The sequence below is a fragment of the Spinacia oleracea genome, chromosome 5 (genome assembly GCF_020520425.1).
Source record: "Spinacia oleracea cultivar Varoflay chromosome 5, BTI_SOV_V1, whole genome shotgun sequence".
NCBI classification, from domain to species: Eukaryota; Viridiplantae; Streptophyta; class Magnoliopsida; order Caryophyllales; family Amaranthaceae; genus Spinacia; species Spinacia oleracea.
Window position 1 is genome coordinate 51,066,976 of NC_079491.1, and position 144,179 is coordinate 51,211,154.

At 37.9% G+C, this 144,179-nt stretch overlaps 2 protein-coding genes and 2 long non-coding RNA genes across 7 annotated transcripts; 2 read left to right on the forward strand and 2 right to left on the reverse strand.

The window, feature by feature from the left end:
- Window positions 1-48,075: 48,075 nt before the first annotated feature.
- LOC110795858 (ABC transporter C family member 2) lies at window positions 48,076-103,222 on the reverse strand. 4 transcript variants are annotated; one of them, XM_022000883.2, is made up of 29 exons: window positions 103,205-103,222; window positions 103,004-103,115; window positions 101,839-102,264; window positions 87,220-87,398; window positions 86,130-86,169; window positions 80,595-80,751; window positions 80,052-80,166; window positions 79,889-79,969; window positions 79,278-79,302; window positions 77,378-77,434; window positions 75,698-75,763; window positions 71,806-71,880; window positions 68,799-68,906; window positions 67,751-67,885; window positions 65,777-65,883; window positions 65,600-65,693; window positions 64,053-64,220; window positions 63,269-63,409; window positions 62,414-62,617; window positions 62,109-62,207; window positions 61,834-61,986; window positions 59,529-59,914; window positions 58,800-58,980; window positions 58,280-58,603; window positions 56,840-57,596; window positions 54,114-54,235; window positions 50,448-50,693; window positions 48,444-48,867; window positions 48,076-48,319 (listed from the first exon to the last, which is right to left on the reverse strand). In XM_022000883.2, the coding sequence occupies exons 3-29, from the start codon at window positions 102,169-102,171 to the stop codon at window positions 48,222-48,224; spliced, it is 4,875 nt and encodes a 1,624-aa protein (XP_021856575.2). In that variant the 5' UTR covers window positions 102,172-102,264; window positions 103,004-103,115; window positions 103,205-103,222; the 3' UTR covers window positions 48,076-48,221. The 4 variants fall into 4 exon arrangements, with proteins under 4 accessions (XP_021856575.2, XP_056686298.1, XP_021856576.2 ...); XM_056830320.1 differs by lacking the exon at window positions 103,205-103,222 and having other exon boundaries at window positions 103,004-103,145; XM_022000884.2 differs by lacking the exon at window positions 103,205-103,222 and having other exon boundaries at window positions 102,817-103,022.
- A 4,526-nt stretch (window positions 103,223-107,748) lies between these two features.
- LOC110795862 (uncharacterized) lies at window positions 107,749-108,860 on the forward strand. Its single transcript, XR_002535450.2, has 2 exons — window positions 107,749-108,179; window positions 108,627-108,860. It is a non-coding gene; the product is annotated as an uncharacterized lncRNA (long non-coding RNA).
- Window positions 108,861-113,721: 4,861 nt separating this feature from the next.
- LOC110795860 (uncharacterized) lies at window positions 113,722-114,414 on the forward strand. Its single transcript, XM_022000887.2, has one exon. The coding sequence runs from the start codon at window positions 113,722-113,724 to the stop codon at window positions 114,412-114,414; it is 693 nt and encodes a 230-aa protein (XP_021856579.2).
- Window positions 114,415-137,403: 22,989 nt separating this feature from the next.
- LOC130461967 (uncharacterized) lies at window positions 137,404-140,018 on the reverse strand. The gene is made up of 2 exons (XR_008922042.1): window positions 139,826-140,018; window positions 137,404-139,572 (listed from the first exon to the last, which is right to left on the reverse strand). It is a non-coding gene; the product is annotated as an uncharacterized lncRNA (long non-coding RNA).
- Window positions 140,019-144,179: the final 4,161 nt, after the last annotated feature.

A 144,179-nucleotide genomic window follows, 5' to 3' on the forward strand; every position in this document is an offset into this window, starting at 1 on the left:
TCTACAGTTAGCCCCCACTTTGACTGAGTCTTGGAGTAAGACGATGGTCAAAGTATTAGACGGAGTGCGTCACACAAGCCATGGTGTATGTGACCTGTTTTACGAGGGTCCCACGAGCCCCCGAGTGATAACATTTGACTTAAGGGTCATCACTTGAAGTGTCGACATATCCCTCACGCGTCATTGGGATTTGTCAACTGATAGTATAGAAACTTCCTCACTTTGTCATTGGAAGGATCTAAAGGTGCGTAGAAAACTCCCTCACTTTGTCATTGGGAGTAACTACAGATGTTTTCGAAATTAAAGCTGTAAAGTGTAATTGGGCCTGGCCAAGCCCAATCACGAGGTAAAACATTTTTAAAGATTCTCATTTTCAGGGCTGGCTAAACGAGAAAACCCCCTTGTTTTTATAGGATGTAAAACGAAGGAAAATCCAGTACCCTTGTTTTTATAGGAAGTAAAACGAAGGAAAATCCAGTAAAAGTTATCGCTGCAGCGACTAAGGACCTGCGATGTTAGTGACGCAGACCCCGCCCGCTGAAGGTGGGCGAGCCTGTCCTCTGAGGGGGACCCCCCGTCCGATAGAAGTGGACGAATCTGTTTGATGTTTTTGAAAATAAGGACCTACGCGGTTTGTGACGTAGACCCCGCCCACTGAAGGTGGCGAACCTTGTCCGCTGAGGGTGGACACCCCGTCCGATAGAAGTGGACGAATCTGTTTTGAAATTTATGAAAATAAGGACCTACGCGGTTTGTGACGTAGACCCCGCCCACTAGAGGTGGCGAACCTTGTCCGCTGAGGGTGGACACCCCGTCCGCTGAAGTGGACGAATCTGTTTGAAATTTTATTTTGTTGTTTTTTTTTTGAAAATAAGGACCTACGTGGTTTGCGCCGTAGACCCCGCCGGCTGAAGATGGCGAGCCTATTTTAAATTTGAAGACTTTATTCTTTGAAAAACTGAGGACCTGCGCGGCTAGTGACGCAGACCCCGCCCGCTGAGGGTGGGCGAGCCCATTTTGAATTTCTTATTTTGCCTATGTAGAAGAGCTTTTGGTGATTACAACCTGTTGGTGGGTCGTAATATTTCCTGATTAGATGTGTCCTATAAGTGGGGCCACACTGTGTATATTTAACAATATATTTTTTGAGATATCCAAACATGATATGGTGCGTGGCGTAGTCTGGGAATGTGATTTTGATTGCGCGCTCTTTTTTGGAGTCCACTTTTCGCGAGCCCCCAAGTGTTGGGGCTCGTCGGTTGTTTTTCGTGTCTTGTAATCATGTTTGGGGTCACGCTCGTATGTGCGAGCGACCTCCTATAGTAGTGTGCTATTTTAGAGAAGCCGTGGAGTGCGACTTTCAGTGAAGAAATCGGCAATTTTCAAGCCGAATGAATATGGCAGGGCCCCATAGAAGTTAGGGCCTTTTTGAGCCTGGGTTCATTTTCGGCGCCCAGGCCTGGGCGTTGAAATAATTCACGCCCAGGTGGGGCGCTGAAAGTGTTGTTTGGGCTGGTCTTTTGATGACACAGTTGGCCTCTTGTTCATTCGTTTATTTCACTTGGAAGTTCTATGTATTCTTTTTTTCTTTTGTTTTTTTCTTTGTTTTTAGAACGTGATGATTTTCTTGAGAAGCCGTAGCCGATTGGTGGACTACGGTGCTTTGTCGCTTTGGGGCGATTATTTTAAGGAAATGTTGCTCTTAAGGTGTACAGTTATTGCAATAGTCGGGCGAGTCTATATGGCCCGAGGAACATACCTTGAGGTGTAAGACTTTAATCGCTCTTATATTTTTTGAACGTGTTCGTGAATGATGATATGTATGTGCGAACGAGCGTTCATAGAATGGCCGTTGTGTGCGGTCCATTAATCAGTTTTCTTGAATCATTTTTTTGAGCAATGACTGATTTTGAATAGTTTGCTTAGAAGCTTGATAGGGGTCAGGTCCATTCATGAAGTGGGCTCAAACATCGTGCCCTTTCGATTGTTCAAACATTTGCTTCGAGATTTTTTTTATTTTGCAATGGTTGTTTCGTAGCTTGGAGCTCCCAAGTATGCATGTTGTGATGCTTCCTTTTGGCGTACGATTTTTGTAGGTTCTTTCGAGAAAGATGCCCTGGGGTTCCGCTCGTGTAGGTGCGAGCTATCCCTTTCGTGGTAGGTAATATTTTGCTACCTTTAATCCTTAATGTAGAAGTCGTGTGGCTTGTATTTGGGCGATAAGTAGTCTTTGCCTCTTACTCTTGGTCGTGCTTGCATTAGTGCAATGTGCCTTACCCTTTTTTAGACTTGTACTGTGGGATTATGGTGCAACGCAGGCTTGTGTGGCCTAACGGCGTGTCTTAGAACATTCCTCCAAGTGTTAGGATATCATTATTTGGAGTACTTCATCGTGCTAAATCGTTCAGGTGCTCGAACAAGTGTAGCACCTTCTGCGTGGGTTTGCACGACTTATTACTTCGTTCGATGCGATGATTCATAGGTGTTTGTTTCTTATTTTTGTATCTGGGCAAAACTTGGCTAGCAGAAAGATTCAGCGCCCAGGCTGGGGCGTTAAAGATATCGGCGCCCTGCTCTGGGCGTTGAAAATGATTCCTGGGCAGAATTTTGACAGTTTTTTTTATTCTTTTTTTTTCTTTCGCTTTTGCTTTGGAACGATGTAGACTGTGTAACGGGCCTTTTATAGGGCGAGCGTTATGTGCAGTGGTTTGATCGGAGTTTTGATGACTCGCGATTTTCAGTTACCCTTGTTAGTGGGGCGACTTTATATATTCTAAGTAGTGCTTAGAATTTGAGAGGGGTTGTAGTCATTCTAAGGTTCGTTTTACATGATTAGACCTTAGGATCGTGCCCCTATGATGTATGTATAGCATTAGCGTCGAGAATGTTCGATAAAATCGTCATTTTATGCATTTTTAGAGTGTTTTTCTCAAGCCCCCAATTGTAGCTACGGGATTGGCTTGGTGCTATAATGCTTTGCATACGTTTTTATGCATTCATGGTGACATGGATCATGAATAGTTTGAACCAGACTCGTTTAGTGCGAGGTACGTTCGAGTAATGATTTTGCTGCTTCTCGTGTAAATGTCGTATTGTGCGACATTGCCATGGTCAAGGTAGTCACATGTTGAAGTGTGCCTTGTCCAAAAGCTAGGTGCCTTTCTTTACCCATAATCATATTTGGAAATCTCTTGCAACATTGAGATAAACGCATACTTAGCTTAAACCAACGACACTTTATTATGTTCGAAAGAGTCTTTGAAAATTATTTGAAAATTATTTAAAATCCGAGTCCTACTGTGTACAATCCGAGGTGTCCTAAGTAGGTTGACTTATGGAGGGGTTCGTACAGGATTACATGAGTGAATCAAAAGACTGTTACGATTTTTGGAATGCTGTCTAAGGATTTGCTGGAAGCCAGGGTGCAGGCGTCAAGATATTACTTGTGCCCGTTTGGCATATGCTTTAGGCTTTTAGGGCAATCTTTTCCAGAATTGCGGGAATATAAACCGTTTTCAAATTGGCTTAGATTTACTTGGTGTATGTCTGTACAAAAGGTCAAGGTATATTTAGTTCTTTCCCTAACTCTTTCATTTCAAGATTCTTTTTAGCCCCCAGTTGCTATTATGTCTTCCCATTAATGATGCTTTTAGATTTCGATTTTAGATGCCCGTGTCATATGTCTGAGTAGGGTGAGCCTTGGTTAAGTGCCAAGTCCTATTGACAACGTCTAATTTTTTTCAAAGGGGATTCGCAAGCATTTGAATAACCATGAACGGGTGCCCTGAGTTCGAAGGAACGATGGGGAAATGCCGTAGAACAATCCTCTTTATTGCAAGCTTACTGCCCTTACTACTTGTTGGCGATCATGACTGTGTCTAGTGGTGAAAGAAGGTTTTTAAGTGAGCGACTATGTCTAGTGGTGAAAGAAAGTCTTTAAGTGAGTTAGTTCGCTTTAGGGAGGGTCAAGTCGAGTATTTTAGAGGTCATGGACGCTTGCGCTAGCCCCCATTCAATTGAGGCAAGGTGACCTTTTGAGTCTTGGCTAAGTGCCTAGGAGTGTGAGTGCTCCTTCTGGCAAGGGTACGTGCCCTTATTATTTTTCGATGTGTGCTCATTAGTTTTGGCATCTTGGTGACTTGGATTCTTCCTTTGACTTAAATTTTTCTTTCAACTTGGATTGCAAGTAATTAAATTTCAATAAGGGACTTCTATTCTTTATTCTTGTTATTCTATAGGCTTTTAATATTTTTGCAAATTGGTTGGACCAAGTCATGGATTGCCTACGTATCCGCCTTAAATAATTTTAATTTGGAATCAGGTCTTCCGTAGTTCTTAGCCTAGAAAATGGTTTCTTAGAATGTCGATTTTAAACAAGTACATTGCGAGGTGGAAACATATTATTTGAAATGGTAGAATAAGTGAAGTTTATTATTATTTAAATCTGCTGCCAAAAATTTGTTTTATATTTTTTTTGAGTACATGTATTTTTGGTGGTACGTATACGTGTTGTACCCCTCCAAGTGTTCGTTATTTTTCCGTGAATGTGCGGATAAAATGACGAGCACTTCTGGACAAAATTTTAGCAAGCAGAGAGATTCAGCGCCCAGGCAGGGGCGCTAATGATTTCGGCGCCCAGCTGTGGGCGTTGAAAATTATTTCTGGGCGGATCTTTTTTTGGTGCGCTAAATGCTTATTTTTCTTTTTTAGACTAATTTTAGGGGCGCTTTGCAAAGTTCCCTTTTTTATTATTCACATTTTTTATATTTCTTTTTTTTATGTTAAGCGTAGAATGTACTTTTCATTTGTTTTTTTATATTCGTGACTCAAGACGACTTGAAAGATGGGTTGAATGAGTTGGGATAAGTTGTATAGGTATTGGTCAAGCATGAGGATTATATCTCCTAGGGCTCACAATTTACAGCCTCAAGCTAGTGTTACGAGTTTACATCAATCAAGGCCAATGAATAGCATGAGGACGGCTCAAGGGTATATCAACAGGATGTATCCACACAAGTTGTATGGTCATTATGCTAATGGTGGTGTAAGAGCAGGTTTGGTCTTTGGAAATGATGGGTATGACGCACGTGTCATGGCTTGCTCTTTTCGCTCTCCCTTTTCTCTTTCTATTTTTTCTTTTTGCTCGGGATTTCCCTCCCCTTTTTATTTAGGCTAAAAGGTAGGTGGTTGTGGTCTTTGAGTCACGAGGCGAGACTGAGTGAGCCTCGTTTGGTAGGCCTATAGTGGACCTTTAATTTTAGTAGGCCTAGGGCGGACCTTTTAAATTGTCTTACTTTGCAAGCGTATTTAGTCGTTTTTTTAAAAAAAAAATGTGCAAATAGCATAGATTTAAAATGTTGTTTTTACCTTATTGAAGTTTAACGAATGAATTACATCGAAAATAATTTTTACAGTTTTCGGGATTTAATTGGAAGTTGTGATTTAGACTCAAACTTTTATTAATCTTTCTGATTATAACCCGTGTATGAATATAAGGAGGTGGCCTAGACTCAAAATAATGATATGGCGTAGGCCTATAATACTTGACCAAGCGACTCTCAGACTTAGGCTAATTGGACCATAACTTTCGTTGGTTAACACTTTAGATTTTAACCCTTGGGTGTTCATTTGTCATGCGCCATTTTGCTTAATATTGGCAAGGTAGTTAATTGGGGAGATCGAATTTTTATTTTTGCAAGACTAGAATCATTAGTGCGGCTTCTCTCTTAGTGTGTATTGCTTTACCCCGATGGTAGCCTTATGGTATGCCGATTTGGGTATTTTCATGGTTGGTCATGTTGCATTCATGGAAAATCTTTTAGTCCGTACTTAGTAGTATTTCAAGGAGTGAGTGACTCGAGAGGACTATGTTAGTCGTGACCCAATGTGATCATAAGCCTTGGGGCCATTACTTTTTTTTTCTTTGCCAATGGTATTGACACCTTAGGTTCGCTTTATGGGTTGTGCGACTATGGGGGAATGATTTCCAGAATGTGACCATTTCCATTTTACAAATACTATAATATATTCTTTTTATTGGTGAGAGAGAGTATTGAGGCTGTGGATTCCTAGCAAGGGATGACAATTACATATGGGTGCTCATTGATTTAAATGTTAGGAAGGGAGACTCAATATGGTTTAACCTTTTAGCTTGCAGAACGACACCAAGTATTAGGACCGATTCTATGGATAAGACAACTAAGACTTAGGATTTGGATTGTACTTTGGCATAGCCTAGTCTAGACTCGGATTTATTTGAACATTTATTTTTCTTCTTGAAAACTTTATTTGAACATTATTTTTTGAATACTTTGCCCGTTCAAGGTCGTTTAATTAGCATGCTCGGTTTTGGTGCCGAGCATTGTCGTCGTAGGAGGCCTAACAACGACACAAAGAGTTATTTATTTTTATTTTTTTTAGTCGCTTTTAGAATCGAGTGCCTTTTCATACGCCCTTGCAGCAATTTTTACGAATTTTTTTTTTTTGTTACGTATTTTCTTCATGCGTGGGCACCGAGGCTGCTGTGCCTGACCAAACGGCCAGGCAGCAACTTCAGCGCCCAGCGAAGGGCGTGAGAAATTTCAGCGCCCAGCCAGGGACGTTGAAAATGCGTCCCTGGCTGGTTCTCGTTTTCAGTTTTCGTCTACTTTTGTTTTTGCGACTTTAATTTTGCGTGCTTGCCTTGTAACGTCCTTTACGCATTGTGCAGCGTTTGTGGGATTCGTTACGGCCATCCCGAGCGTCGCTTATTTTTGTGGCGATCGTTCGGGCTTGCGGAACACGTGTTTCGGTATAACTCTTTGGAAAATTAGTCTATGAATGTTTGGGCAATTTTTAAGGTCTTTGGTTTTCTAGAATAGTTTGTCACACACAATCACATATTTCGCTACACATAACTACATTACAAACATGGATTTGAAAATTAAATATGCCACGTAGTTTATGATAGGCTTCTATGGGTAGTTTATTTGCGCCTGGCTTGGTACCGCTTCTATCGTAGATCCAACACATGCCCCGGTCGAGGTAGTGTCTTCAACAGACGAATTTCACTCAAGAGGCCAACCCGCAAGTGCAAGCCAAGGGGGCATGCAGGCGAGAGGGACCTAATGGGTGAGCGATTGGGTTCGGGATAGGTGTACTACCTGCACAAGTACCGAGTGGGAAACATGCGCGGCGTATGCACCCCCCTATTGGCGAAAAAAGGTATCCTTAGTCCCAACTCCCGAGGGAGCCGAGATTCGTTATGAGGTTCTGCCTGTTCACATTAATATGCTTATTTTTAGGTCGTCCCAACTTGATGGGGAAATAAAACCGGGGTAGGATCGTTTCACCGTTCGGCTATTTTGATTACCTACAAGCACAAGTGTTTCCTTCACTTCCCCAGTGGAGTCGCCAATGTGAGGGGGGTCGAAAAAGCGCGAGGCTAATGCGTGACCTGTCCCTCGTGGGTGTGACGATTCTTTTTATTCAATCAAGTGTAATTGGTTTTCCTGTGAGTATACACTCAATTGACTAGTAATATAGGAGTCGCCATTCAGTTTTTAACGACAATGAGAAAAACTGACAAAACCCGGTTATCGTGACATAAAGGGAGTGCAATTATGTTTGACCACGACGACCATAGGTTCCCTTGTGATCCCTGGTGTGGGGATCTCTCAATATACACCCGCAAGGTAGAGATTGAGGGTTCGGGGGACTTTAACTACCGAGAGGAGTAATTCGCTCGTCGATAACTCCAGAGGCAGGATATCCTTACTAGCTCAGCATAAATAATTGAAGGGACATGCGTTAACTATTAAACTAATCTGAGTTGATTTTAGCAATATGCAACATATAATACTAATTCGATCGTGATTATCTGATTTAAATAACATTAAGGGACCTAGCATGATAATCCGATTTCCCCAAAAATATTATATTTATTAGGCATGATAGAACAATCATATTAGGTTAGTTTATCAGTTCATAAAAAGGGCGAGGAAAGCAGTTAAATCATCGAAAAGGGACACATTACGACGCACCCTTGAGAGGTGCGTCAGGGTTCTCAGAAAACTAACCACTTTGACTTTGCTATTTCTCCTTTTTATTTAACGAATCTCGATTATGGGACAGGATACGTTCTGTTCGATTTATAGATCGATCGCGACAGAACGCGTGAACAATTTCGCAGCGAGAGGCTTAGGCTAAGGGGTTTTGAGTCAATACTCAGAGTATATTATGTGTTGTTGTGTGTTGTTTCACGTCGAAACTAGGGGCCTATTTATAGGGAAGAGTTCGTGGAAAGATAGAATTGCAGAGTTCTAATCCGCAAAGAATTAGGAAAAGAGACGTACCCAGGTACTTTCAGCGCCCAGGCCTGGGCGCCGAAGATTTCGCCGCCCAGAGCCAGGCGTTGAAAATAGGGTCTGGGCGGTTTTTGTTTAGTCAGATTCGGATTCTAAAATCCGTAGAGTTTGAGATTAATTTGAGTCTTTTAGCGCGTATCAATTTGTGACGGAATGCGTCTGGGCCCGTTACGAACTCTAGGCTCGTTAGGATTTAAATTAATACGTAACTCTTATTTCCGAATCCTATTAGGAATAGGATTCTCGCGGTTTTCTATCTCATTTAGGATTTATGTTGGAATGCAACACCTAATTCTGACAGGTTTCTATCTTTTATGATTTGCCACTTTTAGAAGCTACCTTTTACGGCAGTTACTATTTTTTAGCAGGTTTCCATAAATAGCAGGTTTCGGGTAAAATGAAATGGGGAATCGAGATTCGTTTATTTTATAGGAGATGCGTTGTCAAGTGGAGTTTTTATGCTTTCATCATCGAACCTTTCCCTTGCGGGAATGGGGACAAAAGTAGATGTCTATAGTCAAGTTGATGATAATAATCCTTCTCCCACCATTGTCTGTGCCCTTGAGGCTGAGCGGGCTATAACTGAGAATGTTTCTGAAGCCTTGGCATCTTTGGAAGTTAGTGTCCATGAGCCGGTTCTTATGGAGATTTATATTGGGGCAGCGCAGAAGACTGTGGGGGTGGATCCTGCGAACATTGCCCTCTACAAGACTTTATTTGATAATCCGGAAGAACTAGAGTAGTGTAGTTCTTGCTAGGGTGTAGGTGCCCTTTATTTATTTCAGTTGTGTTTGTTTTTTATTCTTAGCACTTTGTTTTCCTTCTTATTATTTTTTCAATAAAGGCGTATTTTTATTTTTCATTTTCATTTATTTTTGTTTCTCCTCTTTTTTATGTTTTTATATGTCTAACACTTTTTGCACAAAGAATATGTGTTTTTTTTATTGGACCGAATCCTTGGTAAGGATTGCCTACGTATCTTGTCAGAATCAGGTCGCGCGTAGTTCTAGCCTAGAAAATGGTTTCTTAGAATGCGTAATTCGATAAGTATGTTCTGAGGTGGAAACATATTATTTGAAACGGTAGAATAAGTGAAGTTAATTATTATTTTAATCTGTTGCTTTGCCGTAAGCCAAAAAATTTGTTTTATATATTTTTTTTGAGGTTATGTATTTTTTGTGGTACGTATGTCTGAATACGTGCTGTACCCCTCCAAGTGTTCGTTATTTTTCCGTGCATGTGCGGATAAAATGACGAGCACTTCTGGACAAAATTTGGCAGGCAGAGAGATTCAGCGCCCAGGCTGGGGCGCTAAAGATTTCGGCGCCCGGCTGTGGGCGCTGAAAATTATTTCTGGGCGGATCTTTTTTGGTGCGCTAAAATGCTTCTTTTCTTTTTAGACTAACTTTTAAAGGCGCTTTGCAAAGTTTCTTTTGTATTATTAACTTTTTTTTTTATTTTTACGTTGAGCGTAGAATGTACTCTTCATTTGTCTCTTTTTTATTTGTCACTCAAGACGGCTTGAAAGATGGGTTGAATGAGATAGGATAAGTTGTATAGGTATTAGTCGAGCATGAGGATTACATCAACCAAGGCCAATGAGTAGCATGGGAACGGCTAAAGGATGTATCCACACAAGTTATATGGTCATTATGCTAATGGTAGCGTAAGAACAGGTTTGGGCTTTGGAAATAATGGGTATGACGCACGTGTCAATGGCCGTGCGTGGTTTGCGGTTGACAACAAGTTCATGAACAAGAGTCGAGGTAATGTTTTCTTGGTTTATGGCAATGAGAACATGGATGGGTTAAATGAGCTAAACAGGGACCCCAGAGCGAAGGCGTATAAGGATTGGAAAGGGTAGACATCGTAGAACTTTATGATTTGGATTGGTTGACTCAATTCTCTTCCTTCGTTTTACTTGTGTAAATTTCGCACTTTGGGAGGTACGGGCTAAGTATTTCATGGCTTGCTCTTTTCGCTCTCCCTTTTCTCTTTCTATTTTTGCTTGGGATTTCTGCCCAACATAAATCCTTTAATCAATTTTTTGTTTGGGCTAAAAGGTAGATGGTTGTGGTCTTTGAGTCACGAGGCGAGACTGAGTGAGCCTCGTTTGGTAGGCCTATAGTGGACCTTTAATTTTAGTAGGCCTAGGGTTGACCTTTAATTTTAGTTGGCCTAGGGTGGACCTTTAAATTGTCTTACTTTGCAAGCGTATTTAGTCGTTTCTTAAAATGTGCAAATAGCGTAGATTCAAAATGTTATTTTTACCTTATTGAAATTTAACGAAAGAATTACATCGAAGATAATTTTTTGCTTCTTTTCAGATTCCGGTTTCCGGGATTTAACTGGAAGTTGTGATTTAGACTCAAACTTTCATTAATCTTTCTGATTATAACCCGGGTATGAATACAAGGAGGTGGCCTAGACTCAAAATAATGACATGGTGTAAGCCTATAATACTTGACCAAGCGACTCTCAGACTTAGGCTAATTGGACCATAACTTTGGTTGGTTGACACTTTAGATTTTAACCCTTGGGTGTTCATTTGTCATGCGCCATTTTGCTTAATGTTGGCAAGGTAGTTAATTGGGGAGATCGAATTTTTATTTTTGCAAGACTAGAATCATTAGTGCGGCTTCTCTCTTAGTGTGTATTGCTTTACCCCAATGGTAGCCTTATGGTATGCCGATTTGGGTATTTTCATGGTTGGTCATGTTGCATTCATGGAAAATCTTTTAGTCCGTACTTAGGAGTATTTAAAGGAGCGAGTGGCTCGAGAGGACTATGATAGTCGTGACCCAATGTGATCATAAGCCTTGAGGCCATTAATTTTTTGCCAATGGTATTGATACCTTAGGTTCACTTTGGGGGTTGTGCGACTATGGGGGAATAATTTCCAGAATGTGACTGTTTCCATTTTGCAAGTACTATAATATATTCTTTTTATTGGTGAGAGAGAGTGTTGAGGCCGTGGATCCTTAGCAAGGGATGACAATTAGTATGGGTGCTTACTGATTTAAATGTTAGAAAGGGAAACTCAATATGGTTTAACCTTTTTATTTGCAGAACGACACCAAGCATTAGGACCGATTCTATGGATAAGACAACTAAGACTTAGGATTTGGATTGTACTTTGGCATAGCCTAGTCTAGACTCGGATTTATTTATTTTTTAATTTGAACATTTATTTTTTCCTTGAAGACTTTATTCGAACATTTATTTTTTTTTGAATACTTCGCCCATGTGACATTCAAGGTCGTTTAATTAGCATGCTCGGTTTTGGTGCCGAGCATTGTCGTCGTAGGAGGCCTAACAACGACACAAAGAGTTATTTATTTTTATTTTTTAGTCGCTCTTAGAATCGAGTGCCTTTTCATACGCCCTCGTAGCAATTTTTTTTCACGAAAAGTTTTTAGCTACGCATTTTCTTCATGCGTGGGCACCAAGGCTGCTGTGCCTGACCAGAAGGCCAAGCAGCAACTTCAGCGCCCAGCAGTGGGCGTGAGAAATTTTGGCGCCCAGCCAGGGGCGTTGAAAATGCGTCCCTGGCTGGTTCTCGTTTTCTGTTTGCGTCTACTTTTGTTTATGCGACTTCGATTTGCGTGCTTGCCTAATAACGTCCTTTACGCGTTGTGCAGCGTTTGTGGGATTCGTTACAGGCCATCCCGAGCGTCGCTTATTTTTGTGGCGATCATTCGGGTTTACGGAACACGTATTTCGGTATAACTCTTTGGCAAATTAGTCTATGAATGTTTGGGAAATTTTTAAGGTCGTTGGTTTTCTAGGATAGTTTGTCACACACAATCACATATTTCGTTACACATAACTAACATTACATCATGAGGCAACAATAACACGTCATGCAGTTTATGATAGGCTTCTATGGGTAGTTATTTGCGCCTGGCTTGGTACCGCTTCTATCGTAGATCCAACACATGCCCCGGTCGAGGTAGTGTCTTCAACAGACGATTTTCGCTCAAGAGGCCAAACCGCAAGTGCAAGCCAAGGGGGCATGCAGGCGAGAGGGACCTACTGAGCGAGCGATTGGGTTCGGGATAGGTGTACTACCTGCACAAGTACCGAGTGGGCAACAAGCGCGGCGTATGCACCCCCCTATTGGCGAAAAAAGGTATCCTTAGTCCCAACTCCCGAGATGAAACATCGAGGGAGCCAAGATTCGTTATGCGGTTCTGCCCGTTCACATTAATATACTGATTTTCAGGTCGTCCCAACTTGATGGGGAAATAAACGCGGGGTAGGATCGTTTCACCCTTCGGCTATTTTGATTACCTACAAGCACGAGTATTTCCTTCACTATCCCCAGCGGAGTCGCCACTGTGAGGGGGTCGAAAAACCACGAGGCTAATGCGTGACCTCGTCCCTCGTGGGTGTGACGATTCTTTTTATTCAATCAAGTGTAATTGGATTTCCTGTGAGTTTACACCCAATTGACTAGTAATATAGGGGTCGCCATTCAGTTTTTAACGACAATGAGAAAAAATGACAAAACCCGGTTATCGTGACATAAAGGCAGTGCAATTATGTTTCACCACGACGGCCGTAGGTTCCCTTGTGATCCCTGGTGTGGGGATCTCTCAACATACACCCGCAAGGTAGAGATTGAGGGTTCGGGGGACTGTAACTACCGAGAGGAGTACTCGCTCTTCGATAACTCCAGAGGCAGGATATCCTGACTAGCTCAGCATAAATAATTGAAGGGACATGCGTTAACTATTAAACTAATCTGAGTTGATTTTAGCAATAAGCAACATATAATACTAGATCTATCGCGATTATCTGATTTAGATTGCATTAAGGGACCTAGCATGATAATCCAATTTCCCAAAAATATTATATTTGTTAGGCGTGGTAGAACAATCAGATTTAGTTAGTTTAACAGTTCATAAAAAGGGCGAGGAAAGCAATTAAACCATGAAAAAGGGACACATTACGACGCACCCTTGAGAGGTGCGTCACGGTTCTCAGAAAACTAACCACTTTGACATTGCTATTTCTCCTTTTTATTTAACGAATCTCAAATTATGGGACAGGATACGTTCTGTTCGATTTATGGATCGATTGCGACAGAACGCGTGAACAATTTCGCAACGAGAGGCTTAGGCTAAGGGTTGGAGTCAATACTCAGAATATGAATTGTGTGTTCTTATGTCACGTCGAATTTGGGCTATATTTATGGAAAGATAGAATTGCAGAGCTCTAATCCACAAAGAATTAGGAAAAAACACGTACCCAGGTATTTTCAGCGCCCAGGCCTGGGCGCCGAAGATTTCGCCGCCCAGAGCCAGGCGTTGAAAATAGGGTCTGGGCTGTTTTCTTAGTCAGATTCGGATTCTTGAAATCCGTAGTGTTTGAGACTTAATCGAGTTTTTTAGTGCGTATCAATTTCATGACGGAATGCGTCTGGGCCCGTTACGAACTCTAGGCTCGTTAGGATTTTAATTAATACGTAACTCTTATTTCCGAATCATATTAGGAATAGGATTCTCGCAGTTTTCTATCTCATTTAGGATTTATGTTGGAGTGCAACACCTAATTCTGACAGGTTTCTATATTTTATGACTTGCCACTTTTAGAAGCTACCCTTTACGGCAGTTACTATTTTTAGTAGGTTTCCATAAATAGCAGGTTTCTATAAATAGCAGGTTTCGGGTGAAACGAGAAGGGTGATTGAGATTCGTTATTTTATAGGAGATGCATTGTCAAGTGGAGATTTATGTTTTCATCATCGAACCTTCCCTTTCGGGAATGGGGACAAATGTAGGTGTCTACAAACATGTCCATCCAACAATATTAAACATGTAAATTCAACATAACCAAGTTCATCAACAATTTCAACATGGTTTCAACAAATAACACACATTTCAAGCACACAGGTATGTACGTACCTTGTGTAAACAAAATGATAGACCACTTTAACACTTTCAAAAGTCGCCTAAAGAGAATTCTTTGCTTAAAACAACCAAAAAATATTCCCAATCAATTTCTAATCATTCGCAACCATAATAAAGCATTCTAAATACATCTTAAACATATTTAGAACCTTCCCCAATATCGAAACTTGAATATTTGATTTCCTAGCATCATAATTATGGAATTAGTGATTGAAATTCGTTGAAAACTCTTTGCAAACATCGTACTTTAAATTTTCAGCAATATAACTAATTTCAAACTACTCCCAAAACATAATTAACATGTTTGAAATCATAAAAACAATAACTTTAATAATTTATACTCATCCTGCCATGATTTCAAAACTATTAAAACCTTAAAAATTCTTGTTTTAATAATTAAAATCCTGATTTTAATTCAATTATATAAACCTGGAAATTAAATTATTAATTATGCAAAGTATATAATCTGAAATTCCTAACTTAATAATAAAACTATAATTTAATTTAAGAAACATGAATTAAATTAATAAAACGTATTTAATAAAACATAACTATAACATAATTTAGTTTAGGGTTGAGAATTAACCAAAAACTAGAAGAGAGATTCTGGTCGGCGGAGTACAGGCGGCGCGGCAGCGGCGGTGGCGGCTGGGCGCAGAGTAAGGTGGTCGCGTTCGGTGGTGCTGTGCGGCTGATCGAATGCAAGGCCACGATTAGGGATGAGAAATAAACGAAAGAAGGGACGAAGCAAGAGAGGGAGGAGGGAGAACTATTACCAACGGCGATAGGGTGGTGGCTCAGCGACGCGGCTGGGCGGAGGAGTATGGAAGACGGTGCAGGTGGTGGTTGGCCTGGTGGTCACGGCTGCGCACGAGGCGGCTGGCTGGTGGTTCAAGAAAACAGATACAAAGTTAGGGGAGACCAAGAAAACCCCAAAGAGAAGAAGGAAGGACGAAAGAGAAAAGAGGAAGAAGAGGTTATCGACGAGGGTCGACAGGGGTCGCCGGTGGTCGGTGCGGTGGTGGTCCGGCAGCATGGGCGCGGTGGCTGAAGGAGGAGGCTTGAGGGTTTGTAAATTCACGTGAATGATGAAAGAGAAAGGGGTTTTGCTGTTGTTGTTTTTTTTAGCTTTTTACGTGAATTGAAAGAGGAGGGAAGGAGTAAAGTGTTTTGGGTCTTATTATTTGGGCTTTGCCAATTGGTCTAGAATTAGGATATAGTTTTAGGATTTCAATTAAAAATCGGTTAGGATCGTTTTCTAATTTCAATCGGTTTCGTAATTCGATTTCTTTTCAACATAAAATTCTAAAATTATTTTTGATTTCATAAATCGCTAAAATATCTAGAATGTAATAAAATAAAATAAATATACGTTAATTATATATTGATTATTAAAATTCGTAAATTCTATTAAAAAATAAATAACAATACGTTAAAATATATTAATAAAATTTATAAATTTACGGGGGATTACATAGCTGGTACTTTTTCTATTAACTCCATTTTAGTTAAAGTACTATTTGATTCTGGTGCGACTTATTCATTTATATCAAAGGGTATCTTAGAGAAGTTAGATCTGGAAGAACCCGAAGGGATTGAAGTGCCCATAGTGATACCAACCGGTGAGATTGTGAAATGCACTAAGATCCATAGAAATGTACCTTTAACCATAGCCAAGACCATATTCTTGTCTAGCCTAATTGAGTTTGAATTAGGAGATTTAGATGTGATTTTGGGAATGGATTGGTTGGCAATGTTCAAAGCCAAGATTGACTGTGAGAAAAAGAAGATCCACTTGAAGTCTAGTCTAGGAAAGGTTGTATCATATCGCCGATTTGGGAAACCTAGAAGTATAGGAATCATCACGGCAATGGAGCTCGTGAAGTTAGTACATAAAGGGAACCCTGTTTTCTTATGCAATGTAAGAGACTTAGAACATGTGATGAAGGAGAAACCAGAGGACATTGCAGTGGTAAATGAGTTCCTGGACGTGTTTCCGGAGGAGATCCTGGGAACGCCGCCCAATCGATCAATTGACTTTACCGTAGACCTAATACCCGGAACTGCACCTATCTCGAAAGCCCCATAACGGATGGGTCCGGCGGAAATGAGTGAGTTAAAAGGTCAACTTGAGGAATTACCAGGGAAAGGTTATATTAGACCAAGTGCATCGCCTTGGGGAGCGCCAGTATTTTTTGTGAAGAAGAAGGATGGAAGTATGAGACTCTGTATAGACTATAGGGAGCTCCATAAGGTGACAATCAAGAATAAGTATCCTTTGCCTAGGATAGATGATGTGTGTGTTTTATGTAGAGTTTTTACCCCCGTCCCTTAGTACTTTTTGATCTCAAATGAGCTCTTCGGAGCGATTTTTAGTACTAATGTGCTCCTTGTAGTGTGTTTGTAGTTTCAGGTTCATCATTGTAGGAATTGGTATATTTTTGTGCATTTCCTACTCATTTGAATCAATAAAAGATATTATGTACTTTCGAGAGCACAAACATTAAGTTTGAAGAGTTTTGAAGCAAAGCGAATAACGAAGGAAGTACAAAAATGACTATAGTCCACTATTTTAAGCATAACTCAAGTTCCACAACTCCAAATGATGTAATTCCAATTGGGTTGGATTATAGACTTCAATATCTTTCCAACAAGTGGTCACTCGCCAAATTCCGACGAATAACGAAGGAGATATGACGTTTTGAAGATAGAGGATCGTGCAGTTTCAACACGCGCCCGATCGGGCGGGCTTCGCCCGATCCGGATCGGGCGGTCATTCTGGGCGTTGTTCTGGGCATTTTGCAACCGCCCGATCGGGCGGAATTACGCCCGATCGGGCCGAATATCGAGCACATCGCCCGATCGGGCGAAGCGTCGCCGGATCGGGCCACGCCAACCTCCAGCGTATTTCGCGAGATTTTATTTCCGATTTTGGGCTCTATTTTGGGCAAACTATAAATACTAGCCCCTTATATTTTTAGTGACATCTTTTATTCTAGTTTTCTAATTACTTAGTCTATTTTAGTTCTCTCTATTTTCTCCAAACACTTAGTTTTAATTTTAATCAAAGATTTAAGCTTTATTATTCCATTGTTCTTCAAGTCGGTATTGTTTCTTGCTTTAATTTATCTTATTGCTTGATCATGTTTTCTATTATGTTAATTGCTTTGTTATTTATTATCATGAGTGAGTAGTTTAATTTCTAGGGTTTAGGGGATCCATGAATGCATGATTGGGATTATATGTGGACTTGATTAATTGATTGATTGATTATAATTTCTATAGCTTATTATTATTGCTCGTCAATTCTGTTCGGCCAGACTATTTTGATTTGAGTTTGATTAACCTTAGATTATGCGCCGAGAGGTATAAATATGATGTTTTTTGGTCTGTGGCTATTAGATAGGAATTATTTCTAGTACGTAGCGAGAGCCCGCTAGTTGTTCTATCCTAAGGAATTCATAAGATTCGAGAGATGCATGTTTTCCTAATTATGATTGTTCATTGATTGTTATTGTCCGTTGTCCAATCCTGCTCTGCATTTATGGTGAACCGTTGCCCTAGATTCCTTTAATATTGTTATTTTCCGATTTGATTATTTGCTTTAGTTTAATATACAAACCAATCTAACTCTTTGTTACCAGTAGTCTAGATTAGTTAATTAATAGTAGAAAGAACATTGTTTCCCTGTGGATACGATCCCTGCTTCCCTTACTATATTTTTAGTTGGTGAACGTTAGGTTTATCTTTGATAGGAGTGCGATTTAGCCTGTCAATAGATGATCTGTTTGATCAGTTGAAATGAGCGGGAATGTTTTCAAAGATTGACTTGAGGTCAGGTTATCATCAGTTGAGAATCGCAGAGCATGATATTCCAAAGAATGCATTTAGGACTAGATATGGTCATTATGAGTTCACAATTATGCCTTTTGGATTAACCAATGCGCCTGCAATTTTTATGGACTTAACGAACCGAGTATTCCATGCATTCTTGGACAAGTTTGTAGTGGTTTTCATAGATGATATTATGGTATACTCCAACAGTGAGGAGGATCATGCGGAACACTTAAGGTCAGTGTTGAGCACCCTGAGAGACAACCAGTTGTATGCCAAATTCTCGAAGTGTGAATTCTGGCTAGAGAAAGTTGCATTCTTAGGACATTTTGTATCCAAGGAAGGAGTTGCAGTGGACCCTGCAAAGATAAAAGTTGTTAGTGAGTGGCCTACACCTAAGAGTGTCACCGATATTCGGAGTTTTCTTGGTTTAGCGGCTTATTATAGACTCTTTGTGCAAGATTTTTCTAGAATCCCCAAACCAATGACAACCTTGATGAAGAAAGAAGCGAAGTTTGAGTGGAATGACCAGTGTGAGGAAGCGTGCCGGTGTTAACTTTTCCAGATGAGAGTGGTACCTATGATGTATACATTGATGCCTCTAAGAATGGCTTAGGGTGTGTATTGATGCAGAACGGGAAGGTGATTGTGTATGCATCAAGGCAGTTGAAACCATATGAATCCAATTACCTTACCCATGATTTAGAGCTTGCCGCCATAGTGTTTGCATTGAAGATACGGAGACACTATCTGTATGGTGTGAAATGTAGGATATTCACGGATCCTAAGAGTTTGAAGTACATTTTCACATACACATAAGGATTTGAATATGCGCCAACGAAGGTGGTTGGAGTTGATAAAGGATTATGATCTGGACATTCAATACCATGAGGGAAAAGCCAATGTAGTTGCAGATGCCTTGAGTAGGAAATCAAGTCATAGTGTGAATGCGTTAATAGTTGCTAACGAGCTGTGTAAGGATATGCAGCGGTTGAATCTAGAAATAGTGACTAGAGAATGTCTTGAGGGAATGATGAATACCTTAACCATCCAGCCGTCGGCATTTGATGAAATCAGGGAGAATCGGGCTGGTGATGTTAAGTTAGAGCGGATCAAGGAAAAGATTTCGCAAGGAAAGGAGATGGATTTTAAGATCCACGATGATGGAATCTTGAGGTATAAAGGACGCTGGTGCGTGCCTCAAAAGTGTAGTGAACTGAAGGAAAAGTTGATGAGAGAAAGGTCTATTGGTGGCCAAGAATGAAGAATGAAGTGGCTAAATTCGTGGCGAGATGTTTGACTTGTCAGAAGGTTAAAATTGAGCATAGGAGACCTCGGGGAAAGGTCCAACCTTTAGAGATTCCAAGTTGGAAGTGGGACTGTATCTCAATGGACTTTGTCACTTGTTTACCCAAGTCGAAAAGTGGAAATGACACCATTTGGGTAGTAGTGGATAGGTTGACTAAATCGGCAGTGTTCATACCAATGAAAGAAACCTGGGAAATGGAACAACTTGCCAAAGCTTACATCAAACATGTAGTGAAATTACATGGAGTTCCTAAGGATCGATATCGTATCAGATGTATAGGGAATCTAGGTTCCTTTCGAATTTCTGGAAGAGTGTGCAGAAGAACTTTGGTATGACATTGAAAATGAGTACAGCATTCCACCCAGCCACAGATGGACAAACCGAAAAGGACTATCCAAACCTTAGAGGATACGCTAAGAGCTTGTGTGATTGATTTTCAAGGTGGATGGGAAGATAGCCTAGATCTAATTGAGTTTTCATACAACAATAGCTATCATGCCATTATTGGAATGGCACCATTCGAAGCCTTGTATGGGCTAAAATGCAGAAGTCTATTATGTTGGAATGACATTAGTGAAACCGTTATACTAGGTCCCCAAATGATAGAGGACAATATGAATCAGGTTAGGACTATTCAATCCAAAATCTAAGCCGCGCAAGATCTCCAAAAGAGCTACGCAAACTTAAAGCGTAGGGATGAAGAGTTGCAAATAGGCGACAAAGTGTTGCTAAAGGTTTCACCAATGAACGGTGTAATGAGATTAGGCCCATATGAGATCCTAGAACGGATAGGGAAGGTAGCATATAGACTAGCCTTGCACATGGACTTGCATAGAGTGCATAATGTTTTTCATGTATCTCAGTTGAGAAAGTATGTCCCGGACAAGTCTCATGTACTGCAACCGGAGACCATAGAGTTAGACCAAAGTTTGACATTTGAGGAAAGACCTGTCAAAATCCTTGATAGTAAAGTGCGTAGTACACGGACTAAGGATGTTAAGATTATTAAAGTGTTGTGGTCTAACTGTGAGGGGGTCGAAAAAGCACGAGGCTAATGCGTGACCTCGTCCCTCGTGGGTGTGACGCTTCTTTTTGTCAAATCAAGTGTAATTGGATTTCCTTTGGGTTTACACCCAATTGACTAGTAATATAGGAGTCGCCATTCAGTTTTTAACGACAATGAGAAAAACTACCAAAACCCGATTATCGTGACATAAAGGGAGTGCAATTATGTTTGACCACGACGGCCGTAGGTTCCCTTGTGATCCCCGGTGGTGGGGATCGCTCAACGTACACCCGCAGGGTAGAGATTGAGGGTTCGGGGGACTGTAACTACCGAGAGGAGTACTCGCTCTTCGATAACTCCAGAGGCAGGATATCCTTACTAGCTCAACATAAATAATTGAAGGGACATGCGTTAACTATTAAACTAATCTAAAGTTGATTTTATCAATATGCAACATATAGTACTAGATCGAACGCGATTATCTGATTTAGATTGTTTTAAGGGGCCTAGCATGATAATCCAATTTCCCAAAAATATCATATTTATTAAGCGTGATCGAACAATCAGATTTTAGTTAGTTTAACAGTTCATAAAAGGGCGAGAAAAGCATTTAAACCATGGAAAAGGGACACATTACGACGCACCCTTGAGAGGTGCGTCACGGTTCTCAGAAAACTAACCACTTTGACTTTGCTATTTCTCCTTTTATTTAACGAATCTCAAATTATGGGACGGGATACGCTCTATTCGATTTATGGATCGATTGCGACAGAACGCGTGATCAGTTTTGTAGCGTGAGGCTTAGGCTTAGGGGCTTAGAGTCAATACTCAGAATATAATTGTGTGTTGTGTGTTCTTTTCACGTCGAACTTAAGGGTCTATTTATAGGAAAGAGTTCATGGAAAGATAGAATTGCAGAACTCTAATCCACGAGGAATTAGGAAAAAAACACGTACCAGGTATTTTCAGCGCCCAGGCCTGGGCGCCGAAGATTTCGGCGCCCAGAGCCAGGCGTTGAAAATAGGGTCTGGGCTGTTTTTTTTAGTCAGATTCAGATTCCTAGAATCCGGAGTGTTTGAGATTTAATTGAGTCCTTTAGTGCGTATTAACCTTGTGACGGGATGTGTCTGGGCCCGTTACAAACTCTAGGCTCGTTAGGATTTTAATTAATACGTGGCTCTTACTTTCGAATCATATTAGGAATATGATTTTCTCGCAATTTCTATCTCATTTAGGATTTATGTTGGAGTGCAACACCTAATTCTGACAGGTTTCTATCTTTTATGACTTGCCACTTTTAACAACTACCCATTACGGCAGTTACTATTTCTAGCAGGTTTCCATAAATAGCAGGTTTCGGGTGAAATGAAAAGGGGAATTGAGATTCATTATTTTATAGGAGATGCGTTGTCAAGTGGAGATTTACGTTCTCATCATCGAACCTTCCCTTTCGGGAATGGGGACAAAAGTAGGTGTCTACAGTTAGCCCCCACTTTGACTGAGTCTTGGAATAAGACGTGGTTAAAGTATTAGACGGAGTGCGTCACACAAGTCATGGTGACCTGTTTTTGCGAGGGTCTCACGAGCCCCCGAGTGATAACATTTGACTTAAGGGTCATCACTTGGAGTGTCGACATATCCCTCACGTGTCATTGGGATTTGTCAACGGATAGTATAGAAACTTCCTCACTTTGTCATTGGAAGGATCTAAAGAAGTGTAGAAACTCACTCACTTTGTCATTGGGAATAGCTACAGATGTTTTCGAAATCAAAGCTATAAAGTGTAATTGGGCCTGGCCAAGCCCAACCACGAGGTAAAAATGTTTTTAAAGATTCTCATTTTCAAGGCTAGTTAAACGAGAAAACCCCCTTGTTTTTATGGGACGTAAAACGAAGGAAAATCCAGCACATCGTTCTTTTTTGGAAAAACGGAAAACCAATCACATCGTTCTTTTTTGGAAAAACGGAAAACCAATCCTTTAATTTTTGGAAAAAGGGAAAACCGATCCTTTAATTTTTGGAAAAAGAGAAAACCGATCCTTTAATTTTTGGAAAAAGGGAAAACCGATCCTTTAATTTTGGAAAAAGGGAAAACCGATAAAGGTTATCGCTGCAGCGACTAAGGATCTGCGCGGTTAGTGACGCAGACCCCGCCGGCTAAAGATGGCGAGCCTGTCCGCTAAGGATGGACACCCCGTCCGATAGAAGTGGACGAATCTGTTTTTGAAATTTGAAGATAAGGACCTACGCGGTTTGTGACGTAGACCCCGCCGGCTAAAGATGGCGAGCCTATTTTGAATTTGAAGACTTTATTTTTCGAAAACTGAGGACCTGCGCGGCTAGTGACGCAGACCCCGCCCGTTTGAAGGTGGGCGAGCCCATTTTGAATTTCTTTCTTTCTTTTCATTTTGCCCATGTAGAAGGGCTTTTGTGATTACAACCGGTTGGTGGGTCGCAACATTTTCTGATTAGGTGTGTCCTATAAGTGGGCCCACACTGAGTATATTTCTGTTAGCGATATTTTTTAAAATACCGTTTTTTTTTCTTTTCTTTTTTTGAGATTATCCAAACACGGGACTTGTGTATAGCGCAGCCCAGGAATGTGATTTTGATCGCGTGCTCTCTGTTGGAGTATACTTTTCGCGAGCCCCCAAGCACTCGGCCTTTGGTGGTCATTTTTCGCATACTTCACAACATTTTTTAATCATGTTTGGGGTCGAGCTCGTATGTGCGAGCGACCTTTCATAGTGGTGTGCTACTTTGGCGAAGTCATGGGGTGCGACTTCAGTCTTCGGGCGACAAGGTTTAATATCATTCGGTTCAGCTTGGCCCGATTTAATCCTTTGACAGACAGACATTTTTTATTTGAGAAACCAACGACTTAACAACATTTTTTGGTGTTTCGAAGAATGACCTTGATATTTTTTGTTTTGAAAAGTGTACATATATGTTTCTTGAGACAAGTCTAAGTTTCGACCAAGTTTTACCATTCATTTTTGCTATTTGGGAACTTAAAGGTGCTTTTGGGCTTGATCTTAATTGTACATAGGGCCTCGTGTCTAGCAACACGGTTTTAAGTCTGTTCCTGTTCCGCGTTTTGTGAAATCTGGGCCTTAGGCTGCATTTTCGGCGCCCAAGGCTGGGCGTTAAATATTTCGGCGCCCAGCTTTGGGCGCTGAAAGTCTTTTCCTGGTGAATTTTGACTTTCGGATTTCTTAACGCATTTCCGAATGGGATCAGGATGTCACTTGATGCGTTCAGCTATATATAGGGGCTAGATACGTCCCTTATTTTCCATCACTCTCAATTTCCTTCTTTCTTTGCTGTGTTTTAATTACTCCTCGCTTTTGTCATGTCAATTCCCACTTTCTCACTCCAACGGGCTGTTAGGCGTTGGCTACGGGCCCTTAATCCTACAGAAAAGGCTTTATTGAAAGAATACCACTTACAGGAACTTTTAGGCTTACAACAAATTAACATTGACTATAATTTTCTGCACGCAGCCCTAAGCTTTTGGGACTCCGATCATCATGTTTTTGTCTTTCGGGGCAACGAAATATGTCCTTTGCCGGATGAATTTGCTGCGATCCTTGGTTATCCTACTAATGCTACCCCTGCCACTCCTGGCACTATCGAAGAGTTGTAAAACAACCATAAGGGCTTTCCTAGGACTAGATGCTAACATGCTTGCTGAAGTTGTTGTGGGTGATGAGGTTAATTTGGCAAAACTTGTAAAACACCACTTTAGGCCTAGTAAGAATATGACCGAACAGAAATTGAATATTCAAGCCCTTATATTTTGCTTGTAGAATCATTATTTGCTGTCGAATAACAATGGCGAGTTCGGTGACATAAGGTTGATCCCCTTGATTAGCCAGATGGAAAGTTGCTATTCTATTATGCCGTTGGTTGTTGCCGAGACTTTGCTGAGTGCGGATGAGCTGAAGAAGGATGCCAAATCTGAACATTTTAAGGGAAGCCCCCTATTACTGCAGGTAATCGATTTTTTCTTGCGCACGTATACACGTTTTTTTTTGCGTACACATTTTTTATTCGTCCTGCCTTGGGGCTGAGTTTCAGCGCCCAGGGTTGGGCGCTGGAATTTTCGGCGCCTGGTCCTGGGCGTTGAAACTGCGCCCCAGCAACCGTTTTCTTTTATTATTATTTTTTGATCGTACCTGTTTTTTGTAGATTTGGCTTGTGGAACGGCTTAGACTCTTGGAAGCTCCTGCCGATCCTAAACATTATCGCCCTATAGCCTTGGGTAACCGAAAATACTTGCACCAAGGCCAGGACGAGGCCGAATGGGCCTCCTTTTTTACTTATGGCATTTGTTCTATTAAGTGGGTGGTACCATGGTGGGGTTTGACTACTATGACGGGGGGTTCTGATGTATCGGTTTATGTTTCCTTGTTGGGGCTATCTCGACCCATTTATATTTTCCCTTACCGAGTCATGCGTCAATATGGTTTAAGGCAGACTATCCCCTTTTCTGATACGGTACCACCTAAGGTAGCGGCCTTTTCACAAGAACGGGTTCTAGCGTGGGCTAAGTATTATGATGGTCTCCCGCGTTGGGCCGTAGCTACAAATGGCTTTGTGGGTCTTTTTGAAAACTACAAGTTGTGGATGAGCTCCGATGATAAAGCTGCGAGGACCGAGGCTCGAAATGAGGAGCCGGCTGAGCTTTTGATACCTCGTATTCGTGTTAAGTATGAGGGTCCTGATTCTGCCAAACCTCGTACCTATGGTATTAAGACTGTGAAAGCTCGTCCTGATCGAAAGCGAAAGGAAGTTCCTCCCCGTTCCAGTTTCAGGCCTAAAAAGATGCCTAACATGAAGGGGCCTGCTGTTGTTAAAAGAAATGCAAGCTCTCGCGGAGATCGTCGCCGGAACAATGTATGGGTTAGGAAGGCTCAGCCGCCTGTAGAAACAGTGGCTAGTCTAGTTGATGATAATAATCCTTCTCCCACCATTGTCTGTGCCCTTGAGGCTGAGCGGGCTATAACTGAGAATGTTTCAGAAGCCTTGGCATCTTTGGAAGTTAGTGTCCAGGAGCCGGTTCTTATGGAGATTGATATTGGGGCAGCGCAGAAGACTGTGGGGGAGGATCCTACGAACATTACCCTCTACAAGACTTTATTTGATGATCCGGAAGAACTAGAGTAGTGTAGTTCTTGCTAGGGTGTAGGTGCCCTTTATTTATTTCAGTTGTGTTTGTTTTTTCATTTCTTAGCACTTTGTTTTCCTTCTTATTATTTTTTATTAAAGGCGTATTTTATTTTTTCATTTTCATTTCCTGTTTCTCCTTCTTTTTATATTTTTACATGTGTAACACTTTTTGCACAATTTATGTATGTTTGTTTTTTGATTGGACCGAATCCTTGGTAAGGATTTCCTAAGTATCTTGTCAGAATCAGGTCGCGCGTAGTTCTGGCTAGAATAAGTTCTAGGATGCCAGATTTTAATAGATATGCCCTGAGGTGGTAGCATATAACTTAATCGGTCAAATGAGTGAAGTATTATCATTATTTTCGTCTGCCGTTTTTGTTTGCCGTAAGTCGTGTAAAAAAATGAAATTCGACTACTTTTTGTATGGCTATATTTTTTGGTGAGCCTATTTGGATACGTGTTGTACCCCCCCAAGTGTTTGTTATTTTACCGTTATGTGCGGATAAAATGACGAGCACTTAAAAAAATTTAGGCAGGCAGAGAGTTTCAACGCCCAGGCTGGGGCGTCAAAGATTTCGACGCCCAGCCCTGGGCGCTGAAAATGACTTGGGCGGTCGTTTTTGACGCTTTGCTTCACGTGTTCTTGCATTTATTTCTTTTTTTTTCCCTTTTTTAGTGCTTTGATTTTGCTCGTATTTAAAATCAATTTTGAGGCTAATTCGGAGGCCTTTTTTACTGTTAGCGTGAGATGCATTTTTGTCCGGATTAATTTTTTCTATCCTGTGACTCCAAACGGATTTGAAAATGGGGTTAAGGTGTGGAAGATATGAAGATCTTTGTGTAGGCTTCTTGGGTGGATTGAGGTGCGCGTTGTTAGTGAAGGGTATGATGGAATTATGTTTTATGAATCTGTTTTTTGGTAACATTTGCATTGTTTTGGATTTTGATTTCCTTTGATTTTTTTGGGTTGCATGGATTGACTCTTTGTGATAACACTGGTTGACTTTTTAGGTTTTTGGGGATATGAATGGGATGGTGCGGTTTATTTTGTGGGTTTTGGGAACGGGTTCCCATGGCACTATTTCAAGACCGAGTGGGCCTCGTTTGTTGGACCTAGAGTGGGCCGCCTCTTTATTTTTGTATTTTGCAAGTACATTTGTTGTTCACTTAGTGTTAGAATAAAATTTTAGGAGAAATATTACGCCTTTATTAATTTGGAAAGTAAGGAAAACACACTGAAACAAACTTGACCTATATTCTAAGGGGTCTTAGGACCATCTAAAGTCTTTATTACTTTTCTACCAATCTAAAGAACTACTAGGCGCTTTTTACTATGGTGCTCTATGTGGCTCAAGCCTTGGGTTTAGTCTCGTAAAACTTTGGTCCTTCACCGGTACTCATCTTGAATTCTATTCCTTTTGCATTGACCCACTGATATGTCTTCACCCATCCGTTCTCGATCTCTTCTAGTGTTGATGCAGGAGCGATTAACCGGGTTGGATCGAAACCTTCATCTTGTAAAGCTAGGGTAGTCGTCACAGTCTCGTCCTCCATGGGCCTCGATTCGTTAAATAATGTCCATAGAGCCTGGTCGTCCAATATTTCAGTTGTTTTAGCCTTGGTGAGGTGGGGTGCCTCATCCAAGGTGTAGCAGTCATGGAAGATTTCAAATCCTGGTTTTATCAAGCCATCCTGAACGAAGGGTTCAGGGAAATCACAGCATGGGTGTCCTTCTCCTTCCCTAACGAACATCCCGTTAAGGGTTCTTTGATATGGGGGAAGGAGGGTGGTTTGTTTGGCCTTGTTAAGGCGTAGCTTAGACAGGCGGTCAGCAATATCTTCCTCCGTTGGTTCATAGCCTAAGCCAAAGGGAGTAGATTTGTTGGGTAAAGGATGGAATGTGCATTCCTTCTTCCTTATGCCCAATGGGGTTCCAGGGAAATAACCTTGAGCTAACAGCATTCTAGGGATGACTCGGGATGCATGCGGGTCTAGGAATGCTGGATCATAATCTTCGATGAACTGGATTGTTTCTTCCACTTGAAACCCGTAAAGGTCGTCTGCAGTTTCGGCCGTTCCAACCATAGTACAACTGACGTCGAGAGGAGGGGCGCGGATTTCTAGTATTACCCCGTTTTGGTTAAGTTTAACCATTTGGTGCAAGGTAGAAGCCACACCTCCTAAGTCATGGAGCCAAGGTCGCCCCAAGAGGAGGTTGAAGGTGGGCTTAATATCAATTATTTGAAACTCCGTGGTGCGTGCCACAGGCCCGGTCTGTATGGTGAGGTTGATTTTTCCCAACACAGGCCTTCGGGAGTTATCATAAGCTCGTACCCCTTGCGTGGAGGTTTGGAAGTCATCATTTCCTGGTCCCAAGCAATGGGCGGTTCGCAATGGGCAATCATTGACCGCCGAACCGTTATCTACGAGCGCTAGGGGGATGTTTTGTCCTTTGCATCCAACCACTAGATAAAGGGCTTTGTTGTGAGCACCCCCCTCCTTGGGCAAGTCTTTGTCAGTGAAAACTATGGCCTTTTCTCCGGCATCTCTCGTGACATGGCTAACCAGTGAGTCAGGTGTGATATCTGTAGGTACTGAGATGAGGTCGAGTGAGCGAATAAGCTTTTCGCGATGTTCCTTTGAAGTACACATGAGATCCCAGATGGTAATTTCGGCTTTGGTTCTTTTTAGTTGTTTCAAGAGAGGATTTTCAATAACTTCCGCGACGGTGGTGTGCCATCCATTCTCGGGAGTTTGCCTAACTGGGATATCGCCCATAAGAGGTGGGTGAATATCCGGTTGGTATATCCTTCCGGATCGGGTGAGGTTGTCAACCTCGGGCTCCTGAGGGGTGGTATCAATGAGAGCATACCCGGGCCAAGTTTCAGTAAAGAGGTCCTGGCCCGACGCTTGAGATAGGTAAATATCTTCAGCATCATCATCCCACACACCGCACACTTCTCTCTCGATTCGATCCATAGGGACCACAGCGGGTGGTGCACCTTGGGGCGTAATGTACACCGTAGGGTCGAAGTTCTCATTTTCTGGTTGGTCGAGAGAGATGTGACAAGAGCCGAGTGGGCTCTTGTTGTTGTTGGGTTTTCCAACGTTAGGGAGAGGTATCACTTCATCCTCTATCATGTCCTGGATCGTATGTTTTAGATTCCAGCAGTTTTCGGTGTCATGCCCATTTCCTTGATGGAATTTGCAGTACGTACCTTTGACCCAATATTTGTTCTTGACAGGAGGGTCACGGGTGGGGCCTATAGGTCTCAACTTTCCTTGATTGGTTAGTCTTTCAAAGGCTTGTACCAAAGTCGACCCGAGTGGGGCAAACTTTCGGTCTCGGACCCATCTTCCAGGGCTCCTTCGGGCGGGAGTCTCCTCTACGGCATGGACTTCTTGGGTTTGGGATTTGTTGCCCCTATTGTAGGTATTGCTTTTGTATGCGGGTTTACTTTGTATTGTTTTTGCGAGATCATCCTCGATCTTTATTCCCACATCATAAACTCTTTTGAAAGTGTCAAGTCCCAGGTACCTAAGGTGCTGTCTGTAGGCCGGGTCCAGATTGTCAATGAATTTATGGACCAATTCTGTTTCGGGAGGCCTATTGATTAGCTGGGCCGCCTGATCCCTCCATCTAGCAAAGTAGGTTGTGAAACCCTCATTTTTCTTTTGGAAGAGAACTTCCAGCTCGCGCATGGTGACTTGAAAATCCATGTTCGACGAGTATTGCTTGATGAAGACATTGACAAAGTCTTCCCAAGTGGGGAAGAGGTTAGGGTCCTGGTGATAGTACCATTTGAGCGGCATAGGTTCCAAGGACAAGGGAAAGGCAGGTAAATACATGGACTTGTCCACGCCTTTCAAGTTCATGGCATTCACAAAGCTCAATATATGATCACGGGGATTATCCGTGTCTTTAAACTTTGGTAAGTCCGATGAACTAAACTTTTCTGGTAGTTTGCCAGGAAAAGGTTCAGGATCGAGGGAGAAGTACTTGCTCCCCATGGTTTGCTGTAAGACCATTTTTTCAATCCTCTTCTCGTTATCGAGGTCGTTTTTGGCTTACGCAGCCGCTAAGGCTTTGTTTTCCATTTTCAGTTGGCCCATGAGTTGGGTCATTTGAGCCATCTGCTCTTGCAATTCTTCGATGGACATGTTTGAGGGTGCGAATCGAGGTTGGGGAAGCGGAGATCCTTGAAATGAGGGATGACGGATGGAGCTTGGAGTCACTAAACCTGATGTTGGTGATGTATCTTCGAGGCGCACTAACCGTTGATTTCCTGATCGGCACCAAGTGGCAGGACCAGTCCTATGCATAAGATAAGCTAAAGTTTAGGTCCCAAAGTTTCAAGTATTACTTAGTCTAGACTTCGACTCTCTCTATTGGTTTTTCACTCTTTCTTTTGTTGGTACACTTTTCAGTTTTTTCTTTTGGTCATTCTTTGGATTTTCGAAACACTTGCTCGTGTGACATTCATAATTATTAGCATGTTCGGTTTTTAGTGCCGAGCATTGTCGTCGTAGGAGGCCTAACAACGACGCAAAGAGTTATTAATTTTTTTACGAGTCTCTTTTGAAATCGAGTGCTCTTCTTACGCCCCCGTAGCAATTCTTTTTACGAACGTTTTTATTAGGCTACGTATTTTCCTTTTGCGCGGGCACCGAGGCTGCTGCGCCTGACCAGAAGGCCAAGCAGCAACTTCAGCGCCCAGCGTAGGGCATTAGAAATTCTGGCGCCCAGCCAGGGGCGTTGAAAATGCGTCCCTGGCTGGTCCTCGTTTTCTGTTTGCGTCTACTCTGTTTACGCGACTTCGATTTTGCGTGCTTGCCTAATAACGTCCTTTACGCGTTGTGCAGCGTTTGTGGGATTCGTTACAGGCCATCCCGAGCGTCGCTTATTTTTGTGGCGATCGTTCGGGTTTGCGGAACACGTGTTTCGGTGTAACTCTTTGGCAAATTGGTTTATGAATGTTTGGGAAATTTTTAAGGTCGTTGGTTTTTCTAGGACAGTTTGTCACACACAATCATCTATTTCGCTACACATAACTAACATTCCATCATGAGGCAATAATGATATGTCATGTAGTTTATGATAGGTTTCTTTGGGTAGTTATTTGCGCCTGGCTTGGTACTGCTTCTATCGTAGATCAAACACATACCCCGGTCGAGGTAGTGTCTTCAGTAGACGAATTTCGCTCAAGAGGCCAACCCGCAAGTGCAAGCCAAGGGGGCATGCAGGCGAGAAGGACCTAATGGGCGAGCGATTGGGTTTGGGACGAGTGTACTACTAGAGAAAGTGCCGAGTAGACAACATTCGAAGCGTATGCACCCCCCGGTTGGCGATGGGTATCCTTAGTCCCAACTCCCAAGATGAAACACCAAGGGAGCCAAGATTCGTTATGCGGTTCTGTCCGTTCACATTAATATGCTGATTTTCAGGTCGTCCCAACTTGATTGGGAAATAAACGCGGGGTAGGATCGTTTCACCCTTCGGCTATTTTAATTACCTACAAGCACGAGGATTTCCTTCACTATCCCCAGCGGAGTCGCCACTGTGAGGGGGTCGAAAAAGCACGAGGCTAATGCGTGACCTCGTCCCTCGTGGGTGTGACGCTTCTTTTTGTCAAATCAAGTGTAATTGGATTTCCTGTGGGTTTACACCCAATTGACTAGTAATATAGGAGTCGCCATTCAGTTTTTAACGACAATGAGAAAAACTGACAAAACCCGGTTATCGTGACATAAAGGGAGTGCAATTATGTTTGACCACGACGGCCGTAGGTTCCCTTGTGATCCCCGGTGGTGGGGATCGCTCAACGTACACCCGCAGGGTAGAGATTGAGGGTTCGGGGGACTGTAACTACCGAGAGGAGTACTCGCTCTTCGATAACTCCAGAGGCAGGATATCCTTACTAGCTCAGCATAAATAATTGAAGGGACATGCGTTAACTATTAAACTAATCTGAGTTGATTTTATCAATATGCAACATATAGTACTAGATCGAACGCGATTATCTGATTTAGATTGTTTTAAGGGGCTTAGCATGATAATCCAATTTCCCAAAAATATCATATTTATTAAGCGTGATCGAACAATCAGATTTTAGTTAGTTTAACAGTTCATAAAAGGGCGAGGAAAGCATTTAAACCATGGAAAAGGGACACATTACGACACACCCTTGAGAGGTGCGTCACGGTTCTCAGAAAACTAACCACTTTGACTTTGCTATTTCTCCTTTTATTTAACGAATCTCAAATTATGGGACGGGATACGCTCTGTTCGATTTATGGATCGATTGCGACAGAACGCGTGATCAGTTTTGCATCGTGAGGCTTAGGCTTAGGGGTTTAGAGTCAATACTCGGAATATAATTGTGTGTTGTATGTTCTTTTCACGTCGAACTTAAGGGTCTATTTATAGGAAAGAGTTCGTGGAAAGATAGAATTGCAGAACTCTAATCCACGAGGAATTAGGAAAAAACACGAACCAGGTATTTTCAGCGCCCAGGCCTGGGCGCCGAAGATTTCGGCGCCCAGAGCCAGGCGTTGAAAATAGGGTCTGGGCTGTTTTTTTTAGTCAGATTCGGATTCCTAGAATCCGGAGTGTTTGAGATTTAATTGAGTCCTTTAGTGCGTATTAACCTTGTGACGGGATGCGTCTGGGCCCGTTACGAACTCTAGGCTCGTTAGGATTTTAATTAATACGTGACTCTTACTTTCGAATCATATTAGAAATAGGATTCTCTCGCAATTTCTATCTCATTTAGGATTTATGTTGGAGTGCAACACCTAATTCTGACAGGTTTCTATCTTTTATGACTTGCCACTTTTAACAACTACCCATTACGGCAGTTACTATTTCTAGCAGGTTTCCATAAATAGCAGGTTTCGGGTGAAATGAAAAGGGGAATTGAGATTCGTTATTTTATAGGAGATGCGTTGACAAGTGGAGATTTACGTTCTCATCATCGAACCTTCCCTTTCGGGAATGGGGACAAAACTAGGTGTCTACACTAACCAAGAATCTGAGGAAGCTACATGGGAAGCCGAGGAAGAAATGAGAAAGAAATATCCCGAACTTTTTCCAAGGTTAGTTGAGTTACGAGGCCGTAACTCGTTTTCTTTAAGGGGGGTAGAGTGCGGTAGAATTTCGCGCTTTTTACCTTATTTACCTTATTTGCCCCTTACGGTATGCCTAATTTGTTGTTTCCAGTGAAGTTTCACTGTTTATTGTCATGTTGAATTACTTAAAGAGTACAGCAACTAAAACTTTTTACGAAGAAAACGCACTAAAGTCTCATAAAGTCTCAAGTCTAGATTTTGAAATTGTGATTTCCGTGCCCAAGTTTCGGGACGAAAACTCTTTTAAGGAGGGTAGATTGTAATACTTCGTATTTTTCTGTATTTATAAATATATTTTATTATATTTATAAAGTACTTTGTTATATTTAAAAAGTGTTTTTAAGAATTTAATTCCATTTAATGAGAATTAAATGTATTTTATTTTTAATTAATTTAAGTATTAATTAATTACGAAAACCGTATTTTTCTTTAAATGAGACTCGGATTTTTTATTTTTTATTCGAACATTATTTTTCTTTGAAAACCCTATTTGAACATTATTTTTTGAATACTTTGCCCATGTGACATTCAAGGTTATTTTAATTAGCATGCTCGGTTTTGGTGTCGAACATTGTCGTCATAGGAGGCCTAATGATGACCAAAGGGGTTGTTTATTTTATAAGTCGTTCTTAGAATCGAGTGCCTTTTCCACACGTCCTCGTAGCAGATTTGTTACGAATTTTTTATTGCTACGTATAATTTATGCGCGGGCACCGAGGCTGCTGTGCCTGGCCAAAAGGCCAGGCAGCAACTTCAGCGCCCAGCGTAAGGCGTCGGAAATTATTGGCGCCCAGCCAGGGGCGCTGAAAATGCGTCCCTGACTGGTACTCGTTTTCTGTTCGCGTATCCTTTTTTGTACATGCGACTTAATTTTGCGTGTTTGCCTAATAACGTCCTTTACGCGTTGTGCACCGTTGTGGGATTCGTTACGGGCCATCCTGAGCGTCGCTTGTTTTTGTGGCGATCGTTCTGGGTTGCGGAACACGTATTTGGGTATAACTCTTTGGCCAATTGGTGGTTATGAATGTTTGGGCAATTTTTTAAGGTCGTTGGTTTTCTAGCATTATTTGCACACACAATCACATAATTCGCTACACATAACTAACATTACAACATGAGGCAAAATAATAATATGTCATGTAGTTTATGATAGGCTTCTATGGGTAATATTTGCGCCGGCTTGGTACCACTTCTATCGCAGATCCAACACACACCCCGGTCGAGGTAGTGCCTTCAACAGACGAATTTCGCCCAAGAGGCCAATCACGATGTAAGCCAAGGGGGCATGCACCAATGAGAGGGACCTAGTGGGCGAGCCATTGGGTTTGGGACGGGTGTACTGCTAGCGACAAGTGCCGAGTGGACAACATTCAAAGCGTATGCACCCCCCGGTTGGCGATGGGTATCCTTAGTCCCAACTCCCGAGATGAAACATGCCAAGGGAGCCAAGATTCGTTATGCGGTTCTTCCCGTTCACATTATTATGCGGTTCTGCCCGTTCACATTAATATGCTGATTTTCAGGTCGTCCCAACTTGATGGGGAAATAAACGCGGGGTAGGATCGTTTCACCCTTCGGCTATTTTGATTACCTACGAGCACGAGTATTTCCTTCACTTTCCCCAGTGGAGTCGCCACTGTGAGGGGGTCGAAAAAACACGAGGCTAATGCGTTACCTCGTTCCTCGTGGGCGTGACGTTTCTTTTTGTCAAATCAAGTGTAATTGGATTTCCTGTGAGTTTACACCCAATTGACTAGTAATATAGGAGTCGCCATTCAATTTTTAACGACAATGAGAAAAACTGACAAAACCCGGTTATCGTGACATAAAGGGAGTTCAATTATGTTTGACCACGACGGCCATAGGTTCCCTTGTGATCCCTGGTGTGGGGATCGCTCAACGTACACCCGCAGGGCAGAGATTGAGGGTTCGGGGGACTGTAACTACCGAGAGGAGTACTCGCTCTTCGATAACTCCAGAGGCAGGATATCCTTACTAGCTCAGCATAAATAATTGAAGGGACATGCGTTAACTATTAAACTAATCTGAATTGATTTTAGAAATATGCAACACATAATACTAGATCGATCGTGATTATCTTGTTTAGATTTATTTAAGGGACCTAGCATGATAGTTCAATTGTCCAGGATATTATCTTTATTAGGCGTGATAGAACAATCAGATTTAATAGTTTAACAGTTTTATAAAAGGGTGATGAAAGCGATTAAATCATGCGAAGGGACACATTACGACGCACCCTTTAGAGGTGCGTCACGGTTCTCAGAAAACTAACCACTTTGGCTTTGCTATTTCTCCTTTTATTTAACGAATATCAAGTTTTCGGGCAAGGTTCCAGTATCCGGGCTTAATTCTTCATCTACAAGGGTCAGGATACGTTCTGTTCGATTTTTGGATCGATTGCGACAGAACGCGGGATCAATTTCGCAGCGTGAGGCTTAGGCTTTGGGGTTGGAGTCAATACTCAGAATATGAATTGTGTGTTGGTTTCACGTCGAATATGGGGCTGTATTTATAGAAAAGAGTTCGTGGAAATTAAGATAGAATTTTTGAGCACTAATCCAAGAAGAATTAGGAGAGAACACGTACCTAGGTAACTTCAGCGCCCAGAGCCAGGCGTTGAAAATAGGGTCTGGGCTGTATTTCCTTGTCAGATTTGGACTCGTGGAATACGGAGTCTTTGAGACTTATCCGAGTCTTTTAGTGCGTATTAACTTTATGACGGAATGCGTCTGGGCCCGTTACGAACTCTAGGTTTGTTAGGATTTTAATTAATACGTAACTCTTATTTTCGAATTATACTAGGAATAGGATTCCTCTTGCAAATTCTATCTCTTTTAGGATTTATGTTGGAGTGCAACACCTAATTCTGACAGGTTTCCATCTTTTATGTCTTGCCACTTTTAGCAACTACCCGTTACGGCAGTTACTATTTTTAGCAGGTTTCTATAAATAGGAGGTTCGGCTGAAATGAAAAGGGTGATCGAGATTCGTTATTTTATAGGAGATGCGTTGCCAAGTGGAGATTTATGTTCTCATCATCGAACCTTCCCTTTCGGGAATGGGGACAAAAGTAGGTGCCTACAGTTAGCCCCCACTTTGACTGAGTCTCGAGATGAGACGATGGTCAAAGTACTAGACGGAGTGCGTCACACAAGCCATGGTGTATGTGACTTGTTTTGCGAGGGTCTCACGAGCCCCCGAGTGATAACATTTGACTTAAGGGTCATCACTTGAAGTGTCAACATATCCCTCACGTGTCATTGGGATTTGTCAACTGATAGTATAGAAACTCCCTCACTTTGTCATTGGAAGTATCTAAAGATGTGTAGAAACTCCCTCACTTTGTCATTGGAAGTAGCTGCAGATGTTTTCGAAATCAAAGCTTTAAAGTGTAATTGGGCCTGGCCAAGCCCAATCACGTGGTAAAAATGTTTTTAAAGATTCTCATTTTCAGGGTTAGCTAAACGAGAAAACCCCCTTGTTTTTATGGGACGTAAAACGAAGGAAAATCCGACACGTCGTTCTTTTTTGGAAAAACGGAAAACCAATCCTTTAATATTTGGAAAAAGGAAAAACCGATCCTTTAATTTTTGGAAAAAGGGAAAACCGAAAAAAGTTAGTGGTGCAGACCCCGCCGGCTAAAGATGGCGAGCCTGTCCGCTGAGGGTGGACACCCCGTCCGATAGAAGTGGACGAATCTATTTTGAAATTTGTTTGTGCTTTTTTTGAAAATAAGGACCTACGCGGCTAGTGACGTAGACCCCGCCGGCTAAAGATGGCGAGCCTGTCCGCTGAGGGTGGACACCCCGTCCGATAGAAGTGGACGAATCTATTTTGAAATTTGTTTTGAAGATTTTTTTTTTCGAAAACTAAGGACCTGCGCGGCTAGTGACGCAGACCCCGCCCGCTGAAGGTGGGCGAGCCCTGTCCGCTGAGGGTGGACGTCCCTGAATTCATTTTTTCGATTTGGAACTCGCGTGGTTCGTGACGCGATCTTGCCCGCTGAAGATGGGCAAGTTCCTATTTCTTTTGTTCATCGTGATTTCTTTTGAGAATTTCTTTTCTTATTCATTCTCGCAGGAGCGAATTCTTTCGAGGGATTCTCGGACTTAGTTGCAACCTGAATGTGGGTTGACAACGGGCTTAGACGGACCATTGTCTTGTGGTCATCATCTTTCATGGTTTTGAGCTAGTCTTTACGGCTCAATTTTGCCACTACCTGGGTCCTTGATTAGGGGACTATGTATAAGTATCAACGGCGACCTTTGTCTTGAGATCGTAATCCAGTTTTATTTTTTTAAGATTATCCAAACATGGGACTTCGTACAACGTAGTCTGGGAATATTGTTTTAACCTTGCATACTCTCCTTTGAGATATATATTTTCTTTCGAGCCCCCAAGCACTCGTGCTTGACGGTCAGTTCTTGTCAAAGAGGTTCTTTGGGGATACGCATTTTGTAATGTCCTTGATTGTGTTTGGGATCGTGCTCGTAAGTGCAAGCGATCTTTGAAGTGGTGTGCTACTCTTAACAAAGCCGTGAGGTGCGACTTTCAGTAAAGAAATCAGCAATTTTTGAGTCAAATGGATACGGCAGGGGCCTATAGAAGTTAGGGCCTTTTTTGAGCCTGGGTTCATTTTCGGCGCCCAGGCCTGGGCGTTGAAATAATTCACGCCCTAGGTTGGGCGTTGAAAATGTTGTTTGGGCTGGTCTTTTGATGACACAGTTGGCCTCTTTTTTACTTGGAAATTCTACGTATTCTCTTCTCTTTTGTTTTTTTCCCTTTTTTTGGAACGTAGAATTTTGGAGATCGCAATGAGATGAGCTGATTTTCAGCGCCCAGGGCTGGGCGTCGGAATATCTGGCGCCTGGTCCTGGGTGTTGAAAGTGCGTCCCAAGCAGGACTCTCTCGTGATGATTTCTCGAGAAGCCGTAGCCGATTGGTGGACTACGGTGTTTGTCGCTCTTAAGGCGTACAGTTATTGCAATAGTCGGGCGAGTCTATATGGCCCGAGGAACATACCTTGGGGCGTAAGACTTTGATCGCTCTTGTGTTATTTTGAACGTATATATTTTTTTTTCTTTTGAACATGTTCGTGAATGTTCGATACTTAGAATGTATGTGCGAACGAGCGTTCATAGAATGGCCGTTGCGTGCGGTCCATTAATCAGTTCGCTTGAATCATTTTTTTTTTTTTGAGCAATGACTGATGTTGAATAGTTTGCTTAGAAGCTTGATAGGGTTCAGGCCCATTCATGAAGTGGGCTCAAGCATCGTGCCCTTTTTGATCGTTCAAACATTTGCTTTAAGACCTTTTTTTTTTATTTTTCTATGGTCGTTTCGTAGCTTGGAGCCCCCAAGTATGCATGTTGGGATGCTTCCTTCTGGCGTACGATTTTTGTAGGTTCTTTCGAGAAAGATGTCGCTCGTGTAGGTGCGAGCTATCCCTTCCGTGGTAGGTAATGTTTTGCTACCTTTAATCCTTAATGTAGAAGTCGTGTGGCTTTCATTTTGAATTTGGGAGATAAGTAGTCTTTGCCTCTTTTACACATGCTCTTGGTCATGCCCGCATTAGTGCGATATGCCTTACTCCTTTTTTTTTAGACTTGTACCGTGGGACGGTTGAACTTATGGTGCGACGTAGGCTTGTGTGGCCTAACGGCGTGTCTTAGAACATTCCTCCAGGTGTTGGGATATCATTATTATTTTTTCCATTGGAGTACTTCATCACGCCTCGTTCAGGTCCTCGAACAAGTGTAGCACCTTCTGCGTGGGTGTGCACGGCTTATTACTTCGTTCGATGCGAGGATTCATAGATGTTCCTTTTTTTGTTTATCCTTGATTTTTCTTTCGCTTTTGCTTTGGAACGCCGTAGACTGTGTAACGGGCGCTTGTAGGGCGGGCGTTATGTGCAGTAGTTTGATCGGAGTTTTGGTGACTCGCGATTTTCAGTTACCCTTGTTAGTGGGGTGACTTTATATATTCTAAGTAGCGCTTAGAATTTGGGAGGGGTTGTAGCCATTCTAAGGTTCGTATTACACGATCAAACCTTAGGATTGTGCCCCTATGACGTGTGTATAGCATTAGCGTCGAGAATTTGCGATAAAATCGTCATTTCGAGCATTTTTAGAGTGTTTTTCTCAAGCCCCCAATTGTAGCTACGGGATTGGCTTGGTGCTATAATGCTTGGCATACGTTTTTATGCGTTCATGGTGACATGGATCATGAATAGTTTGAACCAGACTCGTTTAGTGCGAGGTACGTTCGAGTAGTGATTTGCTACTTCTCTTGTAAATTTCGTATTGTGCGACATTGCCATGGTCAAGGTAGTCACATGTTGAAGTGTGCCTTGACCAAAATCTAGGTGCCTTTCTTTACCCATAATCATATTTAGAAATCTCTTTGACTCACTTGCAAGATCAAGATAAACGCATACTTAGCTTAAACCAACGACACTTTATTATGTTCGAAGAAATTATTTGAAAATTATTTAAAATCCGAGTCCTACTGTGTACAATCCGAGGTGTCCTAAGTAAGTTGACTTATAGAAGGGTTCGTACAAGATTACATGAGTGAATCAAAATACTGTTACGATTTTTGGAATGCTGTCTAAGGATTTGCTGGAAGCCAGGGTGCAGGCGTCAAAATATTACTTGTGCCCGTGTGGCACATGCTTTGGGCTTTTAGGGCCATCTTTTCCAGAATGGCGGGAATATAAACCGTTTTCAAATTGACTTAGATTTACTTGGTGTATGTCTACACAAAAGGTCAAGGTATACTTAGTTCTTTCCCTAGCTCTTTCATTTCAATTTTTTAGCCCCCAGTTGCTATTATGTCTTCCCATTAACGATGCTTTTAGATTTCGATTTTAGATGCCCATGTCATATATATGAGTAGGGTGAGCCTTGGTTAAGTGCCAAGTCCTATTGACAATGTCTGATTTTTTTCAAAGGGGATTCGCATGCATTTGAATTACCATGAACGGGTGCCCTGAGTTCGAAGGAACGATGGGGCGATGCCGTAGAATAATCCTCTTTATTGCAAGCTTTACTGCATTTACTACTTGTTGGCGATTATGACTGTGTCTAGTGGTGAAAGAAGGTCTTTAAGTGAGTTACTTTGCTTTAGGGAGGGTCAAGTCGAGTACTTTAGAGGTCATGGACGCTCGCGCTAGCCCCCATTCAATTGGGGCAAAGCAATCTTATGAGTATTGGCTAAGTGCCTAGGAGTGTGAGTGCTCCTTCTAGCAAGGGTACGTGCCCTTATTATTTTTCGATGTGTGCTCGTTTTGGCATCTTGATGACTTGGATTCTTCCTTTGACTTAAATTTTTCTTTCGACTTGGGTTGCAAGTAATTAAATTTCAATAAGGGACTCTATTTCTTATTCTTGTTATTCTATAGGCTTTAACATTTTTGCAAATTGGTTGGACCGAATCATGGATTGCCTACGTATCCGCCTTAAATAAATTTAATTTGGAATCAGGTCTTGCGTAGTTCTTAGCCAGAAAATGGTTTCTTAGAATGCCGATTTTAAACAAGTACGTTCTGAGGTGGAATCGTAATGTTTGAAATAGGATGAGATAAGTGAAGTTCATTATTATTGTAATCTGCTGCTTTGCCGTAAGCCAAAATTTTGTTTTATTTTTTAAGTACATGTATTTGCACAAAAATCTTTTCATGTGTTTTTTGGTACGTATATCTGAATACGTGTTGTACCCCTCCAAGTGTTCGTTATTTTTCCGTGCATGTGCGGATAAAATGACGAGCACTTCTGGACAAAATTTGGCAAGCAGAGAGATTCAGCGCCCAGGCTGGGGCATTAAAGATTTCGGCGCCCAGCTCTGGGCGCTGAAAATGATTTATGAGCGGATCTTTTTTGGTGCGCTAAATGCTTCTTTTTTTTAGACGAACTTTAAAGGTGTTTTGCAAAGTTTCTTTTGTGTTATTTATATTTTATTTTTTATATATATTTTTTTTTTACGTTAAGCGTAGAATGTACTTTTCATTTGTCTCTTTTTTTATTTGTGACTAAAGACGGCTCGAAAGATGGGTTGAATGAGATAGGATAATTTGTATAGGTATTGGTCAAGCATGAGGATTACATCTGCTAGGACTCACAATTTGCAGCCTCAAGCTAGGGTCATGAGTTTACATCAACCAAGGCCAATGAGTAGCATGGGGACGGCTCAAGGGTATATCAACATGATGTATCCAAACAAGTTATATGGTCATTATGCTAATGGTGGTGTAAGAGCAGGTTTGGGCTTTGGAAATAATGGGTATGACGCACGTGTCAATGGCCGTACGTGGTTTGCAGTTGATAACAAGTTCAAGAACAAGAGTCGAGGTAATGGTTTCTTGGGTTATGGCAATGAGAACATGGATGGGTTAAATGAGCTGAACAGGGGCCCCAGAGCGAAGGCGTCTAAGAACATAAGGATTGGAAAGGGTAGACATCGTAGAACTTTATGTAGTTTTTGTGGCATGATTTGGATTGGTTGACTCAATTCTTTTCCTTCGTTTGCTTGGGTTAATTTCGCACTTTGGGAGGTACAGGCTAAGTATTTCATGGCTCATTCTTTTCGCTCTCCCTTTTCTCTTTCTATTTTTTCTTTTTGCTTGGGATTTCTCCCCAACATAAATCCTTCAAAAAAATTTATTTGGGCTAAAAGGTAGATGGTTGTGGTCTTTGAGTCACGAGGCGAGACTGAGTGAGCCTCGTTTGGTAGGCCTATAGTGGACCTTTAACTTTAGTAGGCCTAGGGTGGACCTTTAGCTTTAGTAGGCCTAGGGTGGACCTTTAAATTGTCTTACTTTGCAAGCGTATTTAGTCGTTTCTTAAAATGTGCAAATAGCGTAGATTCAAAATGTTGTTTTTACTTTATTGAAATTTAACGAAAGAATTACACCGAAAATAATTTTTTGTTTCTTTTCAGACTCCAGTTTCTGGGATTTAATTGGAAGTTGTGATTTAGACTCAAACTTTCATTAATCTTTCTAATTGTAACCCGTGTTTGAATATAAGGAGGTGGCCTAGACTCAAAATAATGACGTGGCGTAAGCCTATAATACTTGACCAAGCAACTTTCAGACTTAGGCTAATTGGACCATAACTTTCGTTGGTTGACACTTTAGATTTTAACCCTTGGGCGTTCATTTGTCACGCGCCATTTTGCTTAATGTTGGCAAAGTAGTTAGTTGGGGAGATCGAATTTTCTTTTTTGCGAGACTAGAATCATTAGTGCGGTTTGCCTCTTAGTGTGTATTGCTTTACCCCGATGGTAGCCTTATGGCATGCCAATTTGGGTATTTTCATGGTTCGTCATGTTGCATTCATGGAAAATCTTTTAGTCCGTACTTAGGAGTATTTCAAGGAGCGAATGGCTCGAGAGGACTATGATAGTCGTGAACCAATGTGATCATAAACCTTGAGGCCATAAAATATTTTTGTTTGCCAATGGTATTGACACCTTAGGCTCACTTTGGGGGTTGTGCGACTATGGAGGAATGATTTTCAGAATGTGACTATTTCCATTTTGCAAATACTTGAATTACATAATATATTCTTTTTATTGGTGAGAGAGAGTATTGAGGCCGTAGATTCTTAGCAAGGGATGACAATTACATATGGGTGCTTATTGATTTCTTTTAAATGTTAGAAAGGGAGACTCAATATGGTTTAACCTTTTAACTTGCAGAACGACACCAAGCATTAGGACCGATTCTATGGATAAGACAACTAAGACTTAGGATTTAGATTGTACTTTGGCATAGCCTAGTCTAGACTCGGATTTTTTACTTTTTATTCGAACATTATTTTTCTTTGAAAACTCTATTTGAACATTATTTTTTGAATACTTTGCCCATGTGACATTCAAGGTTATTTTAATTAGCATGCTCGGTTTTGGTGTCGAACATTGTCGTCATAGGAGGCCTAATGACGACACAAGGAGTTGTTTATTTTATAAGTCGTTCTTAGAATCGAGTGCCTTTTTCCACACGTCCTCGTAGCAGATTTGTTACGAATTTTTTATTGCTACGTATACTTTATGCGCGGGCACCGAGGCTGTTGTGCCTGACCAAAAGGCCAGGCAGCAACTTCAGCGCCCAGCGTAGGGCGTCGAAAATTATTGGCGCCCAGCCAAGGGCGCTGAAAATGCGTCCCTGACTGGTACTCGTTTTCTGTTCGCGTATCCTTTTTTATACATGCGACTTAATTTTGCGTGTTTGCCAAATGACGTCCTTTACGCGTTGTGCAGCGTTGTGGGATTCGTTACGGGCCATCCTGAGCGTCGCTTGTTTTTGTGGCGATCGTTCGGGGTTGCGGAACACGTATTTTGGTATAACTCTTTGGCCATTTGGTGGTTATGAATGTTTGGGCAATTTTTTAAGGTCGTTGGTTTTCTAGCATTATTTGCACACACAATCACATAATTCGCTACACATAACTAACATTACAACATGAGGCAAAATAATAATATGTCATGTAGTTTATGATAGGCTTCTATGGGTAATATTTGCGCCGGCTTGGTACCGCTTCTATCGCAGATCCAACACATGCCTCGGTCGAGGTAGTGCCTTCAACAGACGAATTTCGCCCAAGAGGCCAATCACGATGTAAGCCAAGGGGGCATGCACCAATGAGAGGGACCTAGTGGGCGAGCGATTGGGTTTGGGACGGGTGTACTACTAGCGACAAGTGCCGAGTGGACAACATTCGAAGCGTATGCACCCCCCGGTTGGCGATGGGTATCCTTAGTCCCAACTCCCGAGATGAAACATGCCAAGGGAGCCAAGATTCGTTATGCGGTTCTGCCCGTTCACATTAATATGCTGATTTTCAGGTCGTCCCAACTTGATGGGGAAATAAACGCGGGGTAGGATCGTTTCACCCTTCGGCTATTTTGATTACCTACGAGCACGAGTATTTCCTTCACTTTCCCCAGTGGAGTCGCCACTGTGAGGGGGTCGAAAAAGCACGAGGCTAATGCGTTACCTCGTCCCTCGTGGGCGTGACGTTTCTTTTTGTCAAATCAAGTGTAATTGAATTTCCTGTGAGTTTACACCCAATTGACTAGTAATATAGGAGTCGCCATTCAGTTTTTAACGACAATGAGAAAAACTGACAAAACCCGGTTATCGTGACATAAAGGGAGTGCAATTATGTTTGACCACGACGGCCATAGGTTCCCTTGTGATCCCTGGTGTGGGGATCGCTCAACGTACACCCGCAGGGCAGAGATTGAGGGTTCGGGGGACTGTAACTACCGAGAGGAGTACTCTCTCTTCGATAACTCCAGAGGCAGGATATCCTTACTAGCTCAGCATAAATAATTGAACGGACATGCGTTAACTATTAAACTAATCTGAATTGATTTTAGCAATATGCAACACATAATACTAGATCGATCGTGATTATCTTGTTTAGATTGATTTAAGGGACCTAGCATGATAGTTCAATTGTCCAGGATATTATCTTTATTAGGCGTGATAGAACAATCAGATTTAATAGTTTAACAGTTTTATAAAAGGGTGATGAAAGCGATTAAATCATGCGAAGGGACACATTACGACGCACCCTTGAGAGGTGCGTCACGGTTCTCAGAAAACTAACCACTTTGGCTTTGCTATTTCTCCTTTTATTTAACGAATCTCAAGTTTCCGGGCAAGGTTCCAGTATCCGGGCTTAATTATTCATCTACAAGGGTCAGGATACGTTCTGTTCGATTTTTGGATCGATTGCGAAAGAACGCGGGATCAATTTCGCAGCTTGAGGCTTAGGCTTAGGGGTTGGAGTCAATACTCAGAATATGAATTGTGTGTTGGTTTCACGTCGAATTTGGGGCTATATTTATAGAAAAGAGTTCGTGGAAAGATAGAATTTTAGAGAACTAATCCAAGAAGAATTAGGAGAGAACACGTACCCAGGTAACTTCAGCGCCCAGGGCTGGGCGCCGAAGATTTCGGCGCCCAGAGCCAGGCGTTGAAAATACGGTCTGGGCCGTATTTCCTTGCCAGATTTGGACTCGTGGAATACGGAGTCTTTGAGACTTATCCGAGTCTTTTAGTGCGTATTAACTTTATGACGGAATGCGTCTGGGCCCGTTACGAACTCTAGGTTCGTTATGATTTTAATTAATACGTAACTCTTATTTTCGAATTATACTAGGAATAGGATTCCTCTTGCAAATTCTATCTCTTTTAGGATTTATGTTGGAGTGCAACACCTAATTCTGACAGGTTTCCATTTTTTATGTCTTTCCACTTTTAGCAACTACCCGTTACGGAAGTTACTATTTTTAGCAGGTTTCTATAAATAGCAGGTTCGGCTGAAATGAAAAGGGTGATCGAGATTCGTTATTTTATAGGAGATGAGTTTCCAAGTGGAGATTTATGTTCTCATCATCGAACCTTCCCTTTCGGGAATGGGGACAAAAGTAGGTGTCTACTGGTACGTACAAGACTAGGGTGACCACCCATCCCTTGAGGACTTTGTGAAGTATATTGAATGCGAATCATGTGAAATTATGTGTTGGGAATTTATGTTTGATGATTAGGAACGAACATGTTATTGTCATTATAGAATCATGTTTGATGTGTGAACAAGCATGTGATTATTATTATTGAATCTATGTGAATGAGCATGTAGTGGATTGAATTATGCTTTATAGATTCTACTATCATGTTATGGACTTTTATAATCGTTGAATTATGTCAAGCATGTTGTTGAAGTTGGGTTGCATGTATGAATATTGCGCATGCAAGTTATTATTATTATTATGGTATAGTACGGGATGTCTAGAATATGTTGAGCCTATTGAATATTGCCGGAGTGCATTATTTATTCTACCAAGGGGTAGAATATGTTAGAGAGTCTATGTGAAGTGAATTAAGGACAATTCGTGCTAAGGGCACACCCCGCTTGTTAATGGGCAATGCCGGGTTATCTCAAACAGTGTTTTTGAGAAGGAACAATGGGAGTAATTTCACTTGAGTCTATGTTTGATCACAAGTTCTAGAGGATTAAAATGAAGTGTCATTGATTGAGTTGTTTCATTGTTTAATGGTTTGCATTTATGTCTTGTGTAGAGTCTTGAGTCGCATTGAATATAACATACTAATTAACGTAAAGTGTAACCCCAATGAGCTTCAAAACTCTTGGAACGTATATACCTTGAGTATGAACAATGGGGGGAGTCTGGTCGGAGAACTTGTACTCCTTGGATGATACAAGACGTTGTTTCATTCTTTCGTTTTGGCCGTTGTGCATTGGAATTCTGTCCGTATGATCCGACTGTCGGTAGGAGTCCGACTTGTTATTATTTGGTGTATGGTGGGCTCCCATCACCCTTTCTTTCCTTTTGAGGATACTTTATTTTACCCGTTCGAAGCTACTTTCTTATTAAACTTTGAGTCAAGAGTCGTGTCAGTTGTCGAGTCTTGTCTCCATGTTTATTTGTTTATTAAATGGCTTTTGCATGTGGATTATTTATTCGTCGAGTGAAGCATGTTAGTATAGAATGTTATTCTAGCTTGTTCGTACTCAGCTTTTTGCTGACTTCGTGCTTCATGTCTTCTGGTCATGACCTTTGCCTTAATGACCCTATGATGATCCATCAATTGCATTTGCATTTGCGTTGTTGGGGAGTAGAATTTCAATAAGCAGGTTTGTAGAGATAACTTGCGGGAGAAGTTATCATGGGATTCGTGTTGAGAGACTTTTTAACCTTCCGTATTTTATAAACTCTATTTATAGTCATGACTATCGTTACTATTATTACTACTACTTATAGTTAATGGATTTTGAAATATTTATTACTTTGGATTGGGCCTTGATGGTTCCAAGTTGTTTTAATAACCATTAACTATTTAATATGTTTTGAAAGTTAGTTAGTTCCGTTGCGTAATTCTGGTAATAGCCTTAGCCGTTATCACGGTGGCGGTAATATCTTGGTAATTCCTGTGTTTTAAGTTGGAAAATGTTTTAGAAAAAGCAAGGAATTATTAGGGTGTTACATTACCAGCGCTAGTGTGTCCTTCCAAGCATTCAATCATTGAGGTAACATTTCTCGTGATTTAATGTTTGCCCAGGTTTTATTACAATATCAATCAATGATATTTATTAATTTTGTTTGCTGTTAATAAACCTTTCATTTCGCATTTATTACTCACTAATTGAGTTCAAATTGGTAGTTTTATACGAAATTACTCATTCTTGAGCAAGACATCTACATAAAAAGGTCAATCGTCCGTAAGAGCGACACCCCTAGACACATTAATCACTCTACAAGATAAGGTGCTATTGCTTGTTCGCTTATAGTGTCAACTAATATCAAAATTACTAATGGAGACATCAAAATCGTATTCAATAATTGAAGGAGCTTGCAAATGAAACAACTTTTTTTTTACCAACTATTCTACAAGGTAAGTTATAATTAAAGTGGAGATGTCTCAAGTTCACAATCTCATTTGCGCGCTAAGTTTGCAATTGTCAATGGAATTTTATCTAGATTTCTTACTATTTTTTCTTTAGATTTATGTCTTTCATTGTGTACGTTTTTTCTATGTCAACGAAAAAACAAAATAAAAATAAAACATTCAACAAGGCAGACATATAAAGTATTTTCAACTAAATTTTCTTTTATTAAAACGAAAAATCTTATGAATAAAAAATAGTTAACTTTTACATTATATTAAGGTAACTTTTACATTATATTAAGGTAACTTTTACTTTTTTGTATACACAAATTCTTATTTACAAGGGTTGTACAATAATTATTGTACAACGGAGTAAAAGTTACCTCAAAATGCTTAAAAGTTATGCTTATATATGTAAAAGTTATCTATTTTTTAGTGATAAATTTTTTCATTTTAATAAAACCTCAAAATCACTAATAATGTATAAAATTAATCATTTAATCCTTTAAAATGTTTATCTATTAATTTTTTTAGTAATATAAAAGTTAATCAAAATTAAGTTAAAGTTATAAAAAAATGGGTTAAAGTTATCTTGGTGTACAATAAATTTATTGTACACCTTGTGCGCGCAAGACCTTTTGTTTTGTATAATATTTTCTTACACCACCTTTAAATAAAAAATTTGCTTAGTTTATCATGTTTATTAGCATTAATATATTTATTATCAATGGGTAAAAATTATAAAAAGTTGATATTATAAATCTGTACAATGAGTCGATTATAACGAAACCCACGTGACTTGGGTTGGAGTAATAAAGTGAAAAATGTGAATTGGGACAACCTTTTATGGACGTAGGGAGTAATATACACATCAGCCATTCACGACGTCTACAATCTAAGTTTCCAACGTAAAGAAGTTTCTCAAATTGCAATAGAAAATGATCTCTTATGTTTTATATAAGCACTTGAAAGCTACAAAAATGCAGTACGAACTACAGTTATCCTTTTGGTAGTTGCTTAATAAAGTGTAAAAAGGTGACCAATTACACAAGCAACCAACTCACAAATTCTCTCAACTTTCGACGTTATCCCAGTCAATAGACTTTTCTTCAAAATTGTAATGAGGATGATGAAGCCTACTTCGGTCCAATCTACTCATCACAGCAAGACCTGCGAAAGAGAAAGGAAGAGCAAAAACTAGTTCATAAATGAATTGAATTTTAAAAAAAAATGCATGTACTCATTTTATAATTTAGTTTAATGGAAAATTATTGTGAATTAAAGAGAAATATACCTTCAACCACTTTGTATAGAGACGACCACCATCTATCCCTAGGAACTTGGTATTGTTCGAGAGTCTCCTCAATAGCTTTGTCATGCTTTCCTTCTAACACACCCTGAAGCGTTATGACTGCATCCTTTGTCTTGTTGAGAATATTATCTTGGTCTTCAATCTCCAACTGTTGAAGGTCATTTTGTGATGAAGTTAAGCTCACACCAAGGGCAAACTGAGCCGCAGCTGCCCATCGGGAAGATGCCAACCACCTCCTTTGCCCATCTAGCCTATTATCATCTCCAGTTGACCTATTTTCTGCTTCATCTTTAACTACAAGGCTGCGCAAATACTGAGCATTTGCAGCTCCAGTACTTTGAACCATCTTAGAGAAAGCACTTTCTTCATTTAAGAGAAGCTTCTCCGGGGTATCATATTCAAGGACCTGAAGGAGAAATATAACTTCAAACCAACTGGCAAGACATAATAAAAACTAATTTAAAAGAAACATTTAACATTGGACTCTGAATAAGATTGTTGACAAGAAATTATTAACAAGGAAATAAAAGAAAAAGAAAGGAGCAATATGCTTTCTTTACACACAAAAGGTCTAATCACAGAATCCCCCACAACCATATCTCAAGAAATAGGCATACAAGGAACATGGTTAAAGGTTTGACATTGGTAGATCCTGCCTAGTTGCTTACTGCCAAAAGTTTGGTACACAAACTCACGTCACAAAATTTTGTGCCTAGCTGCATTAAGAATCTGTACATTTCTTCACGCAAATCTTCACAAAAAATGCTTTCGTACTCGGCAAGTAATTGATGTTAATGGAACCGAGTAGGTTTACCCTACAACCTTTTTAATGTTTTAGCAAATTTTGTGGTTAATTCTCCTATGCTAATTCAGCCACCATAAATCTAGCCATGCATTTTTCGTTTCGATATTCAGAATTTCATATCTCTGATCTGCTCTCTTTAGTTGGTGGTGAATTACAGTTATCCTTTGGTAGTTGCTTAATAAAAAAATACAGTATGAACTACAGTTTATCCTTTTCGTTTCAATAAATCTACTTGATGGTTGTATATTGAAGGGAGAGGGTGATTGCTCTAGGTTTTTTTATGGTAAAACAAACAATTTGGGATAACAAAGCGATTTTCTTTCCATTCTCTCTCTTTCCCTTTCTCATTGTGATTCCCTTTACCCTTTGCAAACCAAACATCACCTTAAACCTCCGAAAACCAGAAGCATCACTTCATTCCTTCCATGTTCTATAAACACACGCTTGGATCATCAAGATCCATATCAATTGACCCACATCGACGTAAAATAGATACCATTATACCCACACTATGATACTCGGACTCGGCTACTCATGACGTCTCAAATGAAAAAAAAAAAAAACCATGCAAACTTCGTATTTCTGATGCCTTGAGTTTGTGGGTCCATCATGTATTTACAACCTGATCAAGTTCCAAACATTATCACCGCCACCCCCACCCCCCCCACCCCAACATTACGTCAGGGAACTTAATATATTGTACTCCTAAGTCCTAACAAAGAAAAACTCGTCTAGCCTTTTCTAGATGCAAAATTAGGAACAAGGAATAAAACAAAATATTGCAGCTCTCTCCAATCATCTTAACAAGACAATCCACTTCCAATAAATTAAACAGATAACTTTTTATATCGCTATTTGTACATACATATTCAGATTGATTGCTTCGTAACTGATACATAGATAAAACAATTTTAGCTGCACTTCTTTATTTTATTTCTTTTTGCAAGTCATTTCCAAACTTTTACTTAGATTTTCAGCAAAAATGAAGTTACATTCCTTTCAGCAAAAATGAAGTTACATACCTGCACCCGTATCTTCAACTTGTAATATTCAACTAATTAACGTTCCATTTATAAACTGCACCCGTATCTTTGGTGGCTATGTTCAATATATACAATAGACCAAAGAGGGTTGCTAACATGTAAAAAGGGTAAATGAATGAAAATTGTTAGAGAAAATACCTTTCCCGCTTCAAGGAGGAGGATGCGGTCACAGTCAATAATAGTGTTGAGTCGATGCGCAATTATGAGCATTGTACAAGATTTAAATTCTTCGCGTATTGTTTTCTGGATTAGAGCATCAGTTCTCACATCAACAGCAGCGGTTGCTTCATCAAGAACTAGAATCTTGGATCGCCGAAGCAGAGCCCGTGAAAGACTTAGCAGTTGACGCTGACCAACGCTGAAGTTTTCCCCAGCTTCAGAGACCTTGTAAAAAAAACAAGAAAATAAAGGTAAATACATCAACTTTTCTCCAAATGCATTGCACCATAAAACGTTAATGATATATCGATTAAGTTACAACAATACAAGAGTTAAAACAACCAAAAAAAATGTTAGTTTTAAATCTAGTATAGGACTTGTCAAACTTCTATAGCGTCTTTTACGTCGTCACATACTCTTGACTCCACTCAAGTTCAAAAGCTATGTCATCAATCGATAAAAGATGAACAGCTCCCCGAAACAGCCAACTATCATATTCCACTAGCATACCTATTGAAATTTGCACGATGTAACAGCTTCTTTCCAACATGCAAAACCTTTCCTATGTAGCTTACCGATTCTGGCAGAAGAACTATTCTAGTGCTTTGTAGTTCTGCTGGCTTGACCAAGTTCAACCTCATCCCTCTGCCTCTAAATAGTCAGGAATCTTTAGCAGATCTAATACATCTCGTTCTCTCTTTCCTCACGTCTTCAATTCAGAAATATGGGCTTCAGTACTGAATCTCCTGATTAGTAGGAACTAGCAAAATCCCTGCTTACTAAAGGGGTGTACTGAGCTTTTAATCAGACAACCTTGGCCTCGGTCATAAACTCATAACAGTGCAACAATGTAGATAGTTCCTACAATATGGCCAGGCAAGAATTGCAGATATTACTTTCATCAGGATTGCTGGATTTTAAGAAACAGTTAAAGATAACTGCTAATACAAACCACTTGACTATTCATGGATAACCTGAAAGCCACTTGAATTCTTGCACAGCCATTGTGATATTAGATCATAAGTACGTGCACCCAAAGTCACCAGGGTCACCACAATAGACAATTTAATCTGAAGGCCGAGCACAGGTATTATTGAGTCTTGTCAACAACCTTCTTTTTCTGTTCTACCGTCAGTCCGTTACCCCCCATGATAGTGGGAGGACTGAAGGAGAGAGAGAAGTGCGTGAGACGTGGATAAGGGAGTGAATAATTTAGTGAATCCAAATTCTAGAAATCAAATGTTAGACCCCCGTTCTTTATGACTTAATTGCAGTTTCAGGACTTATCTGGTAGTTCAGTTCAGTTCTGTTCAAAAGCATTCAGTTTAGTTAAGTATAATTCAATTCAATTATATATAACTTATTATTTACTATTAATTTATTATTAATTACTATGAAGTATAATTTATCATTTATCATTTATCATTTATTATTATTTTATTTTTTTTGGCAAATAAAATTCTTTATTACCAAAGAGGGGAAGCTAGCAAGCTAGCAGCAAAACATTTATTATTATTATTTGGTAATTAATTACGACTTATTAGTTATTAATTAATATTTAGTAAATAATAATTAAAAAATTTATTATTAATTATTAGTTATTAATTATTAATTTATTTATTATTTTTATTGCTTATATTTATTGTTTATTATTTATTTATTTATTATTATTATTTATTATTTATTGCTCCCTCCGTCCCAGATTACCTGTTACACTTCTAAACTAGGTAGCACGGATACGGATACGGGGACGGATACAGGGACGGGGACGAAAAACGGCAAAATTAAAATTTCCCAAAACGGGTACGGCTTGTATTCGGCAAAAAACAAAGTAAATAAATATAATGCATTTAATAAATAATACTGCCTTAAAAAAATTTCAACATATAATCTCCATACAATTTTTTCATAAAAAACATTAAAATTAGATAATAAGTTTTGCACCTTCTTAGAATATAAAATATATAGGGGGTCGAAAAGAAAAAAGAAAAAGAAAAAAGAAATATATTAGCTGGACACCCATTAGTTATAACCTCTTCCCTAGATAAGTCAAACTAGACTATGAGAGAGAATAGAAGGTTGCAGCACTACAAGTACAACTTTACTAAAAAAATAAATAAACAAATATGTTGTACAGTTGTTAATGACTCATGCTCTACAACCCTTACTTTTCACCTTCTCCTTCAACTCAAAAAAGTAAATCGGACAAGAAACTGAGCAAAGAAAAATTCGAGCATGACTGGACTGACTGCCGAGCACTTGGACTGACTGTCGGCGACGATCGGCGAGAAGATCGGCGAGAAGGAGCAACGAAGAACTTTGAAGAATTTTTCAGTTCAGGTGAGAGAATTTGAAATTCTCCAAAACCCTTGGATCTGATTTTGCCCCATTAAAATTTCATAAATTGACTGGGTACGTTTCTCAAGCTCCAAAAACGTATCCATCCCGTACCCGTTTGCATACCACCTGTACCCAATTCTTGCCGCCGTACCCACCTTCCCAGATTCGTTTTGGGTACGAATCCCAGACGAATCTGTCTCGTACTCGTACCGTACCCGGTACGGAAAACGGTGCCTGGGAGGGGTACCCGTGCTTCATACCTTCTAAATTAGGAAATACCCCACAATTATTATATTGTCTCTCTCTTCCAACTAGAAAAAGTTTTGTCTTCACACTCTCTCTCAATCAATTAAAAACATACCATAATAACTCCTATCACATCAACTTTTTCAGTAAAATAACAATTGATAACCAACCAACCACTCATCACCTAAAACTTTGTGCAAAGATAAGTGTAACGAGTAATGTGGGACGGAGGGAGTATTTATTATTTATTACTCCCTACATCCCTTAATACCTACACCGGTTTGACCGGTGCGCAGTTTAAGACACTTCATTGACTTATTAATTTAATGGGTGGTAGTTGATAGTGGGGTATTTTTCTAATATTGTTAGTACTTAGTAGGAAATGTGTAAGGGAGTAGTGGGGGTGTGAATTTTTAAATGACTTTTTGTAGGGGAGTGGGGTAGTAGGTAATTGTGAGAAATAATATAACATTGGTAAAAAAAATCATTTATAGAAGCGGTACAAGTATTAAGGGCCGCCTCGAAAAGGAAAGCGGTGCGAGTATTAAGGGACGGAGGGAGTATTTATTATTTATTATTTACTCCGTATTATTTATTATTTGTTAAGTTAAGTTCATTTCAATTCAGTTCAGTTCAACTCTAAAGAACAAGGCCTTAGTGTTCTCCAAATAGAGTAACTGGAACCTGAAATTTGTCATTTGTTACTCCGAAATTGAAATTCAATTTTAATGAAATGTGAGTTCCCACTGTTAGCAAAAATTTGGAAGCATCCTTTTACGTCAATTAGACATGGGCCTCTCTAAATTATTTTGGGAAACGAGATGTACCCAAAACGAGTTTGCATCATAAAATGACCTTAGGCCAACAACCAGTGACAGAAGAACTATTTCGAACTGAGGAAGAGATCAAATTGATTTATCGTTGAGTCACTTATATGTACGCTATAAGTAGAGTAACATTAAATAGTGATTATCTAAACAACAGTATAGGAAATACTTATAACATGCAAGTTACTCTAGGTGAAAAACCAGCCAAATACCAGCATTTCGAAAAACATACCTCAGAATCCAGACCTAAAGGATTCCTCCTGATGACATCCTTCAAATGGGCTCTCTCCAAAGCCTCCCAAAGGTCCGCATCGTTGTGTTCATTGAAAGGATCAAGATTAAACCTTACAGAACCTAGTGATCAAAGAAAAGTAATGCTCGTCAACAAAAAGAGAGAAAACTCCTTTAAAGGTACACAAATTGGCAACTGCAGCAATAGTTTCAGTTACAGTTCATTGAACCATAAGAAATTCCTAAGGGCTCTACTTGTAATTGCTCTGTGAGAACCACAGAGTGGAAAGGTTCAGGGTCAACTAGATGAACACCAGGAGCACAGAGTAGCTGTCTCTGAGCTGTGAAGTGATTCACCGTGCCATAAAGGATCAAAAAATGAATAGTATACATAACTACATACAAATCCAGGAGAACTAATAAATAATATACTCCCTCCAATTTATTGTACTTTATGTTTGGGCATGTATATTAAAGCAAATAATTAAAATCTGATTGACCAAGAAATAATCAATGGAGGGCCCCGCGCACATAAAATTCTCCAAGCTCCTACTACATGTTTTAAACAACTAACTCCATGAGAAGTACTTTTTACTCCACCACCAGCCCAACTTATCAACCCTGTATTTTATTTCACAATATTTGTCAATGATTCTTTGATCCTTGGAAAGCCTACGTAGCTATTTCATCTTCAATGCTAAATTTCAAACAAGAAGAGGTCGTATACCAAGTTCCAATACCTCTTTCAAAAGAAACCTCATCTCAGTTCAACCCCATAGATCTTGTTCTGTAAGAGGGCAACGGAAAAATTCTTAATTATCTCTATTCAAGTAGCAACAATAGTTACCATGATTACTAGGAGAAGTGAGTTCACTAAATAGATAGACATAATGATATACCATTTCCAAAATTTCAGTAATTTAAACGTACTTTCCCCTTTTAGAATATTTTCTCATTAAGAAACGAAATATTTCTGCAAATTCTTGGCCCTGGGGAAGGTAGCAACCCTCAGCATCTGTTTGCACTGGAACCAGGAATCATAAATATCTTGGTTCCATAAATATAACTAGGAAAACAATAACAAAAAAGAAAAAGGTCCTATTCCAAGGATTCCTATGGATTGAATGATCAGGTCAATCTCAGAATTTTCAGTAAGGATGTGCACAAGTTAGGAGATAAAAGTCTACAACAACAACAACAACAAAGCCTTAGTCCCAAAATGATTTGGGGTCGGCTAACATGAATCGTCGTAGGAGATCGTCATTGTCACCAATCAAACAAAAAAGGAGCAAGAAGTAATAAGAAAAACAAGGAAGAGAAAGTGGAATTAATGAAAGTAAGATAAGAGAAAAATGTATATATATTATAGAAGATATATTGTAAGAGATAATAAAAAATAAGTAAAGTTTAAAATAAATGAATAAGTAAATAAGTATATTTCAAAATAGCATGTAAATTAAAAAATTAAAAGAATTTTAAAAATAAAATAAAATAAAAATAAAAATAAGAATAAAAAATAAAATAAAAATAGAAAGAAACAAAAACATGAAAACTGTATAAATCAACTGAAGTCATCAATGCATATTCTCTCCCTCCACTCTGTCCTATCCAACGCCATATTTTCCTCAATCCCAAGAAAGCTCATATCGTGCTCAATCACCTTCCTCCAAGTTTTCTTAGGTCTTCCCCTACCCCTTGCAATTCTATCACTTTGCCACCCTTCTATCCTCCTAACTGGGGCATCACTTGGTCTTCTGCTCACATGTCCAAACCATCTTAAACGGTTTTCCGTCATCTTAAACTCAATCGGTGCAACCCCTACTTTCTTCCTAATAATCTCATTCCTCAAACGATCCTTTCTTGTGTGCCCACACATCCAACGTAACATGCGCATCTCCGCCACATTCATCTTGTGCACGTGACAATGTTTCACTGCCAGCATTCTGTGCCGTATAACAAAGCCGGTCGAATTGCCGTGCGGTAAAATTTTCCCTTCAATCTTTGGGGCATGCCTGAATCGCATAGGAACCCCGTGGCACCTTTCCACTTCAACCAACCTGCTTTGATTCTATGGATAATAGATCCTAAATAACGGAACGTTTCAGAGCCTTGGACAATTTTCCCATCTAAGGTAATCTCCCCTGTCTCTCTATCTTGGACTCCACTAAACTTACACTCCATATATTCCGTCTTGTTTCTACTTAGCCTAAAACCCCGAGATTCCAACGTTTGTCTCCATAACCCCGAGATTCCAACGTTTAGGAGATAAAAGTCTAAACCGAGAAAAAAGAAGGCTGCTCAGAAAACAGATATATAAGACAATTAATAAGAAAGAAATCCGTCATTCAGAAACCACGTTTAATACTTATGTGAAAGAGAAATTTCAACCCAATTAGCTAAAGATGGTCAACAGGTTAAAGTCTACGTATTTGAATTATATTCTGGTGTTTGAAGCATCAGATGACAACCTAGTGAACAGCACGGAAGTGTCAAGCCTCCCTCCAATCCTCCATAAGAATAGAAGTTGACAAGCAAGAATTTCACATTTAAAAAGAAGTTCGCAATTACACTACACCATAACCCCTCCAAATCTCAAAACTCAAAATTAAAGAGTGGGTGGGGTGTGTGTGTGTGGGGGGGGGGGGGGGGGGGGGTCGAGAAAGCTAACTATTGCGAGAAATTCCAATAATAATAAGCTAACTCAAACCAGGACTAAATGAAACATACCTGAGAATAAAACGGGTGCTTGAGGTATGATTCCCAGAACTTTACGTAAATCAGTGAGTCCAAATTTGGCAACATCACAGTCATCAAGTAAAATCATTCCCCTTTCGAGTTCTACGATACGAAATAACGCATTCAGCATGCTCGATTTCCCAGCCCCAGTTCGTCCAACTATTCCAACCTTGTCACTGGGGTGTACTGTGAAGGAGACACCATGCAGGACAGGAGGAAGTTCGGGTCGGTAACGTAACACCACATCCTTAAACTTGATAGAGCCTGATGAAGGCCAACCAGGAGGTGGACGGTTGCTTTCAATTACAGGAGGTGCTTCAGAAGGCAAATCAATATAAGTTCCAACCCGTTCAACTGCATTGAAATTATTTTCTGCAAGACTTGCAAGTCTTAGCACACCAGTCAACAGCCCAGTTATATTCAGGGCATAACTAAGCAGCAATCCCATCGTAGAGGCGAATGCCTCCTGGTTCTCCGCCCTCCCATTCTGCATGACAGCAAAAGTTGCTGTAAGCCATATCATGAGGCCACCTAATGTTTCCAATCGGATAGCAAGCCAGCGGTTTGCACTCATGTTCACAAGAGAGAATCTGATACTGTTGTCCATGGACTTCCCATTGATATTGGCCATTCGATCATAAGCTTGGTAGGCCCGGATAGTTGCTAGCCCATTTAAGGCTTCTCCAAACTGTGCATAAACAGGTGATCTGGAGATTGAATCCAACCGTTTTACTTCCCGTGCAGTGCTCTGCAAAACATGAATGTAATGAGGTTGAGGGCGTAACCATTCAGATGAAAAACCTCTTTCTTTAAGCTTGGATTAACTCTCAAGTGACGCACAATATAGAAAAAACTAACTCTGATATCAAATAAAATATTAAGAATCATATACATATTTATAGGAAAAAGAAAGAAACGTGAATAAAAATAACGAATTAAATTTATCACTAACTTTTTTTATTTCCATCAACAGAAAGAATAACTACTAAGATAAAGGACTACAGAGAAAGTCAGACAACAACGAGTCCTCCAACAGAAGCCAGATCTTACAAAATAGCTACTCCATTTCTCTTTAAGGTGATGATTTTAATCATTTCCTCAAATAAGATGTTCACGTGAAAATCACGTGATGTTCACAAAGAAATATAACACAATCAGGATCAGGTTTGTGTCATACTGGAAGGTGCTTATGCACATCATCTAGGGTTCACAGATTAAAGCCCAACTTAAACAGACATAACACAAGTGAATTGTTCATTATGTTCGGAGCTATAGTTGAGAAAAAGTCCTTAATATAAATTTTAAAAAGAATGACAGAACATATGCATGAAGTTCATAAAAGCACGCTTCCCAACAAATTCACTTGTTGAAGTTATGTGATCAATTCAAAGCTTTTGCAAGATTATAGACCAACCAGAATACTGAATATACCTGAAAGTATAGATAGGCACCATAAAACACGACCAAAAGAGGCATTATGGCCCACAGGGACATAGTGCTCACAATTCCAATCAATACAAATGTTGAAATGAGCTGTGCCATAAAGCTCAAAAACATGTTTCCAAATACGGCAACATTTCGATCTATATCACCAAGGTCCTTTGCAAATCTGTTGATGACCCGTCCAAGGGGATTGGTTTGGAAAAAGATCATTGGAGCTCTTAGAATAGAGCTAAGCATAGCATCATGAAGTCTCTTAGCCGCATAAAGACTTGAAGTAATCATCCAGTATGAATTTGTCAATGTGATCAGGACCTGGACCATGAAAATGAGTTACAAATTATTACACTTGTACCCAGAGATATCAAGTTAAAGACGACCAACTTTCACCTTTCGGTTTTTCACTTGGTGCATAGATCCTTGGGAATGTATTTTGAAAGACAGTTGAGATGCAACTGAGAAAGGGGAAAAAGATATACTGAATCTAAAAACCAATTCTAACAATAATCACCTGACCAGCTGATAAAAGAGCATAGATTAGGTTGTAAAATCCTGGTCCATATCTGTGAGGGCTGCTTTGATCTGTCCAAACACTCAGCCATGTGCTACTTGAAACACGCAGAACTTCTGTAAAGACATAGCACATAAGGAGGACCATAACAACCCATGTCCCTCCAAGCGCATTCTTGTACCTGAATTCACAAGAAGTAAAAAATATTTATATTTGATGAATCCATGTCCTTCCAGTAAAGGATTAGCTTTTGTTCTCCATCTTTTTTAAGCAACAATATCCAGAAGTAGCTCTTCCTCAAAATAAACAAGCAATGAGATGCAAAGTCCTAACATCAGTTCCCTTACATTTCATAGTACAACATAAGCAATGGTGCACCAGTTTGCCAATTGAGCTTATGTGTAAGGCAACAGACTGAAAATTAACCCCCCAAATAAAAAATATATAAAATTAATTAATTAGCTACTGGAGCACTGGTCGGTTCGGGGGCACTCAAAATACAACAATCACAATTTAAATTTAGTAAAGAAGATAGCTGATAAGCTGGGTGACATAATACCAGTGTTTTTGGCAATTGCTGGCAAGCCAATTTTTGGGCACTCAATATGAAAAGCATGACTTAGAGTTTAGACCAAAGCAGATAAGTAGGTAACTGATTTTTTGAAATTGTAGTAAACCAGATAAGGACAATAGCAAAAGTGTTATAGTAAATCCAAAGTACTCCAGTACCTTATTAAGACATTTGCACTCACAACACCAGTTTCTCGCTCTTCCTGCTTAATCAGAACAGATTTTCCCTCTTTAGGTTTTTGTGGGTCAGTTTTACCACTTGGTTTGTCGTTTAGGTTTCCATTTGCTAAAACTGTTGGAGCCTTTTCATCACTGCTCTCAACATCATACTTATCTTCAGTGTATTCTTCCATTTTCCCAGCATTCTCCATCAATGTTTGGAACATTATTCCACTTTCTGACAATTCTTCAAAAGTTCCCTCTTCTTTAATTAGACCATCATGAACCAGGATGATTCTGTCGACCTGTGACAGAAAATGCAACTGGTTTGTGACGAGTACCCTAGTTCTTCCTCTTAGGTCCTCCTTGATACACTTCTCGAATACCTACAGATGATTCAAATTAAAACAATCAAACCCAATCACATGAGGTGCCAATAAGCTATATTTGAAGAAAAGTGGTCATATTGAAACTAAAGGCTCCAAATTTGAAAACATACTTCTCTCTCCATTTCGATATAATGGTTACACTTACCTTTTCACACTTGCCAATGTAAATATTTGAACATTAATATCTCTAATTTTGGTGTACGTATAAATTATAAATGTTGATATTCTGAAAGTAAATATTGAGACGAATCAAATAAGGTCCCACACGACTATATTTTTCCTTAAGTATAAATCACAAATGGTAGTCAAATTGAAATTTGTAAAAAGTGTCAAAAGTCAAAGTGTAACAAATATATCGAAACGAAGGAAGTAACCATTAAATATCATTACAGGAAACCACAACTTTACTACAAGTCTACAAGAAAACACCTATTGCCTAATGCCTCCTCCTTCAAAAACACCTTCAACGTCCACTTCCCTTTCCACAGAGGAGCTTTATTTTCTAGTCACGATTAATATGTGAAAGAGCAGTCCAACAGAAATCTAAATCAACTGTCAGACCTGCTCTCATCACTATCCCTCTATGAAGTGATCTTACAGAACCATGATATCCTTTCACCCACAACTCCACAAGTTGGTCCTGATTGAGAGAATGGACTCAAAGTGCCTATCAGCCTTCTCAAAAACCACAACTAAGAACCGGAGCAGTAGAAGAATGGAGAAAAAAATAAACAGAAAATTCAGGCAAATATTCATATCTAACAAGGCAAAGGATATATCAGATTATCAGCCATGCAGAGACTGGAGATCAGCCGGATTTATATTAAAACAGTTGTCTGATGTGCTGGTGGTCAGGTGGTGTAGCATTGGTATTATTCGAGACGGGGACGTCGATCACAGTAGTTATGGCTTAGTTCATAGTGGTGTGTTGGAGAGAGTGGGAGTCTAGTTGCTATGGGTTGCAATGGTAGAGTCAATGGGTTGGCTCTGATACAGTCTTTAACCTTCTTTACCTTTTTTCTCAACATTTTCATCCATCACATATAAATCTAGTTGATACTCTTTGGAGTGACTGTAAATCCCAATAAAAACAAACAATAAAGTATATCAGCTTGACAGGCATCTACAAAAATATCAAAAAACACAATGTTCCTCTGACCTAAAAAGTGGAGAAAGAAAGAACGGAAACATATACCCAAAAGAAAATTCTTGTGTTATACTCATAAGAACCAGAAATAGAAAAACGTAAAGAAATCACACAAACTTCTACATCCTAGTTCCTCTTTCTTAAATTGACTACTGTACGCAGTGTTACCGAATACACCAAGTCCCCACGCAAATTGCGTGTTGGGAACATGCATATTTGAACGCGCGAGTTCGTACCATGGAATGTTTTTGGTCAGTTTAACGTAATTAGGTAGCGCACTGCGTTCGTGTACCCGTTCTGTGTATTAAACTGCACCGCGTAAAAGGTAACACCAAGTCCGTATGAATAGGAATTCTTGTTTTGTACCTGGGACAAATGTTGATTTACTGCCCCTATTGATGATAGTGGCAGTATACAATGGCAATCTACATAATACAATAAAGTGGAAGCCACTAAAGCAGGTTTTCTCTCTTAAGTTCCCTCTTAAACAACAACTGCAGTTATAAATTACTGCATTGGAGACGCAAGCAGGAGTTTTCAAATTGAGTATTAATTATTATGAATGCATTTGGATATTTTAACTTGGTTAAATACCTTGCAAATGACAATTGAAATAATAGTTTTGTTATCTAACGTCCAATTATTTCATATATAAACTAAAAACGTGGATCATTTAACAAGTAAATTAATAAATGCACTACCGACCGACAACATTTAAGAAGAATGGAACCCGAAAGAAACTAAACAGAAATAGGCAGCCAAGAATCACCTGCCGACCGACATGAGCATCGAGAGCACTCAAAGGGTCATCAAAGATATAAACATCTGATTTGGAATAAACAGCCCGAGCCATTGATACCCTTTGCTTCTGCCCACCACTTATATTGACTCCCCTTTCGCCAATTTCAGTAAGATCACCACCCTGATTGAAAACCAATAAAAGAGGCAAAAAACACAAACTAAGAATCCATATATATACAAAAAGACAAAGATCAAATGTAGCGCAGCCAGAAGCATCTCTCAAGTGATGAACACCAAACTTACGGGAAGCAGTTCCAGGTCATGCTTCAAGGCTGTCACTTCGAGTGCCTTCTCATATCTTGCAGAGTCAAATACTGATCCAAACAGAATGTTATCGCGCACCTGAAAGAACTTATATTAACGAGACAGAAATTCTTCTATAACATGACATATAAAAGTTGCAACCCTAGTCATATTTTAATTGAAGAAGTTGAGATGATTAATCTTCTTTAGCAAAGGAAAACAAGTCCCACTTCTGAACAGTATTCCTGCAGTCATGAAGATGGGTATTGAAAATAGACAATAGAAAACATAGTGAAACAACTCACAGTTGCATTGAATATCCAAGAAACTTGTGGCACATAAGCAACTGTCCCTCTAATGATAGCACTTGTATCAGAAGACACAGGAGGAACCTCCCCAAGCATTGCAGATATTAGTGATGTCTTTCCTTCTCCAGTACCACCTACTATAGCAACCAAGCTTCCTATATCTATATCCAAATTTATGTTGGCTAGTGTGGGCTTCTCTGCCTGAAGAAAAAAAAAAGCCAAACATATGACACCATTAGGAATGGGAACCACCAAAGCATAAGAACGTTCAAAGGCTATAAATCATTTTATCCAGGAAGGTAGTAACATATATTAATAACAGACAATAATTGTCAAACATAAAAAAACCTTAAGAAACCAAACAGAAAGCGTACAAGAATGGATGATACAGTTTTTGAGAATTAGTTTAAAGCTAATATTATAACACATCACCAAAAAAAGGGCATATTTTTAGCACCATTAAGGTATTATCTATTAGTGCATATGATCTCAAAATATGACGTGAGACCAACAACATTTCTTGTTTCCTGAATTAAAAAATCCGCTTGTCCCGTAACTACAGCTGCCATCAAACCCCTCTACCACAAAAGAGTCTCCGACTTCCCCGTATGACCTCTAACAAAACTTTTGCTGTTTTGGGGGGGGGGGGGGGGGGGGGGGTACGAGAAATCAAAAGTGCACTTCGACAGAATGTTAATATTGGCCTCCCACCAGCACTGTTTGACACCTCTAACCATTCACAAGCACTGATCTAAGTTTCAAAAAAGGTGCTGTAGTGATGCAAAATAAATCAACACTAATGTATAAGTGGACTATATTCAGTAGGTTTTTAGCAAGCAAATGTGGTCAAACCTTTGAATCCCATGAGAAGTTTCCGTTTTTAATAGAGACAGCTGGCAATTCTGGATCAAGTGGCGGATTCGGCAGAAGGACTCTCTCCTCGGCAAGCAGTAGGTCTTGCAAGCGCTTCAGGGAAACATTTGCATTCACAACCTGACATCAAAAAAAAAGTGGAACAGGTATAAGCAATCAAGAACTAAGCAGAGAAAACGAAATCGAAGTAAGAGTGCAAATTGAGCATTTAAAGAGGAAGCTATTACTATCAAAATAAACTATCAGAATAAAATAAATTCAAGTTTAAAGAGTTTCAAGACTGCATATTACTTTTGGCTCAATACGACTTATATATATAAAAGAGAGAGTTAAGATCCGGTGAGAGCCATAACCGATAATGAGAACTAGTCCCCTCAATCCCATATTACTTGCACCACTTTCCTTTTATTCTTTTAAGACCGTCCCATTGCACCCCTCAAAAAGTAAATGGCCCACTAACTACGGTAAAAATACCCCAGTACCCACTAGCACATATTAAAATATGAAGTCAATTAATTCGCCTGAAAACCCGCATTGGTTAAAGTGGTGCGAGTAATTTGGAACGAATGGATTAAGAAGCAATTTGAGCAATGGATGCTCAATATCTCACAAGAGTCACTAAAAGCATTTACGTAATAACTGAAAATGGTAATACAAATAGACTGCAGTGTAAAATCATCCAGATAAGGTACATATAAATAGACTGCATGACAGAATCAGTCTACCAAGCCAAAAACGAAAGAGCTAGAAGATATGTAAATACCTGTGTTATGATATTTGGAAGCATAAATAGAGGAAAGCGCAGCACTGCAAATAATGAAAGTGAGGTAAATGCCCTCGCTGGTGTCAAGTCACCTCCAAGCAGTGTAAACATCCCAAAAGAGACTACAGTCACCAATACGGGTATACTATTTAGCATAAAAGTGTTCAACTGCGATTGCAAGGGGAAAAAAGTCAGCAGGTCATAGATTAGACAAGCCCATGCATTGGAACACCATTCAACAATAAGAATAGAGACTATTAATGCAAGAGGTCGTGAATAGAGTAGATAAAAGATTAAATATTCAAGCAAATTACATAGAACTTCAACAGCTAGCAATTATCCACTGAAGGATCTATTAAGACCTCATAATGAGATGTTCCGTTTTCATAAACAGATGAATAAGACAATACATTCTAGCAAAGAAGATAATTTCAGTAATATAACCAGGCAAGGAGAAACTCATTTACACAATTAACCATCAGAACACAGGACGTACTGGTATAATACATGAATGAATATGATTAAAAATGCATATTAGTTTTAATTACACAAAAAGATGTTATTGATGTGGCAGCAAGCATTTAATCTACGTGGCCAAATTCAGTGAATGATTGGACTGATCCTCTTGTCCCACGTGGCAGCAAAGCTAATTCGCAGATTCCAAAAAAAAAATATTCCCCTTTCCCTAAAGTTAGGCTTAAGGAAGCATCCCATATAAACAGTGATGGTGTTCACTTCACTACTATTCACTGATTGGTTAGCTGGTCTAGTCATCCTTTCCATTCCCTACAGGATAAGTGTCCAACTCCAATTCCCATTGCACACCAAATCACTGGCAAGAAGAAAAGAAAAGTAATCACGGAGCCACCTTTCCAAGGAATCCTATAAAGAACCCCTCAATTGATATTATCACACAAAGAGCCATGCTCTCATTACGCCATGTTGTTAGCAGACTTTCTCAAAATGTTCTCTTCCTCTCTCTTCCTGAAATTAAATCTATCTTCTCTAACTCGAGCACTGTATGGGGGATTATCCACAAAACTAACCCCAGGAAAAGTCTCTATCTTTTGTAACACTATTATACTATGCAGAGTCTTTCTCGAGTTCATCTAGCTTCAGCAATACAGCTCACTACATCACTTACGTGAGTAATATAATAGAATGGATTCAGGTTGATGGGAAACTTAGGAGAAATGATAAATCCAAGGAAGAATTTACTTTTTCCAAGAAAAACAACTTTGAAAAAGTGTGGATTTCCTTGGACGAAGTAAAAATTTCCTTGGATTTATCACCTCTCGAAACTTAGTATAATGCTTTCTATATCATTCAGTCCATCCAAGTATCCAACTATTGACATACCATCGTCCTTAGCCACAAAGAAGATGCCAATAGAATTATTTTAACACAATCTAAAGGGCAAACTAAAACTTCTTGGGGAAAAAAATTAAACCAGGAGCAGTATGTGAGTTTGTGAAAGATTATTCAGTGACACAGTTAAATCAGAAGCTACACAGATCCTCATTTTTCCCTACACAATGTTCTCATACCGCTGACAATAGCTGTGCTTTGCGGAACCACGACAGCTCTTCCCCTCGTAGGTTTTGGACCTTTCCCAGGAAACTAGTCTCCCATGCATAGCACCTGGTCAAAAATCAGGACTTTTGTTAACTCCCATTTGTGTAACAATAGTCAGCGCAGAAGCCACCATTACTAGATTTACATACTTCACTGTATCCATGGCAGCCAATATTTCATTCATGAGGCCAATTCTCTTGTCAGTGCACTGTAAGCCTTCCTTGGTCAACTTCTGCATCTTGCTGATGATATATGTCTAGCAAAGACATTTAATAAGAGTCAGTATTATGTTGGAAAATAATAGACATCTAAACTTACAAAAGAGTGAAACAAGCTTCAACAAAAAGAACACCTATTTCCAAACCTCACAAACCTGAAACCCCTAATATGGTTGCGAACCCCTCCCACCCCCCCCCCCCCCCTTTCAAAGACATGGAAAGAAAAAGAAAACTATTACACTTTCCATAGTAGCTGTTACGTCATGGTCCAGAGTCAAGAAACACCTAACGCAGTATAAATGGTTTTGGCGTATTCTGGACATTTTCAAGACTTCCAACAAATACCTATACCTTCCATACATTCTATACTGCTCCCTGTATTCCTTGTTATCTGATAGTTAATTAAGAGGTAACTTTTTGTAGTCTACATTATTTGCCACTTAAATTATCACAGATTTACTTGTCAATTTACAGTACCATTGCAATATCATTTGTCAGAGTTCAAAACCATTACAAATTTACAATAGCTAACAACTCCATAAGACATGTGTGTAACCTAAAACAACACTTATTTTGTAATGGAGGAAGTAGCAATGAAGATGACACTATGATAGTTTAGCTATTACTAATATAATGAGTACAAGAAAAACTCAAATGTACTTGGAAGCATAATATTATATTGTATTGCAAAGAATGAGAAAATTTGGGGCATAGGTGTTAACTTTCTTATTGTGATGTAAAGAATGATATTGATCCACACAGTAGAATTACGGTATTGGCAGATAAGTTGCGATAAATCCTCAACATGAGGATGTAATAAATTTCTACCTTGTCTTTAGTTACTTTTTCGAATGGGTTACCATAGTCTATACTAATATTTTTGTAACACGACAAATAATTTGATGCCGCATGTGAGATTGTTTATGATTCTTACCTATAAATTATTTTTAAATATTATTAAGTTGAACAAATATTTGAAATAATTCTACTTTAAACCTTTCCTTAAACTTCCTTTCATTTTCTTTTCTTTTTTTTTTCTTTTGGGGGGCTTCACAAAATACCACTTTATATATTTACCTTGTAAAGAATAAATATAGAAAAAAACAACATCAATTTTAGAACTATCACCAACTGTCGAATATTACATAAGTTACATATTTGATATAAGTAAACTCCCTCCGTTCCGCAGAGTTCTTCCCACTTTCCGTTTCGGACGTTCCATTAAGTTCTTCCCACCTTCACTTTATTCCATTTTTGTCAAAGAAATATTATTATTTTTCCCTAACTTGGTCTACTTTGTGTGGCTAGTTTTTTTTTTCCTACTCTATCTCTTTCCTCAAAAAGAAATCACAAGTACCCATTCACATAACTTTATTCATTTTCCTTAGTATGCAGAGCTACAATAAATAGGAAGAACTTCATGGAACGGAAAGAGTATTCAACAAAAAGTTAATGAAGATACCATATTGTAAAATAATTTGACAGATTTCAGTCTTTCACTTAATTAAATAGTCAAAAAACTGTGCATTGCCAGGGATTTAAAACTAATTGCTTACAGAAAATAAAATATCAGATGTGTCCTTTCCAAACCTGACCAACTCTTGACAGAAAATAGTTGCACGGCATTAAAAAGCAAAACAGCTAAGATATATTTGCAATGCGGTCTATATTAATTGACATGAAATACATACAAGTCGACAAACCAAGCAAAAACAACTAGTTGATCCCAGTATCTCAATTAAACTTATTCTTCTTACTGTTGATTTAAAAAATTTGCAACACAAGTATGGATATCCTGGCATTCCAGTAACTTTCACCACTGAGTTTTACACTGGTTTTACCAGCCAACTGAAGGATTACACCTGTATTGTAAAAAAAAAACAGTAAAATGGTTCTCCTTCTTACTTGTATAGGAATCAAAAGAACTAGCATAAAAGCACCAACAATCGAGGCCACTCCTAGCTCCTTGTAAAGAAGAACCATAGAAATAATGATACGAAATGGAGCCGACCACACTGTATGAAGTGACTGGCAAACTTGCTGCAATAAACAATAAACTCATCAGAGCCTTCAAACAAACAAAGTTAGATCTTCTTTGCAGAATTCCAACAATAGTCAACTATTGCTTACACCAGTTCCCAAATTACTTGATAAAAAGAGATACTAGAACCCGAGATCTAGATAAAAGAAGCAGGCAAGATACTGATTTGCAATACGCTTATTTAGGTCCTAGATGATTTTCTCAAGAAATTAACAATCAAATCTATCATCCCTTTTCAAGAAATGTAAACGGCATAGTATTAAAGAATATTTTTCTTGGTTTGCTTTATTTTCAAGGTTAAGGTTTGGTTCAATAGGTCTGGTATTGTCACACTTTATGAATGCATTAGCAACAGGAATTCAATTCAAAATGCAAATCCTAGGATAAAATGGGTGTTATGTTACTCGGACTATTCACTTCAATTCCCCTTATGTACCATGATTTCTCCTCGACTCTCCAATATGGGTAAAAAAACATGACACTTAATTTTAGACCAAAAATTGAAAGTTTTCGTTAAAAAACCAAGTCAGGGACTTGGACACGAAATTGTATCTGAGTAACTCGTGTCCAAGTCAACTGATCTCTCATTAAAATTTATCTCATATTCCTTTGCGTTACGGTCAATCATATCTTTCATACCCTAATTATTTACACATACGTTTACCCCCTTAAACCTAAACTTACAAGTGTCAGTTCAACAACGGATTTCCACATCAAAACTTGTAAAGTACTTGCATCTAATTTTAGGTAATTCATTCTGTACCAGGCTAAGAGAAACTGAAATTTGTTAGGAAATAACGGACACGGAGTAGTCTAATGAAGCAAGAGTAAAACTTCTGCTTCAGTCAGTCAACAGCAAGTTGGTTAATTCGACTTCGAGAAATTAAAAATACTAAATCAAAAGTTACATGCCTGGAGAGATTCAGCATCAGTAGTCATCATATTGGTTATTTTCCCAGTTGGAATATTTTTGCGACTCTCGTGGGTGAGCCTTAAAGATTTGCGAAAAACTGCAGCTACCTTCAGGACAAACACAAAGATAGATAAGAATAGTGTGCAGACATCATATACCATATCAATAATGAAATTTAAATATGAAAACATTGAGAACATAAGTACACAAATAGTGTAGAAAATAAATCTTTTACCACCAAATCCTAAGTGAAGAAATCACTATGTAATTGCATCAACAACTACACCAGATACAAAAACCACTTTCCCTCAAGTATGATAATCGTTCAACGTAACTGAAGAATGAACTGTAAAATGCATGTAAATCACACAGTTTAACAGCCCGAGAAAATACGGAAAAGATACGTACTAAGTACTCAAATGAAGGCTACAAAACTAACAACACACGTCAGTTACGCGGCTTACGCCATCTGTAGCTCTTTTCTGGGTTTTTTATTTCCTTTAAGAATAAAAATTTATCAGAACTTGGGAAAGGAAAACAGCAAGAGGACAAGTCATTTGCGGGAAACATAAAAAATAAAAAAAAATCTACAAATTAGCCCAATTCCTTAGTATCTCCCCAATTCGATGAAATCTAAAAGCCTCAGCTGCGTTCTCCCATGATGATGCTAATAAAGTTACTTTATCCCATAAACTACTACGGGAAGAAACAGCTCCTTTTTAAATTCTACCATTCTCCTTTCAGATACAACACCCACAAAGTTCCAATTAAGAAATGATGTTAAAGGACCATCTGCTCCTGGTTCCTCTCAAACCAAAAATGTTGCACCAGCAAAATGCTTCAAACCAGTGGCTGGAATGCTGGATAAGTTTCCATTATTATCTGTAACAGCTAGCTATTATGACACTTGATACTTGCTTACATTTCGTACTAATATTGCCTCTTTCTCAAATTGGTCTTTACACTTTCATTTTTCATTTGTCCCAGCTAAGTTTTTACACTTGCATTTTCAGAAAGACTCCATTATTATTTTGATGCATCTCTCCTCCTGCTATTCTAAAGTTAGGACTTAGGATCCCACACTCTCAAATTCAATAAAAATTGTTCTACTATCTCCAATCACATCTTCTTTTTAGATAAAATATTAACCTACTATTTCCTACCACATCTACTCAATCAGTAAAAAATTGATAACCAAACAGCACAATTACCTAACGCTATGTGTCATAACAAATGTGAAAACTAATCTGGGACGGAGGAAGTATTCTGAGTAATTAATTTATGGAAATAAGAAAAAATATATACAAGCTCAAGCCACTCCAGCACACCAGTCATAAGATTGAAAAAACCAAATATATTTCAAATCAGCAACTACTGCACCACCTTCAAAACTTAGGCCTTTCAGTGGATTGCAGTCCATTGGAAGAGTTATCGCCAACAATCTTTTGCAAAGAAGGCAACCCTACAAGTCTTCATCTCAGGCACTAGGTACCCTGTTATACCATGGGGAGAGAATCAGCATCTGCATATGCCTCTTGCATGTAGAGATATTTGGTATTTTTCAAGAAAGGGTTTACCCTTCTCAGTAGGAGAAGCTTTGTTCAAATTTAAGAGATTGTAAGGGTTCAGACACAATTGGGCCTATCTCTGATATTGTGCTTACTTGGTTGCTGATTGTTGATAATGCAGAATTGCAAATGTATAATTTTAAGGGATGAAAGCATAGATCGAACATGCGGTATCAGCCGCTGTCGCGGATCGGTCACGGTGATGCGGAAGCGGAACAATCTCGGTGGTCGCAGAACGTGTCGCGGTGGTCGCACATGATCGATTAGTAATGGGAATAAGGAGTAATAAAAAAAACTACTTGTATTATGGGACTACTCTGCATATTATTGGGGGCATTTTTAAAAATAAAAAATAAAAAGAAAGAGAGACAGACAGACAAACCACGTGGGTTTTTTTAAGTGCTTCCCTTTCCAACTTTATTAATTACAAATAAATAAGAAAAAACACTCCCCACTTCCCACCTACCACAGCCCCCACCTCCCCAGCACCAGGAAAAAAAATAACTGAGTCCTTCCTTCTCCCAACATCAATGGCGACCTTCTACTTCTTCTCCACTATGACTTCTCTGTTTCTTCTCCTCCTTTTCTATGAAATAATCGTTCAATTCACGAGTTGTATCGGTTTATCTCGGGCAATATTGACCGTACCGGTCGAATCAGGCCAAATATCGCCTTTTTAGAATACGCCATGGTAATTGCTAAATATCGTATCGCCAGGCTGAAAATCCGAGTTAGATCAGCCGAGATGAGTTAATTCGGCCGAGTTTTTACTCCCTAGATGAAAGGCAACACGCTCTCAATAGGATCTTCCAAAAGATAAATTTGCACTATCTTTGCCAAAATGGGTTCCCTGACCGTAGTATAATAAAGATGATTCCATATTCATGTTTCTTTGCGGATGTGGCATTCCAACTTTTTATTTTTCCTTTGACACAAAAGACACATGGTGCCACTGCTTTGAAATATCCCGGTTTCAAAGATGAACCCCAAATATTAAAAAAAAGAAGTTTCTGATGACCAATTTTAGTGTTGACCTTTGATCACCATAGCCAGAAGCGATAATTCGATCACCAAAGTCAAAAGTAGAAAAGCATCATTACATCGACATTTCCACACTTAAGTCTTAAGGATATTCCCTGACTGTATCATGTTCAAGGAAGAACGATATGGAAGAAAATCAGATACTCAGGTTAGCCGACAAAAGATTATTAGCATCGCATTGGGTCTAAAAACATAACTGAAAACTCATAGAGAACTGACAGTGCCCTGCTGTACATAAGTGATGCAGGTACCAACTCTTCAAAAATGTATAATGATGATATGGGAGCTTCCACAAAAATGAATCCAAAAGACAAAGAAAGTTGAGCAATTGCGATGGTTTAAGTGAAAACATAAATACTTAACAGAGAAGATACAAGGAAAACCAAAATAAATTTACCAAAGTTGAACGGAGTCGGTATCCAACACGCATAACATTCTGAAAATATTGTGCTTCACATAACACCCCCAATACCTGGATAACACAACAATTTAAGAATGCAAGAATGTTAGGACCATCTACAGTAAGAGTAAGATCATAATTCCATTAATAAGTGCAATTTAGAATTGAGGAAAAAGTAAAGTGAAATTCATACAACTTTTTGAAGGGATACCAAAAATCTTCTAAACAGACAAAGTGGCAAACCTTGGGTCAATGGATATTGAATAATCAAGTTGCTTTATGGGACTTCAAAACTGAAAGTGACTCCCTCCATCCCTTTATTTTTTTTTCACCTCTACTCCTGTAATGAATTAAGTGCAAGGGGAGGGCATAATAGGTAATAAGTAATATTAGGTAGAAGACAAATTAGGTAGGTCTAGTAGAAGGGTTATAAATAGTGGCACATTAGGTTATGGGAGGTATGTGGAGAATTTGGTAAAGCTTAGGCTTTGGAGAGTGGTGACTCAAGTCACTAAACTTGGAGATTGGTGGCCTCAAGTCACTACTTTCGTATCCCATTTTGTGTCCATTCATCTATCAACTAGATTATTGCATATTTCTACCATTAATTTTCTGCACCAAAATCTCAGTTCTTCACACTTGGTATCAGAGCGGTGCAGTTCTGGGAGGTGGTACTGATCTGATTTTCTGAAAAAAAAAAAAAAAAAAAAAGAAAAAGAAAAAAGAAAAAGAAGAAGTTAAGATGGTGTTTGCAGGATCTGATCAGAAATCCCAGGAGAAGTGGGATGAAATTTTCCAGAAATGCAAGGAAGAATTCGTGAAAAACATTATGGAAGGTCTTTCTCCGATTTTCTCTTCATTTCGGCAAGAATTGAAGGAAATCAGAGAGAAGTTTACTGAACTTAGAGAAGAGATACTTAAAGGGGAGAATGAAGAATTTGAAGAGGACGGCCAGGAAGATCTGAAGTTGATTGTTGAGGGTTTGAAATCAGATCTGGTGGAAGGTAGGCAGGGCAGCAGGCAGGAGAAGTTTTCAGGTACTTATTCTGGTGAAAATCGAGGTGGTATGTCCAGTGATGGTGGTCTCCACGTTTTTATGTATGGAGTTGTTGAAGGTGAACCACCAACAGAAGGATTTGAGAAAGGCGGTGCTGGTGGTTGCGGATCAGGTGGTGGTCCAGGCTCTTTTACTAAAATATGTAGGGTTTGTGGTTGTCTGGGAAGAGAAGCAAATGGTTTCTCAAAAGGTGGATCTGGGGCAAGCGGGTCGGGTGGTGGACCCGGATATTTTTCCGATAGGAATACTGGAGATGGCTTTGTTGGGAGTATGACTGGTGGTGGAGGGTGGTGTATCAATGTCGGTGGTGGAACAACCGCTTGTGATGGAGGATTTGACAACAACCAGTGGGAGAAGATTGTGCCGCCGGAGCCTGGCGGAGGAGAGGGAGTCACCAAGGGTAATGTCGATGCTAGTGGTTCTGATGGAGGCCCGAGTGATAACAGAGGTGGTTGTTGTGTTGGCTACAGTGGTTTAGCCGGAAGTGATAATGGTGGAGAAGTTTGGGGATTTTCAGAAGTGGAGTGTTGGAGAAGCTTCACTGAGTTACTTGTTGGCTTGGAGAGGAAGCTGATTTTTGAAGATGATGATAGCAAACTGGTAAAGTGCAAAAAGAAAGACCTTAACAATGAAGTAAGGTGGGTGAAGGCACGTGCTTTGGGGGAAGGAGTTGAGAAAGTTTTAAAGGATATTAATGAAAATTTTGTGCTGCTGGGTTTACATATTCTGATCCAGGTCAGTGCAATTAAAAGGGAAGAGGGGCGGGCCAACTCAAAGTTTGGGCCTACTCATTTTAAGCCCAATTTTTTAAGTGTTGAAGACAAACCTCTAGATGGCCAGCATGGGTTTTTAGTCTTTAAATCCATTTTTGCATCACTATACACCAATCAGTCCAACCCAAACACCAATTCAAACACAACTCCCTCCAACCTATACTCTCATCATCTCTATCCAAGCCCCATTCATTCTTTCCAAAAAAAAAAATAAAAAAAATTATCCTCTCAAGATCAGTTACTGAATTTCATTTCCACATCCAAGCCAATGACACTCTTAGTGACACTTATCAATATGCTACAACGCCGGTGGCTGAGTTTTGAGGATGAGAAGTTGTTGCACCGGCATTCTATGATTAAGCACCTTGAGTATGAATCAACTCTCACCAATGGGAAGTTGCAATTCATGCAGCAACTCGTTCTTAGTTTGGGCCGCAAGAAGGTGGAGATGGATCATGGTTGCCAGCGCCGGGAAGCCAATGCAAACTTCTATCCACCTTGAGGACAAGGTGGAAGTTTAGGGGGTCGGTATTGTAATGAATTAAGTGCAAGGGGAGGGCATAATAGGTAATAAGTAATATTAGGTAGAAGACAAATTAGGTAGGTCTAGTAGAAGGGTTATAAATAGTGGCACATTAGGTTATGGGAGGTATGTGGAGAATTTGGTAAAGCTTAGGCTTTGGAGAGTGGTGACTCAAGTCACTAAACTTGGAGATTGGTGGCCTCAAGTCACTACTTTCGTATCCCATTTTGTGTCCATTCATCTATCAACTAGATTATTGCATATTTCTACCATTAATTTTCTGCACCAAAATCTCAGTTCTTCACACTTGGTATTCTTCACAACTCCTAGATGAATTATGGGACTTCAAATTAGTTTACCAAATTTGGATATATAGGTTGTTCTACTGAGAACATATAGTCATTAGTTTTCTTTGAGTAAAAACCAAAACTAAAAGACACACCAACAGGCAACAAGGAGATACCGGTGGCAAACAACAATTGGTCTGCTATCAAGAAAAGTTAATTGACTGTCCTATTTTCTTATTTAAGTTAAAAACTACCACATTTTCCTTTTTATTTTCCTTTCCCATAACTCCTACTGCTTCACAGAAAACATAATCTTTCCACCGTAACTCTTTTCTTCTGTGACTTCTGGGAGATTTGTGATCAGTGGCTGGATGAAAATACTCAATTTCACAAGACATCTTGAGCAAAAACACAATTTTTAAAATGAAAGCTCAGTCACACGCACATACCATGGGAAGTAATTATCACCAGGACTAAATGACAACTTTTTCAGATATTCTTTAGCATACTCTGTGTATGTACACCTATAGGCTACGGACAGTGTTCTTTAGCCAACGATATACAGATAATACTTCCAGTTGCATAGTGTGTTACACTTCAATTCAAGTCATACTCCAACAAGAGAAGAAGTTTGCATAAAAACAACTTTTGGAAGTCGCACACAACGATTTAAAAGAGCACATAAATGTGCAGAAATTCAAGATGAAGGTTTTTAGAACCAAGTGTTGCACATTTTCTGGATAGAAGCAATCAATCTGTTTGGTTTTCCCATGGACATAGGCCTTGAAATCTTATACTTCTGCAACCAACACGAACCCGTGTTACAAAGAAATGCCAAAAATATCAGACTCGGACACGGCATTCGACGAAACAAGTCTAGTGTTCCCATATTTACTACTATAATTGAATGATCGCACCTGTATGAGACGTGTATCATACGGGTTTCAATACCATATTTATAAGTGAAGAATCTGAGCAATATATATATATATATATATGAACAAGTTAAAATGTCTTCAATACTATACTTATAGAATATAATATTGGATTTAAGAGAGTAGCCAGCGTCAGAATATAATACTTGGTTTTATACACTCAACAAATTGAAACAGCACAATTCGAGTGGCGTATAGAGGATCCTAGTTAGACAGCTATAACATGATCCAACTACAGAAGAAGCATTTAGTACAATATAAAATTAACCATTGATATCACAAAAATTGAAAGACCTATTGGATAGAGGTAATACCACTCCAACAAAGATTGAAAAGGCATAGATGTAACCTTTCCAAGCTGGATCTCCTTGTTGCATAGACTGCAAAATTACAAATCACATAAGAACTGTATTCAGCTGATATTGATGGTTACAAAGCTCTCTGAGCCAAAATAATAAACAGCCTGCTCTAATGTTGGTAATGAGCCTCACACGTTTATCTTTTTAATAGTTTCTCTTTTAATGCATCATATATTGCTACATATGTGCACACATGTATGTATTTGACTATTAGTATGGATGCACAAGGGTGCATGATCATGTGTTTGTCTGGGTGGGTTAATCGACATTTTTAGCCAATAAGTTAATCTTAGTTAAACACCATCACTATCCTGCAAAACCATAACAAAAGCATGGCTAATGAAACTAACTAACCAACTAGGTGCACAAGAAAAGATAACTGATATCTTGGGGAAGGGGGGGGGGGATAAGGGCAATAATGAAAACAAAAGGAAGAGAGGTACATTCTAGACAGGTCAAAATTCACTTGTTGATAAGAGTAAAAACACAATCACACAAATGAATGAACTAACCTCCAAAAGCAGCCCAAAAAAAGAAAAAAAATCATGTGTGATTAGACTTATATCCTTCTACTTCCTAAATCCTAATTTCTATGGGTTGTTTGCTTTACAAAATGGGGAAGGAAAAGAAATAAGAAAGGGAAACAAGGAAAAAGGAATGAAGGCAGGGATTCAATATATTTGTTTAGATAAAGTGAGAAATGAAATCAAACTACCTTTTAACATATGTGGTTCACTAAATAGAAGAAATAGATTACAAACCCAACTCCTGAAATCTATTTCTTCCCAGCACCAATAAATCTCATATCACCACAAATACATAACCACTAATCATGAATTCAAGTTACAACCACTACTTCCATCTCAATATCTTTTTCCCATCGCATGAAGAACATGATGCGATCAAACTTTTAAATGAGTAGAGGCCAACGATGTCAGGTTCAACCCTTGACGGCCCAGTCTGACCACCAAGGGGAATAAATAGGCACAAGATATTGATGGTAGGCTGGCAATTTGATACTTATGGTAGGCCCACGACACAGTTTCCCCTATTAATGGTTGATTTACAGTACTGACGGTTCAGTTCTAAGGTTGTGGCGGGGGTCCAGTTACAGTTGTGATTGTCAATATTTGAGGTGGTGGTTCGAGGGGACATAGGGCCTTGTTCATTAGTGAAAGTAAGAAAGGATAATAATGGCCAAAGTGGAATAATACAATGGATTGAGGCGAATTAGGATAACGACAAGTCAACAATTACCAGTAATGATGGAATTGTAGGGTGAGGGAGTTCCTCTTAGCTTTGGTTTTAGTTTCTTAAATAGAGGACTTGTGATCGTCCCTACTGATGTATTGTTATTGTCCTTGCCGATGCAATGGATTTCCTTTCTAATTAATAGAACTTTCGAACTAGCTCCTCCCCTTTGTGACAACAATACTCTCATAACCAACCATGTGATCCCTAGAATAAGAATAACATCAGCTACAAATCATAAAAGCCCATAATTCAGCTATGACAGGTTGCAATCATCAGTCAAGGGAAATCAAGTAAACTTTAAACAATAGATAAATATATTTTCTTCTTTTTGCTTCTTTTCGCCATATTTTGATGGTCTTACGACAGAGAGCAGGGACTGACCGTCAGGAGGCTGCTAAGCAAAAGTGGGCCAACAAACTGTGAAAGATCATTACCAATCTGCAAGTCAAAAAGAAAATATTGGTTGTCAAAAAGATGATAAAGTGGTAACTAACAGAAAATACTGTTTTACAGCCATAATTACAGTAGGGTAATTGGGTTTATAGCAATACGTGGATTAAGCCTCCTGTGTTAATGAAAAACATGCATGCATACCAATGGAAAATTCAACTCAAGAAAGTTTTATAACAACGAACTAGCGTAGGCTAAAAAGAAAACAGCACTCACTCCGTCCCAATTTAATCGCCGCACTAAGCTTTAAATGGAGTTCTATGCGATAAGTTGTTGTAAGCTTATTTAATTTAATAGGAGAGTAGATGGGGTGAGAGATAGTGGATGATTTTTCTTAATGGAATGTGAGAGGATGTGGGGTCATGATTTTGGGTGGTGGAAAGAGAGGAAAAATATTAGTGGGTCCATGCCATAAAAGGAAAATATGACAATTAAATTGGGACGGAGGGAGTTCTTCCCATGTTCATAATATATTGCAACATTTGCAAATCGATAGTCTAGCACAAAACATAAGAAAAAAGAAAACGGGTACTTTTGGACCAAAAGACCATGTGTTAGAAAAGAGAAGACACAGAAAATGCAAATAAACAAGTGAATTGGGTAAGGGAAACTTGTAACTTATAGTGTGGACACATCCCAAAGAATAGAATTGTTGCAATAATTGCGAAACTTCCCAAAATACAAGTGTTCCAATAAATAAAGAACGGAATAAGTATATAGGATAGAATTTTGTATTTGAACTTGCCAGCAAGTATTTGAAGTTCATAACCTAAATAAACTACTCCCTGTGTTTTTTTTTTTTTGTGTACCCACTTTCAATAAACAGGTGTTTTTTTGTTCTCTTTGGTTCTACTTTTATTTTATTTTTGACAAACATGTTTTACGATTTACCCCTTCTACCCACAATAGTTACACCTTTCCATCATCGCTCTCCTACCATCCACCTTTTCTTCCACCAGCTCACTATTACCCATTATTTTACGACACTCTTTTACTTTTTCATATTTTTCTTACACTCACCCACCTCCCCTAAATACATGAGTCTACAGTAATTGGGTACATAAAAAACATGGAGGGAGTATAATAGATATATCACAACAATTGCATTACCATTGATGTACATTTTTCTGATATAATGACGGAAAAATGACATGCTCCGTCAAGTTTTTTGTATACACTCCAAAGACTGCCAACTACTTGTAAAAAAACAAATGATCTTTTTAAACGGGATTCTTTGCTAAACTTCCAAGGTTTTGTTCATTCTTTTATATATATATAAACTAACTTTTTACAAATTTGAATTAGTTATGAAGATTTTAATTGTTTTCAATAAGAAAAATTTAACTGAAAAAATGAACAAACATTTTTAGTTATTCATTTCCCTTTAATATGATTGTCATCTACCTTGGCACAAATCATAATATGCTGACAAGTTAAAAAGGCATGTAAGCATGTACACCAATGATGTCTTGTCCCAGACCAGGGCCTGTGTACAATGGTCAAATTGACCCTCCCCCATTTGTAGTTTGTATTGCCCTTATAGCTAATTCACACCAAAAAGAAATGTATGAATCATGAAAGTTATATTCTTATAGTTTAAAATTTACTTGTCTTAAGGAAGTACTAGCATGGCTCGGATCAAAGACTTGTAGCTATAAACAATAAAGCAAAACCATTTTTACAGAACACGTCGAGTGTCAAATATAAGAACAGGTTAGCTCAAGAATGCTTCCAGTAACGAGAGTTTTATTTTGATCAAATACTGTAAACATTTTGATAGCAGTAGCCATATGCAATAAATGGTCGGGCATAAGAAGAAAGAAGTAAGCACCTTCCAAAATCCTCCCCACCAGAACCTACAAAAGAACGAATGAATAGATCAGTGAAATTCATAGATGCATTTATTCAAAATCCTAATAATCAAATCTCCGGAATACACAAAAAGTGAGCATTGAGATTTGAGTAGCCCGAAGTTTTCAAAGTAAAAATGCTTAACAGAAAAAAAATAGCCAATTCTTTGGATTTGGCAAAATACAAGGCAAAATAGCGAAAGCCAGGGCTTCTCGTTACAACTTACAAGGCAATAGGGCCGAAGAATTAACTGTAAGAAAGATTTTAAAAAATATATATATACTTCCTCCGTTCATTTTTACTCGCAACGTTTGTCACTTTCACGCATGCCAATGCACAACTTTGATCATTAATATCTTTAATTCTGTTTAAGTAAAAATTATAAAAAATTAATATTTTGAAAATACACATTAAGACGAATCTAATAAGATCCCACATGACTATGTTTTATCTTACGTATAAATCACCAACAATGATCAAAGTATAATATGTGAATAGTGTAGAAATCACAAACGTTGCGAGTATTAAAAATAGGAGGAAGTATATATTAACAAAGATAAAACATAAGACAATCGAGATTCACCAACATACCTTCCCCCTAGACTGCGATTTAATGGCATTAAAAGCCATGGTTTTGGTTTTCGAGATTCTTCAACCCAACAACTCTGGAACCTATAATATGAATCAAAAACTCAAGAAAAGTTTTCATAATCTATAATGATATAGGAATTTAACATAAGACACCTAGACATACTTGCTTATCAATGTTTCAGTTTGATCCCATGTGTCTAGCTTCCATACATCCTTCTCTGTTAATGGCCTTTTATAACCAAGCTTCATGAGGGGATTCATCCATGAAAATAAAATTTCTGCCAGAAAAAAACAAACAAGAAAGTTAAGGAGCAACTAGTTACGTAACTGAACACTTCAGATATCGAAACAATATCTTCTTTTGATGTATATCCCATTAGAAAAATAAAATCAAGCAGCAAGCAGCTCTTTCAATCCCAAAATTTTATGAAATTATCTAAATTTAGCCACCTTAAATCATGTTTAATAGTTCTCAAAATATAGTTAAAATTCCATTAAAATTATACATGATATATATGACAAGAAAATGATGTGTTTATGACTTATGATGCCTCCTGATTATCCTGAAGTGATTCAACACATTTTAGTATTGAGGGAGTCACTAATTTATAAATTACTAAGGATGAAAGATCAGCTACTTGCCAATTGGTTCATTCGACTAGATAGTTCTGAAGACAAAAATGAGAGGAAAAGTTAAACAACGTACTGGAGAATATGTTAACATGCCTCTCCGGACAGAGTAGCTCTCCATCAGGAAGTTCCTCGTACTCACTGTCTTCGATTGGTTCATGCCTTATGGGGGTATAACCAGGGTGAGGATCCAAACTGGGAAGGTAGACAGACAAAAGTACTCCAAACAGCCCCTAAACCAAAGGAAAAGATCATCTGTAAGTACAACTCCTTTTAGATAAGAGAGAATATTATTCACAGTTCGAGACAAAAGGACAAAAGTCCTACTATTAGGAAAACTAATTTGCACCAGCTTTTTATATAGTCGCATGCATCATGACTAAGCAACTCTATTTGCGTAAAACATTCACTGGATGCTATTCCCAATAAGCATAGTTAAGACAATATGTAGAAACTACTTCAATCCATAAAATTAAAACAAGGATGTTGCATCAAAAATAAGGCCATTTTGTAACAGGTTTAGAACTTGCACTTCACCGAAATGCCGTTCCATAATGTGTGCTTTAATAATATGCCATAACATCTGTTATATACAATTATTTACCATATTAGCCATATCCATTATTAATTACCGTTCAGCGTATGGAAACAGTTTATACGATAGAACTCGTATTTTAGCCAATATAAATGTTTAGATACTCCCATGACAAAACAAAATACCAAGATGAGGTTCCAATAGCTTAAGCTAAAACCTAAACATCTTGTTACAATCAATGCAGTGATAAAGAGGATCAATTCCAATTTGTCAATCCACACTGCGGCAACGAAGCATGTTGCAAGTCTTAACGCCCAAGAAATGCCACTCCCATGACCGAAACCACGATTTTTATCTAGGATTCAATCACAAATGTTCTGGCAAAGGGTCTGACTTTGTAATACATCATGACTAGCTTCCCTCCAAGTGCAAATCAATGCAAATACCCGTTAAGAAAGCTAAACCACTAGAAGGATACCATCGAAAAATAGTCTCCAATGATGAACTAAATGTTCCTGAGTTCCCATTATCAGCCTATGTGACCATACATGTCCGAAACAAAACCAATACAAGGCCTCTATGACCTGATTGATGATTGATACAAATATCATGTTATGTCAGCTGTGACACTTTACAGAAAACCACAATAAATGGCACTTCTGCAACAAGTGAACGAAATTGCAACTGAGTTACCATTAAGTATTAGCCTATGTGACCATGATTTTAAACCATGCTTACACGTAGTTTATTACTTTATCAATAAATAAAAGAATATACTCACAAGTAGAACAAATTCTAAATTGAGAAAGAATTTTATGCAAGGGCATCTAGCCTACTCAAAATTATCAATCTTATTGATCTTCCCATTTTTTGGGAATGGCTAATTTTACAGAGAAAATTAAAAACGGGCACTTGTATCTCTGCGTCAAAATGGAGATCTACATCACAATATGAGAAGTTAAGTTTCAACTTAGTAACTGCTAATGATTATTGACGAGCAAACAAAAGAGTATATTTGTCCTTTAATGAATCTAAGAAGTGCAGCATGGTTCTTCTTGTGATGCAGAATGTGGCGCAACATTTATGGCCAATGGTTAACAAAGGTGGTGCTTGTCTTTAGGGTATCAGTGATCAACATGTAGCAAAACTAGATGAATTCCGTGTTTCACTTTGTGATTTGATCAGTGTCGTGTAAGCTCGTGATAGAAGGTTATCTCGTGTGTTTCTATTGGACACGTAACAAAGCTAGATTAGGAATTGTATGCTGTGTAGGAACTTTAACGTCTTAGTTTGATTAACAATTTTAATTTACGGTGAAGTCTATTCACGCGAGTATTAAGGAATAAATTGTACGGAATTTTCATGAAATGACCCCGAGGTTTGCGTTAATGCACCAAATACCCCTAATGTTTCCAGAATGCACCAAATACCCCTGAAGTATGGAATAAATAACAAAAAATGCCCGTTAGGCTAACAGACGTTAACGCCGTTAGTCATTAACGCCCCATCAGCCCCAATCAAGTTATTATTGATCAATTTAACCCTAATTAACAATTTAACTTATCTTTAACAAAGTTTTACTTTTTAATTTTTTTTACTCTCATCCTCCCTCATCTCATCTCCATTACATCTCCACTCATCATCATCAACAACATCATCATCAGGCACTCATCATTTGAGTCATTTCAGTCACTTATAATCTTCGGATTTTTCATGAAATACCCCTCAATTTTCACGAAATTCACCAAATGCCCCTCAACTTTCAGAAATTCACCAAATGCCCCTCACCTTTAATATAATACCCAAAGTACCCTTACTAATGACACGCCGTTAGTCCACCGTTAGCCTACTTTTCTAATTCACCAAATGCCCCTACAATGTAACTTATTTCACCAAATACCCCTATTTTAAAATATAATTCACCAAATGCCCAAATGTAAAAATTACCTTTTTAAAGCCCAACGGCTAGTTTTTGGGCATGTGTATGTCGATCGAAAAGATGGAACAGTCCTTGTCGGCTGGTGTTACGGGGGAGGAAATTGATGAAGCGGGTTCTCCGTGCTAATTTGTTGGTGGCGTTTCTGGGTTTTCTCCGGCTAACAATTGTCCATTGGTTGGGGTAGGGGTTGGGTTCTCTCTCTCCATTTTTTTTAAGACAAGTGAGAGTCTTTTTATTATTAGATGCGAATACAATATTAGTTTACACCATAACTGAGCTTAATCATAGTTTGGGGAAATTGCTGTCAAAAATCCGTAGCTCTAACGACAACCACATGTCCATATTAGGACTAGACATCGAAAAACACTACTGTGAAGATGACACCAAACACCAACTTGCTGAAAAAGTTGCCATAGTGAAGCTGTGTTTCTTCGACAATTGCTTGATTATCCAGTTGTTGCGGATTAATAAACCTATTTGTTCACTGGCCTAGTTCTTCCAAAGACAAGAGCTTACCTTTGTTGCTTGTGGGATGTAATGGACTAAATCAAAATGGCTCTTAAAACCTCTTCGCTTCCTTTCCATGAAGTAGAAGATGGTCGTCCCGTTGTCGTCCCGTTATCGCTTTTGGGTCCATTGGAAACAACCTCTCTGCAATTGCAGGGGTAAGGTTGCGTACACTCGACCCCCCCTTACCCCGCTTCTTGCGGGAGCCTCTTTGAGGCAATGGGGTAATGATAATATATATACATTTGGTAGGCAACCTTTTTTTGAAATATCACAAATAGCCCTGACCTAATTTAGTTTTCCTAACCTTATGTAGTATACACAGTCAAAGATCAAACTTTTTAAGAAAAAAATGTCAATCATTTTCACTCCTCACTCTCTCTCCGATCCTCTAACCACATCTCCATCACCCACCCTGCACCTTCTCTTACCTCCTCTCCCTCCAACAATGGCGCTCCCCCCAAAGACTTCAATTACTCCATTATTCCCCACTACCATAACCACGAAGGAACTTAGGCTATAGAACAGAGTTTTTGGAGGAGAGAAATGGTGGTGGTGGTGGTGGTGGCGCTACGTACTTTGGTGCAATGGGGACGGTATGATGGTGTTTGGCTGTGATGATGAATTGATGAGGACATGGTGGTGTTGACTGGTTGTGTGTGCGTGACTTTGAGATGGAAGGGGAAGACAGAAGAAGAGCATTTTTATTTTATGTTTCAATATTATTCATTACATTAATATAATTAATGTTTATTTAATAGTTTTCTCAACAGAATTTTACATCAAGGTCACTGAAGTTCTATAACCAACACTTTCAACACGGGGCTATTTGTGATATTTAAGAAAAAAGTTGGTTACCATAGATAAAGTACAAAAATATAAGGCTATCATTGAGAATTTCCCTTTTTAAACTGTTTCTTATGAATATTCTAAATTTTCTAATTCACAGTTTGCCGACAAAGGGGCCTTAGGTTGTACACAAACAGCAAGATGTGTTCTATCTTATAGACTAAGATCAGTAAAAAGACAATCATTGCTTGTGAGCTTTTCAGGTTTATCCTTGTTATTTCTCTTGGGTCTTTTTAGATCAACGTCATTTGGTATCACAAGTTTTACGTAACCAGGCCAGTTAATTCTTGTGTACAAGAGTTTTAGCTACAGAACTTTTCCGGGTTTCAGTTTGTGATGCAAGAGGCACCTCATAGCTAAGAAAGAGGGAGAGAGACGAGAGAGAGAGAGAGAGAGAGAGAGAGAGAGAGGGGGGGGGAGAGAGAGAAAGAGAGAGAAAGAGAGATAGAGAGAGAGAGAGAGAGAGGGGGGGAGAGAGAAAGAGAGAGATCAAAAATGTACTATTAATATCAAAAAGATGATTATTTCAAGCTATGAGTCCAGCTATTTACACATTTCAATTGCTCCAACAATCAGATTCTAAATCGCAACTTGAACGGACAACTAACGAACTGTTTCCTTAGAACAAGGAAAACTGTCTTAAAATACTCTGACAAGCTTAACTGCTAGCCTGCCTAAAACAGCTTTTACCAACTAAACATTACAACTCGACTGATTGACTAGATAGATGAGGTCAGCTAAGTTAAATGACCTTCATGCCTCATCATTTTGCGATTTCGACCAGTGGCTGTGATAGCTCATGACCAAAGGTCTTCTCAATTGGACATGTATCAAAATTAGATTAAGAATGTATGCAGCAAAGGAATCTTAACATATTAAATTCACTAAGACTTATTTTACGGTGAACATTAGGGAACTTATTGTTAATTGTGATTCTGGTTTTTAGGATACATGTAATACTAAAGTTTGCATTTATCCTATTAAAGGACCTTAGGTTGTAAACTCTATTTGGATAGAGTTGAGTGATATGAGAATAGTTGAGCGGTTGCTTGACTTCGGTTTTGTTAAAGTCAAAAGTACAATAATTGTAATTTGTTTTTCATCTTATTGACTGAGATCAGTAAGAACCCCTCATAACCTGTGAGTTGTAGAGTATTATCCTTGTTACTCCATTCCTCTTGGTTCTATCAGATCCACATTAACAATGATATAAAAACGAGTGCAGCTACGTCCTCAATGACGTAATAAGTCTCAATCACAGCATTCTACAGAAGAAGCAAGAAACACCAATCTCATGCACATTATTTAACAATCTCACTTAATCATGAAAGATTTAGCCATTTCTTTCCATCAAAACTATGGAAGCACTAACGACTAGAAATAACACGACTCTCCAAAGAATTCTTAAGATTCTTTCAATTTAGATCAAATATAAAGATCTTTTAATTGAGGTTAGTCTATTGACTTAACAATTAGGTCGATTGCTCCCTACTACACTATAATGACAAATATCCCTACTTTTTGCTTCTGTGTACTAATAGTAACACTTTTATTCTCTTTCCTCATGCCATTGTCATCTTGCCAAGTATTCGCAATTTAGCACTGCTCTGTAATTTTGGATTATGATGGAGTGAAGGAAATGGATCATTAGACTGATGGAATGTTGCTTGGCATTTTCTATTCTTTAATTTTATTCTCTTTCCGTGTTTTCGGACTACTCTAGAAAAAAATATGATAAAGTCATAAAGGAATTTTAAAGAATAAAGCAAAAGACAACTAACCTGGACGATAACCTCACTAATGTAGAGGTACAGAACAGATCTGCAACAACAGACCCAATTCACAAATGAGAAGTAAGCCATGTGACCTCAATATTTTTAGTAAGGAAAACAAATTTCTTTCAACATGAAAATTAAAGATACAAATAACGGGGAAAGAAGTCCACCGGAAAGTGAGGCACACAAAAAAAAATCTCCAATCTCCCAATACATCAGAAAGGGACACATTTGGGATGCTAAACAAATGAATTGCTCAGATTAAGTATTCAAACAAGTATATGGACCACAGAAAATCTCATTCTTGTTAAATCAAATCATCCACAAAATGGCCAAAAGAGAAACTTATGCCCCTTCCGTTGCAACCTTACTTTTGTATATTGATAAAAATAAAATAAAATAAAAATGCTTAAACCCAACATTAATTCATTCAAATGGAAAATTGGGTAATTATTTTTTTCCAAGGGAATTATATTAACCTCTTTCTATACATGCAAACTTGTTCAAGTTATCCACAATATTTCTTTATTCAGGAAAAGCATGCAACAGGAGCTGCGGAACCGAAATAATCATTATAGATTAACATAAAGTATACAGGTAATCAGAATAAACAAGAGGGTGATTAAAGCAACACAAATACAGGTATACAAAAGAGCGCAAAGAACACAAGAGAACATGATGAAGAAAGCAGCCAACATAATGTCCACTGCCCACTGCCCACTGGAATCTATGAAATAACGCATTCACTATATAACCTAATCTTCTCCTTTCCTGTTTTATTTTCCCTTTCTTTTTATCTTTGGGGGGAGGGGGGAGGCTTAAGATAAAAAGAAATTAATCAGAGATATACAGAAGTACTAAGAAAGGGTTGATCCAGATTCCAGAGTCCCCACACAAATCAAAAGGGAGAGGGAATTAGAGTGCCGGTCATCTAAATTTATGATCAGGAATTTTCAACAATCGTTTGATGATCCAAATACGGTACGTGACATAAAAGTCTCGCACGCTCACTATAAGCTAGGAATAGAAGAACGGAAGACCTAAGCTACAAAGTGAAAGAGTTTGACAAAGAAGAACAGAAGATGAAAGAACAAACCTATCATAGTGCTCCTTCACAGAGAGAACAAGATTTAGCATGACAGCATCTCCAACCAACGCATAAATGACACCAAATCTGACAAACCATCGGAACTCACGAACATACACTTTAATTTCTATGCCGGTCATGATGAACACTGAGAACCAAGCAAGAGCTTCAATGATCAACGACATAACCTGAAGCAAAAGCAAAATTGCATAACTAATTCTGCAAAACAGAAGTGTAGAACTCAGTGATACAGGTATGGGAAACAGTGCAAGACCTAAACAAATGCCAATCTTACATAGGTCATGACCACCCTCCATGAAAGAGAAATAAAGATGTAATAGTTAACTATTGAAGCATTGAACTCATAATCGATTAATCCCTAGCCAATATGTAGAGAAAGTTGCACTGCTGCAACCAGCAATGTTATGAGCTTATTTACATCACAGTTACAAAAAGCTTTAGTGCCTATATTATTAATTTATCCATCAAAACATACGGAGCAACCTCACAAGGACTATGGTTCTACCAAATTTATTCAACTCCAAAGGCACTAACAACCAAGATTATGGGCAACTATATTTCGATCTCACTTTACATGACACCAACAAATAGTTTTAAAGAAAGAACTAGACAGTAGGATGTCATCAAGAATTGCATCAAAGGTCGGTAAAAAACATCGAAGCTTTGCATAGTCTGTTCACTAACACTTGACAGTCGGCTTCCATGATCACATCCGTCACGCCAAATCGGCCAGCTAGACGGACATCCATGGCAGCAGCTTTGCACTCCGCCACAGTAGGGGCCAGTATGCTCTCACACGTTTGGTTTCCACGAAGATCACATCTTCTTTCCAGTCCCTTGCCACTACTCCAAGACCCACCCAACCCTCCATGCTCAACGAAGCATCAAGTTGAGTTTAATGACACCACACAAAAAGATTATAGATATCACGGCGAAACAGTAACTCTGTGATGTTATCATACTCGTTCTTAAACCAAAATACTCCCTCCGTCCCGGAATACTCGAAACGGTTTGACCGGCACAGAGTTTAATCCATTGTAATTGACTTATTATTTAATTAGATGGTAGTTGGTAGTGGGGTATTTTTTTAATATAGGTAGTGGGATGTGTGTCAAACTTATCAAGGGGTGGGGGGGTGGGGGTAGTGGAATTTTTTAATGTTTTTTTTAGGAAGTGGGATGTAGATGGGTCCTTGGGTAAGTGAGAATGATATAATATTAATAAAAGTTTCCATTTTTAGAAACGTTATAAGTGATCCGGGACGGCCTTATAAGGAAAGCGTTTCGAATATTCCGGGACGAATGAAGTATATAGAAACCTACGATTCTCAAGTCTCAACACTCCTCTTACAGCATACTTATGGGGTTCCTGCAATATTTTTTGGCAACTACAAGACGCGAGATCTTGTAAAGGTTAGGTGTGTAAAGGATGAAACAAAGAGTACTGGTTGGAGATAAGGAGATAGATGAGAGATGGAGGTCGTACTTTGACAGCCTATTTAATGGTGATCGAGAGCAAGATATTGAAGATATGGCCAATCGTGACTTTTAATCGGATTCAAAAGGGAGAAGTCAAAATAGGATGGAAGAAAGCATGACGGCATCCCTATCGAGATCCGGAGATGTTTGGGTGGAGATATTTGGATCTATTATCCAAAAGGATGGGAGTTGGATGGAGATGTCTCCCATAGAATAAAATCAAGTTGGTTGATGTAATCCCCCGTAAATTTATAAATTTTATTAATATATTTTAACGTATAGTTATTTATACTTTAAATAGAATTTACGAATTTATGTAATAAATATATAATCGACGTTTATTTATTTTATTTAATTACATTTTAAGCATTTTAGCGGTTTATGAAATCAAAAATAATTTTAGAATTTTTATGTTGAAAATAATTGAATTACGAAAACACGTTCGATCGAATTTGGAAAACAATTCTAACCTTTTTGGATTCAAACAACCTAAATCCTACTCCTAGCCCAATTAGGTAAAGCCCAAACCAATAAACCCATAACCCTTTTCTCCTATTCAACTTCACGTGAAACAAAACAAAACAAAAAACTCCAACTCTCAAACCCTTCCTCCCCTTTCACGTAAAAAAGAAACCCAGCCTCCCTCTCATGGTTTCTTTCGCACGCCACCACCACCTTCGGGAACAACCACCTTGTTGCCACCACTTCTGTTGCCGCGCCGCCCAGCCGCCGGCCACCAATCTCTCCCCTCTCCTTCGCGAGCACCAACGTCCTTCCTTCTCCCTCTCTCGCGTTGCTGCAGACGTTGCTTCTTCCCTCTCTCACGTCGCTGCAGACGCGCCAGCCAGGCACCACGACGGACCACCGTCGCCTATCACCTTTGTTGGGTAACTCCTCCTCCCTTCTCTTCTCCTTCGTCCCTCCTTTACCTTTTCGTTTTATTTGCCCCTCCTCACTCTTGTTTCTGTTTGTTGCGGCAGCCACCGCCACCGCGCGCACCACCAGGCATGACCACCGCCCAGCCGCGTCACTCCTCGTCAACCATGCCGCCGTCGTGCCCCTGTCCGCCGACCAGCACACTCGCCCTCCTCTTTTTGGTTAATTCCTAAAACCTTAAATTAATTTATATTTTAATTATATTTTATTAATTTAAATTTATGTTTCTTGAATTAAATTATTAATCTTTATAGTTAAATTATAATTTTCAGATTTGATATTGATATTGTAAATTAATTAATTTTAGTTTTGGATGATTAATATGTAAGTTAAGGTTTTAAATTACTTTAGTGATTTAATTCGTGTTTGTTGAATATAAATTACAAGTTATTATGATTAAAGTATACTTTCATATTTTATATTATGTTTAAGTAACAAATTTAATTTCCAAATTTATTAATTTGGTTAAATAAGTATTTTAAACTATTAAAGCATGAATTTTTAAGGTTTTATTATGTTTAAAATCACAATAGAATGATTATACCTATTAAAGTTATTATTTTTATGATCTTAAGGATGTTGAATATATTTTGAGCAAGTTTTGAACTATTTTATATTGCTGGAAATTTAAAAAGGAACGTTTGTTGGAGTTTATGGTAATTAGGGATCGTTAGGGAATTAATCACTATTTTAGGAAGTTAATTAATTAAGTTTCGATATTGGGGAATGTTCTAAATATGTTTAGGATGTGTTTAGAGTATGTTAGTGTTGCTGTAAATTATTAGGAATTGATTTGGGTACGTTTCTTGATTATTTTAGGCGGAGAATTCTCTTTAGGCGACTTTCGAAAGTGTTAAAGTGGCCTATCAGTTTGTTTACACAAGGTACGTACATACCTGTGTGCTTGGAATGTGTGCTAATTGATGAAACCATGTTGAATCTTGTTGTTGAACTTGGTTATGTTGATATTATTGTTGAACTTGGTGATGTTGATATTATGGACGAACTGGGTTATATTGAATGTGCATGTTTAATACTGTTGGACAAACTTATTGAACTTATTTTGCACTATAAGAACAGTAACATGTTAGTATGGATGTTTGATACAAACATGTTGGTTGGGAACACTAGATTATTCTATATGATTGGGTTGGATCAATTGGTTGTTGTTCCCTTTCTATCTTTTCACTACTTTATAAGGGCGGAGGACCTTGTTTAGTAAGTTGAAACTTTATGCCCATATACAGGGTTGCTCATGGTTAAAGGAAAGGTTGGTTAAGTTGGAATGAGTCTTGATTGATGCTTTTATGATCACTTACTTAATTCCAAGATAAAAACAGTTGTGAACAAATGTGAATTGTCTGTCTTATGTAATGGTTGAGTCATAACGGAATCTCAATTTGTAAATCATGTAAAGTGAAACTGAATAGCAATAGCTTTAGACTGTGCACGTCTGAAGTGACGGACAAACAGGAGTTGGGGTTCATGGTGGTAGCCCATGGCCTTTAATTCGGACCGGATTGATCACCGTGTCCTATTTTTATTTAAACGTTCCTCGATATCGCAGGTCACTGAGGTTACGGAGTCGCGCCCGTACCTCGTCTTCCTTAGTGAAGACTTCTGGATGGTCAACTCGGTCCATTGTCTATTTCAACTAGAATAATATTATTGCTAAAAGTCTAGCCTAGTCTAGTCTGGTCAAGTATGGTCGTCAAACTATCATGTTTTGTCTGCCCTTGTTTGTGTTCATTAGTATCATGTTAGGGTTGTTCGTTTAATAGAATCATGTTAGGATTATTATTGATTTAGTATGTAGTACTCAGCTTTGCTGATTACGTGCTTTTGCTTGTGCATGTTGATCATGGCTATGCCTTATTGATCCTGTGATGACCCAATCTTTGGTGAGCAGTCTCTAAGGATCAATAAGCATTGTCCATCTGCAGGTTTGAAGATGTTGCATCATTGGGATCGGGAATAGAGAGCTTGTATTTAGTTTTGATTTACTAAGTTGACTTGGGTTTGCTTAATTGGACTTTAAACTTGTCATACTATTTATATTTCCTTATTTTCGTTGGTTGATTTTTGGGACTAAACCTGTAATCGATTATTTATAAACCTAAAGTTAGTTTTATGTTTTCCGCTGCAAAATTCTGAATAAGCCGTTACGTTTTCACACGGGCGATAATGCCTTGATAATTCTCCACGTTTATATTAAAAGGTTATTTTAGAAAATTGAGAATTGTCGGGGTGTTACAAAGTGGTATCTAGAAGCTAAGGTTTTACTTTAACAATTTTTTTTAGGCGCCTAACTATCTAGTTATTTAAAATGAATTTCTTAAAAATCGAGCTTCTACGCATTATAGTGTTCAAAAATTGGTACTTTTTTTTGGGGGGGCCGATTTCCTTTTATCTTGTTTGAAAGTATATAATATTTCTTATTTAAGTTCGGAATTAACTTATTTATTCGAAACTTTTCGTTTATGTGAATTAAGTACGTTTTTCTTTATTTTCGAAATTAAATTAAATATATTCGAAAAAAATAAAATAAAAATCTTATTCCTTAAGTATATTTATTCGTTTAATATTTATTCGTTTAATAAATATTTATTCGTTTATTATTTATTCGTTTAATAAAAATTTCTTATTAATTATTCGTAAAAAAAAAAAAAAAAAAAAAAATTATTTTATCTATTCGTTTATTATTAATTCGTTTAATAAACTTTTTTCTTACTAATCGTTCTTGTTTTATTCTTTAAATTCTTCAATGTTTGACCTATTATGATTTATTATGAGAGATGGGTAATATAGGAAAGGGCATATAGGATAGAATTATATGTGCATTAGTAGTTAATTGCTAGCATAAGAAGTTAATTGCTATGTGCATGTGTTAAATGTTTAAGTGTTGCATGTAAATGTGCATAGAAATTGTTTGATTCCACAAAACTTATTGTTTTATTGAATTCTGATTATGCTTTGGTTGGGAAATCGTTAGTAAGATCTTAAGTTGTTTGTTTCATGAATAAAACGCTTCTTTCCAAGTACACCAACATAGGATCCTTCGAGAAGATCGACGAATACTGAGGATCTAGATTTCACTTCACAAATTTCCAAGGAAAGAACAAATAGACAAGATGCCTTAAACATTTGAAGTTGTAATAGTTAGTTTGTTCTTAAATGTTTTGGAGAATAAGTAGCAAAGCTACAACAGTTTAAAGTTAAAGCAATAAGAGTTTGAGTTATTCTTTATTCTTTTAAGGATGTATTAAACCTTTATAGAATTAGCAATAAAAGTTAAAGCATTCGTTTCCAATGTGAGAATTCCATAATTCGCCAACAATAGTTTATGTTTATGTCATAGAACTTTTAATTTTATTTTGAGGACAGGTGTGTTGTGGATATTTAGGATTGTTATTAACATTCTTTTGGGAAATAGAGTTAGATCATTGATTATCCAAAGGATCAAGAGTTTATTTTGGGCACGCAAAGAGAATGTTTTCTTCTTTATTCTACCTTATTATTCGCGATGATTGAAGTTATTCCTTGTTTCTCAGCTGAATGTTCTGCATGCAAATATCATTCGTAGATGATTGTTCATTTTATGTGAATTTTGGATGTTGGTGTGATATTACATTGCTAGAGGATAATATAAGTAAAGTTTTGAACCTGAATTAGAGTATATTAATCTCAGGTCGCGTTCTAGGATGACCAACAGTAATGACATAGATGCTGTTATTCGCCTCTTGGCGGAAAAGCTGACCCTACGTTTTTAGAAAACCGGGTTGGAGAGTTTGAGAAATCGTTTGGGGTTGTGAACTGTCCTGAGAATATGAGAGGGGGTCAAGTTGTCATGTATTTGAAAGATGATGCCGATTTATGGTGGAGAGAGAATAGAGTTAGGCTTAGCGCTGCTGAGAGATTCAATTAGGATTCAATTGTTACTGCCTTAAGGGAAAGTTTTACCCTACCTTTTATGAGAAAGCAAAAGTTTAGGAATTCATAAACCTTAGTATGAGGAGCACGACCATAGCTGAATACGATGCAGACTTATAGCATGACCACCTTAGGATTAAATGGGGAAACCTTTATGTCTTTAGATATTGTGTATGGGAAAGCTGCTCATATTTATGGCCTGTAGTCCAAAAGGGACAAGAAAAAATGTTGTTGGGGAGAAAATAAAAGAGTTTAATGCTGGGGAAAACCAAAGGAATTTCAAGAGGAATATGAATGAGAATATCAATGGGAATGGAAATAGAAATAGAAACTTTCAAGGAAGGAACAAGCAGGGTCACAACAATAAGAACCAATATGAGAGAGTGTATCACTGTAAGATGTGCAATAACAACCATCCTGGTAGGAATTGTAAGGGAGAATTAATGAACTGTAACTATTGTCAGAAAAAGGGGCATAGGAAGTATGAGTGCGTTACTAAGCAGAAAAGGGAACAAAATGGTAATGAAGTGGTAACCAGGTGAAGTCGGGATTTAACCAGTCCAGAAATTAGAGTTCGAAGCCTATAGGGTCGCAAGACAGCCAAGGAAACCTCCATAAGTCTGCTAATTAGAATAACAACCATAACAAAGCCCCGGGTAAACTGTTTGTGATAAGTCGAAATGAAGCTGAACGACCTGTTGACTTAGTTTCTGTTACTTTTCTATTAACTCCGTACTAGTTAGAAAGTTATTTGATCCGGGGAAAGCTTATTCTTTTGTTTCGTCATCTCGTATTAAGAGTCTGAAGTTAGTAGATTTTGAGGTGATTGATTTACCTGTTAGTATACCTACTGGTATAACCTTAAGGTGTACCAAGTTATTTAAGAACTTTCCTTTGAAGATAAAAGATTGCGTTTTCTTTTTGACTTGATAGAGTTTAATGAGAAACCTAGATGTAATTCTGGGAATGGACTGGCCAAGTTTTTGCAAGGCTAAAGTAGATTGTGAAATTCCGAAAGTAAGTTTAAGGAACCCTATGGGAAGGTTGACCTCATGTGGATGTTTTGAGAAGTCCAAGAACCTTAGTTATTTCTGTAATGCAAGTGAGGAAATTGATGAATAGAGAGTGTGAACGATTTTTCTGTAGTGTGTTAGAGGTGAGTAAAGAAGTTGGAGTTAAAATCGAGGATGTTGCCATTGTGAGTGGATTCATTGATGTGTTTCCGAGTGAAATTGCAAGTATGTTACCAGCTAGAGCATTTGAGTTCACTATAGAGTTAAATCCTGAAACGACACCTACAAATGATCTAATTAGGACACAATTGCAAGAGTTGTTTCGTTAAGGAGTATGTTAGGCCTAGTGCGTCACCGTGAGGAGCTCATGTGTTGTTTATTAAGGAGAAGGATAAGAGTATGGAATTATGCATCGAATTTAGGGAGCTAAACACCATCAAGAACAAGTATCATTTGCCTAGAATAGATGACATATTGGATCAATGAATTGGGCGAGTGTGTTCTCGAAGACTGATTTGTGTTTGAAATATCACCAATTGAGGATAGCTGATAAGGGACTAAGACATCATTAGGACTCGTTATTGTCATTATAGGTTTAGAATAATGTCTTTTGGGTTAACCAATGCACCTACCATAATTATGGATTTGATGAATAAGATTTTCTACGAATTCCGAATTAAGTTCGTTATTATGTTATTGATGATATCCCGATTTGTTCAAGGAATGAGAAAGAGCATGACAAACACTTGAGAATTACTTGGAGACGCTTAGAAAGAATCTAGTTTTATTAAATGAAGTATACAAATCTTGAAGTCATATGTGTATAAGTGACACCGACGGAAAAGTGAAGGACTAAATTGATTGAGAGCTATGTTACGTAAGGGAATAAATTTAAAAGAAAATTTGAGTGGTCCAGGATCGTTAGAAATCATTTGTTGTCTTGAAAAGATGGTAATGTATGAATTGGTGAAAGTGCTAAGAGTTAAGCCCAAGAGTTATACATCCATGAAAGCCGTAATGAGGATCACTAGAAAGAGAAAGCTGAGTAGAAGGAGTTTCTGTAGATCCTACTAAGAATCAAGTTGTGAGTGAGTGACCAACTCCAAAGGAACGTGTCTGATATCTGAAGTTTCCTAGGCCTAGCTGACTATTATAGGGAGTTTGTGAAAGATTTTCGAACAAAGAAAAACCAATGACCAACTTGTTGAAAAAGGAATCGAAATTCAAGTGGAGTGAGAAATGTGAAGAAGCTTTCCAGATTTTAAAGGAATGTTTGACCTCCGCACCTATCGTCACGACAATTGAAACCTTATGAAATCAATTACCCTACCCTTGATCTAGAGTTAGTTGTTATTGTGTTCACTTTGAATGATTTGGAGACATTATCTTTATGAGGCAACATTTGAGATCCTCACCATAAAAGTCTGAAGCTTTGGCAAAAAGGTCTAGTGAATCTTGGGGGCGACATTGAAAATGAGTACTGCTTTCCACCTGCGATCGATGGACAAACTGAGATTACTAACGGAAAATATGTTGAGAGCCTGTGTTATTGACTTTAAGGGTAATTGGGAAGACCATCTAGATTCGATGGAATTTCTTGCAACAATAGTTACTATGTGAGCTTTAAGATAACACCTATTGAGGCATTGTGTGGAAAGAAGTGTAGAAATCCCACTTGCTACGATTTTAGTGGAAATATAGCATTGGGGAAATGATTCGATAAATAGAAATATCCAAAGTTATTCCCTGAGATGAGTTACGAGGGCGTAACTCGTTTTCTTTAAGGGGGTAGAATGCGATAGAAATTCGCGCTTTTTACCTATTTTTATGATATTTTTATGCATTTTTATGCTTATTTTAGCAAATTATGCACGTTGATGCAAGTAATTAGATTCTCTGCATAAGAAAAGCGTGTTGATGAGTAACACAAACAACTTTAAGTTGGCAAAAGAGTGCATAAGAGTGGCACACGTACTTCTTTAGTATGAATAAGTTGAAAACTTTTGAAAAAGGTGTGAATTTCCGTGTCAAGTTTCGGGACGAAACTTCTTTTAAGAGGGGTAGATTGTAATCCCCCGTAAATTTATAAATTTTATTAATATATTTTAACGTATAGTTATTTATACTTTAAATAGAATTTACGAATTTATGTAATAAATATATAATCGACGTTTATTTATTTTATTTAATTACATTTTAAGCATTTTAGCGGTTTATGAAATCAAAAATAATTTTAGAATTTTTATGTTGAAAATAATTGAATTACGAAAACACGTTCGATCGAATTTGGAAAACAATTCTAACCTTTTTGGATTCAAACAACCTAAATCCTACTCCTAGCCCAATTAGGTAAAGCCCAAACCAATAAACCCATAACCCTTTTCTCCTATTCAACTTCACGTGAAACAAAACAAAACAAAAAACTCCAACTCTCAAACCCTTCCTCCCCTTTCACGTAAAAAAGAAACCCAGCCTCCCTCTCATGGTTTCTTTCGCACGCCACCACCACCTTCGGGAACAACCACCTTGTTGCCACCACTTCTGTTGCCGCGCCGCCCAGCCGCCGGCCACCAATCTCTCCCCTCTCCTTCGCGAGCACCAACGTCCTTCCTTCTCCCTCTCTCGCGTTGCTGCAGACGTTGCTTCTTCCCTCTCTCACGTCGCTGCAGACGCGCCAGCCAGGCACCACGACGGACCACCGTCGCCTATCACCTTTGTTGGGTAACTCCTCCTCCCTTCTCTTCTCCTTCGTCCCTCCTTTACCTTTTCGTTTTATTTGCCCCTCCTCACTCTTGTTTCTGTTTGTTGCGGCAGCCACCGCCACCGCGCGCACCACCAGGCATGACCACCGCCCAGCCGCGTCACTCCTCGTCAACCATGCCGCCGTCGTGCCCCTGTCCGCCGACCAGCACACTCGCCCTCCTCTTTTTGGTTAATTCCTAAAACCTTAAATTAATTTATATTTTAATTATATTTTATTAATTTAAATTTATGTTTCTTGAATTAAATTATTAATCTTTATAGTTAAATTATAATTTTCAGATTTGATATTGATATTGTAAATTAATTAATTTTAGTTTTGGATGATTAATATGTAAGTTAAGGTTTTAAATTACTTTAGTGATTTAATTCGTGTTTGTTGAATATAAATTACAAGTTATTATGATTAAAGTATACTTTCATATTTTATATTATGTTTAAGTAACAAATTTAATTTCCAAATTTATTAATTTGGTTAAATAAGTATTTTAAACTATTAAAGCATGAATTTTTAAGGTTTTATTATGTTTAAAATCACAATAGAATGATTATACCTATTAAAGTTATTATTTTTATGATCTTAAGGATGTTGAATATATTTTGAGCAAGTTTTGAACTATTTTATATTGCTGGAAATTTAAAAAGGAACGTTTGTTGGAGTTTATGGTAATTAGGGATCGTTAGGGAATTAATCACTATTTTAGGAAGTTAATTAATTAAGTTTCGATATTGGGGAATGTTCTAAATATGTTTAGGATGTGTTTAGAGTATGTTAGTGTTGCTGTAAATTATTAGGAATTGATTTGGGTACGTTTCTTGATTATTTTAGGCGGAGAATTCTCTTTAGGCGACTTTCGAAAGTGTTAAAGTGGCCTATCAGTTTGTTTACACAAGGTACGTACATACCTGTGTGCTTGGAATGTGTGCTAATTGATGAAACCATGTTGAATCTTGTTGTTGAACTTGGTTATGTTGATATTATTGTTGAACTTGGTGATGTTGATATTATGGACGAACTGGGTTATATTGAATGTGCATGTTTAATACTGTTGGACAAACTTATTGAACTTATTTTGCACTATAAGAACAGTAACATGTTAGTATGGATGTTTGATACAAACATGTTGGTTGGGAACACTAGATTATTCTATATGATTGGGTTGGATCAATTGGTTGTTGTTCCCTTTCTATCTTTTCACTACTTTATAAGGGCGGAGGACCTTGTTTAGTAAGTTGAAACTTTATGCCCATATACAGGGTTGCTCATGGTTAAAGGAAAGGTTGGTTAAGTTGGAATGAGTCTTGATTGATGCTTTTATGATCACTTACTTAATTCCAAGATAAAAACAGTTGTGAACAAATGTGAATTGTCTGTCTTATGTAATGGTTGAGTCATAACGGAATCTCAATTTGTAAATCATGTAAAGTGAAACTGAATAGCAATAGCTTTAGACTGTGCACGTCTGAAGTGACGGACAAACAGGAGTTGGGGTTCATGGTGGTAGCCCATGGCCTTTAATTCGGACCGGATTGATCACCGTGTCCTATTTTTATTTAAACGTTCCTCGATATCGCAGGTCACTGAGGTTACGGAGTCGCGCCCGTACCTCGTCTTCCTTAGTGAAGACTTCTGGATGGTCAACTCGGTCCATTGTCTATTTCAACTAGAATAATATTATTGCTAAAAGTCTAGCCTAGTCTAGTCTGGTCAAGTATGGTCGTCAAACTATCATGTTTTGTCTGCCCTTGTTTGTGTTCATTAGTATCATGTTAGGGTTGTTCGTTTAATAGAATCATGTTAGGATTATTATTGATTTAGTATGTAGTACTCAGCTTTGCTGATTACGTGCTTTTGCTTGTGCATGTTGATCATGGCTATGCCTTATTGATCCTGTGATGACCCAATCTTTGGTGAGCAGTCTCTAAGGATCAATAAGCATTGTCCATCTGCAGGTTTGAAGATGTTGCATCATTGGGATCGGGAATAGAGAGCTTGTATTTAGTTTTGATTTACTAAGTTGACTTGGGTTTGCTTAATTGGACTTTAAACTTGTCATACTATTTATATTTCCTTATTTTCGTTGGTTGATTTTTGGGACTAAACCTGTAATCGATTATTTATAAACCTAAAGTTAGTTTTATGTTTTCCGCTGCAAAATTCTGAATAAGCCGTTACGTTTTCACACGGGCGATAATGCCTTGATAATTCTCCACGTTTATATTAAAAGGTTATTTTAGAAAATTGAGAATTGTCGGGGTGTTACAGTTGAAGTGGAAGAGTGTTTCGAGGTTTCTATGTGATCCAGGCATGCACCAGAGATTGAAAGGAAAATTCTATTATACGGCAATTACACCTGCCTATAATATGGTATTGCACCTGCCCTATAATATGGTATGGAATGTTGGGTTGTGAAACAATGCCACGTTCATAAGATGAATGTGGCGGAGATGCGTATGTTGTGGTGGATGTGAGGTCATACAAGAAAGGATCAATTAATGAATGAGGTGATTGGGAAGAAAGTGGGATTACAACAATCAAGAACAAGATGAGGGAGAATCGACTAAGGTGGTTTGGACATGTAAGACGGGCCAAATAATGCGTCGTTAGAAGGATTGAAGTTTGGCAAACAGATGGAATTGTGAGGGATAGGGGAAAATAAAAACACACACGGAAGAGGGTGATTGAGAGTATATGAGTCCATTGAGGATTGAGGAAAAGATGGCATTAGATAGGCAGAATGGAGGGAGAAAATACATATGGACGACTCAACATGACTTTTTGTCCACCTCTTGCTCTTTTTTCTACTTTCTTTGCAAACTTATCTCATTTTCCTATTTTTATTTTATTAATTTTCAAAACATTTTTTGCCTCTTCTTTAAACCGTCTTATCTTGTTTTCGTGTTACCTGTTTTTCGTGCCTCGTGCTTACTCTCTTTGACATAACCTATTACTTCTCTTACTTAACGTTCCAATGTTCCATAGACGGTTTCTTATGACGGTTCATGTTAGCCGACCTCAATCATTTTACCTTAGGCATGACAGTACCCAACATCCTAACCGACTAACCATATTAAATTGGTTTAAATTAAGATTTTGATGCTTTTTCAACCTTTTGCAACAACGGCTTAAGGTTTTGCTATAAAGAAAATTGCAACAAAAAAGAAGAAAACTACAGAAAGGGAGAACTAACCTTCGATTATCAAGGTAAAAAAGGAAAGGGTTGCACATTATTGTACACTTGACACAATCATTTAGGAGAAACGAAGTACGTCATCAGTGAGAGTCAAAGATAACTACTTTATCTTAAAGTTATGTCTCGGCTGACAATACTGATAACATATAGCAAATTTGGAGACCAAAAGGCTTAGGCATTGTTTGGCCAAACTTCTAGAAAACAACTTATGTTTCCTAAAAGTAATTCTGAAACATTTTTGAAAAATAGAGGTGTTTGGCAACAAAATTTTAAAAGCATTTCTAAGAAATAGAAACAATTTACCTTGTTTATCCAATTGTTTATTAATAAATAATTTCATATTCAAAATACATTGTTTACATAATTTGTTTCGTTTATAATGAAGAAAGAACAAAAATATTTTTTATAGAACCCACTCATGTTTTCATACGTAATTTTTTATTATTAAACTTTGAGTCTGTGAAAGGAACAAAAATAACCCAAATACATTTTCTATTTCATTATTTTTTTGAGGAAAGAAGTTCATGAAAACAAGAAAAGTGTTTAGATTAGTTTCCCCCACAAATCACTAAAAAGAAAGGAAAAAAAATGAGGATTACAATGCAAATAATGTAATAGATCATATAAAAAAGACAAAATAAACAAAACTTATAACTTTTTCCCTTAGAATTTGCATCAGCGGGGGAGCTCCCATCTTCCAACTTGGAGATCTGTAAATTTGGAGGTCGAGCTCCCTTACCATCTTCCCAAATTGGTGTCCCTACTATTATCATGAGGGACATCTTGATTGGAGGGAGAAGAACGGCGAGATGAAATCGGTGTCCTAGGTTGAAGGGAGAAGAAAGGCGAGATGAAGCGTTGGCCATGAAAGGCGTGAATTATCAGGTGATGAAAAGGACATAGAAAATGAGAGTGGAAAGGAGAGAGAAGAAGAAGAAAAATGGAAGTTTAGATGGGACATTGAAGACATATTTCTAAAAACGAGGGGTATTATGGACAGAAAAAAGTTTCATTAAATGGGTAAAAAGGCTCCCCGAGAAACAATTGTAGAAGCTCCAATTTGGTGTTTCTCCTTCTCTTCTTTATTGGAAACGCATTTGGGATTCTAAGGAAAGTGTTTCCCATTCTTGGAAACCCCTTGTTTGGCCTAAGAAGTGTTTCTAAATTTGAGAAACACTTCCAAGAGCTGGCCAAACAGGGTCTTAATTTAGTTCAACAATAAAATAAGCTCCATGCAACAAACGTAGTTAAACAAAAACAAGTTCTCACTTCTAAGCATTAAAATGAAGAGTATACCTCAAATGGCGCAAGACCAGCCTGCCCATCCAAATTAAGCACCGAAACACCCATGATTAACCTGAACAAAGGTTCAGCTGCAGAGTAACCAGCCAACAAAGCCAGAAAGTAGTTGTAATATTTGGACCTCAAACAAAACTTCTCAGCTTTGAAATTCTTGTTGGTTATCCATATTCGATATATACACAGCCCCATCATAACTAAATGTGATACGCAAATCACAATAGTGTCTGTGGTACAGGGTGTAAAAGCTCCCAGAGCATTTTGCACCGCTGTTGCCCATACACCATTCGCCACTGGCTGGCAATACCAATCCAACGGCTTGAAAGCCATCACTACTCGCCCTTCTTCCCTCAGTACACCTATATCAATATTGTAAACCTGTCTACTTTGCTTCAACCTCAGATGAACCTACCCCTACAACAGCTGCATCAAAACAAACCCCAATTTAGTAAAATCAGTTTGTTTACTTAACCAAAAAGACTATTACACTGAAACACAACATTTTATGGACAGGATTACAACAGCCCCAATGGGGATATTCTTCTCCAATTTGAGTTCTGCTCGTCGTTTATCACCATACAATCCAAGGGAAAGTAACAAAAGTTGGCATACAGACTAACATGAAAGAAAATGAAAAGCACAGAAAATCATTCTACTAAAAACACCCATTTCAATACTAAACAAATTCAGCGAAATCAATCAACCAAACAAGCTCGAATTTGAAGCCTTACACATTTGAGCTCAGTCAACACTTAACAGACATACAATAGTAACAAACATAATTTCCTTCACCAAAAATCATTTCCTTCAAACTTTCTCAAAATCCAAACACCAAAAAAGACCCATAAACGAATAAAATTGGGGAAATAAGTTAAAAAATCCCAAAAAACTAATGAGAATTTAATCAAAATGAGTATAATAACAATTAAAAATACATGAAAAAACTAAGAAATCATTGATAATAGATGAACATACCACGTTGACCACAGAATTAGCTGAAAACAGATAATAAAGATCGGAAATTCGGCATTAATCAACCAATAAAGTCCCAGAATAATCACAGCTTTATCAAGTAATTAAATGTTGGATAGCATACGAAGAATAATTGTAAGATTCGGAGCAAAGCACATTTTAAGAGAGAGAGAGAGAGGGGAAGATTGACCTTTTTATTTGGCCTTTTCCTTGTGAGGCAAAGCTCAAAGATCTGTAAGCTTTTCTTGCCTCGTGGAGCCTCTCGTGGGGAGGCTTTGGCTTTGCAGGTACGGAGTATATGCCTATGATTAATTTACTTTATTAAATTAAAACAATAAAAAAAAAATTAAAAAAAAGGCGAGCGAGAAAGGGCCAATCAAATATTGTGTACCTACTAGAGTGTGGGACTTGTGGTCTTGTGGAGAGTTGGAGACTGGAGAGTAACTATAATTATTTGAGTGGGCTGAAATAAATTGATCCATGATTTGTTGGAGATGCCTACATCACCGCTTACGATATCATTTTATTGAAAAAATCTTCAATGACCATGGAAGTACTATTAATGCTCATCATCCACCCTCCATTACTCCACCTAATCACCCAGTATATATTTCAACATACTCCCTCCATTCTTAAATGTTCTTTCCGTTTCTATTTTGGACATTTCTATATATTATTCCCGTTTTTATTTTTTGGACATGGCTTTTTACCATAAATTTCCCCACCATCTCTTATTTAATTCATTCACATTTTCCTATTCACCCATTCAACCCCACTTTTATGATTTTTTATTCAAAAGGTCTTGCGCGCACAAGGTGTACAATAAATTTATTGTACACCAAGATAACTTTTACCCATTTTTTCGTAACTTTAACCTAGTTTTAATTAACTTTTATATTAGTAAAAAAGAAAGTTGATAGAAATGATTAAATGATTAATTTTATACATTATAAGTGATTTTGAAGAAATAAGTTTTATTAAAATGAAAAAATTAATCACTTAAAATAGATAACTTTTACATATATAAACTTAACTTTTAAGCATTTTGAGTTAACTTTTACTTCGGTGTACAATATTTATTGTACACCCATTGTAAATAAGAATTTGTGCTTTTTATTACTTTATTAAAAATATCTTCTCTCTCCTTCATTTCTTTATTACTTTCCTTTACTACTTTATTACTTTCTCTTAGAGTATGGCCAGCAATAGGTTGTTCCCAAATTTTTGGCTGCATACCTATGCATGCAGAGCTGGGTGCATATGAGGTTTTTTAGACATCGTGAAACAGCTAAAATTGAACACGATGATAAAAAAAATGAACATGAAAAAATATCCTTCTTCATACTTGTCTTTTGAGAAATAATAATTTAGACTAATTAAGTAATATTAATTAATATATTAGAAACTCTAGTAAGTGCACACAAGTTTAATCACTACGCTACATTTCGGTAGAAAATTATCATTCGGAAAATAAACAATAAAAAGTAAGAACATTGATGAATCTTTTCTTCTTCTATGTTCTTCGTTCCTCTATGTTTCGTTCTCTCTCCATCTGCAACTTTTCTCCATCTTAAAATGTCTTATTTGCCCTTCCTCGTCGATAAATTTTCTACCACCAATTGCAAACGGATTGAGTTCACCAACTTCTCCTCCACTTCTTCTTCCACTCTGTCTTTTTTCCTCCTTGTTAAATTCTGAAAATTGAACATATAACCTTTTTTTAATTAAAAACTAGTGTGTGGCCCGGGCGATGCCCCGGTTGCTACATTCAATACTTAAGATTTTAGATTTTTCTTGAGCTCAATATTTGACCAAAATACATGTATTTCATAAAGTGAAAATATCCATGAGGTTCGTTAATTACAAAGACACACTACGTCATTTATCATGCTAAGTAATTTTTCAATGTTTTTCATGTTTTAATGCTATAATTGTCATTACTTTTTTTAAAATAGTCCAAAGAAAATAAAATGTCATGTAAAAATTTAGTTGTGTTAAGACTTATGTTAACATTTATTTATAAATTAATGTGAATAAATAAACCACAATTGGTGGTTGGTTAAGATGGTAATGAAACTTATCTTCTACACATGAGGTCTTGTGTTCGAATCTCATTGCATTAGTTTTGGTTGTCTATGACATGCCATAACACTTGGTGAGTGGATGATGTGGCGTAAAAGGGAGAGTACTATGTGGCACATATACATTTTTCACAACGCCTTTTAATATATTATATAGATGAACTTGACGGGATCTCAAACATAGTATGAACATTAAATTTCTAAAGCTGCACATTGTGTTTTAAAAATTGAACATAACTAAGAATAATAGTTGATTTTTTTTAGAAACTAAAAAAAAAAAAACCTATTACTGATTTAAACACATTTTCTCCAGAATCGAGTATTAAATATTTTAACAGTAATTCAAATTTACAAACCCAAAAATCAAACATATATATATATATATATATATATATATATATATATATATATATATATATATATATATATATATATATATATATATATATATATATATATATATATATATATATATATATATATATATATATATATATATATATATATATATATATATATATATATATACTTATTTATGAACATGAGACTTAAGAAACTGAACATCACACAAATTTATTGAACATATATTAATTTTGTAAGTTGAATTTAGTTGAACATGATTCTGTATAAGTTGAACATAAGACTTGAGAAACTGAATATCACACAAAAGTGTTCTTATTTATGAACGTATCATAGTTTAATAAGTTGAATTTAGTTGAACGTGATTCTTTATAAGTTCAACATGAGACTTGAGAAACTGAACATCACACAAAAGTGTTCTTATTTATGAACATCATATTTTAGAAGTTGAACATTGTTCTGTATAAGTTGAACATAAGACTTGAGAAACTGGACATCACACAAAATTTTTCTTATTTATGAAATTATTATAGTTTAATAAGTTGAATTTAGTTGAACCATAATTGTTTATAATTTGAACATGAGACTTGAGAAACTGAACATCACACAAAAGTGTTCTTATTTCTGAACATCGTCTTTTATAAATTGAACATCATGTTTTATAAGTTGAACATGATAAATTATAAACTGAACATGACAATATTTAGGCAGCGTCACTTTTGATAGAATAATGAAATTTTCTTATGACTGTTGCTGCTTGCATTTTAGTTGAACATGATTCTGTACATAATTCTTTATAAATTGAACATGAGACTTGGGAAACTGAACATCACACAAAAATGATCTTATTTATGAACATATCATACTTTAATAAGTTGATTTAGTTGGACAAGATTCTTTATAATTTGAACATGAGACTTTAGAAACTGAACATCACACAAAAGTGTTATTATTTGTGAACATCATCTTTTATAAATTGAACATCATATTTTATAAGTGGAACATGATGAATTATAAACTGAACATGACAATATTTAGATGATGACTCTTCTTATGTGGTCCTCATTCTTAATATTATCCAAATATATCTTTATCAATTATTTTATTATTCATTTAATTAAATGGCTAAGATTTCATGCTCTACAGGTCATCATACCACATGAAATCGTTCCTTGGTTTTGATTTTTGATGTTTCTGAGCTTCGTGTCTTTACGGACATTTACACACAGTCATTCTTTGCGCTACACATTTCTCTGTTTCTTTTTTTCACATCTTTTAATTTTTAAGTTGAATAATGATTGCAATTAAAGTAAATTTGCAAATAAATTAAATAAATCAATCAATAGGGTGAAGGAGCAGAGAATACTTGACCAAAGATCTCTTCCGCGAGCTTGAAATTGTTATGCTCATCCCTGGCAACCATATAGTTTACCTGCTTTGACTCCTCATTAACCTCCGACATCCTCCTACCAATAAACCGCTTCACGGAAAATGAACCTTCGAAACCCTAACAGAAATGTAGATCTGGACATACAGCTAAGCGATCAAAACTCCGACGGAAGCATCGTCATCCTAAGCAAAACAATTTTAAAAACCACAAATTAATTAGCAAAAACTCAAAAATAGCAATTGCAGCTTCGAGAAGGAAATGAGAGAGAAAGAGAGAGATAAGGATGAGGAGGAGTTGCGACTGCGGCCATGGTGAAGGAGGCGAGAAGGACAAGGAGAGGACGAAGAAGCAGCGGTGGTGGTGGTGTCGGTGATTCTCCATGGCTGCCAAAAATTGAGAGAGAAAATGGGGTTTGATGAGAGAGAAAATGGCGAGAGATTAGAGGAGAGAGAAAAATGGATATATGCTGAATTCGTTGGTGATATTAGATGAAAAAACGTTGTCGTTTCACTGCGTATACACAGATAGATAGGTGCATACCTATCTATATATTAATTACTAATAGGTTGTTGCGTGGCGTGAAGGTTAAAAAGCAAAAAAATATTGTAAAAAATAAAGAGACAAAGGAAATAGAGAGAGATGGTATGGTGACACGGTCGTCCCCACGACCCAAAATATTTCATGGCATTGATTCTCTGCTTGCCATGTGTAATGTTCATTTGGAGGAAAAAACCAAAATATCTGACAACACTTTATTACTTGTTTGATTTTTTTGTAAGTAAGGTGTTATCAACAAAAACAAACGGTGATTATTGGATTGCACTACTACAAAAGTTGGAATAAGAAACGCTGAATAGAGAATGGTTAAGTTTGCTAAGCATTTTCTAGAAGTATAGAGTACGCATTTCTCTTATAACGGTTGTGTGAAAAATAGAATAGACAACAGTTACCTTACCTAACCGCCTTGTATTCTTTATCATAATAAAAAGAATTAATTAAATTATAAAAATTTAATAAAATATAAAGCAGTGTGAATGGAAACCGTCTTCTATGTAAAAAAAATATATAACATATAGAATACAATGATCTTTTTCAATCCTTTTGTTTCCCACAACTTCGTATACCCAGTCAAAATTTATGACAATACTCCTTTTACATTTAACCTTTTCTACTAATTAATTTTATAAAACATGCAATTACCCTAGTATCCCAATCCCAACCCCACTACTCCAAGACGCCTTAGTTATACGGTTATATACCTCTACTTCTCCGCCTTCAAAATACATAATCTCTATCTCTTTCATTTATTTATTCATAAGATCACCATTCAAATGGCGAAGTTGATCGAAGAAGAGGTAATGAGCGAAGTTCATATAGGATACCCCTTAATTTCTATGGCCTTTCTTATAGATCTCTCAGATTCAAGTGGATATTTTTAGATAGACGACGATGACGAATAAGTTTTTTGAATTAGCCGATGAAGCTGGCTAGAGACATCAACGATTGAAATCACAAAATGTCATCGACTTAATCAGGTATTTCACTTCTTTTCACTCCAAAATCCCCAATTTCAATTTATTTTGATACGAATTTATTGATTCTAGGTGTTGTTGCAATTTTTTTTTATTGAAATTGGTATTCAAATAGTTATTTGAATTTTTCCAATTTTACGAATGCCATTTTCTTAATGATATGAGTATGATACTTCTACTAACTTTTAGTTTGATTTGGGTGATACTTGGTTATTTTGTTTGTTGGATTTTTAAGATATCAAAGATTTATTTTTTAAGTTTTATTTTTATAAATCAGTATATGGAATTTTTATATGGATTTGAAAGTTTTTATGGTGTTCTTATGAATTTAGTTATTCACCTTAGTTTGATTTCATTCATTAAATTTTATTGCTTCAATGACTTGTATACAAACATTTGAATTGAAACTAATTTAATCATTATGTTTATTTTGTTGTTGGAGATTTACAGGTGATGGTGTGAAGAAGAGAAGTTATCCATTAATCACTTTGTACTTTAATTCAATTGTTAAGTTCTATTGGACTAGGGAGGAAAACTACCTCATGCGTTTTAATATAGTAATTGTAGATTTGAGTTGTAATGCAAGATGTGTTTGGATTATTGAACTTTAGTTAGTTACAATTTTTTTTGGCAACTGAAATGTAAGGGTTTGGAATATTATTTATGAAATACAAATTTGAAGTACTTTGTACGTTTTAGTGGTGTGTATACGAGTATTCCTTTTTTTTTTTTACCATCGGCATATACGAGTATTCGTAAAAGTACAAGTACTATTAAAAAAATACTATTCTCACAAAATCGTATTTAGCGTATTTTATATTATTTTAAAAAAAAATACAAGGAATAGAGAATGGTTAGCTATGGTAATAGTTCTCTATGCCAAAGGAATATATAACTGTTAACTGTAGGTAACCGTTGTCTATTCCATCTATATTTTCTGATTTAAAGAAAGGAATAGAGGACGGTTATCTGAGACCACTATACTCTATAACTATGTATATAAAACGTCTTTTTAAACCGTTCTATATACTATAGAGATCGCTTAGCAGGAGAACGGTCCTCAGGCGTCCTCTAAAGCCTATTTCAACAGTTCTCTATTCCCTTTTTTGTAGTAGTGTTGGATCAATGGGATGAGATTTATCTAAATTATTAACGTTACAATTATTTCAAACGGTAATATTGAGTTACTTCTACAAAACCTTTTTTTTTTACCCAAATCTTCCAATCTATCTTATTATAATGTAATTTCGTTTTAAACTATATTTTCTTTGTTAACTTTTAATTAAATATTTATCTAATGTTGATTAGTGTTTATTTATAAGTCATAATTTAATTAATAATAAGGTTTAATGCATTTATTAATAATTATTTTAAGTTATAGAAGAGAGAGAATTGTAGTGGGGTAGGATAAAAGTAAGAGAGATAAAATGGTGACCAAAAAGAAAGTTTTTGCTGCCTAGAGGTTTCGAAGGAGTAACCTCTCTTCGACGCCATGGCCAGGCCTCGAAAGCATGCCAAGAACTCTGCGAAGAAGACGAAGAATAGTGACAATCAAGTTCAACCTAAACCTAACACTCGCGCACAATCTAAAGGTCCATCTACTGCAGCAATGGTGGAGAGCACCGCCATTGATTCCACTTCTGAAACTTCTGAAATTTCATACCCAGATGATGAAAATTTGATTGAGAACCAGATTCTTACCCCGAAATCTTCACTTAGAGAATTGCAGCATCGCTCCAATGTTCGTGATGATTTCAATGCCTGGATCAATGGACTAAGTCAAGGTAAAACCATAAATACCCATTTTTTAAATTCTGGCGGGAGACTTGTTGGAGGGGAAAACTCTGTGATTGAAACTAGTTTGAATGTGAATATGAATATTTTGCAATCTGTGCGAGATGTGAATGCAAATAATGTGAATAATGTTGCACCCCAACCTGCTTCCCCTGTTTTGATTGACGAAATGCCTGTTAAACTTGTGCAAATTGATTTTGAGGATATTGAAGATGAAATTGTGTACTGGAAATCTTCTATCATATGCTATGTGATTGGGGCTAACCCACCTCAACATGTGATGGAGGGATTTGCTCATAGAGTTTGGGGGAAAATGGGAGTTGACAAAGTTGCTTTGGTAGGGAAGGGCATTTTTCTGGTTAGGTTCACTACCATGGAAAATTGTTCTAAGGTACTCCAAGGGGGTACTCAGTTTTTTGATTCCAAACCTCTTATTTTGAAACCCTGGTCACCTGACATCAATTATGCCAAGGAGGATGTCAAAACCCTTCCAATATGGATTAAACTACCTGATTTGGATGTGAAGTATTGGGGTGACAAAAGCTTGTTTAAGATTGCTGGCCAAGTAGGTACCCCTATTAAGGTGGATCAAGCAACAATGCACAGAGACAAATTGATGTTTGCTAAAGTTCTGGTTGATGTGAAAATTGACCAACATTTCCCTGCTGTGATTCAATTTGTGAATGAAAAGGGAGTTATTGTGGATCAAAAGGTTACCTATGATTGGTTACCACATTCATGCACTAATTGCAAAGGAATTGGTCATAAAGCTGAGGTGTGTAAACAAGCAAAAAAGCAGCCTAAAACAAAGAAAATATGGGTGCAGAAGGTTGCACCACATAGCACTCAGAACAACACTATTTCAGTAGCTGGGGGTGCAGCTAAGGAGGGGGATGATGGTTTTGTTATGGCTACTGGGTTTAGCACTCAGAGGTGTAGGGAGTTGAGGCCAGTGCAGACTAGAAATAGCTATCAACTACTGGAGGAAGAAGAAGGGGAACTTTCAGGGGGTGGTACTGCAGTTGCCACTGTAGGGAGTCCATTGGCTCAGGGGGTGATCACCCCTGCAACTCATGGATAGAATTCTTTGCTGGAATGTAAGGGGGCTAAACAGGAAAAGCAAGCAACATGAGGTGAGGAGGTTCATTCTAACTCACCAAATTAAGCTGTTTAGTCTCCTTGAAACTAGGGTGAAATCTCCTAAACTTGGAGATCTTTACCTTAACCTTTGCCCTAGGTGGTGTTTCTCCACCAATTTATGTCATGCTCCAGGAGGAAGAATTATTCTGGGATGGGATCCTGATGTGTTTGAGGTTGATATTAGATATATGAGTGCTCAACTGATTAATTGCAGCATCACTCCTAAAGGAACAACTCTCAACTTTGTTGGTTCATTCATCTATGGTATGAATGTCAGAGCAGATAGAAGAGCTCTATGGGATCACTTAACCTCTCTTTCCTTTGGTATTACTCAACCTTGGGTCATTATGGGTGATTTTAATTCCGTAATGAACTTGGAAGATAGGATTGGTTCCACTGTCAGGTTTTCTGAAATTCAGGATATGAGAACATGTATGATGCAGTGTAATCTCAATGAGATTAAGACTGTTGGAAGGCATTTTACCTGGTCTAACAAGCAAGAAGGGACTCATAGGGTTTTCACCAGAATTGATAGAGTGTTGGCTAACACTCAATGGGAAGATCTCTTTCCTACAGAAGAAGCTGCTTTCCTCCCTGGAGGTGATTTTGATCACTGTCCCATGGTTCTCAGTTGCTACAGAGATCAAGCTCAAAAAAGGCCTTTTAGATTTCAGAATATGTGGGCTATAGCAGCAGACTTCTTACCAATAGTGCAGACTGGTTGGGATAGGAGTGTGAGGGGATGTCATATGTTTAGGGTGGTGCAAAGACTCAAGTGGATCAAGGGGGAGTTAAAGCTTCTCAACAGGAAAGGGTTCACTAACATTGAGGCCACTAACACTCAATGCCACCATGTTCTTCTCTTGGCTCAGAACTTACTTCACAGTGATACCACTAACCCCCAGTTAGCAACTACAAAAAAAGAAGCCAATGCTAAATATAGAGCTGTTCATGCTCAGTACCTCACTTTTCTTCAGCAGACTGCAAAAATCCACTGGCTTGAACTGGGTGATGAGAATTCCAGGTTGTTCCATATGAGTATTAAACATAGGAGAAAGCAAAACAGGATCAATTCCATTCAAAATGCTGATGGTGTGTGGGTTCAGTCAACTGATGGGGTCCAACATGCTTTCACCCAGTTTTACTCCTCTCTTTTTGGGGATAAAATGGATCATAGAACACCAGTTAAAGCTATTATAATTGATCAGGGGCCTAGATTGTCTATGGCTCACAAGAACACCTTGCAGTGCAGCTTTCTTGATGCAGATATTAAACATGTGTTAGACTCCATCCCTGTAACCAAAGCACCTGGGTTAGATGGCTTTAATAGTCAGTTTTTCAAGTCAGCTTGGCCTATTATCAAGGATGAGTTATGTCTTGCTATCAAATATTTCTTCACCACTGGGAAATTACTGAAAGAAATCAATGTTACCTCAATTTCTCTGGTGCCTAAGCTTCCTGTTCCTGCTTCAGTGGGTGATTTTAGGCCTATTGCATGTTGTTCTGTGTTGTACAAGTGTATCTCTAAGCTGATATGCTCTAAGCTTAAACTGGTCCTTCCTGACATAATTTCCCCCAATCAAGGTGCCTTTGTTGCTGGTAGATCCATTCTTCACAATGTTCTCTTATGCCAAGACATTATCAAATTGTACAATAGGGGTATGACTAAACCTGCTTGCTTTATGAAACTGGATTTGAGGAAGGCCTATGATACAGTAGAGTGGAATTTTATTGAGGAGATAATGGTTGAGTTGGGTTTTCCTGCTCACTTTATTCAGTTGGTTATGACTTGCTTATCTACCACTCAGTACTCTATTCTTATCAATGGGGTTCCTTCTCCCATTATTCACCCAAAGAGGGGGTTGAGGCAAGGTGATCCACTTTCCCCACTCTTGTTTACACTTTGCATGGAATACCTGTCTAGAACTATGAAGCTGATTGCTTCACATGAATCTTTCAAATTCCATACCAGATGCAGATCAATGTCTCTAAACCACCTATTTTTTGCGGATGATCTGTTATTGTTCTGCAATGGTGATACTACCTCTGTGAAACTCCTGCTTGAGGGCCTAAACTTATTTTCCACCACTACTGGGTTACAAGTTAACCCTGGTAAATCCTCCATTTACAGTTATGGGCTTGATCAACACACTAGGGAGGAAATTGCTTCCTTTTCTGGTTTTAACTTTGGTAAGCTTCCTTTAAAGTACCATGGAGTGCCCATCAGTACTGGAAAGATTAAGGCTGGTGACTGTGGTTTGTTAGTTGAAAAAATGGTGGCAAAAATTAAGGTGTGGAGCTCAAGACATTTTTCATTTGCAGGAAGAATGCAGCTCATTAATTCTGTCCTAATGAGTATTAGTGTGTATTGGGGGCAAATATTCCTTATTCCCCATTCAATCATCCAGAAAATTAAAGCAATCTGTAGAGCTTACCTTTGGCATGGAGTTTATGATGACAACAGACCAGGTAGTGTTAAGTGGGATAACTTGTGTTTGGACAAAGACATGGGGGACTTGGCTTCAGAAATCTGGCTTTATGGAATCAGGCAGCTGTGGGAAAGTTGGCTTGGGCTATAGAACAAAAGCAGGATAATTTGTGGGTAAAGTGGATGCATACAGTTTACATCAAAAATAAGAACTGGCTGCAGTTTCAGGCTCCTCAGGCAGCCAGTTGGGCTGTAAAATGCATTTGCAAAGCTAAGCAGGCATGTTGTGATACATTGGATTCTTCTTCTTGGCTTACTAAGAACAAATTCTCTATTAAGGAGGTGTACAATCTGCTCAAGAACCAAACAGGGAAGACTCAGTGGGCAAGATATGTTTGGAATAGGCTTCCAATTCCTAAACACAGGTTTACTCTATGGGTGTTGCTACTGGAGAGACTCAAAACCAGAGACAGATTATTCCAATATGGAGTGTGTGTTGATAACTTATGTCCCCTTTGTGGTATTTCTGTTGAGACTTGTGCACATTTGTTTTTTGACTGTGTGTACAGCAGAAAGCTTTTGGCTGATCTTATGGCTTGGCTAGGTCTCAGCACTCACATAACCTCTGTGATTTTGATCTTGCAGTGGATTAGAAGGAACTGCAAGTCAGTGTTCAAAAGGAAAGTCTTTTATGCTGCCATGGCTGGTGGTGTTTATCAAATTTGGAAAGCTAGGAACTCTGCAGTTTGGGATCTTTCTGTTCCTACTATTGTGAGCTTGCTGCACTCATTACAGTTTGATATTAAGCATAGAATCCTAAGTTTAAGTAGCAAAAAACTCAGTGATGCTGATAGAGAGTGGTTAGTGGCTTTGTAGCATTCTAGTTTGGTTTGATTCCTGTTTGGAATCTGTTGGTGTTGCTGAGTTGCCTTGGGGCTTGTCCCTTGGTTTCTCTTGCTTAGGTTGTAATACTGTTGTTTGAGCTTAATATATATTCCCTTGCTTGCTTGCCAAAAAAAAAATGGTGACCAAAATAAATTGGGCAACCATTGGGGATGTTTGGGCATTGTTGGTCATATGCTTTGGTCATGGTTGAGTTGGAAGAGTATAAATTACTTATTTATTTGATGACCCAAAAATTTGGGTCATCCATTGGCTATACTCTTACATTCAATCGTTACTCTTACACCCAATCATTACAAGATTCCATTTTCTTAATTCCTACACCATTTCCCAACCGGGAAGAACAAAAAGGAACAGAGGGAGTACTACTTATTCAATTTAACTAATTTCATAAATAATTTTCAAAATATTTCATAAATTGTTTAAATCGTTTCTGAAATTACTTAAATAATTTAGGAAACTAACTTTTAAAATCAAAATTAGAAAATAGTTGGGGTAAAAAGAAAGTTATATTGTTCATTTCCTTCTCGATCCCTTCTTCTTCCTTCCTCAACGGTGTTCGTTCTTTCTGGGAAAGGAATTCATCAATGGCGTTCGTTTCTTCATTCTCTTCTTCGTTCTCTTCATTAACTACAAGCAATGACCATCATATTCTTTATCCTTCTTAAACCTTTCCTCTTCCTCCTCCCCTGTTGTTATTTCTGGGAATGTAATACCTCGTATTTTTAAGTAATTATAAATATATATTTTTATATTTATAAAGTATTTGTTTATTATTTTGAGAATTTAAATCGGATTTAAATAGTTATTTAAATGTGTTTTATTGATTAAGAATATTTATTATTTTAATTAATTACGAAATAAATTTAAATTTCATTTAATTGGGTTTCAAAAGTAAAATGATTTTAAAGTAATCTAGCCCAATTCAATTCCAAGTTCAAGTCAAAATAAATTAAGCAAGCCCATCTTATGTTTAATGAAGCCCGAAAGAGAATCCTAAAAGCCTAGCCCATCTTGGAGTTTCCTAAGCCTATAATATAGGCGATCATCCTCAAAATCCCTCAATATTATTCATTAAACCCAAAAGTAATGCCCTAACCCTAAATCTCTTTTTTTTCATCGAACTACTTTTTGACCTTTTTTCTCCTACTTAAGTTCGTTTTCGGACAAATCTTCCTTCTTCAACATTGTAGATATACAAAGTTTGTTGAACCTTTCCTCAAAAATCGATTGATTTCGAGTTATAGATTAGGAGTTATGGCTATTTTAAAATTCTGCTGCCTTCCGTGCTCGCTGCCCCTTGCCCGCGCACACCTCCGTCCCTTTATCTCTCCTTTGCGCCCGGTTACACCAACCAACATAACCGTGCCATGCTATAGGCCGGCTTAGTATAATTTCTCTTCTTCCTAATGTTCTCTATTTTTAAATTATGTTTTAAATTAAGATTAATATTGGATTTTGATTTATTATTAAGCTGGGATTGGTTATGAACACCAAAGTTGAGGATTTTGATGATTAGATTATTGAGGATGATTTTAATTATAGTAGTTTCAATTTTCCGATTTGAAATATATATTAAAGCTTCAATTTTTATTAGTTTTAATTACAAACTATGATTGGGGTTTTGGTTTAAACCATATGAATAATTGATTAACATAATTAGATTACACTTTTAATTATGATAATCAATTATAATTTTCATATTATTTTAAAGACTTAAAGTGTCAATTTTTAATGGTTTTAAATTTTAAACATTAAATTAATTAAATTTCATGCTAGGGTTTTAAACGATTAATTAGAACTATTATTTTATTAGCGAACGATTAATTTCTAATTAATTCAAGTGTTTTGAAATTAAATAAAGTTGCTGAAAATTTAATGAACATGGATAATAATTGAATTTCATTATTTTATGATATGAGGTGATTTCTAATTTAGAGGCTTGAATCACAAAGTGACCCCCGTACTTAGGTATTCAAGGTACGTACATATCTAGGGTGACCACCATTTTCATGAGGATTCATGTGATATTATATTATTGTGATTCATGTGATTTGGATTATTATGGATTCATGTTGATGTTGTGTTTGAACATGTTTGGATTATTATGGATTCATGTTCGATGTTGTGAACGAACATGTTTGGATTATTATAGAATTATGGTTTTTATTGAACAAGCATGTTGTAATTATCTATGATCATTGAATTTAATATAAAGCATGTTGTTCAAGTATTATATGCATGTATGAATTGTTTCACATGCAAAGGATTATTTTGATGCTATCATACGTAATGTGTAGCGCATGTTGAGCCAAGTGTTCGTGCCTCATTGCACTGTTTTGAAGGAAATAATGCCCTTGGTCCATGTATGCATTCAATGCTAAGTCTAAAAAATGCGGTTCAGTATTAATTAATTATACAAGTTAATAATTCAGTGAGATCAAGTGAGCTGTATGCCTAGCTAGAGGCCGCTTCAATAATATTAATCCACAGCTTACTCTTGACTGAACCCGTAGGGTCACACAAATAGTACGTGAACGGATCAAGTATTTAAGTGAATTAAATACTCTATTTATGAATATTCGGAATAGACGGATCTCGGTTCTAGTGGGAGCTGAAATCGTCAAACGGCAAAATGTGAATACTCCGGAAATGATGATATTGCGGGAAACGGTAATATGGATCATAATGGAAATATAAATATTATCCAAGTCGTAGATTTTGCCGGAAACGGAAACATGGTACGTATCGGAAAATATTATCGGAAATAGAAATATTGTCGGAATCGAAAATATTGTCGGAAATGGAAATATTACTGGAATAGGAAATATTGCCTGAAACGGAAATAAATTCCGGTTTGTTCGAATCGGAAATATTAAATATTGTTCGAATCGGAAATGAATTCCGGAATCGGAAAACGAATCGGAAGTGCGACGTACGAAACTATCGACGGACGAGCTTGCTAGACGCAAGGCCCAGCACGAAGCCAGGCCCAGCGCCCAGCGAAGCCCCCGCGCGCAAGCGAGCAGCAAGCTAGGCAGGCCCAACGAGCAGCGCCCAACGATAGGCCGCGTGCTGCCAGCGCCCACCCTTGGGCCGAGCCGAGCACCAACGCCCTTGTGGGCTGCGTGGTTGCAAGGCTTCGTACGACCAAGTCCTTGGTCGTTTAGGATTGCTTGCTTGATATCGTTTTCCTAATTCTACTCGAATTGAATATTTTGTTAAATCTGAAACACTTAGGTGTTTGATTAATGTAGTACCTCGTATTTTTCTAATAATTATAAATATATTTTATTATATTTATAAAACATTTCGTGTATTTTTATAAATTAATTTTATTTAATGAGAATTAAATGCGCTTTTGTTTTTAATTAATTTAAATATTAATTATTCCGAAAACCGGATTTTTATTAAATAAATTTAAGGAATTTATTTAATCGGGAATTGTTGGGTCGTATTTCAAAAACGAATTTAATAAACTTAAAGCCCGGTCGTTTTGTTTTAATTAAACCCATCAAAGCCTGCAAGGAGTAAACTTAAATGAGCCCGGTAATGAGCCCAACTCAAAATTACCCTAACCTAGCCCACAAGGGAGAGAAAAACTATAAATAGACCCTCTCATTAAACCCTCACAAAAATTTCAGCACTCCCTCTCTCTCCTCACTTTCTCTCTCCTTGCCGCACCCTCTCCTCTCCTCTCGTCCGACCGGCCTTGCGTGCAGCCTAAGGCATTCGTGCCCAGCCCTGTGTACGCGCAAGCCCTCACTGCCCTCTCTCTCGTCGCCTCGCCCCGCAGCGCAGCGCCCTCGCTGATGCTGTGTGTCGCGTGTGCGTCGTCCCGCCCAGCAGCTACGCAAGCCTGTGCCTGCTCGTCGCTGTGTCGCGCGCCCAGCGCCTGTCCCTCTCGTCCCTTTGTCGAGTGTTCGTGCGCACTGCCTGCTGCGGTGCGTGCGTGTGTTGTTGTTGTTGTTGTTGTTGTTGCGTTGTTTGTTCGACGCACACACACACAACACAATTAATTGTTGTGTGTGTGTGTGTGTGTTGCTGAATTGGGACAATCAAATTATGTTTTCAAAAATATTAATTTTCAGTTTTAAATTGATTTAATTATTGTGATTACGTTTGATTATTGGATTGTTTAGATTAATTAAAACGGTTATGAACACCGTATTGGGTTAGTAGTATGTTTTAATTAAAGAAATTGGTCTTGATGTTTGAGTTTATAATTTTCAGATTTTATATGTTTATAAAGTGTTGATTTTTGAAGTCAAAACACGTTTTGGGATTTAAACCATTGTTAGGGTTTTGGTTTCAAATTGATTGAGCAATTGATTTACAAAATTTAATGACAATTTAAATTATGGGAATCAATCTAAAAATGTTTATAAGCTTTAAAAGGTTGGTTTTAAGGGTTTTAAAGCTAAAAAGTCAATGTTTTTATGCTAGGACTTGAGTTTACTATTTGAGACTATTAAATTACCATTTAATGAATGATTTTTAATTAAACTAAGAGCTTTAGTTTCTTAAATAGTTGCTGGAAATTTAGTAAACATGGATAATAATTTAGTTCTCTTGTTTTGTTTATAGGAGTTGATTTCTAGTGAGTCGTGATTCGCACAGTGGCCCCCGTACTTAGGTATTCCAGGTACGTACAAGACTAGGGTGACCACCCATCCCTTGAGGACTTTGTGAAGTGTATTGAATGCGAATCATGTGAACTTATATGCTATTATGAATTCATGTTTGATGATTGGGAACGAGCATGTTATTATGTTTTATGAATTCATGTTTGATATTGAGAACGAGCATGTTATTATTATTGTGGAATCTATGTGAACGAGCATGTTATTAATTGAATTATGCTTTATAGATTCTATTGAACTATCATGTTATGGACTTTTATAATCGTTGAATTATGTCAAACATGTTGTTCAAGTTGGGTTGCATGTATGAGTATTGCGCATGCAAGTTGTTATTATTATTATGCTATAGTACAGGATGTCTAACATAATTATTGAGCCAGTCGAATATTGCCAGTGAGCAATATATATTCTACCAAGGGGTAGAATATGTTAGGGAGTCTATGTGAATTGAATTAAGGACAATCGTGCTAAGGGCACACCCCGCTTGTTAATAGGCAATGTCGGGTTATCTCAAACAGTGTTTTTGAGAAGGAACAATGGGAGTAATTTCACTTGAGTCTATGTTTGATCACAAGTCCTAAAGAAGTAAACTAATGAAGAGTCATTGTTGAATTGTTTAATTATTTGTATGTTGTGTCTTGAGTAGAGTCTTGAGTCGCCTTGAACATAATATACTAATTAACGTAAAGTGTAACCCAAAGAGCTTCAAAACTCTTGGAACGTATATACCTTGAGTATGAACAATGGGGGGAGTCTTGCCGGAAAACTTGTACTCCTAGAATGATACAAGACGTTGTTTCATTCTTCTTTTATGCCGTTGTGCATTGGAATTCCTGTCGGTATGGCCCGACTGTCGGTAGTAGCCCGACTTATTTTGGTGTATGGTTGGCTCCCATCACCCTTTCTTTCCTTTTGAGGATACTTTACTTTACCCGTTCGAAGCTACTTTTTTTATTAATCTGTGAGTCAAGAGTCGTGTCGTGTGTCGAGTCTTGTCTCCATGTTGGTTGTTTATTACATGGCTTTTGCATGTTGATGATTTAATATTGTCGAGTGAAGCATGTTAGGAAAGAATGTTATTCTAGCTTGTTCGTACTCAGCTTTTGCTGACTTCGTGCTTCATGTCTTCTGGTCATGGCCTTTGCCTTAATGACCCTATGATGATCCATCAATTTCATTTGCGTTGTTGGGGAGTAGATTTTCAATAAAGCAGGTTTGTAGAGATAACTTGCGGGAGAAGTTATCATGGGATTCGAGTTGAGAGTTTATTCTTCCGTATTTATAAACTCTATTATTTTTATTTAAAGTCATGACTACTACTATTTCAGTTAATGGATTTCAAATGGTTTGTTTTAGTTTGGGCCTCAACGGTTCCAACTTGTTTTAATGACCATTAACTATTTCTTTAATATGTTTTGAAAGTTAGTTAATTCCGCTGCGTAATTCTGGTAAATAACCTTAGCCGTTATCATGGTGGCGGTAATATCTTGGTAATTCCTGTGTTTTAAGTCGGGAAATATTTTATAAAAAACAAGGAATTATTAGGGTGTTACAAAGTGGTATACTAGAGCTTAGTTTCATTCCTTCTTTGTAGTAAGTAATACTACAAAGTGGTAATCGGAGACTAAGGCTGCTTCGTAGTAATCTATACTACAAAGTGGTACTTGCGGATCTTTAGGATTTTTGAAAACTGTTTTCTTAAAGTCAAAATGCTATTTTGAGTACTCAGTATTTTGAAAAGTCAAATACTAATTATTTTAAGTTATTTGAAAATTTATCGATTTTAATCATATTTTGTTTCGGATTTATCAAATTCGAATCAAGTCGAATTAAATTTTCAAAATTTCGAAATTTCTTTTTTCGGATTTGTTTTGAATTTTCGGACTTTTTCCGAATTTTTAATAAATAAATAAATAAATGTATATTTTTTCGAAAATTCCGAATTAATTATCTATTTATTTACTTTATTCTTTTCATTATTTTTGAAAATAATCGAATTAATTAAATTATTCGATCAATTATTTTTAAATTTTCGATTTTAATTTCTAATAATTTCGTGAATATTTGAAGTTATTTATTTAAATTAATTTCGAATTTTTTTATTTCTTTTCTAAGTGAGGAATGGATAGAATAAGAAGGGTATAATTAGTCTAAGTATGTGTGGTTTAAGTATGCCTTTCTAATCAAGTGTTTATGTGATTATGCCTTGATTCTTGTGATCTTTTAATTAAAGTTTGATCATGTTTTGTTTTTGCTTGATGTGATTAATTGCATGACGATTCATGATTAAGCATGTACTTGTGCATTGAAATTGTATGGCTCAACGAACTTACTTTGTTTTTTTGGAACACTTTAGTAAGATTTTGTAGTTGTTAACTTTCAGGGTTAAGATGTTGATTTCAAAGTACGCAAATCTAGGAAACCTAGAGAAGCTAGACTGCGAGACCCCACACATTTATGTCAAGAAGATTGAGTTTGCATGCAATTACTTTGCTTCAGTGAAGAACCTACCTGAATTAAGGAAGAAAGATGTTATGGCAGAGATGGTTATTCATTGCTTACCTTCCAAGAACGCATACATAGAGCTTAAGAACCGATTTCGGGATATGCATATGGAAAATGGTATTCCCAATTACTACAAGTATGGTACTCCAGATGGTAGATGGAGATATGATTTGGAGATTATGACTACGATTATAGAACTTGCAGAGGAATGCTTTGATGATGGTAAGACTGTAGAGAACATCAACCTTACAGGATTAGATCATGATACAGAGACTCAGATGGATGAGGATAGTGATGATGATGTTGTTGAGTGTAATACCTCGTATTTTTATAATATTTATAAGTATATTTTATTATATTTATAAAGCATTTTACGATTAATTAGCATTTAAATAATATTTAAATGTATCTTATTTAAATGTATTTTAATTAATTAGAATATTTATTATTTTAATTAATTAAGAAACGAATTTAATTCTTGAGTCGGGAAATTAAATGGGTTGCAAATGATTTTTTTTAAAAAGGCTTCGGGTTTTAAACGAAAAGTCCAATTCGTTTTATTAAACGAGCCCAATCAAAAGAATTTAATTCCAAACTCTTGGCTAGCCCAATCATTTAATTGATAAGCCCAATCCTATTTTCCTAAGCCTAGCCCATTAAAAATAAGGAGCCTATAAATAGGACTCTTCATCATTAATTGAACCCCTAAAATCTCATAAACCCTCTCTTTTGCTTTGCTTGCCCATCACTCTTCCTCTCTCCTCTTTGCTCGGCTCGTCCGCACGCTGCACGGCCCTCGTGCCCTCGTACTCGTGCCCTCCTGCTGTTGCGTCGCTGCTGCTCGGCCTCACGCCCCAGCGCACAGCGCCCCTGCTCTCGCCCCTCCTTCGCGCACATCGCCTTTGCTCCCTCGTCCCTCTCGCGCGCCTAGCGTGCTGCTCTGCCCTGCTCCCTCGCGCCCCATCGCGCGCGTCCCTCTCTGTTCTCTCGCGCCTCATTGCGCGCCCCTCTCTCTTGCTCGCGCCCGCTGCTGATGCCTCGTCCCTTCGTCGATGCGCGCACCCGCACACGAGTTGTGCGTGTGTGTGTGTGTGTGTTGTTCGTGTTCGTTATTCAATTCTTTTCGCCCAATCACCCTAATTCGTGATTGTTCCGTGCTATAGGCCGGATTGGTATAATTCTCTTCTTCCTTACCTATTCTATTTCAATTCCTTATTTTAAATTATAATATTATTATTGTTTTGAGTAATTAAAATGTTGGGAATCGGTTATGAATACCGTGCTTTGAGGATTTACGTGTTGTGATTCATTAGGGTTGTTTTAACTATTAAAGCATGAATTTTCAGATTTGTTTATTTAATAAAGGATTGATTTTTATGATAATAAATTAGTGTTATTGGGATTTTCAAGTTAGGGTTGTAACCTAGACCTAATGAGTCAATTGATTAGCATAATTAGGTGATGATTTTAATTATGATAATCAATTATATTTTCAGATTTGAATAAAGGCTTAAAGTGTTGATTTTTATTGATCTTAAAGACGAAAAAAGTATGTTTTCGTACTAGGGATTGGTTTTGCAAATTGAGACGTTTATATTATTGAAAAACGATCGAATTCTAAAGTTTAAATAAGGTTTTAGATTTTATAAAGTTGCTGGAAATTTAATGAACATGGAAATAATTTAAGTTTCATTATTTTGATGATAGGAGGTGATTTCTAGTTGAGTGATCGTTATTGCAAAGTGGCCCCTACGCTTAGGTATTCAAGGTACGTACAAGTCTAGGGCGACCACACTTTTGTCAAGGACATTACATGATTGTTGATGATGTGAATTATATTATGTGGATTCATATATGCTTTGGTGAACTGTAATAGACATGTTTTAACGTGTTTTTAATGAAAGATTAAATATATTTTATTAGTTTAATTATCATTTTAAATTCTTGATAATTGAAATAAGTTATAATTATTGTTTAATTATTTGAATTTATGATAATATGAGTTTTGTGAAATATGCTTGAAAAGACGAAATTGCCCTTAATGAAGAAACCTCATTTTCTCTTCTTGTTCCACTTTGTTGATCGTAGCAAGAGCCACCACAATGTTTTGCTGTCAATTTGTCTAAGATAGGTTATCATACCTTAGGAATCCACTACAACTATATGATCAAAATTTATGATTTAAGGATGAGATTGACCAAAGTGCCCTTATATTATGAGTAAGTTCATATCCTTCATTTCCTTCATTCTTTCGTGTCATGTGATGATAATGCCAACTTGTTAAAATTATTGTTGTTGTCAATCCCTCATGGTCATCTCATCATACCGTGTCAAGCAACAAGATTTTTCTAGAATTAAGTGGGTAATTATCAAGAAGGTTGCATACTGTAGACACCTACTTTTGTCCCCGTTCCCGCAAGGGAAAGGTTCGATGATGAAAGCATAAAAACTCCACTTGACAACGCATCTCCTATAAAATAAACGAATCTCGATTCCCCATTTCACTTCACCCGAAACCTGCTATTTATGGAAACCTGCTAAAAATAGTAACTGCCGTAAAAGGTAGCTTCTAAAAGTGGCAAATCATAAAAGATAGAGACCTATCATAATTAGGTGTTGCATTCCAACATAAATCCTAAATGAGATAGAAAACTGCGAGAATCCTATTCCTAATATGTTTCGGAAATAAGAGTTACGTATTAATTGAAATCCTAACGAGCCTAGAGTTCGTAACGGGCCCAGACGCATTCCGTCATAAAATTGATACGCGCTAAAAGACTCGAATTAATCTCAAACTCTACAGATTTCAGGAATCCGAATCTGACCAAAGAATTCTGCCAGACCCTATTTTCAACGCCCAGCCCTGGGCGCCGAAAATTCCAGCGCCCAGAGCTGGGCGCCGAAAGTACCTGGGACGGATTATTTTCCTAATCCGTTTCGTATTCAAATTCCTGCAATTCCATCTTTCCACGAACTGTTCCCTATAAATAGGCCCCTAATTTCGACGTGAAAGAAAACACAACAACACATAATTATATTCTGAGTATTGACTCCAACCCTTAGCCTAAGCCTCTCGCTGCGAAATTGTTCACGCGTTCTGTCGCAATCAATCCATAAATCGAACAGAACGTATCCTGTCCCATAATTGAGATTCGTTAAATAAAAAGGAGAAATAGCAAAGTCAAAGTGGTTAGTTTTCTGAGAACCGTGACGCACCTCTCAAGGGTGCGTCGTAATGTGTCCCTTTTCGATGATTTAACTGCTTTCCTCGCCCTTTTTATGAACTGTTAAACTAACCTAATCTGATTGTTCTATCACGCCTAACAAATATAATATTTTTTGGAAATCGGATTATCATGCTAGGTCCCTTAATGCTATTTAAATCAGATAATCACGATCGAATTAGTATTCTATGTTGCATATTGCTAAAATCAACTCAGATTAGTTTAATAGTTAACGCATGTCCCTTCAATTATTTATGCTGAGCTAGTAAGGATATCCTGCCTCTGGAGTTATCGACGAGCGAATTACTCCTCTCGGTAGTTACAGTCCCCCGAACTCTCAATCTCTACCTTGCGGGTGTATATTGAGAGATCCCCACACCAGGGATCACAAGGGAACCTACGGCCGTCGTGGTCAAACATAATTGCACTCCCTTTATGTCACGATAACCGGGTTTTGTCAGTTTTTCTCATTGTCGTTAAAAACTGAATGGCGACTCCTATATTACTAGTCAATTGGGTGTAAACTCACAGGAAATCCAATTACACTTGATTGAATAAAAAGAATCGTCACACCCACGAGGGACGAGGTCACGCATTAGCCTCGCGCTTTTTCGACCCCCTCACAGTGGCGACTCCACTGGGGATAGTGAAGGAAATACTCGTGCTTGTAGGTAATCAAAATAGCCGAAGGGTGAAACGATCCTACCCCGCGTTTATTTCCCCATCAAGTTGGGACGACCTGAAAATCCGCATATTAATGTGAACGGGCAGAATCGCATAACGAATCTCGGCTCCCTCGGGAGTTGGGACTAAGGATACCTTTTTTCGCCAATAGGGGGGTGCATACACCGCGCATGTTGCCCACTCGGTACTTGTGCAGGTAGTACACCTATCCCGAACCCAATCGCTCGCTCATTAGGTCCCTCTCGCCTGCATGCCCCCTTGGCTTGCACTTGCGGGTTGGCCTCTTGGGCGAAATTCGTCTGTTGAAGACACTACATCAACCGGGGCATGTGTTGGATCTACGATAGAAGCGGTACCAAGCCAGGCGCAAATAAACTACCCATAGAAGCCTATCATAAACTATGTGACATGTTTAAACTTTCAAATCCATGTTTGTAATGTAGTTATGTGTAGCGAAATATGTGATTGTGTGTGACAAACTATCCCAGAAAACCAACGACCTTAAAAAACTGCCCAAACATTCATGAACCAATTGGCCAAAGAGTTATACCAACATACGTGTTCCGCAAGCCCGAACTATCGCCACAAAAATAAGCGACGCTCGGGATGGCCTGTAACGAATCCCACAAACGCTGCACAACGCGTAAGGACGTTATTAGGCAAGCACGCTAAATCGAAGTCGCATAAACAAAAAGTAGACGCAAACAGAAAACGAGAACCAGCCAGGGACGCATTTTCAACGCCCCTAGCTGGGCGCCAAAATTTCCCACGCCCACTGCTGGGCGCTGAAGTTGCTGCCTGGCCTTTTGGTCAGACACAGCAGCCTCGGTGCCCGCGCATGAAAAATATACGTAGCAAAAAAAAACTTTTCGTAAAAATTGCTGCAAGGGCGTATGAAAAGGCACCCGACTCTAAAAGCGAAAAAAAAGTAAAAAATATATAACACTTTTTTGTCGTTATTAGGCCTCCTACGACGACAATGCTCGGCACCAAAACCGAGCATGCTAATTAAACGACCTTGAATGTCACATGGGCAAAATATTCAAAAAATAATGTTCGAATAAAGTCTTCAAGAAAAAAATAAATGTTCAAATAAATCCGAGTCTAGACTAGGCTATGCCAAAGTACAATCCAAATCCTAAGTCTTAGTTGTCTTATCCATAGAATCGGTCCTAATGCTTGGTGTCGTTCTGCAAGTTAAAAGGTTAAACCATATTAAGTCTCCCTTCCTAACATTTAAATCAATAAGCACCCATATGTAATTGTCATCCCTTGCTAAGAATCCACGGCCTCAATACTCTCTCTCACCAATAAAAATAATATATTATAGTATTTGCAAAATGGAAACGGTCACATTCTGAAAATCATCCCCCATAGTCGCACAACCCCAAAGTGAACCTAAGGCGTCAATACCATTGGCAAGAAAAATTAATGGCCTCAAGGCTTATAATCACATTGGGTCACGACTATCATAGTCCTCTCGAGTCACTCACTCCTTGAAATACTATTGAGTACGGACTAAAAGATTTTCCATGAATGCAACATGACCAACCATGAAAATACCCAAATCGGCATGCCAATAGGGCTACCATTGGGGTAAAGCAATACACATTAAGAGAGAAGCCGCACTAATGATTCTAGTCTTGCAAAAATAAAAATTCGATCTCCCCAATTAACTACCTTGCCAACATTAAACAAAATGGCGCATGACAAATGAACACCCAAGGGTTAAAATCTAAAGTGTCAACCAACAAAAGTTATGGTCCAATTAGCCTAAGTCTGAGAGTTGCTTGGTCAAGTATTATAGGCTTACGCCACGTCATTATTTTGAGTCTAGGCCACCTCCTTGTATTCATACACGGGTTATAATCAGAAAGATTAATGAATGTTTGAGTCTAAATCACAACTTCCAATTAAATCCCATAAACCGGAATCTGAAAAGAAACAAAAAATTACTTTCGATGTAATTCTTTCGTTAAAATTCAATAAGGTAAAAACAACATTTTGAATCTACGCTATTTGCATATTTTAAGAAACGACTAAATACGCTTGCAAAGTAAGACAATTCAAAGGTCCACCCTAGGCCTACTAAAATTAAAGGTCCACTATAGGCCTACCAAACGAGGCTCACTCAGTCTTGCCTCGTGACTCAAAGACCACAACCATCTACCTTTTAGCCCAAATTAAAAATTGAAGAATTTATGTTGGGGAGGAATCCCAAGCAAAAAGAAAGAAAAAATAGAAAGAGAAAAGGGAGAGCGAAAAGAGCAAGCCATGGAATACTTATCCCGTAGTGCAACATTTACCTAAGTAAACGAAGGAAAAGAATTGAGTCAACCAATCCAAATCATAAAATTCTACGATGTCTACCCTTTCCAATCCTTAAGCTCTTAGACGTCTTCGCTCTGGGGTCCCTGTTCAGCTCATTTAACCTATCCATGTTCTCATTGCCATGACCCAAGAAACCATTACCTCGACTCTTGTTCTTGAACTCGTTGTCAACCGCAAACCACGCACGGCCATTGACACGTGCGTCATACCCCTTATTTCCAAAACCTGCTCTTATACCACCATTAGCATAATGACCATATAACTTGTGTGGATACATCCTGTTGATATACCCTTGAATCGTCCCCATGCTGCTCATTGGCCTTGGTTGATTTAAACTCGTGACACTAGCACGAAGCTGCAAATTGTGAGCCCTAGCAGATATAATCCTCATGCTTGACCAACACCTATACAAATTCTCCTATCTCATTCAACCCATCTTTCAAGCCGTCTTGAGTCACAAACAAAAAAAAGGAAACAAATGAAAAGTGCAAAAAAATAAAAATAAAATGTGAATAATAAAAAAGAAACTTTGCAAAAGCGCCTCTAAAGTTAGTCTAAAAAGAAAAATAAAGAAGCATTTAGCGCACCAAAAAAATATCCGCCCAGAAACCATTTTCAGCGCCCAGAGCTGGGCGCTGAAATCTTTAGCGCCCAAGCCTGGGCGCCGATTCTCTCTGCTTGCTGAAAAATTTGTCCAGAAGTGCTCGTCATTTTATCCGCACATGCACGGAAAAATAACGAACACTTGGAGGGGTACAACACGTATTCAGACATACGTACCACCAAAAAAATACATGTACTCAAAAAAATATAAAACAAATTTTTGGCTTACGGCAAGGCAGCAGATTAAAATAATAATAAACTTCACTTATTCTACCATTTCTAATAATATGTTTCCATCTCAGAACATACTTATCGAATTCGGCATTCTAAGAAACCATTTTCTAGGCTAAGAACTACGCAAGACTTGATTCAAATTAAATCTATTTAAGGCGAATACGTAGGCAATCCATGATTCGGTCCAACCAATTTGCAAGAATATTAAAGCCTATAGAAAAACAAGAATAAGAAATAGAGTCCTTTATTGAAATTTAATTACTTGCAATCCAAGTCGAAAGAAAAATTTAAATCAAAGGAAGAATCCAAGTCATCAAGATGCCAAAATTAATGAGCACACATCGAAAAATAATAAGGGCACGTACCCTTGCCAGAAGGAGCACTCACACTCCTAGGCACTTAGCCAAGACTCAAAGAAATCGCTTTGCCTCAATTGAATGGGGGCTAGCGCAAGCGTCCATGACTTCTAAATTACTCGACTTGACCCTCCTTAAAGCGAACTAACTCACTTAAAGACCTTCTTTCACCACTAGACATAGTCGTTCGCTTACAGACCTTCTTTCACCACTAGACACAGTCATAAACGCCAACAAGTAGTAAAGGCAGTAAGCTTGCAATGAAAAAGATTGTTCTACGGCGTCGCCCCATCGTTCCTTCGAACTCAGGGCACCCGTTCATGGTAATTAGAATGCTTGCTAATCCCCTTAAAAAAAAAAAAATCAGACATTGTCAATAGGACTTGGCACTTAACTAAGGCTCACCCTACCCAGACATACGACATGGGCATCTAAAATCGAAATTTAAAAAGCATCGTTAATGGGAAGACATAATAGCAACTGGGGGCTAAAAGATTGAAATGAAAGAGATAGGGAAGGAACTAAGTATACCTTGACCTTTTATACAGACATACACCAAGTAAATCTAAGTCAATTTGAAAACGGTTTATATTCCCGCAATTCTGGAAAAGATGGCCCTAAAAGCCTAAAGCACATGCCAAACGGGCACAAGTATATCTTGACGCCTGCACCCTGGCTTCCAGCAAATCCTTAGACAGCATTCCAAAAATCGTAACAGTATTTTGATTCACTCATGTAATCCTGTACGAACCCTTCTATAAGTCAACCTACTTAGGACACCTCGGATTGTACACAGTAGGACTCGGATTTTAAATAATTTTCAAATGATTTTTAAAGACTTCTTCGAACATAATAAAGTGTCGTTGGTTTAAGCTTAGTATGCGTGTATCTCAACGTTGCAAGTGAGTCAAAAATATTTTTAAATATGATTATGGGTAAAGAAAGGCACCTAGCTTTTGGTCAAGGCACACTTCCACATGTTACTACCTTGACCATGGCGATGTCGCATGATACGACATTTACAAGAGAAGTAGCAGGTCACTACTCGAACATACCTCGCACTAAACGAGTCTGGTTCAAACTATTCATGATCCATGTCACCATGAATGCATAAAGACGTATGCAAAGCATTATAGCACCAAGCCAATCCCGTAGCTACAATTGGGGGCTTGAGAAAACACTCTAAAAATGCTCGAAATGACGATTTTATCGCAAATTCTTGATGCTAATGCTATACATACATCATAGGGGCACAATCCTAAGCTTTAATCATGTAAAACGAACCTTAGAATGGCTACAACCCCTCCCAAATTCTAAAGCACTACTTAGAATATATAAAGTCACCCCACTATCAAGGGTAACTGAAAATCGCGAGTCACCAAAACTCCGATCAAACCACTGCATATAACGCTCGCCCTATAAAGCGCCCGTTACACAGTCTACATCGTTCCAAAGCAAAAGCGAAAGAAAAAAAAATCAAAAAACAACTGTCAAAATTCTGCCCAGAAATCATTTTCAACGCCCAGAGCTGGGCGCCGATATCTTTAACGCCCGAGCCTGGGCGCTGAATCTTTCTGCTAGCCAAGTTTTTCCCAGATATAAAAATAAGAAAAAACACCTATGAATCTTCGCATCGAACGAAGTAATAAGCCGTGCAAACCCACGCGGAAGGTGCTACACTTGTTCGAGGACCTGAACGAGGCGTGATGAGGTACTCCAGTGCAAAAGTAATAAAGATATCCCAACACCTGGAGGAATGTTCTAAGACACGCCGTTAGGCCACACAAGCCTACGTCGCACCATAAAGTTTAACCATCCCACAGTACAAGTCTAAAAAAGAGAGTAAGGCATATTGCACTAATGTAGGCACGACCAAGAGCATGTGTAAAAGAGGCAAAGACTACTTATCGCCCAAATTCAAAATGCAAGCCACACTACTTCCATATTAAGGATTAAAAGTAGCAAAACATTACCTACCACGGAAGGGATAGCTCGCACCTACACGAGTGGAACCCCAAGGCATCTTTCTCAAAAGAACCTACAAAAATCGTACGCCAAAAGGAAGCATCCCAACATGCATACTTGGGGGCTCCAAGCTACGAAACGACTATAGCAAAATAAAAAAATCGAAAAAGCAAATGTTTGAACAATCGAAAGGGTACGATGTTTAAGCCCGCTTCATGAATAGGCCTAAACCCTATCAAGCTTCCAAGCAAACTATTCAAAATCAGTCATTGCTCAAAAAAAATATGATTCAAGCAAACTGATTAATGGACCGCACACAACGGCCATTCTATGAACACTCGTTCGCACATACATATCATCATTCACGAACGCATTTAAAAGAAAAAAAATATATACAAGAGCGATCAAAGTCTTACGCCTCAAGGTATGTTCCTCGGGCCATATAAGACTCGCCCAACTGTTGCAGTAACTATACGCCTTAAAGAGCAACAGTTCCTTAAAACAATCGCCCCAAAGCGACAAGCGCCGTAGTCCACCAATCGGTTACAGCTTCTTAAGAAAATCATCGCGTTCTAAAAATAAAGAAAAACAAAAGAGAAGAGAATACATAGAACTTCCAAGTGAAATAAACGAATGAACAAGAGGCCAACTGTGTCATCAAGAAAGCTCGCCAGGAATTATTTTCAGCGCCCAGCGCTGGGCGCCGAAATCTTTAACGCCCAGGCTTAGGCGCCGAAAATGATCACAAACCCAAAAAAACAGCTCTGACTTCTATAGGGCCCTGCCATATTCATTCGACTTTAAAATTGCCGAAAGTCGCACCTCACGGCTTTGTTAAAGTAGCACGCCACTACAAAGATCGCTCGCACTTACGAGCGCAATCCCAAACACGATCAAGGACATTACGAAATGCGTATCCCCAAGGAACCTCTTCAACAAGAAATGACCGTCAAGCACGAATTCTTGGGGGCTCGAAAGAAAATATAGAGTATACAAAGTTAAAAACAACATTCCCAGACTACGCTATACGAAGTCCCGTGTTTGGATGTCTCAAAAAATAAAAAAATAAACCGGTTTACGACCTCAAGACAAAGGTCGCCGTTGATACCTATACATAGTCCCCTAATCAAGGACCCAGGTAGTGGCAAAATTGAGCCGTAAGGACTAACTCAAAACCATAAAGGATGATGACCACAAGACAATGGTCCGTCTAAGCATGTTGTCAACCCACATTCAGGTTGCAACTAAATCCGAGCATCCCTCGAAAGAATTCGCTCCTGCAAGAATAAATGAAAAGAAATTCTCAAAAGAAATCACAAGAAAAGAAATGAAATAGGGACTTGCCCACCTCAATCGGGCAAGATCGCGGCACACGAATCCCAAATCGAAAAGACGAATTCAGGTTCGCTTACCTCCAGCGAGCGGGGCGTCCACCCTTAGCGGACAGGGCTCACCCACCTTCAGCTGGCGGGGTCTGCGTCACTAACCGCGCATGTCCTCAGTTTTCGAAAGAAATAAAATCTTCAAATTTAAAATAGGCTCGCCATCTTCAACCGGCGGGGTCTATGGCGCAAGCCACGTAGGTCCTTATTTTCAAAAAAAAAAAAAAAAAAAAATTCAAAATAGATTCGTCCACTTCTACCGGACGGGGCGTCCACCCTCAGCGGACAGGTTCGCCATCTTCAGCCGGCAGGGTCTACGTCACAAACCGCGTAGGTCCTTATTTTCAAAACGTCAAAACAGATTCGTCCACTTCTATCGGACGGGGCGTCCACCCTCAGCGGACAGGCTCGCCCACCTTCAGCGGGCGGGGTCTGCGTCACTAACCGCGCAGGTCCTTAGTCGCTGCAGCGATAACCTTTTTCGGTTTTCCCTTTTTCCAAAAATTAAAGGATTGGTTTTCCGTTTTTCCAAAAGAGAACGATGTGTTGGATTTTCCTTCGTTTTACGTCCTATAAAAACAAGGGGGTTTTCTCGTTTAACTAGCCTTGAAAATGAGAATCTTTAAAAACATTTTTTACCTCGTGATTGGGCTTGGCCAGGCCCAATTACACTTTATAGCTTTGATTTCGAAAACATCTGTAGCTACTCCCAATGACAAAGTGAGGGAGTTTCTACGCACCTTTAGATCCTTCCAATGACAAAGTGAGGAAGTTTCTATACTATCAATTGACAAATCCCAATGACACGTGAGGGATATGTCGACACTTCAAGTGATGACCCTTAAGTCAAATGTTATCACTCGGGGGCTCGTGAGACCCTCGCAAAACAGGTCACAGTACACCGTGGCTTGTGTGACGCACTCCGTCTAATACTTTGACCATCGTCTTACACCAAGACTCAGTCAAAGTGGGGGCTAACTGTAGACACCTACTTTTGTCCCCGTTCCCGCAAGGGAAAGGTTCGATGATGAAAGCATAAAAACTCCACTTGATAACGCATCTCCTATAAAATAAACGAATCTCGATTCCCCATTTCATTTCACCCGAAACCTGCTATTTATGGAAACCTGCTAAAAATAGTAACTGCCGTAAAAGGTAGCTTCTAAAAGTGGCAAATCATAAAAGATAGAGACCTGTCAGAATTAGGTGTTGCATTCCAACATAAATCCTAAATGAGATAGAAAACTGCGAGAATCCTATTCCTAATATGATTCGGAAATAAGAGTTACGTATTAATTGAAATCCTAACGAGCCTAGAGTTCGTAACGGGCCCAGACGCATTCCGTCATAAAATTGATACGCGCTAAAAGACTCGAATTAATCTCAAACTCTACGGATTTCAGGAATCCGAATCTGACCAAAGAATTCTGCCAGACCCTATTTTCAACGCCCAGCCCTGGGCGCCGAAAATTCCAGCGCCCAGAGCTGGGCGCCGAAAGTACCTGGGACGGATTCTTTTCCTAATCCGTTTCGTATTCAAATTCCTGCAATTTTATCTTTCCACGAACTCTTCCCTATAAATAGGCCCCTAATTTCGACGTGAAAGAACACACAACAACACATAATTATATTCTGAGTATTGACTCCAACCCTTAGCCTAAGCCTCTCGCTGCGAAATTGTTCACGCGTTCTGTCGCAATCGATCCATAAATCGAACAGAACGTATCCTGTCCCATAATTGAGATTCGTTAAATAAAAAGGAGAAATAGCAAAGTCAAAGTGGTTAGTTTTCTGAGAACCGTGACGCACTCTCAAGGGTGCGTCGTAATGTGTCCCTTTTCAATGATTTAACTTCTTTCCTCGCCCTTTTTATGAACTGTTAAACTAACCTAATCTGATTGTTCTATCACGCCTAACAAATATAATATTTTTGGGAAATCGGATTATCATGCTAGGTCCCTTAATGCTATTTAAATCAGATAATCACGATCGAATTAGTATTATATGTTGCATATTGCTAAAATCAACTCAGATTAGTTTAATAGTTAACGCATGTCCCTTCAATTATTTATGCTGAGCTAGTAAGGATATCCTGCCTCTGGAGTTATCGACGAGCGAATTACTCCTCTCGGTAGTTACAGTCCCCCGAACCCTCAATCTCTACCTTGCGGGTGTATATTGAGAGATCCCCACACCAGGGATCACAAGGGAACCTACGGCCGTCGTGGTCAAACATAATTGCACTCCCTTTATGTCACGATAACCGGGTTTTGTCAGTTTTTCTCATTGTCGTTAAAAACTGAATGGCGACTCCTATATTACTCGTCAATTGGGTGTAAACACACAGAAAATCCAATTACACTTGATTGAATAAAAAGAATCGTCACACCCACGAGGGACGAGGTCACACATTAGCCTCGCGCTTTTTCGACCCCCTCACACATACCAAATCTTTCATCTTACTCTCACAAAAATAAATCTCCCTCTTTTGAGTTCAGTTTATACTCGTGACTTCTGGTTCCATTATATCTCCGGAATGCACTATATTTTAGCCAATTGTTTCTTCATCAAAGTTGTAGATTTCTTTGAGATACCCAATTTAGGCTCAAGAATCACCCAATTCCGAATCTCGGGCAAGGAGATATGCCCTCTACACCGCCTGCTCGAATGTTGTCGCCATAGCTGCGATGTTGCTACTGTTGTTGTTGAAATAGAATTATTGGAGTTTGGTTATGGAATTTAAATCAAAGAATGGTGATGATTGATATTTTGGAGTTTAGAGTATGGAAGTTGGAGTGATTAAGGAATAAGGAGTATTATAAAGGATCATCATATCAAGGTAACTTTTATGTTCAGCAAAATTATATTTGTACCCGTGTGTGTGAAATTTGTTCTCTTTTTATATATGATCATATATCCATGGCCATGAATATCATCAATTGCATTTATATTGGATTGTTAATAAATTTGATTAATATTGTGAATTGTTTGGTATTGTTCGGAAATAATTTGTCTATTGAAATAGATTTCGAAATGATAATGTAAATAAAAATGTGATTCGTATTTGTTTTGCTGGCAACGGATTATGAACGGATATAAAAAAAGTGTGCAAGGTACAGGTGGAGGAAATATCTTAAAAATTAAGCTAAGACCGGAATGGTCGAATATAAGTGACGTGTTGTCTTTGAAATTAAAGCAAGACCGGAATGGTCGAATATACGTAATAAGTTTATTATGTGATAATTAAGCTACTTTGTATCCAAATTCTGTCCTTGCCACTGATTTGTGAAGGGAATGATCAATGCCAGCTATACGTTTTCAAAGATAACCAAACTCTATTTCCGAACAATTGCTAAATTATGTTTTGAAAACTCTTTGAACAAATGGTTTGAAATAAAAACGTTTTGACGGGCTGAAGTAAAGGTTACGAGTTTTCCACTCATTTTGGAATTTTTGTTTTTCTATGTCTTCTTTTTGTAAGCAGGTTGTGTGGAGCTCAGGTGGGATTCAAATGGAGCTTGATTGTGTTTAAGGGTTTGTAAATTGTGTGTTATATATTAAGGTTGTATTTATTTGTGAGATTAGTATATGAATTGTTGTGAGTTAAAGAATTATATTTACTTAAGGTTATTTATTCAAGTTATTTATGGTTATTTTGTGGGCCCATAACCCACAGGTCCAGGATCGAGTTTAAGGTTAAGGTTATTATTTTTCTGCTGCGTGTTAAAGGTTAATTGTTTTATTATGGGTTAAGTGTTCATTATTAGTAGCTCGAAAGAGCGGGCTGTTACACATGGTATCAGAGCAGACCTGCGACCGTATGCCGAGTCATTAGATGGCTTAGCTACATAGCAGGGAAAAGATCTTTGGGATTGATTGGTTGGTTATTGAGGGTATTTAATGCTAAGGTTTTAATTTGGGTATAAGATTATGAATTGTAAATAAGGGAATGGAAAGTTTCATTTGGGATAGTAGAGCCAAGGAAATCGGAGTTGTAAGTTGATTATATATATGGGCTTAATGAGTTTGAGGTTCTTTAGAATTCGAGTTTGGAGATTTAAGCGATAGTTAATGGTGGAGTTATTATGAGAGTTGTTTAGCTTTATGATAGTTTTTGAATTTTTTATGTGATTCTTTGTTTTTAAAACGATTATGTTTTCAAATTTCGAGGACGAAATTTATTTTAAGGGTGGTAGTATGTAATAGACATGTTTTAACGTGTTTTTAATGAAAGGTTAATTATATTTTATTAGTTTAATTATCATTTTAAATTCTTGATAATTGAAATAAGTTATAATTATTGTTTAATTATTTAAATTTATGATAATATGAGTTTTGTGAAATATGCTTGAAAAGACGAAATTGCCCTTAATGAAGAAACCTCATTTTCTCTTCTTGTTCCACTTTTTTGATCTTAGCAAGAGCCACCACAATGTTTTGCTGTCAATTTGTCTAAGACTAGTAAGTTAGACGCGCGCGTTGCGCGCGGTATACCTTGGAGCGCAGATTGGCATAGCTCTGGGTCTAGTACTCTATGTCCCTTTGTATTAATGATAAGTAGTTTTGTTTTAGAAAGTTATTGTCCAATATGGACTATCAGGTGACAATTAAGATAAAGAAAATTACATACTCCGTACTTTTGTACAAAGATCGATGGATTTAAAAAAAGCATAGGACTTGTACTCTCCAACGTGTTCTTCTTTTGCCAAAATAACAAACAATGCTATATATTCGCCTTTGGTAGCACTAAGACTTTCGTGCTTATGGTGAAGCAAGTACGATACAACACCTTATAATGGATAGGTTTGTAACAACCCTTTCGTGCTTTTGTGACATCCTCGATAGTTTCCTACGTAAGATAATTTCCATTACAACACCTATACTTTAGACTACCCGGCCTACTCGATTCCAGCCTTCCAGGGTTGCTCCAATATACTTTCCCTTATTTTTCATGTAATGAAACATATAAAGGAAAAAAAGTGGATACTGATCATATAGTTATTTCAAGGCATGATACTTTTTTCTATTTTTAATGTCTCAAGGAACTAATTACAAGATCCGAATTAGTAAACCATACATTAACTCTAATCAACGTAACTAAATATAGCTCCTTAATAGTAGGAAATGCAATATACAAGTAAAATATACTTGACATCTATCTTAGTTTATGTGATGGATCATACAAGTCCTGATAACAATATGTGATACATAATATTTTTAGCAAAATTTAGAGGTAAAATGTGAAAGTTGGCAACAAACAATAGATTCATGTAATTTCTTCTAGGACCTGTTCTTCATAAACTTTCTAGCCAACCTAGAAGTTCTAAGAAGAGAACTTGGTCTTAAAGCACTGTAAGTCTGTAAGCCACTCCATAAATGATAAGATATGAAGTTCAAAAACACACATTCAATTTTGTTTTTCCTTTTTTTTATCAACAAAAAGAACACAATTGTTTTTATTCTATATTTGTCCCTTGACAAAAGTGATATATAAATCTAGTATGATAGACATGTCTTACATGATTTCTTTTTATTAGGAATAATTTAAGCAAAGAATCCCATAACCTCATCATTTAATACTCCATCATCTCTTTATAAAATTAGATACAATAAGAACATATATAAACTGACACAAGCTTGACTTCCTTCTTGATTTTTACTAATTAAGAAATCTTCCTGATAGATTGTTCTATACACGTACTGATTGCATATCAACATAAGAGAAAGTCCCCCAAAACGATTAACTTTGAGAAATTCAAATAAATTATACGTAGTTTATGAATTCCGTACTTATTTCTCTTATCTACTCTGACGGGAATTGTAGAATGTAGAGCAAACTTTAAGAGCACCATAAGAATCTAAAAATTCTAAATCATACATACACTTGGAAGCTCAGTGGTTGGAATTCTGAAAGAAATAGCATAGTTCTAATTAAGCACCAAATTATACAATCATAAAATCTCCAAAACAAAAAGAAGGTTGAGATAGTTACTGCCATAATCTAGTTCTCTTATTAAAATCTATCAAATAATCACAAAATCTGCAAAATTAAGAACAAGACAGATTAAAAATAACAAAAAAAAAATAACAAGACAAATTAAAAGTAATGACCAGTTCATGAAATAGTATTATTCTTATTTGAAAAATATCTAGCTAGGATCCTGACCAATTAGTTATTTAAAGTAATTACTTCATGTTTCCTCTCATTTCTATAACTCATTAACCACCATTTAACAACAATCAAAACTCTGACACTACATATTAACTTGATGTTACAAACTTACAATTGCAATGCGTTTCATAGGTTCTAAACCCACTTGCATTAACTACCTGATACTGTAACCATGGTAATATGGTGGCAAGATTATAGGGGCTGTGATCCTACTTACTACTTCCTAGGTCCCTTCTAAATTCCCATTTGGGTTTAACACAAGTATTTAGGAGAAGAGTTGTACGAATTAGTACTGAAAACAAAGTTTATTTTATCGATCCAACCCAAAATGAAATATGAATTTTATTGGAGAACCCTGACAGAGACTTCACACTCCCGCCGAGCTCAAATAACAAATTAATTAGCAAACCAACTAAGTTAACAAAACAACCAAAAAGCAAATATATAAATTTGAATTTACAAATTTAACATTCACAAGGACTTTGCAGCAAGATCATCACAACAATAAAACCAAACAACATTATATATGGTCAAGGCTTTGAAGTTTTATAGCAGCAACTTTAGCAATTCTTGAATGCTTTTACAGAAATGCACAAATTCATAAGTACACAAGAAGCATGTGAGGAGCAGATATACAAGATGTCAAAATAATGCACAAAAAAGGCCATAAAACTTATAAAAGCATATATTATAGAGCGATAGAGATAAAAAGGAAAATCAAGCTAGTGAGTAATAACCGAGGTGCGTCAATTTCTGGTTAAAAACTATTACCAAACCCCCTCCTTGGCCTGACATGGCCTTGAACTTGGCCATCAAGAATTTTTGTACAAGCTCTTTTATGAGTGTAAAGCTCTAAAATTTATAGTACATTTACATGAACTTATCATGAATCTGACCCATGTTAAATTCAATTTGCAGATTTTAAGACAAAGGTTTCTTGTTGGATCTACTGGAATTGAAATTACCAAGAAGGAAGAATCAATTAGCAGCTTATGAGCTGAGTGTAATTGTCTCCAACAAAGTTCATCACCCCTGAAGTCATAAAAATCTGGATCTTAATCGTGTTTATTTTGCTCATCATACCATTTGCAAAAAGAAAATTTCAATAATGACCCAAATCAAACAAAACCATACTACAATAACTTGATCAGAATAAAAATCATCCACAACAAAAATTGCAATTTAAATATACCAGGGAAAGGAAGAACAGTAGGAAAAGTACCAAATTAAAAACCAAAGAAAACCTAGAAATTAACAATTGAGTGCAAAAAGGTTGAGAAATTACCAGAAGAAAATTCAGGATGAGTTGGCGACGATGTGAGGTTGCTTGCTGGGTGTCTCCACTCTCCATCCATGGCGGAAAAAGGGATATTTGAGGGGAGAGACCAGAGAAGTGCGAATGATAGGGAAAAAGGAAACGAAGCGTTTTTATGTTTACTATAGATAAGCTACAGTGATTTTACTCCCACTTTTTAAAGGGTTATAGATAGGTTATCATACCTTAGGAATCCACTACAACTATATGATCAAAATTTATGATTTAAGGATGAGATTGACCAAAGTGCCCTTATATTATGAGTAAGTTCATATCCTTCTTTTCCTTCATTCTTTCGTGTCATGTGATGATAATGCCAACTTGTTAAAATTATTGTTGTTGTCAATCCCTCATGGTCATCTCATCATACCGTGTCAAGCAACAAGATTTTTCTAGAATTAAGTGGGTAATTATTAAGAAGGTTGCATACCAAATCTTTCATCTTACTCTCACAAAAATAAATCTCCCTCTTTTGAGTTCAGTTTATACTCGTGACTTCTGGTTCCATTATATCTCCGGAATGCACTATATTTTAGCCAATTGTTTCTTCATCAAAGTTGTAGATCTCTTTGAGATACCCAATTTAGGCTCAAGAATCACCCAATTCCGAATCTCGGGCAAGGAGATATGCCCTCTACACCGTCTGCTCGAATGTTGTCGCCATAGCTGCGATGTTGCTGCTGTTGTTGTTGAAATAGAATTATTGGAGCTTGGTTATGTAATTTAAATCAAAGAATGGTGATGATTGATATTTTGGAGTTTAGAGTATGGAAGTTGGAGTGATTAAGGAATAAGGAGTATTATAAAGGATCATCATATCAAGGTAACTTTTATGTTCAGCAAAATTATATTTGTGCCCGTGTGCGTGAAATTTGTTCTCTTTTTATATATGATCATATATCCATGGTCATGAATATCATGAATTGCATTTATATTGGATTGTTAATAAATTTGATTAATATTGTGAATTGTTTGGTATTGTTCGGAAATAATTTGTCTATTGAAATAGATTTCGAAATGATAATGTAAATAAAAATGTGATTCGTATTTGTTTTGCTGGCAACGGATTATGAACGGATATAAAAAAAGTGTGCAAGGTACAGGTGGAGGAAATATCTTAAAAATTAAGCTAAGACCGAAATGGTCGAATATAAGTGATGTGTTGTCTTTGAAATTAAAGCAAGACCGGAATGGTCGAATAAACGTAATAAGTTTGTTATGTGATAATTAAGCTACTTTGTAACCAAAGTCTGTCCTTGCCACTGATTTGTGAAGGGAATGATCAATGCCAGCTATACGTTTTCAAAGATAACCAAACTCTATTTCCGAACAATTGCTAAATTATGTTTTGAAAACTCTTTGAACAAATGGTTTGAAATAAAAACGTTTTGACGGGCTGAAGTAAAGGTTACGAGTTTTCCACTCATTTTGGAATTTTTGTTTTTCTATGTCTTCTTTTTGTAAGCAGGTTGTGTGGAGCTCAGGTGGGATTCAAATGGAGCTTGATTGTGTTTAAGGGTTTGTAAATTGTGTGTTATATATTAAGGTTGTATTTATTTGTGAGATTAGTATATGAATTGTTGTGAGTTAAAGAATTATATTTACTCAAGGTTATTTATTCAAGTTATTTAAGGTTATTTTGTGGGCCCATAACCTACAGGTCCAGGATCGAGTTTAAGGTTAAGGTTATTATTTTTCTGCTGCGTGTTAAAGGTTAATTGTTATTATTAAGGGTTAAGTGTTCATTATTAGCAGCTCGAAAGAGCGGGCTGTTACATGAACGATCATGTGGATTAATGTTATTGGAATTATTGAATTGTTGGTTGAACAAGCATGTTGAGATTATTATGAGTATGGGATTCATTGTCAATCATGTTGTTCAATATTTATGCATGTATGGTTTGTTTCACATGCAAGGGATGATTATTTAATTGTATGCTATTGTACGGGATGTCTAGCATACTTTGAGCCAATTATTCGTACCTCGTTGTACTATTTATTTTACCACATGTGAAGGGTTAGCTCATGTAAGCCACCGCACATGTAGGGTTCAGTTGGAAATATTATGTATGAAATTAATTAGGATTTGTCGTGCAAGGGCACAACCCTCATGTTAATGTGCATGATGTGGAGTCTCACTTTGGTGAGGAGGAACATGGTAGTAATTTCACAAGAGTCTTGCTTGGTTGATCACAAGTCCTTAAGCATTAAAATAAGATTGTTTTGGTTATTGTTTATTAATTGTACGAAGATACATTGTTGAGTCTTGAGTTCACTTTAAATAAAATATTAATAAACGTAAAGTGCAACCAGAAGAAGCTTCAAAACTCTTGGAACGTATATACCTTGAGTATGAACAATGGGGGGAGTCTTGCCGGAAAGCTCGTACTCCTACTAATGATACAAGACGTTGTTTCATTTATAATATGCGCAGGAATTCCGTCGGTATGGCCCGACACTCTGTATGGCCCGATTTTATTATTTATTATTTGGTGTATGGTTGGCTCCCATTACCTTTTCCTTTATGGAACTTTCTTTTGGCCCGTTCAAAGCTTATTCTAATTAAATTGTGAGTCAAGAGTCGAGTCAAGAGTCGAACCTTGTATTCATGATTTGTTGTTATTTATTTTATGGCTTTTGCATGATGATTAGTACTTAGTGAGTGATGCATGTTTTAGTTTCATTCACTCTATTCTTGTAAGTACTCAACTTTTGCTGACTACGTGCTTTGTGTGTCTTGGTCATGGCCTTTGCCTTAATGACCCTATGATGATCTATCATTTGCACTTGCATTGATGGGGATTAGAATAATATAGCAGGTTGGTAGATCGGAATCATGTGGCTTGGGATGATCGAGAGAGTTGCATGTTTTCGTACTTTGAAACTATTTAATAATACTTTAATTATGTTTGAAATGTTTGAACTATTTATGTTTTGGTTTTGGGTCGTTATGGTTCTAAATTGTAGGAGGCCTCAACATTACATTAATTATGTTTTTAAAAGTTAGTTGACATTAATTTCCGCTGCGTAATTCTGGTACTAGCCTTAACCGTTATCACGGTGGCGGTAATACTTTAGTAATTTCTTTATTTTAAGTTGGAAAATGGTTTTATACAAGCAAGGAATTATTAGGGTGTTACATTGAGATTGAGAACCCTAATCCTATCATTCCTGAACCCACTATTGAGATCTCCAGTGACACAGAAATTGAGCCTGAAATCAACAATGATGAAGTGAACAGTGTGCTACAGCAAAACAATGAGGATATGGAGTATGAGTCTGATCCGGAGGAAGACTTTGATGACTTTGAAGACCATGAGCACTCTTCACCTGTTTGTAGAGGTGGTTGGATAGTAGAGTAGCATTTTAAGCTTTTGTAATAGCTAGTGCCTAGTGTAGACACCTACTTTTGTCCCCATTCCCGAAAGGGAAGGTTCGATGATGAGAACGTAAATCTCCGCTTGGCAACGCATCTCCTATAAAATAACGAATCTCGATCACCCTTTTCATTTTAGCCAAACCTGCTATTTATAGAAACCTGCTAAAAATGGTAACTGCCGTAAGAAGTAGTTGTTAAAAGTGGCAAGACATAAAAGATAGAAATATGTCAGAATTAGGTGTTGCACTCCAACATAAAGTCCTAAAAGAGATGGAATTGGCAAAGGAATTCTATTCCTGTTATAATTCGAAAATAAGAGTTACGTATTAATTAAATTCCTAACGAACCCAGAGTTCGTAACGGGCCCAGACACATTCCGTCATAAGTTGATACGCACTAAGAAACTCGGATAAGTCTCAAAAGCTCCGTGATTAAGAGTCCAAATATGACAAAAGGATCGGCTCAGACCCTATTTTCAACGCCTGGGTCTGGGCACCGAAATCTTAGGCGCCCAGCCCTGGGCGCTGAAAATACCTGGGACGTGTTGTCTCCGAATTCTCTTTGGGTTCGGATTCTAAAGATCTATCTTTCCACCAACTCTTACCCTATAAATACAGCCTCATAATCGACGAAAAAAACACACGCAATTCATAATCTGAGTATTGACTCCAACCCTAAGCCTAAGCCTCACGCTGCGAAATTGATCCCGCGTTCTGTCGCAATCGACCCAAAAGTCGAACAGAACGTATCCTGTCCCTTGTAGCTGATGAATTAAGCCTAAATATTGGAACACTGCTCAGAAACTCGAGATTCGTTAGATAAAAGGAGAAATAGCAAAGCCAAGTGGTTAGTTTTCTGAGAACCGTGACGCACCTCTCAAGGGTGCGTCGTAATGTGTCCCTTCGCATGATTTAATCGCTTTCATCACCCTTTATAAAATTGTTA

Excerpts from the sequence above, each read along its gene's own strand:
- LOC110795858 (XM_022000883.2), bottom strand. The coding sequence starts at position 102,171 with ATGGCTTTCAAGCCGTTGGATTGGTATTGCCAGCCAGTGGCGAATGGT. Across the intron at positions 59,915-61,833 it reads ATGCTCATGTCGGTCGGCAG|GTATTCGAGAAGTGTATCAA; the intron begins GTGATTCTTGGC and ends AATCATCTGTAG. Across the intron at positions 58,981-59,528 it reads AGTGCAAATGTCTTAATAAG|GTACAAGAATGCGCTTGGAG; the intron begins GTACTGGAGTAC and ends TTGTGAATTCAG.
- LOC110795860 (XM_022000887.2), top strand. The coding sequence starts at position 113,722 with ATGCATACAGTTTACATCAAAAATAAGAACTGGCTGCAGTTTCAGGCT.